The sequence below is a fragment of the Muntiacus reevesi genome, chromosome 5, assembly GCF_963930625.1.
Source record: "Muntiacus reevesi chromosome 5, mMunRee1.1, whole genome shotgun sequence".
Lineage (NCBI taxonomy): Eukaryota > Metazoa > Chordata > Mammalia > Artiodactyla > Cervidae > Muntiacus > Muntiacus reevesi.
In genome coordinates, this window is record NC_089253.1 from 116,570,426 (window position 1) to 116,714,604 (window position 144,179).

Here is a 144,179-nt window from a genome sequence, read left to right on the forward strand (position 1 = left end):
CAGTTCTAACAGTTGCTTCCTGACCTGCATACAGGTTTCTCAAGAGGCAGGTCAGGTGTTCTGGTATTCCCATCTCTTTCAGAATTTTCCACAGTTTATTGTGATCCACACAGTCAAAGGCTTTGGCATAGTCAATAAAGCAGAAACAGATGTTTTTCTGGAACTCTCTTGCTTTATCGATGATCCAGCGGATGTTGGCAATTTGATCTCTGGTTTCTCTGCCTTTTCTAAAACCAGCTTGAACATCTGAAAGTTCACGGTTCACGTATCGCTGAAGCCTGGCTTGGAGAATTTTCAGCATTACTTTACTAGCGTGTGAGATGAGTGCAATTGTGAGGTAGTTTGAGCATTCTTTGGGATTTCCTTTCTTTGGGATTGGAATGAAAACTGACTTTTTCCAGTCCTGTGGCCACTGTTGAGTTTTCCTAATTTGCTGGCATATTGAGTGCAGCACCTTCACAGTATCATCTTTCAGGATTTGAAATAGCTCAACTGGAATTCCATCTCCTCCACTAACTTTGTTTATAGTGATGCTTTCTAAGGCCCACCTGACTTCCCATTCCAGGATGTCTGGCTCTAGGTGAGTGATCACACCATCATGATTATCTGGGTCGTAGATGACAAATCAACCTTAAATACACAGTTTGAAAAGGAGCAGGGTGGAAATTTCTGCTCAAACCTCCTGTGATTTAAGCTGTTGAAAACTTTGGAAAGAGCCAAGCTGCACTGCTGAAAGCTTGGGTAAGAGGGGAAATTTAACCTCGATAAAGGACCGGTGATACACATTAGAGGAAACACTAAACACGCTATCAACCCTGAACAGCTTGTTGACTTCTAATGTATCAGGTTGCCCAGGAGCGGGGGTGGCAGAGGAAAGGTGGGTTGCATGGGGAAGCTGAACCTCTGTAACCCGGCTTACGGGCTGCAGGGGGACCCAAGACGCCATAGAAGGTGACCAACTATTTGCCAAGACTGAGTAGTTTCCTGGGCTGTGGCGCTTTAAGTGCTAAAATGATGAAAGTCCTAGATAAACTGGGAGATGCTGGTCACCTTAAGACCACAGCAGTTCTGTTTGTGATACACTCTGGGAGGAACAAGCCGTGTAACTTCCTCACACCTTCTTTTCCTCTGTTCATAAGTGGAATTATCCTGTGTTCCTTTTCCATAGGAAAGGGGGAATTTCTCTTCCTTATCAAACATCACTGAGTTTTCACCATCCCAACATCAGAACAAAGATGCCGCAGTGGTTTGTTGTTTGGTTTTCTTTTTATATTTGTGGGGAAACCCAGAAACACAGGATACTTGTGAATTAAAAGCTTCCAGCCAAGTTAAGAGTCTGTTGACAGTGGTAGGACAGGGAATTGTGAAAGAAAGCTGGAGATATGAGATTCCATAGGGTCTCCTGAGGATGAAAATGAGGGCAGAGGAAAGGGAGAAGAAGTGAGTTCAAAGCAGTTAGTCAGGATACTCTTTCCAGAAAGAAGTCAGTGCTGGGAAATTTTGTGGACACAGTCTAGGGAAACTGCCAAGCTGGAATTTATGGACAGCAGTTTTGTCTGGAAACAAAGGGGAATCCATGGCCCTGAAAAGACCTAACTTTTCTGAGGGGCTAGAGAGTGAAGTAAGATTTAGCTTTAAACTGGGGGATGGAGCGTGGAAGGACAGGGTGATTGAAAGGATCAAGTTGCTGAAGGACCAGCAGATAAAGAAGTGAGAAGGAGGAGATGGGACTTCTGCAGTTTGAGTGGGGTACCATGAAACTGTGGACCTGGAATTTCTCAATGTGTTCAGTTTATATGTCAAGATCACCTTGCACTGCAGGCTCAGAACCAGACAGCTAGTTGTGGCTATTCGGCGCAACAAGTACACAGAAGGGATGTATGAGAGCAAATCAGGAAGTCAAAACTGTGTTCACTGTCTATCAATGCAGTAGTTATCCAGAGGAGGGACTCTGGAGTGCCAAGGGACTCTGGACAAGAAGATGGGCATCCTGTGGTTGTAAAAAGATGGTCAGAGAGAAAGAAGGATGGCTTTCCAGGTATGGGAACAGCCAAAGCAAAGCTATGGAATGTGTTTGTTTAAAGGGAGAGGAGGCTGGCTGGGAAGTAAATGAGAACTGAAGTAGAATTTGACACTGTTTGCCAGTCTTTAATTCCACGGCCCTCATTGAAAATGGAGGTCATCAGTCTGTTACTCCAGAATGAGAGGCTCTGTTGCGGGAACCCCATTGAGACACAGCAGCGTGCATGGCCATTGGTTGATAGGCTCCAGGATAACGAGTGAGGAATTGGATGCTAAGGTCCTGAAGTAAACCAGACAGAGACATTCACTCTTGGTTTTCTAGGACATGGAAAAACAATGGCAAAACTTGAACAGAAAAATAAAATGTTGAAAATGGAACTTTAAGAAAATGGGCTTCCCTTGTGACTCAGGTGGTAAAGAATCCACTGGCAATGCAGGAGACCTGGGTTCAACCCCTGGGTTGGGAAGATCCCCTGGAGAAGAACAAGGCTACCCACTCCAGTGTTCTGGCCTGGAGAATCTCATGTTCCATGGGGTCCCATAGAGTCAGACATGACTCAGCGACTTTCACTTTCACTTTCAGAAAAATACTACAGCCACATCATCCAGGATTGATTGGGAGTAGGTGACAGCTTGAGAATGGAGGAAGATATTAATATTAAAAGGGGCAATATTATTTTGTACAATTAGTGATTCACCTGAGGTGCTTCTAGTCACTGAAACAATCATTTTTAAAAGTTGAAACACATCTTAAGATGAAGTATTAGCAACATTTATTTCTTCTGGTTATGCTTTGGGTAAGGATGATGATGATGTCACCATTCAAGATATCCAGTTAACCTAAAAAAATGAAATGATTCCGTCTGAATAGATTACATAAACATTGAATTCAAAAATTTTTTCCTGCCAAATATAAGACACTAAGCTAGACATTAGGAAAAAATAATGAGACAGGTGATATGGAACCTCTACTCTCAACAGACAACCTAAAATATAAAATATCCTAGCTTGTTACAATACAATAGGCGCTGGGATATAAGAATGGACACAGAGGGAGAATTCTGGGGGTGGGGATGGGGTCATGGATCCTTTGATATTTTAGCTGGACCACAAGGGATGAATAGGATCAGAAAGACATAGAGAAGGGAAAAGCGTAGACAAACAAGCAAACTAGCAAAAAAATGCATGAGTTTGTATGTGTGAAGTTTCACAGGTCATTCTTTCAAGATGGTGAGCACTTTGGTGTACCCACACTGTGAGGGAGGGGAAGGTGTGAGAAGCGAATGACAAGAGATGAGGCTGGAGAAGAGTAGCATCTTCTGAAACTTCCTGTCAATCTCTCTCTTTCTCTCACACTCTTAGTGGAGAACAACTTTTCTACCAGCCTCTCCTAGAGAGGCACTGTAGTGTGTGGTCTAGGAGAATAGGAATTGAGTTGCAGCCCTGCCACTTGCCACCTAAGTGACCTGCTTAATTTCCCCACCTGTAAAGTGTGGGTGTTCATGGGGATCTCAAGGCAAGAATACTGAAGTGGTTTGCCATTCCCTTCTCCAGTGGACTGAGTTTTGTCAGAACTCTCCACCATGACCCATCCGTCTTGGCTGACCCTACATGGCATGGCTCATAGTTTCATTGAGTTAGACAAGGCTGTGGTCCGTGTGATCAGATTGGTTAGTTTTCTGTGATTGTGGTTTTCATTCTGTCTGCCCTCTGATGGAGAAGGATAAGAGGCTTATGGAAGCTTCCTGATGGGAGAGACTGACTGAGGGGAAAACTGGGTCTTGTTCTGATGGGGGGGGGGGGGTGCCATGCTCAGTAAATCTTTAATCCAATTTTCTGTTGATGGGTGGAGCTGTGTTCCCTCCCTGTTGTTTGACCTGGGGCCAAACTATGGTGGAGGTAATGCGGATAATGGATCTCCTTCAAAAGGTCTCATGCATACACTGCTACACTCAGTGCTCCCAGCCGTGCAGCAGGCCACCGCCGACCCACACCTCCACAGAGACTCCTGGACACTCACGGGCAAGTCTGGGTCAGTCTCTTGTAGGGTCTCTGCTCCTTTCTCCTGGGTCCTGATGTGCACAAGGTTTTGTTTGTGCCCGCCAAGAGTCTGTTTCCCCAGTCCTATGTAATTTCTGGTGGCTCTATAGTGGGGTTAATGGCAACCTCCTCCAAGAGGGCTTATGCCACACCCAGGTCTGTTGCACCCAGAGCCCCTGCCCCTGAAGCAGTTCATTGCTGACCTGTACCTCTACAGAAGACACTCAAACACAGTTCTGTCTCAGCCTCTGTGGGGTCTCTGGGTCCTGGTGTGCACAAGTTATTTTTGAGACCTCTGAGCATCTCTGGCGGGTATGGGGTTTGATTCTAAATGTGATTTCACCCCTCCTACCATCTTGCTGGGGTGTCTCCTTTGCCTTTGGACATGGGGTATCTCCTCAAAGTCACTCCAGTGCCAAGCAGCCACCACTCCAGCACCTACCATCTTGCTGGGGCTTCTCTGCCCTTGGTTGTGGGGTATCTCCTCATAGCTGCCCCAGCATGACATTGTACAAGAGGCAATGATCAAAACCATCCCCAAGAAGAAGAAATGCAAAAAGGCAAAATGGTTATCTGAGGAGGCCTTACAAACAACTATGAAAAGAAGAGAAGTGAAAGGCAAAGGAGAAAAGGAAAGATATACCCATTTGAATGCAGAGTCCCAAAGATTAGCCAGGAGAGATAAGAAAGCCTTCCTCAGTGATCAATGCAAAGAAATAGAGGAAAACAATAGATTGGAAAGACTAGAGATCTCTTCAAGAAAACTAGAGATACCAAGGGAAATTTTCATGCAAAGATGGGCACAATAAAGGACAGAAATGGTATGGACCTAACAGAAGCAGAAGATATTAAGAAGTGGCAAGAATACCCAGAAGAACTATACAAAAAAGGTCTTTGCAACCCAGATAATCATGATGGGGTGATCACTCACCTCGAGCCAGAGATCCTGGAATATGAAGTCAAGTGGACCTTAGGAAGCATCACTACAAACAAAGCTAGTGGAGGTGATGGAATTCCAGTTGAGCTATTTCAAATCCTAAAAGATTTGCACTCAATATGCCACGATTTTGGAAAGTTGGACAACTCAGCAGTGGCCACAGGACTAGAAAAGCTCAGTTTTCATTCCAATCCTAAAGAAAGGCAATGCCAAAGAATGCTCAAACTATCACACAATTGATCTCATCTCACATGCTGGCAAAGTATTGCTGAAAATTCTCCAAGCCAGGCTTCAACAGTACTTGAACCATGAACTTCCAGATGTTCAAGCTGGATTTAGAAAAGGCAGAGGAACCAGAAATCAAATTGCCAACATCTGTTGGATCATCAAAAAAGCAAGCGTTCCAGAAAAACATCTACTTCTGCTTTATTGATTATACCAAAGACTTTGACTGTGTGGGTAACAACAAACTGAAAAATTCTTCAAGAGATGGGAATACCAGAACACCTGACCTGCCTCTTGAGAAATCTGAATGCAGGTCAAGAAGAAACAGTTAGAACGGGACATGGAACAACAGACTGGTTCCAAATAGGAAAAGGAGTATGTCAAGGCTGTATATTGTCACCCTGCTTGTTTAACTTATATGCAGAGTACATCATGAGAAATGCTGGACTGGATGAAGCACAAGCTGGCATCAAGATTGCTGGGAGAAATATCAATAACCTCAGATACACAGATGACACCACCCTTATGGCAGAAAGTGAAGAAGAATTAAAAGCCTCTTGATGAAAGTAAAAGAGGATAGTGAAAAAGTTGGCTTAAAACTCAACTTTCAGAAAACTAAGATCATGGCATCTGGTCCTATCACTTCATGGCAAATAGATGGGGAAACAGTGGAAACAGTGACAGATTATTTTTGGGGGCTCCAAAATCCCTGCAGATGGTGACTGCAGCCATGAAATTAAAAGACGCTTGCTCCTTGGAAGAAAAGTTATGACCAACCTAGACAGCATATTAAAAAGCAGAGACATTACTTTGCCAACAAAGGTCTATCTTGTCAAAGCTATGGTTTTTCCAGTAGTCATGTATGGATGTGAGAGTTGGACTATAAAGAAGGCTGAGTGCCAAAGAATTGATGCTTTTGAACTGTGGTGTTGGAGGAGACTCGCCCTTGGATAGCAAGGAGATCCAACCAGTCCATCCTAAAGGAAATCAGTCCTTAATACTCAGTGGAAGGACCGATGTTGAAGTTGAAACTCTAATACTTTGGCCACCTGATGCAAAGAACTGACTCATTGGAAAAGACACTGATGCTGGGAAAGACTGAAAGCAGGAGGAGAAGGGGATGACAGAGAATGAGATGGTTGGATGGCATCACCAACTCAATGGACATGAGTTTGAACAAACTCTGGGAGCTGGTGATGGATAGGGAGGCCTGGCATTTTGTGGTCCATGGGGTCACAAAGAGTTGGACATGACTGAGTTACTGAACTGAACTGAACAGATGCTGGGAAAGATTGAAGGTGGGAGGAGAAGGGGATGACAGGATGAGATGATTGGATGGCATCACCAACTCAATGGACATGAGTTTGAGTAAACTGCAGGAGCTGGTGATGAACAGGGAGGCCTGGAGTGCTACAGTCCATGGGTTCACAGAGAATCGGACATGACTGAGCAACTGAACTGAACTGAATATGTTGGTGACAATATGGTCCTTATAAGGTGTTTGTGACGAATGAATGAGTTGATGCCTGGAAAGCAAGCACTGAGAACAGGGCCGGCAGTGTTGAAAGTGATTAATAAATGTCAACTATTATTACTATTGTAACATAATCATGAATATCAAGTTATTTCAGTTCTTACATTAGGAAAAGCCAATTTTAAATTTGGATTTGTCTTATTCTTACTGGTACTACATGGTTTTGTAGCTTCTATCAGCAAAGGAACTTGCTGAAGTAGACTCTCCAAAATATCTTACAGGAATACTTCTCCAATACAGTACCTGGGAATCTACCAATAGAAATGCTTTTAAGGAAGTCCTTTATTAAATGTTAATACTTTAGGAAGAGGGAATGTGGGTTTCAGTCATTAGCCACTCAGCAGGGATTAGTTTACCCCACTAGACAAGAAAGACAGGGCTGAAATGCAATGTTGGATAAGTGAGAAAACAGGTTCTAGCTTAGAGAGTTGTCTGTTGCGGGTGGGGGTCTTAGATGGGGTCTTCAGTACCCCTTGGAAACTAGGGATCGTTTCATTATCAAGGGGGGAAAGGGAAATTAATTGAACAGGAGAGGGACATAGGAAGGAAAAGAAAATTGTTTACTTCACAGTATTGTTTTAAGTCAACCTTGTTAATAAAAAGAGTTGCTGAAATGGCTTAAATAAGGCTGCTGTCAAGTCTTACCTAAAAAAATGGTAAGGTTACAAGCCCTAACATACTTCATATAAAATGATTATGGATACTAATATAGAAGAAAAATTATATGGTATATTTCATATACATATATATGTAGACGTATATGTGCTAGGCTTCCCTGGTAGCTCAGATGGTAAAGAATCTGCCTGCAATGCAGGAGCCCCAGCTTCAATCCCTGGGTTGGGAAGATCCTCTGGAAAAGGGCATGGCAACCCACTCCTATTCTTGCTTGGGAAATCCCATGGACAGAGCAGCCTGTCAGGCTACAGTCCATGGGGTTGCAAAGAGTCAGACACCCCTGAGCGACTAACCCTTTCAAGCTTCACTTTCCTTTTCAAGATATGTATGTATCTCCCTTTTTGTCTAAAGTTAAATGTGACAATGCTCAGAATGCATGACTGTCTTAGGGGCTAATTTCTAGGTTGCAACTGCGTCTAGTGATGTGGGGGTCTTTGTCAAGTCACTAAATGCTTATGAAACTGCTGGTTGGGTTTACCCTAGATAGAAATAGTTCAGTGGAGCTTTAGTGCGGAAATTGGCACAGGTAGCTGAAATGTTTTTTTAATTGCCACCAGGAAAAAGAGAGGGCCCAGAAGGATTCTTCAGCCCAAGGGAGCCCCTCCTTGGTTATAACCTAATTTGCTGTGTGCATGTGGACCAGATGGATGGAATTAAATCTTCTTGGGTGTCATGGTTAAATCATTTTAAAATGTCTGGAGACTCCTGGAAATGTAAGAAGTCATATTTCTCTTTCAAAGGACCATCCTCTTGTGGTTCAAATGTGAGCTTTGAAACTGAAACTATAACTCCTGTGGCTATAGGGTGGCGTCTCTATGTTTTCCTTCTTCCCCTATTGGGCTGTACTATATAGAAAGGTTGCAAAATTCTCAATTTATGTTTGTGTTTTGATAAAGCCAGCTCTAAGGTAGTTGGAGAGGGGACTGGAGGCTAGTTAATCTTTGAAGAAGGCCCCTGTTTCTACAGATCTTCTGTCCTAAAGAACTGGTCATCCCAATCTTCTTGTTACAATTGTTCAGAGCCTTTACACATCTGTCTGCCTGTGGTATTGTGGAAATAACCTATAGAAACATCACAGAAGGCTGCCTCAGTAAGTTGAAAGATGGTGGAGGAAAAAAATGTAGGCCAGAGGGAGGTATTATATGTAGGGTAAGAGAATACAGACCCGGGCTTGATTCCTGGTTTGGGAAGATCCCCTAGAGGAGGGAATGGCAACCCACTCCAGTATTCTTGCCTGGAGAATCCCATGGACAGAGGAGCCTGGCAGGCTACATTCCATGGGGTCACAAGAGTCAGACATGACTTAGTGACTAAACCACCACCACCAAAGAGTAGAAGGAGGATGTTATGGGTGAATCTTGTCCCCTTAAAATTCATATATTGAAGTCATAACCTTCAGTACTTCTGAACCTGGCTATATTTGGAGACAGGTCTTTAAAGAGGTAATTAAATTAAATAGGGTCATTAGGGTGGGTGCTAATCCAACATAACCAGTATAAGGACTGGTGTCCTGGAAAGAAGAGATTGGGACACAAGACAGACACCAGACACCTGCGCACACAGAGAGAAGACTATGGTAATAGACAGGAAGATGGTCATCCACAAGCCAAGGCGAGAGGCTTCAGAAGAAACAAACCCTGCCAACACCTCGATCTGTGATTTCCAGCCTCTGCAAGTGCTAGAAATAAATTTCTGTTGTTTAAGCTCCCCAGCCTGTGATATTTTGTGTCGCAGCCCTAGCAAACTAGTATAGTTGAGAACAGATATGATTGAATTATTTAAAATCATGAAAGGTCAAGAAAAGGTGATTATCTCAGGATACTTCTCGGTCAGAGTTTCTTAAAGCAAGATCTGCCTACTCTGCCTGCATTAGAACCACCTATGGTTTTTGGTTTTTTGTTTTAAAGCAGGTTCTCCAGCTCCTCTGAACCTAGAGTATGAAAATTTTTCTGAGGTCCTAACACACCACAATCATGTCTATTATGTCCTATAACGGAGGGGCCGTCATGGCCATGAAGGGGAAGAACTGTGTGGCCATCGCTGCTGACAGGCGCTTCGGAATCCAGGCCCAGATGGTGACCACGGACTTCCAGAAGATCTTTCCCATGGGCGACCGACTGTATATCGGCTTGGCGGGTCTTGCCACCGACGTCCAGACAGTTGCCCAGCGCCTCAAGTTCCGGCTGAACCTGTATGAGCTGAAGGAAGGCCGGCAGATCAAACCTTACACCCTCATGAGCATGGTGGCTAACCTCTTGTACGAGAAACGGTTTGGGCCCTACTACATGGAGCCGGTCATTGCTGGATTGGACCCGAAGACCTTTAAGCCTTTCATTTGCTCTCTAGACCTTATTGGCTGCCCCATGGTGACCGATGACTTTGTAGTCAGTGGTACCTGCACTGAACAAATGTACGGGATGTGCGAGTCCCTCTGGGAGCCCAACATGGATCCAGAACACCTGTTTGAAACCATCTCACAAACCATGCTGAATGCTGTGGACAGGGATGCAGTGTCAGGCATGGGAGTCATTGTCCACATCATTGAGAAGGACAAAATCACCACGAGGACACTGAAGGCCCGCCTGGACTAACTCTTCTCAGAGCCCACTTTTTTTTTTTAATAAAAGATTTTCTTTCAAAAAAAAAAAAAAGAAAATTTTTCAAGAATCTCTCTTTTTGGTAGGCACCATAAGTGATGTTTCTGCACACTAAAGTTTGACACCTGCTGTGAAAGGTCCTCCCCAACCTCTGGCCCTTTTCTGGGCATGACTGATTGATACTAATTACATCTCAGCAAGTGCTGGTGTATCTGGAGCTCTGGCAGATGCTCTGTAATCCAAAAACCAGGTACAGATCACATCATAGGTTATGTCTTCCCAGGTGTCAGCCAGCATTTTTCAGCATGTGGGGAATGCTGAATGGGATGGACCTAATGGAATCTTAAGGGAGTTTACTCTTGATTCTCAGAAGAAATATGTGTCTCACCTATCTTACCCACTTAGTAATACTATGACATATTTTAAACAATCAATAAACAGTACATATATTATTTTTCTCATGAGATTTACTTTAAGATGCCATTACCTTGGCACCTAAATTCTCAAAGGAAACATTGATACAAAGAATAGAATGGTCATATTTAATTTGTCTATTGCTATTCATCACTTGAACTTATACAGAAAGATATCAGACATGGCCTGTGCCTTTTTATGCCCTGTACAGTTAGAATATAATATTGGTGAAATAAACAACATCTATAAATAAAAACAAATTAATAATAAATGGAAAGAAATCTAATCAACTATTCCAGCCAGGCCCTGTGCTTTCATATTTTCTCATCGCCCAAGGGAATAGGAAATAATCTTTCACATGTCCCTAAGGTGAATTTTCTTTCCTTCACCTGTGAGCCAAAGAGGAGCTGAAGGACTGAGAGAAAGAAAGAGGCCATTCAGAGTTCAAAGCAAACGCAGTGATAAACATTTTGTAGGAAGAGTAAGTGGCATTCTGATTTAAATATGGCAGTTCACCAGGAGCAGGAAAAAAAAAAGTGCCCCCTACTCAATTTACAAATGTAATTAAGGGATACAACAAGATTTTATACTTAAAAAAAAAAATACCGAAAATTAGTAGGCCATATGTGGAGAAGGAAATTACAACCCACTCCTGTATTCTTGCCTAGAGACTCCCGTAGACAGAGGAGCCTGGTGGGCTGCTGTCCATAGGGTCGCACAGAGTCGGACATGACTGAAGTGACTTAGCATGCATGCATGCATTGGAGAAGGAAGTGGCAACCCGCTCCAGTGTTCTTGCCTGGAGAATCCCAGGGACCGAGGAGCCTGGTGGGCTGCCATCTTGGGTCGCACAGAGTCGGACAAGATTGAAGCGATTTAGCAGCAGCAGCAGCAACAGTAGGCCATATGACAATGTGTAGGTGGGAAGGTCGTTGGGCTCTCTCTCTATTTTTCTTCTGGTGGTCCAGCCTTTGCAACTACAGTATCTTGGGAATGACCCAGCCCTGTCCAGGGGTACCTATGGACACTGATTTTTGAGCACTCGTTCAATGACAGTCACCGCCTACCTGCTTTTCCCTCTTCGACTAACCAAATTTTGGTGTCTCTGTGTAGACCACTCATTCCAACTGGATTCTTTTTGGGGGGGGGCGGTGGTAGGGGGTAGGAGGATGGATGGGACATTGTAACTGTCATTAATGTTCCATGTGCTTTCCAGGAACAAGAGTTCTGGCACTTAACATGAATTGATTTTAAACTCTAGACCTTAATCCTCTGGAGAGAGTCAGAAGAAAAGCCGTGAGAGCAGCTGGGTTTCATTAGGAAAGAAAAGAGGGCATTCAGTCTTCGAGGAGGGCAGTTTCCCAATCTGGGCAGTGATCGGGTCTGTCAAGAAGAGAGAGAGCCCTCACAATGAAAAACCGCTGTTTCGGCAGAAAAGCGGTTCTAAATCTGAACCAAATCCTTCTCGTGTGGTGGAAGGGCTGGAGCTCGTTGCTAGATCTTTCCGAGCGGCCCTCTTCCTCGGTCCCGGGCTGAGCCAGGTCCCGGCCTAGGGACCGGGCGGGCCCCAAGGGCCTCGACCCACGGACAGTGGGATCCCCGGCGGCGGCAGCGGCGGCGGCGGCGGCGCGAGCGGGCGGGCGGACGACGGCCGCCGCGCCTTCATTAGAGGGCGCTCTGGGGGCGGCTCTGCAGCAGCGCCGACTCCCGCCGCTTCCTCCCCGCCGCCCCTCCCCGCCAGCCCGGCGAAACGCGGCCGGGCCCCGGGGACCGAGTCTCGGCGCCGCCGGGGGCCGGGTGCGGGCCGCGCCGCTCCTCCTTCCGCCAGCCATGCAGTCTTCCGGCTCCTCTGGCTCCCGCAGCCCCGGCCGGGGCCGGGCCGGCCCGAGGTGAGTCCGGGCTCGGCGGGCGCAGGCCCCGCGGCTGCCGCAAGCTGGGCCCCGGGAGGCGCTGTGGGGTGGGTGGGGGGCAGGCGGGGAACGGGTGTCGTCGTCGCGTGGCCCGGGGAGGAGGCGGCGGCGGCGGCATGAGGGACGAGGGCGCGGTAGGCCCCAAGGAGGAGGCGGGGGCGCGGGGCATCCGCCCGCCTCCCTGGGACCCGCCCCGGTGACAGGTCCGGCCTCTGAGTCCCCTCCGTCCCCTCTGTCCGCAGGCAGCCGCGAGGGGAGTAGGGCGCCCTCGCTCCCGCTCGCGCCGCACCTCGGCCGCCGCCGCCGCGTCCATGACCGCGACCCCCCGGCCGAGGATACCCGCCGCCGCCGCCGCCGCCGCCGCCGCCGCCGACCCCCGGCCCCGCCGGTCCCCGCGCTCTACCGCCCGCCGCCCGCGCCAGCTGAGGTGAGCCCGGCGCGCGGGCCGAGACCTCCGGCCCCGACCCCTCCCACACCTCGGACCCCGCGGCCGGCCCCAGCCGCCCCCCTGACTGAAGCGCCGCGGTCGCCTCTTCCCGGCTTCTTTCATCATCCCCGGCTCCCCTGCGCTCCGGCCGCGGACGGGGCTCGTCATCCCGGGCTCTGCGCCTCCAGCAGCCGCCGCCGCCGCCGCTCCCCTCCCCCTACTCCCGTTCTTCCTCCTTTTCGCCTTATTATCGCCCACTTTCTTCCTCTCACCCGCTCACCCTTTTGCCCGCTTTTCTGGTCCCTCTCCTTTCCCCCTACCCTCCTCCACACACCTAAGAAAAAAGGAACGCCAGACCAGATTTGCGGCAAATGAACCATTTTAGCGTAACTCTTTTTTTTTTTCCCCCGCTAATGCGAGAGACCGTTTTAAAGGATGAATCAGTGCGGAAGGGTGGTGGTGAGGGTCCCGATCCGCATCGAGAGGTGCCCGCCTCAGCCTTCTCTTCACTCCTGTCAGTTAGGGAGCTGCTGAAGGCGTGTGAGGCAGGTCGCTGTGCTGCTTCTTCCTCAAAGTCCAGCGGAACACTGCAGTGACACGCGGTTGCGGGCCGGCCGCTGAGGAGTTGGTGGGAATAGTGTTATCATTTGCTAAATATATTATGACATAGCCTGTGCCTCCGTGAACAGCTCCCTTGACCTTGTGGGGCTCCTCCTCCGCTGGCTGTCCGTCCCCCTCTGGAATTTCCCGGACGGATCGCTGAGGTACTACAGCGCGGGGGAAACGCTTTAGATCTCGATTTTTTTTTTTTTTTTTCTTTTCTTTTTCTTTTTTTTTTCATTTGTTTTTGTGCCGGAGGTGATTTCTTTATTAGTGACTGTCTAGATGTGTTCACTCCGTTTTCCTTTTTAAATGAATTTTCTTTTCACCTCAGCAAGACGGGAGAGACTTCGATGTGAGAATGGCTGTGACTCTGGAAGAAGCTCCGTGGCTGGGCTGGATCTTGGTGAAAGCCCTGATGAGGTTTGCCTTCATGGTCGCCAACAACCTGGTTGCGATTCCATCCTACGTCTGCTACATAATCGTGCTTCTTCCCCTTCGACTGCTGGACAGCAAGCGGTTCTGGTACCTTGAAGGAATGATGTACAAATGGCTTTTAGGAATGGTGGCTTCTTGGGGATGGTATGCTGGATATACAGGTGAGAGCATGAGCAGTTTTTAAAATGCATATTTAAAAATGTGTAATGTTTGCCTTAAATCAGGAGTCATGTTTTAAATGTACATTACACTTCAAGTGGAAGATGCTTTGACTATTGTAAACACAGAGAACAATTCTATTGAGTTTTTTTTTAAAGAATTCTAATTGAGAAAGGATATTTTCAGAAGTATAATTTCATAATTATATATTGATAAATTCCTTAAATAATGGCTTTTAATGATTGATATGTACTAAAACCCATCAGTGTAAGCTGTCCTAGAAGAGTAGGAGTGAGTTTTATACGACTTCAGAAGTTATAAAATGAAGAGGCATGATGTTCAGCTCCTAATCATTGGGCATTAAGAAAAAGTACTGAGCCATATTTGTGCTAAGATAGTTTAATAAAAGTTGTTTCATTTAATGGTGTGTTGTACTTGTGTTCACATTTGAAGCCAAGCAAAGGGTGGCTTTTTTCTGTTATGTATGTTTCCTTTGTTTACTAGAATCTATATCCTATCTGATAATTCTATATTAGAATATTAAATGTAAGAAATTAAGTTTTATCCCTGTTAAGCTAATGTATCTTCAGAGTGTCTTTTAATAGATTTTTATTTCTGCAAGAGTAATGCTATTCTAAAGCGAACTTTTAAAGAACTGAAGGAGAACCAGTGTTTATTTTCTGCTCATAAACCTTACATACTTTGAGAACTTGTGCCCCAGTTGTGAAAATTGTGTACTATTATATTTATTTGACATTTCCCCCCTAAAAAGTAGGATAACGAAAAAAGCATTGAGGTTTCTGGCCCTTGTCTTGGACATTGAGGCTTTATCATAGAATTTTTATAACTGATTAACTTCTTAGATATAGTGCCACAGATGCTGCAGTCAGTGGAGTCTGTAGCTCATATCTTGGAAGAGTGAGCAGGGTACTTTTAGGGTTGAACAGCATCGCAGATCCCCACTTAAAATTTTCTGTCTCCCTCTGCCAGGCGACATCTGCAGATTTTATGTACACACACAAGGGCACTGACAGCACATAGCCTTTATGAAGTCTGACTGTCTCTTGCCAGGTTAGAGTGCTCTTAGTTGCCCCAGATGAAGCCTTTTCTCCTTCTGGCAATGCCATTTATTATTCTGCAAGACCCGAAGCCCTGGGGATAGTATACGCATTGTTTCTTTGCTATGTGTCTTGTTGAGATTCCAGTGGTCTTTAGATATGGTAGGTGAACTTCTGGTCCTCTCTGGGGGGACCTGGTGGTAGCAGCAGTAGCAGGAGAGAAAAGAAAACAAAGTGAAAATGAAGTTTTTGTCTATGGTGCTGAATTTTTACCTATGCTGCACTGCTGTCATAGAATCGCTTTGCTCTGTAGAGTCTGAGCTTCCCCCAATATGCTATGCGGTACTAGTGGTTTGTTCTTTGCACCGTATACTTAAGTTTGCTTGTTTTAAATGAGCTCATAGTATTTCTAGATATAAGTTCTAGAAGTTCATTCTACTTAAAAATAATGAAATTATTGAAACATTTGTGCCTGTGTGTGTGGAATATTTGTGTGTAAGTGTTAGCATGATCAGAAGCTGGAAAAAAATAATTTGGCATTGACCTTGAGATTGTAAGGAGTGCAGTGGTGCTGACTGAAGTTAAAGTTAATTATGCTATGGCTACAGCAAGGCTGCAGTATATTTTTAAGCATATTTTCTTGGAGTGTCTCTTCCTTGCTGCCTATAAAACCACGCAGTTTCTTTGGCCACCTGCTTGGAAGGTGGTCTTGGCATGCTCTGCATATTTTAGTCTCTCTGAAGCATCTATTTTCCTCCAAGGTACTGCTTTTTGACTATTTGATTGGTTTGTCTCATTTAAATATAGAATATCTTGATGTGCATTTTAAATAGTCTTCCTATAGGTAGACTACTTCTCAAGAGTCTGATCATAACAGAACACAGACAAGGTCAAACAAATGTAGAAATGACTTTTGTTGAAAGCCACAACTGGGTCTAAAGAAGCAAACATAAGCAGGGGTTGATGAGCAGATATACCCACAGGGAGGTTGTGTTGGGCTTTGTTTGGATTATATGTTTCATTTCTTACTTTTGTATCAAGGAGAGGGTGGGCTTGAGTTTTTCTCCCCCCTTCCCCTTTCCCTGTTTTTAAGTTTCACACATGGAAAATTGAGCATTGCCAAAGCAGTGCTGCTCAGCATATCTAGTATGTTTATGTTTCAGAATAAAAATTGCCAGACTTTGGTGAAAAACCACTTCTAAGGAAACCTTAAATGTTAATTAGCTAACTATTAACTAGGAAACTGAAAACTGAATACTGGTATGAGCGACTGAACTGAACTGAACTGATAGAATATCAAATTTTCATGTTGTGACATTCAGTCTAAGGTAAGTGAATTACTCAGCTTTGTTGCTGAAGACTTATGTGGATTATATAATCTACACTGCCCCATATAGTAGCTGCCAGCCATATTTGACTATTTAAATTAATCAAAATGAAATAAATTTAAAACTCAGTTTCTCATTCACACCAACCACATTCCAAGTGCTCAGTACTAGGTAGCTACTGTAGTAGACAGTGGAGATAATAGAACATTGCCATCATCACAGGAAGTTCTATTGAATAGAGCTGATAAATAGTAGGTGTGACTTTTTCCTATTTCTTAGAAAAAGTGCATTTTATCTTTATAAAAGAATGTTTTTCTCAACATAATTCTAAACAGATTTCTTTTGGGGAAGACAGGAAGATTTATTAAAGTTTTATAACATTGTCTTTTAATTTGAGGCAAATATCACACAAAAAATGAGCCCTTTAAACTCAAACATACTTCTTGGATAGAGAATGGTGAGACTAGTTAAGTCTAAGAACTTAACTAGGTGTTCTTGTACTTGATTTGTTTTCTCAGAGCTGGAGTACTATCTGTGGACCCAGAAGAGGGAAAAGGATTTTCTGGTCTCTCTGCCCATTTCTGATTTTGCATTTTCTGTTCAGGGGAACACTTTTCTTGAAAGAACCCTGAGGACACTGGGGTTTCTTCATCTCTAGTTTGCTACTAGGTAATGATGATTGTTGTGAGTTGCCGGAAAGTTGTATACTGCCTTGCTCTCTTATTTTAAAAGCAAACCAAAAGACCTACTCCTTAATGATTCACATCTACCTGCTTTATTCAGAGCCAGGATAAATCAGCATACTCCCTCATCTTCAGTTTACGTGAAGATTGGCAAATCTCAATAGTCCTTTGAAATAATATGTTTATTTAAAATAGATTATTATGATTTTCATTCTCTTCTTTTAATAAATACATTGTTCCCCACCCAAACACATCTAATTAAAGCCTCTTACACAAAATCCTTTAAAAAATATTCACTGTAATTAGAAGCTCCAAAATTTCTTATGCAGGATGGGGGGAGTCTTTTGGGCCACAGTCTGGCTGGAGGAGAGCGAAGTGCCAGGGGACTTAGCACCAAGTTATCTTTGCTTCACAATCCTCGTTTCTCTTGGATTGGGTATTTACTTGGATGGCTGATGGAGATTAGGTTTAGCTTCCTCCCACTCCCCAGGGGACAGCTGTCATGGCTCCATGTTAGTCTTTGGGGGCTATTTGATTATTTGATAGTGTTTTACATTTTTTTTGCTGGGATATTCATTGTGTGAGGAAAATTATTTATTATGAATTTTGTCTGCCTGACATTTAAGAGTTTTAATCTAGCGTAGGATTTTTCCACCTTTGAGCTGTATACCTATTTAATGTGTCAGGACGAACATTAAAAAAAAGACGTGAAATAGAAAAGATCAAAAGTATGTGTATTTGTACTGGGTGGGTGGCTGTTGTTAGTCACTCAGTCATGTCTGACTCTTTGTGACCCTATGGATGGTAGCCCGCCAGGCTCCTCTGTCCATGGGATTCTCCAGGCAAGAATACTGGAGTGAGTCACAGTGCTACAGATTTCTTTTTCTTTCTTTTTTTTTTTTTTTTTGCTGTGAGCCCTGTCAGCATTTGAAAGACATTCTTCTGGTGGAAAGAAAACTGCAATTTAGAATTTTGAGAGTCAGCTGTCTTGATCTAGCTTTAACTTTAACATCGCTACCTAACTGGTAGGAGGGAGAGCCTTACCTGCTCTGTGCCCGGTGGCTATGGGCTCCCTATAGACAGAGAGGTAGTGTTCTTTATACCACTAGAACCCAGTTCATTGCCTGATGCTCACAGGGTGCTCTATAAGTGTTCTAAGTTTTTGTTTTTCTTTTTCAATGAATCCCTTCTTTTCATTCTTAGTCCTAGCTGACCTTCCATTACCTCCCAACCCCTGCCCTTGAAAGCGTGGCATCTTAATCACTGGACCGCCAGGGAAGTCCACTGCCTACCTTCCCAATTTTGATATCAGAACTTTCAGGAAGGTAGGCAGCTAAGGCAGCTCAGTCTGTTATCAAGATCATTGCAATCCACAGAATATAAACCCTGAACTGGATCTTGTTTTTCATACACATGTACGGACACACACACACTGACCACAATACCACATTCGTTAATTTAACACACCTTAATTGAGCTTCTAGTTTGTGTGGGAACAGGTGCGTAAGACATAAATTATGACTTTAAGTCGTTCACAGCAGCTTTGGTCGGAAAGACAGTGAGTGCCACTAACAATGAGCACATCCTGGTATAAGGCTTAATGGAGTTTTACCATGGGATCAAAGAGGAAGGGCTGCTGATCTTGCCCCAGAGGTAGGTGGTAGCCAAGAGGAAACAGGGAACTTAGGATAGGAGCAACTTTACATTCTTTTTTTTTTCATAGGGAAATATTTGTCTGTGGGGCTAATTCTATCATCAGTAATTATAATAGATTTAAAAGATTTGAATAATGCATCAGTTTGAAATTTGCATCTCTATGATGATAATGTTAGCTAACATTTATTGCAATGTAAACCAAGCAGTGTTTGTTGAGTTTCAGTCATTTGATGCTGAGGGCACTCTTATCAAGTTGGTACTATTATTATCCTCTCCTTTTGTTATTGATATTGAAATTGAAACACAGATTTCACAATTACTTCCTCATATGCATTAACTGAGTTGATGTTGCCACGAGTGTATTTTTGTATTTATAGAGCCATTATTGACCTTTATATTTTTACTATGTTTCTTAATTTTTTTTACTACCTATACTTGTGTTTCTGAGACCTGAAATCTCTTTCTGAAACTACAGATTTTTAGCTTCTGAAAGCAATCTGATGGCTGTGGATTTCTGCAAGAGGTTAAAAAAATTGTCACTTCAACAGAATTATTTTTAATAAATAAATTGCATAAAATCCTACTTCCTTAAGATTCAGAAAACAACTCAAATGAAATTTTAGTTTTTGAGTGCTAGATAGTAGATTGTCATCAGGATGGGGAGGTATTGCAGTGATATTAGATCAACAGCCGATCTTGACGTAAATACAGGTGAGGAGTGCTCAGTAAAGTATTTTGATTTTTATGTGGAAAAATTTTTATATACTATTAACTGAGCAATTTGATATCTAGTATTACTTCAAAGATTGTATATTTGTATATAATTGAGTAATTATTATATAGTTTTAAGATATATATATGGTATATTTAATCATGTATGCATACCCTATATATATATATTGTTACAGAAGCACATGAAACATTATTTGCAGTTCTGGTAGAAGATAAGACCTCAGATTCTGGAATCAAAAAGAGCTGGAATAAAAAAATTCCTACTTTCTTTTTGTTTACATTTGCTTTGTGTATCTTTGCCCATCCTTTTGTTTTCTAACCATTTAAATTACTTTGATTTACATGTACCTTTCAGTCAGCATGAAGATAGGTTTTGCTCTATGAGTCAATTTGAAAATCTCTTTCAACTTGAGTTGAATCCATTTACATTTATTGATATGTCAGACTTTTTTTCTGGGGTCTGTCATTGTATTTTATATTTTCTGTTGTAAAATATATAAATGTTAAGTCTTTCACTGTGCAGTTTTCCCTTGCTTTCTTGGTTTTTTTTTTGCTTTCTTGTTCTTTTGATATTTAGGAAGGTTTGTGTTTTTGTCTTATTAGTTGCTTTATATGATATTTTTATATTACAGTTCACAGTAACTGTTAGTTTTCTTCTATGAAAAAAGGTAAATCTTTTAAAATATTCTCTTCTCTCTTCCCCTTTCTCTTCTCTATCACCCAATTTTAGTCAGTAGTGAATAGTATTTATTCACTATTGTATTTACATTTGCACTGTTATGTATACTTTTACTTATGCTACTTGATTTGTAAGCTTTAAGGCTATCTGTTGACTCCCAGCTGTTACATCAAGGTAATGAGTCGGCTTTTTATACTTCCTGCTCACTTTCTCCCGTCACCTAATTTTTGTTATTTGAATTTATACATTATTATAGACTATAATGTTTGTGTTCTGTTTCATCACCTTTATCTCTTCCTCTTTTAGTCCTAATTTTTCAGTTAAATATGTGTAAAGCTCACCCAGACACTTTTGCAGCTTTTCCTAGTTGGTTAAAGTTTGTCATCTGGTAGTTTCTCAGTAACAAATCATGAAAACAGAAGGGAATATTATTCTAACAACATTTTCAGAACTTCTTTTTGTTGCCTTACACTTAGGATGGCTTAGCAGATAATAAAGTCCATGACTCACTGCTTGTTTCCTTGAGCATCTTACAGGTTTGTTCAGTGTCTTCTGGCATTAAACGTTGCTGTGTAGATGTGTGAAGCCAACTTGAATTTTTTCCCATTATTAATGATTTGATCTTTTTGCCTATTGGCCCAATGAATTCTGTCTCTAATATTTAGTATTACCGACTCAATGGGCATGAGTTTGAGTAAACTCCGGGAGTTTGTGATGGACAGGGAGGCCTGGCGTGCTGCAATTCATGGAGTCACAAAGAGTCGGACACGAGTGAATGACTGAACTGAACTGAATATTTAGTAATTTTACTAGGCTATTCTGGTGTAGGATACGTTGGCACATGTATGCTCTTTTAATATGTAGACTCAGATCTATTTTTATTCAGGAAAGTTTTCTTTAAATGTTTGTTTTGTTTGATTATTTTTGTTTTCTTTCTTAGTGACTCTAATTATGTCTGTTGGATCTCCCTTTTTATATCTTTTCTGTTTATTATTTTCCTCTGATTCTTTTAAACACTTTTTCATTTGTTTCTATCTTTAATGTCTCTGACTGTGTCTTCTGCAGTGTCTCTTTTCTGTGTTCTCCTTCCAGTTTCTTCATGTCTGTGATACTTTTGTTTATTCTTCTGTTTCTGCCTTGAGTTCTGCTAGTTTATGCTTCTTTTGTTCCTGTTGTCTAGTCATTTCTTCCTTGAATTCTTATTATATTGGAGTGACTTCATTGATTACTTTCTTAATTTCGTGCAAGAGTATGTAGTTACAATTTTTATTTTCTCCGTTGTAATGTTTTTCTAGCAGTATTCTTTGACAGTTGGTATGTTATGCTGCTCATTTCTACTGTTTTTCTTACAGTATCTCCAAGTCATTGCTGTGCCAGTTTCCCTTTAGTTTCCTGTGATTTAGTGAACTGGATTTTCCCTATTCAGTTATTTGTAGGAGGTATGGGTGGGACCAGAGTAGATTTCCAGATTTCAGAGGTAGTTTTTTCTTTTTCTTTTTTTTTTTTAACATATGAAGCCTGATTGTGTTCTCTGTGGTGCCACAAATCCTCTGTCTCTCCAAACCAGACTAAGTCCAGGAGGCTTTTTGCCACCGCAGCATGCCAGCGTAAATCCCTCTTCTTAAGGATGTGCATTTTCACGTTGCTTTCTGAGATCTGCCATTTTGGAGCCCTCTTCATCACATGCCACACATTCTGTTTGTCTCTGCTGTCCACTTCCAGTATAGGTTCTGTCTCATGTCAGCTTGGTTTGACCTCAGCTGGATCTCATGTATTGTGAAATTTTTATATTTTTGTTTTTCTCCTGTACTTCCAGGAAAAGAGTTTTGTGAGGTTCTCTTTTTCTCTTTCTCCTTGTTGCTATGTATATTTTCTAGGAAGATTCACACCTATAACTCTACAGTGTTCATGCCAATGTAAGATTTTTATTCAACTATGTAATTATAATGTAGGCAACTCTATGTCCATTTAAATGTACTACTAGTTGATTATTATAAAGTGGAGACTAGTTTTGCTACATATTTAAGTTCCTTTCTTTCTGTCCAAAAGCAAGACATAGCCTCCCCATTTTTTTTTCCCCTCCTAAACTGTTTTGGATTTTGATTCTCAAAACTGTTTTGTTTCTTGAAATACTTATCACTGGAGTATATAGAAGATAAATACTGTTTCCACTTGACTACAGAAAGAAAATGTCACTAAAATGAATGGAAGAAATGACTTATCCTTGATATTTGAGTAAGGAATATGAATGAAATGAAACATTAATACTATACTCTAGGATCTGTTCTATTGAGCTTTGAAAACTTTAAAGGTGACTAGTGCTACCAAATTTTGATAAACTTATTTATAGTATATTATAATATTAAATATATTAAGTATATATAATTTATATTAGTTATATAAAAAGTATATTATCTGTATTACATATGGTATATTTATAGTTTTAAAATGTCAGTCACTCAGTCATGTCCGACTCTTTGCAACCCCATGGATTGTAGCCCACCACGCTCTTCTGTCCATGGAATTCTCCAGGCAGGAATACTGGAGTGGGTAGCCATTCCCTTCTCCAGGGGATCTTCCCAACCCAGGGATCAAACCCAGGTCTCCTGCATTGCAGGCAGATTTTTTTATAATCGGAACCCAGGGAAGCCCATATTTATAGTTTATCTGTTATAAACTAGTTTCAAGAGTTTCTTTTCAGAGTTTGCAAATTAGTGGCCTTATTCAGCAGCCAGTGGGACTTTATTTGATCTTTGCAGTTTTTCAATTTTTTTAATTAGTTGGCAACATTTCAAAATTAGGGGGTTTTCCCAAAACATGAAAGATGAAACCAAGGTTTCCAGCTCTTGAGAAATGAGAAATCTGACTCTGTTGGGGCCTCACATCTGTCAGCAGTTTGCTGGAGTTGAGTGACAGCTGTCTCCTTTAGATGGTCCTGTGCTCTCCTGTTTACCCAAGACCCCACTCCTTCCTTGTCCTCCTCGGGACCTGCTTTGCTCACTTACATTACTGCCTGGACCCCAGAGGCTTAAATGATATCCATTAAAAAATACTCAAGCAACAATTACTAGTCTATTTCTGCTGGGAATGTGATAGTTTTGCATTTATGGCCTTTAACAATGCCTGCATCCTAATGAGTTGTACCATTAACTTAGTCAAAGTTAGTGACCTCAGGCTCTGACTTCATACAGCAGAGGCATGTGATGAAAACTGCAAAATGAAATGCCATTAGTAAGAACTGTAGTCACAGGTTTTTCAAGTTTCATGTACCATATTACTTGTCTAATGAAATGTTTCCTGTTATTTGTGCTTCAGTAATAGGTAGAATGTCTCATTTCTTCTTTTTAATATAGTCGTGGAAAACCTAGATGATTAAAAATTGGTAATTTTTTTTTCTTTTCATATTTGAATATGAAAAACAGAGCAAGTCTAGTTGATTTGTTTCTTTAAATTATAGTGTAGATAATTTAAAAATAGTGTTATAAAAAGCATGCATAAATTTTAGTTACAAGATTATACTTTTTCTTAAGTCTGTTAGATTTGATCAAGTAGTAACACCTTTCCCCCTAAATTTTTTATTACTCATTAAACTTTAAGAAACCATTATGAGTCAAGTGTATAAATATGTTTTACATATGCTATTAGGAGTATGCATTGTTTGACACTTTTAAGGGATAAAACATCTGTAAATTTAAACACATCAGGATGTTTCTGAATCATCAAAGATTTATGATCAATATAGCTTTTGTTGTTGTTCAGTCACTATATGATAAGAATATATATGTATATATAAATATATAAAAATTGAGATAGAACTCACATACCATAAATTTTGCTATATTTGCATGTACAATTTGATGGGTTTTAGTAAAGTCACAAGATTGTACAGCCATGAGCACTGACTAATCCTAAGACATTTCATCACACCCAAAAGAAACCCCAAACCATTTAGTCCTCACTCTCCATTTCTCCTCCCTTCAAGTCCTGGCAACCGCTATTCTCTATTCTGTCTGTATGGGTTTGCCTATTCTGGACTTTCATACAAATGGAATTATACAATATGTACTCTTATGTGTCTGGCTTCTTTCACATAGCATAGTGTTTTCTAGGTTCATCCATATTATAATGTGTTAGAACTTTATTCCTTTGTATGTCTGAATAATACTCCATTGTGTAGACAGATCACATTTCATTTATATATTCATCAGTTGATGCACATTTGAGTTGTTTCCACATGTTGGCTATTGTAAATAATGCTTCCAGAAACTTTCATGTATGAGTTTTGGGGTGAATATATGTTTTCAGTTCTCTTGGACCTAGGAGTCCAATTGCCGGGTCATATAATAATTCTGTGTTTAACTTTTTGAGGAACTGCCAAACTATTTTCCATAGCAGTTGTCGCGTTGTGCATTCTTACCAGCAGGATAGAAGAGTTCCAGTTTCTCCATATCCTCACTAATACTTTCTATTATCTGGGGTTTTGCTTTTGTTGTTTTCGTTTGTCCATCCTAATGAATGTGAAGTAATAGCTCATTGTGGTATAGATTTCCATGTTCCTAATGACTAATGGTGTTGAGCTTCTTTGCATATGCTTATTAGCCAGTTATGTATCTTTGGAGAAATGTCTGTTCAAATGCTTTGCACATTTTTAAATTGAATTATTTGTCTTCTTAGTATTGAGTTATAATGTTTTTCTGTGTTTTATATACTACACTCTATCTGTTTTTTCATTGGTTATTTGTGTTTTTGGTGTCATCTAAGAAACCAGTGCCTAATCCAAGGTCATGAGTTTACACCTATGGCTGTTTTGTTTTGTTTTTCCTTCGTTTTTCTTTTTTTTTTGGTCCCTCTGTGTGGCATGCAGGATCTTAATTCCCTAACCAGGGATCAAACCCATGCCCTCTTCATTGGAAGCATAGAGTCTTAACCTCTGGACTGCCAAGGAAGTCCTACGTTTTAAGAGTTTAGATTTTATACTTAAGTTTTTGATCCATTTTGAGTTAATTTTTCTAGGTAGTATAAGGTAGGGGTTCATACTTCATTCTTTTGCACATGGAGGATATCTAGTTGTTCTAGCATTGTTTGTTGGAAAGACTGTTCTTTCCATATTGAATGATCTTGGCACCATTGTTGAGTAGCCAGTTGGACATATGGGTTTATTTCTGGGCTCTCAGTTCTGTCCTTGTTCCAGTATCACACTTTTCTTTATTACTGTAGTTTTGAACTAAATTTTACGTTTTAAGTACATTTTCCTGTATTTCAATACTTTAAAAATTCATGATCCATTTTGTTACATACAATGACTTCAATAATCATGCTAGTTCACTAATCAGAAATTCTAAAGTTGTTTTGAATTTAAAAGTGTTTACTGAATACTGTGTTTTTCAAGAACTAAAATTTATAATTGGGTTAAATCACCCATTTTTACCTCTGTGTTGAGGAAATGCTTACAAGTTACATATTTCACTAGGAGTTGTCTTAGAAATAATGTGATTAGAATTAACAATATTTCTTTCCTGTTTGCTCTGTCAAGAAAGTAGAGCCTTTGTTGTAGAAATATCTTGTGTAATTGATCAATCAAATGCTTATTGTCTACTGCCAGTTAGCAGAGTTATTGATTTATATAATACTATGCTGAAGAGTGTAATTTAGATTAATTTCTACCCAAAGGATTTTTGGCATAGTTTCTAGTTTGATGGATGGTTTTGAGTTTGCTCTGAACTATGGGAGTAAACTCCGGGAGTTGGTGATGTACAGGGAGGCCTGGTGTGCTGTGATTCATGGGGTTGCAAAGAGTCGCACACGACTGAGCGACTGAACTGACTGACTGACTGATGGGTCCAAAATGCTTTTGCAAAAAATTTTCTGAAAAACAGTGTTCAGTATGCACATTTTCCCCAATGTGCTGGTTCTACTTTTTAAAGTTAATTAAAGTTATTGCAGAGAAGAAAATTAACTAGAAGCTACATTGACATTAAAAATGGATGTATAAAATGGATTATATGGATCAGGAAAAAGGGTGTCGTTTGGAATGAGTTGTAGGCTCTTTTTTACGGGTGAGATTGTTGTTGTTCAGTCACTAAGTCTGACTCTTTGTGACCCCATGGACTGCAGCACGCCAGGCTTTCCTGTCCTTCACTGTCTCCTGGAGTTTGCTCCAACTCATGTCCATTGAGAAAGTGATGTCATCCAACCATCTCATCCTCTGTCACCTCCTTCTCTACCTGCCCTCAGTGTTGCCCAGCATCAGGGTCTTTTCCAGTGAGTCGGCTAGCTCTTCACAGCAGGTGGCCAGAATATTAGCACTTCAGCCTAAGCGTCAGTCCTTCCAATGAATATTCAGGGTTGAATTCCTTTAGGATTGACTGGTTTGATCGCCTTGCTGGCCAAGGGACTCTCAAGAGTCTTCTCCAACACCATCCTTCAAAAGCATCAATTCTTTGACACTCAGCCTTCTTTATGGTCCATCTCTCACATCCATACATGACAACTGGAAAAACCATAGCTTTATCTATACAGACCTTTGTGGGCAAACTAATATCTCTGCTTTTTAGTATACTGTCTAGATTTGTCATAACTTTCCTTTCAAGGAGCAAGCATCTTTTAATTTCATGATTGCAGTCACCATCCACAGTGATTTTGGAATTCAGGAGAATAAAATCTGTCACTGCTTCCACTTTGTTTCCTTTTATTTGCCATGAAGTGATGGGACCAGATGCCATGATCTTAGTTTTCTGGATATTAAGTTTTAAGCCAGTTTTTCACTCTCCTCTTTTCACCCTCATGAAGAGTCTCTTTAGTTCCTCTTCACTTTCTGCCGTTAGTGTGGTGTCATCTGTATTTCTGAGGTTATTGATATTTCTCCCTCCAATTTTGATTCCATCTTGTGTTTCATCCAACTTAGCATTTTGCATGAGGTACTCTGTGTATAAGTTAAATAAGCAGAGTGAAAACATATAGCCTTGACGTACTCCTTTCCCAGTTTTTAACCAGTCCATTGTTCCATGTTTGGTTTTTAACTGTTGCTTCTTGACCTGCATACAGATTTCTCAGGAGACAGCTAAGGCAGTCGGGTATTCTTGTCTCTTTCAGAATTTTCCATAGTTTGTTGTGATCCACACAGTCAAAGACATCAGTGTAGTCAATGAAACAGAAGTAGATGTTTTTCTGGAATTCCCTTTCTTTGTGATCCAGTGGATGTTGGCGATTTGATCTCTGGTTCTTCTGCGTTTTTGAAACACAGCTCATACATCCAGAAGTTCTCAGTTCATGTACTGCTGAAGTCTAGTTTGTAGGATTTTGAGCTCTTCCTTGCTAGAATGTGAAATGAGTGCACTTGTACAGTAGTTTGAACATTCTTTGGCTTTGGCTTTCTTTGCGATCTTCCCTCATAGCTCAGTTGGTAAAGAATCCACCTGCAATGTAGGAGACCCCGGTTCAATTCCTGGGTTGGGAAGATCCACTGGAGAAGGGATAGGCTACCCAATCCAGTATTCTTGGGCTTACCTTGTGGCTCAGCTGGCAAAGAATCCGCCTGCAATGCAGGAGACCTGGGTTTGATCCCTGGGTTGGGAAGATCCCCTGGAGAAGGGAAATGATACCCACTCCAGTATTCTGGCCTGGAGAATTCCATGGACTGTAGTCCATGGGGTTGCAAAGAGTTGGACACGACTGAGCGACTTTCACTTCACTTCACTTCTTTGGGATTGGGGTGAAAACTGACCTTTTCAAGTCCTGTGGTATCTGCTGAGTTTTCCAAATTTGCTGGCATATTGAGTGCAGGACTTTCACAGCATCTTCTTTTAGGATTTTAAATAGCTCAGCTGGAATTATATCACCTCCACTAGCTTTGTTCATAGTAATGCTTCCTAAGGCCCACTTGACTTTATATGTCTGGCTATAGGTAAGTGGCCACAGCATCATGGTTATCCAGGTCATTAAGACCTTTTTTGTATAGTTCTCCTGTGTATTCTTGCCACCTCTTCTTAATCTCTTCTGCTTCTGTTGGATCCTTACCGTTTCTGTCCTTTATTGTGCCCATCCTTGCATGAAATGCTCCCATACTCCCTTGATAGCTCTAATTTTCTTGAAGAGATCTCTAGTCTTTCCCATTCTGTTGTTTTCCTCTATTTCTTTACATTGTTCACCGAAGAAGGCCTTCTTGTCTCTCCCTGCTATTCTCTGGTATTCTATGTTCAGTTGGGTACATCTTTCCCTTTCTCCCTTGCCTTTTGCGTCTTTTCTTTCCTCAACTATTTGTAAGGCCACCTCAGACAACCGCTTTGCCTTCTTGAATGTTTTTTTCCCTTTGAAATGGTTTTGATCACTGCCTTCTATACAGTGATACAGACCTCTGTCCATAGTTCTTCAGGTATTCTGTCTACAAGATCTAATCCCTTGAATCTACTCATCACCTCCACTGTGTAATCATAAAGGATTTGATTTAGGTCATACCTAAATGGATTGGTGGTTTTTCCCTGTGTTCATCAATTTAAGCCTGAATTTTGCAATAAGGGTCTGATGACCTGAGTTTCTGTGAGTGAGAGACTGAGTCAGGCAATCGTTTCAAAGCTGAAATAGCCTTTAAACTGTCCAAACCTCAGACCCTTGTGTGCAGTTGTAGGACTCTACTACAGCTAATAATTACTTCTAAATGTGTATGTTATTGGAGATACCATGATGTATTAGGGAAAAACATTGACTTTTGAGTTAATATGAGCTTGAGTTCTGCCACGACTCATTGCTAGTTGTATAACCTTGAACTTAACTTCTCTGAGCTTCGGTTTCACCATCTTTATTAATGGAGGTTGTATTGATAATATTTATCTCTTGTGAAGTTTAAATGTGAAGTGAATAGCTTGGCATTTGGTACTCTATAAATAATATTATTATTATTATTATCATTATTATTATTTTTACATTAATGCCTAGGAAAACAATTATGTTTACCTTTGGGGGAAAGGTGTGAATAAATGAATAAAAGCTAACTTATGGAATAATTTTAGAAACACATTTGAGAATATGCAAACTTGGCTCAATATAGTTCTTATGCCTTAAGCAACAAATAAAAATAATTTATTGTTAGTAGTTTAAGCCATAGTCTAGCTAAAATATTAACTAAATTTCACATTTGTAAATTATGAAATGCTTCAAAGCAATTTATGTTTAACTTTTCTGATTCATTCTGTCACCTATTCTAATGCCAAATATTTGAGTGTCTTTTCTGTCAGACATCATGCTGGTGGTGGAAATAAAACAGTGAGAAAACAGAACAGCTCCTGTTCTTCTACAGTTGACTTTTTCACATGGGAGACAGAAGGAGTTGCATGATAACCATGAAACCCCAAGTGTGAAAAGGGCCGCAAAGAACAAGTATTGGGGCTGTGAGAGTAGGTAATAGAGGGCTTGTTCTGGAGATGATGGTGTCAGGGAAAAATGGCCTCCTTGAGAAAGTGATGTTGAGACTGTGACTTCAAGTGTGAGTGGCCCAGGTGGTGCTGGGCAAGGGCTGCATGCACAGAGGATGCGAGGAGCTTGTTGTGTTTGAGAAATGAAGGGGAGAGCGGGTGGGATGCAGCAGGAAGTGATTGAGGAGGGGAGGAGCGGCGGTGGGGCTGAGATGACGAGGCCAAGTCCACTGAGGCCTTGTGGTACTTACTGAGAATTTTGAAATTTATCATAAGAGGAAATAATGCAAGGATTTTAAGCAAGGGAATGATGGAAATCAGAGTTTCTAATGCCTTTCCACAAAACTCTGCCTGTTTTGTGAAAATGGATTAGAGAAAGGTGAGATTACGAAGGTAGTACCCTCTGGAAGATTCTCAGCTTCCCCAGGTGAGGTGATAGTTGCTTGGTCCAGGGGTGATGGTATTGGAGATGGAAAGAAGTGGACTAATTTGTGGATTTTATTGGAGGAAATTATTGGGACTTGCTGAGAGATTGGACATAGAGGACGGAATTCATGGGCAGGTGATGGGATTGACTATGAGGTTTCTGGTGTGAGACACTGCATTCATAGGGAAGCCCAGAGAAGAAGCAGTGTTGAGAAGAAAGGTGAAAAATTGAGCACAGGCTGAGAGAGAAGCATCTAAGAACAGCTCTGAAGTAGATACATGGATATTCAGTTTAGAACTCAGAAGAGAAACGTGAACTAGAAAGATCAACTGGGAGATTAACAATGGTACTTAAAGCCATGGAGATGAATGGGTTCACCTAGGGAGATTGTAAGTACTGAGTGATGGGAGACCCGGGCCAGACTCTGAGGAATGCTGACACTTGGAGGTTGGGGAGAGGAGGATAGCAGAGCCCGTGAAGGAGCAGCTAGAGAAGTAGAATGCATGCCTGGGCTACGAGTGTGTGTCAGAGGTCAGCAGTGTTCCAGGGCAGTGGTTCTCCAGGAGAGCTGCTGAGTGTCTGTTTTGTAAGGTAAGAGCTGATTCATCCTTTCAATTATTTGGCAAGAGCACCTTCATTGAGGTAGGAGTGGACCTAGCTTGGAGTGAGTTGGAGATGAATGATGAATGGAGTAAATAAAATGGAAACATGTATGTATGATTTTCCAGAAACATGGCTCTGAAGGAATAGAGGGTGATAGTTGTAGGAGAGAAATTGGGTCAAGGGAAGGCTTTTAAATTTTTTTTTTTTTTGAGATTTAAAACTCTAGCTTTTGACCCTCTTAGAGTTGTACCTGATGAAACCAGAGTCATTTACTTACACGGCTCAAGTAACTAGGAAACTGTTCTAAGATGGAATGAGACAAGGCTTATCAGAGCTCCGTGACACGATAAAACATGGAAAGCACTTAAATGCTGCCTCTGGTGACACAGGCAGGTAGCAAGGCAGAGCTGCCATGGTTTGATCCTGTTCCAAGCCCTTAATTCAGTAAAGCTTCTCTCCCTTGGCCCCTCTGCATTTTCTCATTGATGTTTTTCCTGTCCCTATGATCTGTTCTTCAGTTTCTTTGAAAGTGTATCTCCTTATCTAAGCCCATGACTTCCTTTCCTACTGCTCTAGTTTCTGCTGTTTCTTTCTTTCTGAACTTCTTTGACATCTGCTCTGCAACTGTGGTTACAAACCTTTGGACTGAGAGTTCCTGCAGTGCTTCAGAGTTCTCTCAGGGGTTTGAGAATCCCAAAATATATTAAATGCCATCTATGGTTGAGTAAATAATGAGTCTTGTAAGTACATGTTAATATTTTTCAAATATACGTAGCTGCTGTTTTTTTTTTTTTTTAAATAAGAAATCCCTTAAAAGCATTATAGACTTTGCAGTTGCTTTTTGTTACCAATCTTTTCATTCAGTGCTAAGAGAACTACTAGCATAGATATCTGCCACATTTTTTCACTTAATTTTAGGATGCTATACCACTTACTTTGAGAAACAATCTATTAATGTCAGGGGGTAAATCTTATCAGATATAAAGTCAAAAATTTTTATTAGGTTACTAAGGTAGGGAAGACAAGTGTTGGCGAAATGCTCAGATTTCCTTGGTCACGCACTGCACACTGTGCGGCATGTCAGGTCTTAAAGTTCCCTGACCAGGGGTCAAACCCACGCCCCTGTGCTGGAAGCATTGAGTCGTACCCACTGGACCGCCAGGGAAGTCCTACACAGATTTCATGTCTCATTTCTCTGTGCTCAGAGGGTCTGTATTGCCAGGCCCAGGTCTTGTCATGTTTTGTGATGTTAAAAAAGACTGTTCACACTTGAAACAGTTAAGACTCACTGTTCCACAGCCAGAATTCGGTTCATATTTTTTCACTGTTGTTTTTACCTTTGCTGTTCCCATCTCTTTAACTAGCTCAGGGCAGGGACTGTGGTTCTTTCTTCTTCCTTATACCTTTCTGCAGAAATTGGCAAGCTACAACCTTTAAGCCAAATCCAGCTGTTTGTTTCACAAGTTCTCTTTAGCTCAAGAGGTTTTTTTTTTTGTTTTTTTTTTTTTTTTTTTTTTTTTTACAAATGGTGGTTTGCAGTTGATCTGATGACAGGAAACAGTAACTTTGAACCCCAATTCACTGAAATCTTACCCCTCGCAAGAAAGAATTTTGTTCCTCTCTTTAGTAGACCAAAATCACAAAAAGTTGTATTCTATTATTTTTACAGTTTCAATTTTGTCAATAAAGATTTGTAGAATTTTGTTGTAAAACAGAGTTGTTATGTAAATACCTATATAATTTACTCAATTCTGACTCTTGGCCCGCATAGCCTAAAAGTTTTACTATCTGACCTTTTAGAGAAAAAGTTTATTGATTCCTGCTTTATAGTGATAATTCCCAAATTAGTCTGCACCTCTGTATTATCAGAGAAGCTTTGTATGTATATGAATTTCTCTACCTTGGAGAGTCTGATCAACATATTGGGATGGAGCCTGAGAACCTATATTTTTAACAGGTCGTTTAATTGTTTAGGGGTCCCCAACCTCTGGGACCTAATGCCTGATGATCTGAGGTGGAACTGATGTAATAATTATAGAAATAAAGTGTACAATAAACGTAATGCATTTGAATCATCCCCAAACCATACCACCCCTTCTCTCTCTTTGTGGAGAAATTGTCTTTCACGAAACCAGTCCCTGGTGCTAAAAGTGTTGGAGACTGCCGTTAATGCACTCATAGGGTTGAACCCCAAGAGATAGTGAAATGAATGTTGGATTAGATATCAGAGGACAGCTTGCCATTTTCTTACCTCAATATTTACCAACTGTGGCCCTATCCAAGTAACTACTTGTTCTGCAGGTTTTAAAAAAATTTCTGGTTCCTTTGTTCATAGAGAATTTTGCTTAATCCTCTACAATAGAAGTTCTTTGACCTTGTGGGATTCATAAGAACCTCTTTTAGAGTCTAATGAAAGCTCTGGGCTCTCCCCTCAGAAAATTGCACCTGTATTAATTTCATGCGGTTGCATAACAACATGAGCACAGAAGCGTTTAAAACAATGAAATGAATTCTTGTCACATTTCTGGAGGCCTGAAGTTCGACTCCCCACAGAGGCTCTCGGGGTGGGGAGGGGGGAGCCTCTTCTTACAGCTGTCAGCATTCCTGGGCTTGTGGCGGCAGCACTCCGAGCTCCGCCTCCAGCGTCACGTGGCCATCCCTTCTCTGCCTCTGTCCTCTCTGTGTCTCTTGTAAGGATGTTTGTCATTGGCTGAGGGCCCACCTGGATAATCCGGAATTAGCTCCTCTTCTCAGGAGTCTTAACTGAATCACATCTTTTACCATATAAGATAACATTCACAGGTTCCAGAAACTTGATATGGTTATCTTGTGGAATGGGTGTAGGGGAACATATTCTGGCTTACCACAGCACCTCTGCACATACTCACAGTTTTACCGACAGTTTCAAGGGGTTCACAACTCTTTTAAGTCCATTTATTGACCCACAGACTCCAGGTTTGAACTCCACGCTCAGTGAGAACTTTACACCTTTAGTGTATTCTCGTCTGTTGACTCTCTCCTCTATGTCAAGTTACATTCATCCCCTGTTAATATGAATCTCAGAATGATGATGTTTTCTACTTGTGACTTAGTTTCTTCAATTCATAGTATGCTTTGAGTTAGTTTCTCTGATTCCTCTAGGAACTATTTATCCTCTAGTAAGATTTATTGTTAAAATACAAACCTTTCACAATCCTTTTTACTTAATCCTGTCAGTAATGCTTCCAGTGAGGAGAGAAACTTACGTTAGCTGAGTGCCTGATGTTCCAGGCTATTTACCAAGTGCTTACATGTGACTTCTTATTAAATACTGATAACAGTCCTGAGAGGGAAGTAGTATCAACCCCATTACATAAATGAGAAAAGGAGGACTTATGGATGCTAAGTAACTTGCTTAATGTGGATGTAGAGCCAGCAAGGGATAGAGCTGATCTTTGAATGGAAGTCTACTCTAAAGTCCATTCTGTTTTCATTACACGTTGAAAGCAGCATAGTTCCCTTTTAGTTGAGTGGTTAGTAATTTTGTTAAACAGGGGCTATCTATGCTTTGGTCTTAGGGACAAAGAGACAGGTTTCAGTCAGATTTATAGTGCTTACTCATAGTGTTACCTTTTACAGTATCTTCTCTGAGTCTTAGCTTTAAGTAAGTCTATGCATGGCTTATGTATGTTTAGTGCTGCTGTGGCAATTGAGAGAATAGGAATGAAAACCCTTTAAATAGAAAGTTTTTACTAATGTGTAGTTTCTCATTTAGTTATATTCCATTAGTTATAGTTATATATATTAGTATATATATATATACTTTCTTCTTTTAGTATCCTGGATTTCAACACTCAGGAATATGGTCAAACCTCAATCCAGGGGCTGTATTATTAATAGCTCCAACTATGAACTTCTTTGCTTCAGGCCTCTTGGGCAGTTAGCTGGTGTGAATGCTTGTATCTGCTTTCTGCTCCTCTGTTTTGAGGGGCATCCCCAAGTTTGTCTAGCTCAGTTCCTCTTAGGATGTCTACATTCATGATGCTTTTGTGAGCAATTCTCTTTCCCAGGTCAGTTTTGAATTCCACTCATTGCCTTTTGCCATGGGTTTGGTTGGTGCCCTGGAATTGTGCTCTGGAGACTCTCCCCCTTTCTCTGTCCTACTCCCGAACTTCTTCGTATCCTCCTGCATCAATAGATCATCCCTTACCCAAAGCAATTTCCCTATCTGTCTTGTTTCACTTTATTGATTATTGTCTCCTTCTATTTGTGTTTTAGTCTTCCAGGATATAAAAATACTAAAGACGTTCTCATCTTTAAAAAAAAAAAATCCCCCACTTAACAAATAGCTACTCTCCCTCATCCCTGCAGTCCTGCATCTCTTCCCTCCATCCCACATCTTGTCAGTTCCTTTCCTACAGGCTTTCTGTGATTTGTGAGATAACGTGCAGAGCTCTGGTGTCTACTAGCCTGGCCCAAACCTGTCTCTTTGGTCACATCTTTTGGTATTCCTTTCCTTTATTCTTCCTGTTACACTGCAGAATGTCCTTTTTACGAAAAGCCAGTTGTCTCTTTGATTACATTCTATTCCTGCTAACCCAGGAGTCTTCCATCATTGTTGATCTTCTCTCTATTTAAATTTCATAAACACTCTCAAATGTCCAATTACTGTTGAATTGGAGGGTCTGGTAACCTGGCTCCACATTTCTGGACATCAGAAACAGCTTATAACTGGAACGCTTGGAGGCGGTGAAGCACGCACACTGTTTTGAACACAATACCTCTGCTCCCTTCTGTCATATAGGAAACCCACTGCCTTCAACTTTGTCACCTGCCTGGTGACAAAAAAAGGAATTTTATATTTCCTGGTCTCAGTTCTAGTATCTGACTCCTAAAAGTACCTCTGTAATCTGACCTTTTATTTACAGATGCAACCTCATTTTCCAGTCTTCCCAATAGCAACTGTCTGTTCAAGGCCATTTCGCCCATGTCTTTGGTGTCTCTTCCATTCATGTTTTATCTCCCAATGACTTCTTCTCTCCATGCCTCTTGTAGTACATATTTTCATGTGTCATGCATTATTCCCTAATTTATCTTTTATTCCTAATAAGTGAGCAAACTTCTTGAGGGCAGGGATCATGTTGCATCAATTTAAAAGTTTGCTTATGTTTTTTATGGAAGAAAATGAATTTTTTAAAAAAACCGAAATCATCCTGCTCAGTGGGCTGCTATCATAATGACTGGCACATGAGAGCTGAATTGAGGCGGCATAGCAGGTTCACCAGAGAAGGCAATGGCAGCCCGCTCCAGTACTCTTGCCTGGAAATTCCCATGGACAGAGGAGCCTGGTAGGCCGCAGTCCATGGGGTCACTACGAATCGGACACAGCTGAGCAACTTCACTTTCACTTTTCACTTTCATGCATTGGAGAAGGAAATGGCAACCCACTCCAGTATTCTTGCCTGGAGAATCCCAGGGACAGGGGAGCCTGGTGGGTTGCCGTCTATGGGGTCGCACAGAGTCGGACACGACTGAAGCGACTTAGCAGCAACAGCGGATTCACAAGTTCAGTCTCAGGCTTCCCCCAGGGCATACACCTGAGGACTGGAAAGGCAGGCAGAGTTGCTTGTACTCTTTAAAATGTTCTCTGTCTCAGTCTTTTACTTCTTCCCTTCCTTACTCTATCTTCTCTCAACCTTTACCTTTTTTTCTCTCTTAGCTTTCTTGCTAAGCTCATGTAGTTGAATTTAATGAGAGAATTACTTTTTGATACAACCCCTATATATGCAGAGAAACGCTGGGCTGGATGAAGCACAAGCTGACATCAAGATTGCTGGGAGAAATATCAATAACATCAGATATGCAGATGATACCACCCTTAATGGCAGAAAGTGAAGAAGAACTAAAGACCCTCGTGATGAAAGTGAAAGAGGAGAGTGAAAAAGGTGGCATTTCAACATTTCAACATAAAATTCAACATTCAGAAAACTAAGATCATGGCATCTGGTTCCATCACTTCATGGCAAATAGATGGGAAACAATGGAAACAGTGACAGACTTTATTTTCTTGGGCTCCAAAATCACTGCAGATGGTGATTGCAGCCTTGAGATTAAAGCACACTTGCTCCTTGGAAGAAAAGTTATGACCAACCTAGACAGCATATCAAAAAGCAGAGACATTACTTTGCCGACAGAGGTCCATCTAGTCAAAGCTATGGTTTTTCCAGTAGTCATATATGGATGTGAGAGTTAGACTATAAAGAAAGCTGAGCGCCGAAGAATTGATGCTTTTGAACTGTGGTGTTGGAGAAGACTCTTGAGAGTCCCTTGGACTGCAAGGAGATCCAACCAGTCCATCCTAAAGGAAATCAGTCCGAATGTTCATTGGAAGGACTGACGTTGAAGCTGAAACTCCAATACTTTGGCCACTTGATGTGAAGAGCTGATTCATTGGAAAAGACCCTGATGCTGGGAAGGATTGAAGGCGGGAGGAGAAGGGGATGACAGAGGATGAGATGGTTGGATGGCATCACCGACTCAATGGACATGAGTTCGAGTAAACTCCTGGAGTTGGTGATGGACAGTGAGGCCTGGTGTGCTGCAGTCCACGGGGTCACAAAGAGTCAGATATGACTAAGCGACTGAACTGAACTGAACTGTATATGTCTATGTCCTCCAAAATGGCAGAGTCCTATTTATCTATGAAGAAAATAAAACTAATTGAATGAAAGAATACATCAGTAAGTGCTTTAGGGGATAGTAAGCAAGAGTGGTTGTAAATTAATTATCCTTATCATTTGCATGTTTTTTTCTTGCAACTAATTCAGTCAGTCAAGGGGTAGCCATAGAGTTCTGCTTCTTGTATTTGAAAAAGTATCTGTGAAGTAAGGAACTTGATTGAAATACCTCTATGTTCCTTTCAAGCTGTAAATTTCATTAAAATAAAAACTCCTCCCATATGTAATGGTCTGATTCTAAAGCTATTTAGAACTCTAGTAGCAAAGCAGAGAAACATCTACATTGCCTATTTCCTAGCAGTTTGGTGTAATCCTCTACCTTTAGGAGAAGTTAGAATTTCCCTTCTTCTAATTACTCATTTTAGTAACCTAAGGCAGACACTACTTAATCCCATTGCTTACACTTTCCCAAGGGAATCAAATTAAAGTACTTTTGATTTAAATCCAAATCTTTGAATTTAGTGTAGTGTTCTGTTTGTCATCTTACAAGTAAATGAGAGAAGCTATTTAAAAGGTTGAGAAAACAAAACTTTGAACAAGTTGAGGATTTTGTGTAGAGTGAAGTACTTTTATTGGAACATTCTGTAAAAAGAAACAATATAAAGTCTTAGCTACTTCAATTCTCAGTGATTTAACAAAATACGTTTGAAGCAGACTACTCAAAGAGAGAGGTTTTTAGAATGTGAGAAAACGAACATTTAAGAAACAAAAAGAGTGCAATCCATTAGTAACATCTTCCATTAATACATAGATCTGGGGCAAAAACCTCCCTGAATTACTAAAGTAAGAAGTCAAATGCTGAAAACAGAAAGTTGGAGAAAACAGAAAGTTATTTTTGAAAGGAAGAAAAACAAGAGAGTGAAAAATCAGCCGTAGTTCTGCCATGCTGCAGTGATCTCTATCCTGGGTAATCACATCCTCCCCCTACCTGTAACCCCTGGCAATCCCTAATCTGTCCTCTTTCACTATAATTTTGTCTTTTTGAGAATGTCATAAAATAGAATCATGCATTGTGTAACCTTTTGAGAGGCAATTCCTGGTCTGTTTTCTTTCACCATAATTTTGTCTTTTTGAGACTGTCATAAAATAGAATCATGCGTTATGTAACTTTTTTGAGACTGACTTCTTTGACTCAGCATGCCTTTTAAAGTTGTCCAAGTTGTGGTGTGTATCATTAGAATGTCCTTTTTTGCTGCTGAATTGTATTCCGTTTTATGGATGTATCACAGTTGATATCCATTCAGCTACTGAAGGACATTTGGGTTGTTTCTAGTATTTAGCAATTATGACTATAGCTGGTGTAAACATTCATGTAGAGTTTTCTGTATTGACATAAGTTTTCATTTCTCTAGGGTAGCAGTCAACAGACTATGCCCAAATTTTCCTGTTGCCTGTTTTTTGTATGGCACTATGAGCTAGGAATGCCTTTTATATTTGTAAAGGTTGGTTTAAAAAAAGAGAGAGAATATGCAACAGAGACCATATGTGGCCCTCAAAGCTTAGAATATGTAATGGCTGACTATTCACCGAAAAAGTTTGCTAACCCTTGCTTTAGGGTAAATACCCAGGAGTGGGTTTCTTAGGTCAGATGGTAAGTGTATTTTTAACTTTAGAAGAAACTGCCAAACTGTTTCCAGAGTGGCTGTGTATTTTTCATTCCCATCAGCAGTATCTGCAAGTTCCAGTTTTTCTGCATCCTTATCAAAATTTGGTATTATCAGTATGTTTAATTTTAATAATTCTAGTAAGTGTATGGGCTTTCCTTGGGCTCAGATGGTAAAGAATCTGAAGTTCTCGGCTCTTCATGGCTTTATTTATTTATTTTTTTTTCTTCATGGCTTTAATTTGTTATTTCCCTAACGGCTGATGATGCTGAACATCTTTCCATAAGGTTGTTGGTCATCCTTCTATCTTCTTTGGTGAGATGTCCAAATTTTTTGCCTAGTTTTTAATTGAGTGATTTGTTATCTTACTCTTGAGTTTTAGAAGTTCTGTAAACATTCTGGATACAAAGACACAAATACTTTGTTGTGATTGCTTCCATTTTCACCCAGTCTAGTTATTCTCTTAACAGTGTCTTTTCCTGAGCAAAGATTTAAATTTCGATAAGGCCAGTTTACTGATTTTTTCTTTTATGAATTATGCTTCTTTTGTCAAGTCTAAGAACACTTTGCCTAACTCCAGGTCATGGAGATTTTCCCCTAAATTTTCTTCTTTTGTAGTTCTAAGTTTCACATTTAACTCATTTTGAATTAATTGTAGTAAGGTTTAGGTTTCATATTTTTCTAACATGGTTTGTTGAAAAGACTCTTCTTTCTCCATTGGATTGACTTTGCACCTTTGTCAAAAATCATTTAGCCATATTTGTGTGATCTATTTCTGGAGTCTTTTTTCTGATCTGTTGATTTGTGTGTCTCATCCTTCACTGGTACCATGCCATTTGATTAGTGTAGCTTTAGAGTAAGTAAGTAAAATTTATTTTTACTTTATTTTTCCTTTTCAAAGTTATTTTGGTTATTCTAGTTTGTTGGTCTTTGTAAGTTTTAGAATCCAATTGTCTGTATCTGCAAAAATTCTTATTGGGATTTTTATAAGAATTGTGTTTTATTTGTAGATCAGTTTGTGGGAGAATTGATATCTTTACTGTGTTGAATCTTTCAACCCATTAACATGGTATTCATTTCATTTTAGCCTTCTTTGATTTCTTTCATCAACATCTTGTAGTTGGAAGCATACAGATCCTGTCCATGTGTTTTAGATTTATACCTAAGTATATTTTGTACTGTTGATCTGTATTTTGATCTGTTGTAAGTGGGATTTAATTTTTAAAACTTCATATCATTCATTCCTAATATAAAAATATGGTACTTATTGTTGAGTTTGTATCCTTCAACTTTTCTAAACTCATATTTATTAATGTACTAAGTTGCTTCAGTCATGTCTGACTCTGTGCGATCCCATGGACTGTAGACTGCTAGGCTCCTCTGTCCATGGGATAGGATTCTCCAGACAAGAATACGGGAGGGGGTTGCCATTTCTTTCTCCACATTTATTAATAGTAGGAGCTTTTTATAGATTGATTGGGATTGGGACATTATACAGAGATAGTCATGCCATTTGTGAATATGGGCAGAATTATCTCTTCCTTTTCAATCTGCATAGCTTTCATTTCTTTTTCATTCTCCCCCTCCCCCACCCCTTTTCTTTCTTTTTTCTCCTGTTACTGAACTGGCTAAGACTTCTGGAATAATGTTAAATAAGACAGGTGAGATTGGGCATCCTTGCCTTGTTGTCAGTCTTAGGGAGAAAGCACTCATATATAATTAATACCAAATAATATGTTAACTATTGGTTTTGTGTAGAAACACTTTATCACACTGAGGAAATTCCCTTCTGTTCTTAGTTTACTGAGAGTTTTTATCATGAATGGATATTGAAATTTAAGTGCTTTTTGTGTATTAATTCATACGTGTCTTGGTCTTTGGGACTGCTGTAACACAGTGTCACAGGCTGGGTGCTTTATGAACAACAGAAATTTACTGCTTATAATTCAGGAGGCTTAGAAGTCCAAAATCAAGGTGCCAGCAGTCACCAATGGTAAAAGCTCTCTTCATGGTTCATAGCCTTTTCACCATGCCCTCACTGGGTAGAATGAGCTGGATAGCTCTGTGGGCTCTCTTATATGCCCACTAATCCCATTCATGAGGGCTCAACCCTTTAATCACTTTCCAAAGACCTTGTCTACTAATACCATCACCTTGGAGGGTTGGGACTTTAAGATATGAATTTTAGAGGGAGACAGACCTTCAGACTGTTGCAATATAGTTATGAGGTTTTTCTTCCTTAGCTGTTAATATGTTGGATTATTACCTTCAGTTCTTGTGATGATAAACCTTACTTGATTGCAGTGTATATTATTGGAGTCCATTTCCTGATATTTTTTGAGTATTTTAATGAACGTGAGTCTACAGGGTTTTTTTGTTGTTGTTGTCTTTTTCTGGTTTTGGTATAAGGGTAATCTTTCCCTTCTTTTCTATTTTCTGGAAGAGATGGTATAGAATTGGTGTTATTTCTTTTTAAAAAGAATAGTGGAATTTGCTAGTGAAATCATTTGGGCCAGAAGAATTATTTTATGGAAGGTTTTTGACTATAAAATAAATTTCTTTAATAGACTATTTGCTTTATTTTCTTTCACATTAAGGGCTTTTTCTGGTTATCTGGTAATACATGACAATTTGTTCTTATTTAAGAGTTCAATTCAGTTCAGTCGCTCAGTTGTGTCCGACTCTGTGACCCCATGAATCGCAGCATGCCAGACCTCCCTGTCCATCACCAACTCCTGGAGTTTACTCAAACTCATGCCCATCGAGTCGGTGATGGCATCCAGCCATCTCATCCTCTGTCGCCCTCTTCTCCTCCTGCCCCCAATCCCTCCAAGCATCAGGGTCTTTTCCAATGAGTCAACTCTTCACATCAGGTGGCCAAAGTATTGGAGTTTCAGCTTCCAGCATCAGTCCTTCCAATGACCACCCAGGACTGATCTCCTTTAGGATGAACTGGTTGGATCTCCTTGCAGTCCAAGGGACTCTCAAGAGTCTTCTCCAACACCACAGTTCAAAAGCATCAATTTTTTGGTGCTCAGCTTTCTTCACAGTCCAACTCTCACATCCATACATGACTATTGGAAAAACCATAGCCTTGACCAGATGGACCTTTGTTGGCAAAGTAATGTCTCTGCTTTTTAATACGCTATCTAGGTTGGTCAAAACTTTCCTTCCAAGGAGTAAGCGTCTTTTAATTTCATGGCTGCAGTCACCATCCGCAGTGATTTTGGAGCCCCAAAAAATAAAGTCTGACACTGTTTCCACTGTCTCCCCATCTATTTCCCATGAAGTGATGGGACCAGATGCCATGATCTTAGTTTTCTGAATGTTGAGTTTTAAGCCAACTTTTTCACTCTCCTCTTTCACTTTCGTCAAGAGGCTTTTCAGTTCCTCTTCACTTTCTGCCATAAGGGTGGTGTCATCTGCATATCTGAGGTTATTGATATTTCTCCCAGCAATCTTGATTCCAGCTTGTACTTCTTCCAGCCCAGCGTGTCTCATGATGTACTCTGCATATAAGTTAAATAAGCAGCGTGACACTATACCGCCTTGACGTACTCCTTTTTCTATTTGGAACCAGTCTGTTGTTCCATGTCCAGTTCTAACTGTTGCTTCCTGACCTGCATACAGGTTTCTCAAGAGGCAGGTCAGGTGGTCTGGTACTCCCATCTCCTTCAGAATTTTCCACAGTTTATTGTGATCCACACAGTCGAAGGCTTTGGCGTAGTCAATAAAGCAGAAATAGATGTTTTTCTGGAACTCTCTTGCTTTTTCGATGATCCAGTGGATATTGGCAATTTGGACTATAAAGTTGATTGGCAGCCCTGCTAGTGGTTGAGGCTTGTCCACACTAAGCCTCATTGTAAGATAATGATTGGAATACTTCACTGGAGAGTCCTAAATGTCAGTATTTTTATATCTTTTCTCATGAGCTTATCAGATTTCCCAGAGAAGACTCTAGCAGTCTCCTTGCTGCCATATCTTGGGGGGTGAGTGGGTAAAAGCTGGGTGTCACAGGGCTTGATCTTTGTTTTTAATAGCACGTGTTCACTCAGTCCTCATGTTGTCTGCACTATTCTCATTTGTTATTTAACTCACTCTGATTTTATTACAGGGTCATATTGACCTCAGTCATTTTGAACTCTCTTAGTGGTTTTAAATGGGATAGAGGTGGGAGTAGGATGTTTGGACATGTGTAGGGTCTTTGGGGTTGTAACGCAGGATGTTGACCAGCTGTGCTGAAAGTTTTGTGGTGCTGGTGACCGCAGGTAGAATTGCTTCTTCTGAGATACATATCTTCCCTTTGGGAAACTGTCTAGGTTTGAGGTAAAGCAAATCTTTAGGTTTGAGGTGAAACAAATCTGTCTAGATTTGAGGTAAACCAGTTAGAGTTAATATCAATTATCTTTGACTTTCCTGCTCTTTCTTTTTCCAGTCTTGCCAGTGGTGATTCAGATTATATTGGTATTTGAAATTATAAACTATTTTAAAATTTTGTTTTAAGCAAGTGGCTAAAGTAGAAGTAAGAGGTCTAGTTAGGAGGTCACTTTAGAAGTCCAAGAAAGAGGTGTCGATGGCTTGGCCTAGAGTAGAGGTAGTAAAGAAGGAGCAACATAGAGGTTGCAGGATGTGTCTTGGACGTAGAGCTCAAAGGACTTAGATTAAATGTGGAGAATTGAGGAAAGGAAGGAATCAAAGGTGGCCTTAGATTTTTGTTGAGTTGGTTGGGTAAATGATGATGTCCTTTGTTGAGATGGAGAAGTCTAGGGTAAAGAACTGGTTCTGTATTGAGCATATTAAATTTAAGATGACAGCATCTGGGCCTAAAAGCAATATTGATTCTTTTTTCTTAGTTATCCTTTGCCTCTTTAGTCTGGGTTATTATTTAACTGTCAGGCAAAAAAAACCCAACTTGATTCTTGGCTTCTGGTCCACTCCTTATTGTTGTTGTCCACTAACCTTATTTGTCCTCAACAGTTGTTGTTGAGAACAAATAAGGTTAGTGGACCTAACCACTAACTTGTTCACCCCATTTCCTGGTATGATCATGGGCAATGTCAGGGGCTGTGTGGGCAGTGTACCTGTTTGTTCCTCTCCTCAAGGTTCCTCAACGCCATAAGACACCTGCAGTTACAGCATGATACAGTGGTTTTGAATCCCAGTTCCTCTACTTCCTAACCATGTAACTTTGAAGATATTGCTTAACCTTTTGTATTTCATTTTCTTCAATTGTAAATTGTGGATAATAGTGTCTATACCTTTGGGATTTTTGTGAAGGTTACATAAGAAAGTAATGTGAATTATTTTCTATTACTAATCATTAATGCCTGACACATAGTAAACATTCTATAAATGATAGCTATTAATATTATTAGTATTTAATTGTATATCTATTTAAAATATATGCTACTGTTATTCTTTTAGTTACACAACCCTTCCAAAAGCTATACCTTGAACCTTGCCACCTCAAGTTTAACCTCTTAAAGTGCCAAAAAGGGGTGCTGACCACAGCTTCCCAGTATGTTCAGTATTCTTAAAAACCTTGCTGCATAAATTCCAGTGATTCTTGTTTATTGGCATACATTAGATTCTCCTGGGGGCTTTCTCAAAATGCCTGGACCCTATTTGTGGAGGTTTGAATAGGATGGGTAAGGGTGGGCATAGAGGGAGGCTTCAATGATCTCTATTATAATAGCCCTCCCTCTGTTTTCTTTTAATGAATCACTCCCTTACTTGCTTCCTCCCCTCCTGTCTCCTCTCTGTTAATCAGTACTGTAAGCTGTTTTCTCATAGCCACCGGCAATGTCCTCTCTCCTTTTTCATCTTCCTCTGCTAACCCCTGACTTTGGATGAGTCCAGTCTAGTCTGTCTCCAATCTGGGCTACTGAAAGCCACAATTCTGGAGTTTCATGAGATTCTTTCACGTGTTTTTTTTTTTTTTTTTTTTCTCTCTAATCTTTGCTATTCATGTTAGAATACCTGACCTTATGTGAGTGACACAGTAGTTGTATGACTCACTTAATAGTGATTTCAAAGGGAACTTCAGCTGTCATGTAATCTAATTACCCAGGGTGTCTGTGATTCTATCAATTATATCTCGTTCATTTCACAGTAAGTTTGAATAGCATAATGATATCATTATGTTTCTTAAGTGAAAAGCTGAGGCACAGAATCATAAAATAGTTTGTGCCATTAGCTTGCTGATATTTTTTTTGATTTTTGAAAAGCAAGTATGATTATGATTGTGTTATTATGATTGTATGTAAAAAGCAACCTTTCTTCTCCACATTATTTCTGTTTTGTGGATCAGTATAACAACTTTAGCAGCAATGTTTTTAAGGAATTTGTGATGGTTTAATTGTTGTTTTTACTTTCTTTTTGAGATATGAACTATCCTGATCAATTCTAGTCTATAACTTTTGGGGAGATTTATTAATATGTGTGTATGTGTGTGTGTAGTAGGTAATAATCTTTGGTTTTGGTTTTTAATAAGAATTTTTAAAAATTCAGTTATAACTAGGGAGCTTTTCTTCCAGTTTTTACCCATTTGTTTTTCATTCCCTTTGGAAATAGTGGACCTGACCCAGTTCTTTTTTGAGAATTCATTTCACAGAACAGTATGTTAAAATATTTTTTTTGTTACATTGTAAGAACTGGCAGTCATCCATAGTTTCTGTTCTTTAACATGAGAATAATTCTATTCCTTGGTTAAGATACTGGCTTCATTATTATACGTACTGGTTTGGATAGCAGGCTATGATTTGAGGAACACAGCTATTTCATACACAAAATAAATGTTTTTCTCTGCAAGCATTTTTGAATCTTGATTTTGTGTAACAGTGATCTTTGAAGTACATAATGGTATGGTAAAAGTATTGGTAAAAGAAGAATGCCATAGATACTAGAAGTGAAATTTATTGTTGAATAAAATTCAGCTTATTATAAAATATAGTGTGACTTTATTGCTACATCAGGATAATTTTAAAAAAATTATCCAACTACCTTCCCTTGTTTGATTTAGTATTCATGTAAGTCTTAGTATAATAAATTGACATTTAGTTCGAAAAGTAATTTTAGCTAAGTTGTGGCAGAGATAAAATATGTATTGGGTTAACTCTTAATGATTATACCCTTAAACTATTTGTAGAAATGAACATTTAGAAACATTTGTAATATTTAATATTAGATTTCTCTATAATCTTCTGGGTGTTTAAAGTACAGTGTTGTTCTTATAGTTGGTTAGAAAAAAACTATTATTTGAAGAGAATAGAATGGAAAAGCGAAATGAGGAAAGTTGAGGAGGGTGGGATATATTAGTTTTAGAGGGCTTCCATAACAAAGTGCCACAAACTGGGGGACGTAAAACAACAGGAATTTATTATATCAGGGTTCAGGGTTAGAAGTCTGAAGTGTTGGCAGGGATGTTCTGTCTGATGGCTCTAGTGGGAAGGATCCTTCCTTGCCTCTTGATCACTTTGGTTGGTTGTCTGCAGTCCTTGGCTTGCAGACGCATCACTGCAGTTTCTGTCTCTGTCGTCACATGGCATTCTCTTTGTGTATCTCTGTCCAAATTTCCCTCATTTTATAAGGACACCAGTCATATTGGATATAGGTTTAGAGCCCGCCCTAATCCACTCTGACCTCATCTTAACTTGATTACATCTACAAAGCCCCTGTTTCCAAATAAGGTCACATTCACAAATTTTGGATTGATGTAAATTTGAAGGGACACTATTTAAGCCAGAACAAAGAGTTCTAAATTCAATTTATATTTTGAGATTTGAAACTAACACACTGGATTTATCTACTTTATATCTAACAAACAGTAAGATGCATTTTATGTAGAAAGCTTATTTTTATTTGGAGTTACATTTACACGTAGGCTTTCCTGCGTCATAGGCCTAAGTATCTAGTATTTTCCATTCATGTAGCAGAAATTGCTTTAAAAGAATATTTGGTTATAAAACATCAGTGTGGAGCCAGAAGGCTTTCCACATTACCTCTTAATAGTCCAATATTTATAGAATTGAATTAGACTTTTCTTGTGTTTTAACTGCCATTAGAATAATACTTTTGCTCGTATTCATTTTATATCCACAGTGCCTGATGCTGTTTTATTGACTGAAGAATGAGTTAATGAAAGAATAGGGTGTGCATGTGTGTGTTCATTGAAGGGTTGTTGACAGAGGAGTAATATGGGAAGTTTTCACTTAGTAAATATAGTCTCTGTCTTTTTTGAAAACTCAACTGGTAGCATCCTTCACACAGTGTTCTGCACTTTGCCTTTATTACTTACAGTATGTCATTTCATCAGTTCAGTTCAGTTGTTCAGTCATGTCTGACTCTTTGCGACCCCATGGACTGCAGCACACCAGGGTTCCCTGTCCATCATCAACTTCCGGAGCTTGCTCAAACTCATGTCCATCGAGTTGGTGATGCCATCCAAACATGTCATCCCTGTCTCCTCCTTACTTCAATCTTTCCCAGCATCAGGGTCCTTTCTAATGAGTCAGTTCTTTGCATCAGGCGCCCAAAGTATTGGAGCTTCAGCCAGTATCATTTCATATTAGTGTATAGATGCTATGATTGTATAATATTCCATTGCATGGATATATTATAATTTATTTAACTAGTCAACTCCCCAGTTTTCCCCATCAACCACCATTTTAGAAACTTCTGTGAATTTGAGCTGCTCTGTCTTTTTAGTTGCTTTCATCTTTGCTCTTATAAATGATGCTGCAGTAAAGAGCTTTGCATATGTGTCATTTTACACGTAAGTATGTTTGTAAGATGAATTCCTAGAAGTGGAATGGCTGGCTAAAAAGATTTTTACATTTCTTAGTTCTCATATAGATTGCCAGATTGACTTCCAAACTCTTGTACCAATTTATACTCCCACCCCCCCCACACATACAATGTATGATATATCAGCTGTTCAGATAAGTTTAAGTAAAGTTAGCTTGTCAGCTAAACTTCACTGGCAACTTGGGAAAGGAAAGGTCACTCTGAAGGAAAGCTGTTGCCACTGGACTGTCCCCAGAGTTCTACCTCTGTTCCTTAAAGATTACTTGACATCTGTAATGTGGTTTCCATTCTACATTCGTTTAAGAATCTTAAAGTAAAAGGTTTCAGCACACAGTGTTAGCTACTTGTGTTTCAGTAATAACTTCTGAGAGAATGATTATGCAAGTAGATACCACAGCTGATTGAAGGCAAAAGAAGAAGAGGGCGGCAGAGGCTGAGATGGTTAGATAGCATCACTGACTCAATGGACATGAGTCTGAGCAAACTCTAGCAGATAGTGAAGGACAGGGAAGCCTGGTGTGCTGCAGTTCATGAGGTTGCTAAGAGTTGGACAAGACTTAACAACTGAACAGTAGTAACAACCACAATTGAAGATATGTTCAACCTAGCTGAAATTCCCTTAATACAAATTTTTAAAATGAAGACATAGATGCTTTGCTTAGATTTTAATAGAAAGAAAAAATTAGCAGAACTCTTTTCTCAAATGATGTCTTAAGAGGAGCTCCGCTATACTGGGGTGACAGTGAAGTGTGGCTGCGGAGGAGTGGGGGCTGGCAGAGATAAAACAGGTGAACTCCAGGTCTCCTACCCCTGTTTCCTCCAGAACTATTACACACAGGGAGCCCAGCTTCTTTCCACATAGCAGGGAGTGAGATGAGTGATTACTAGTGTATATTCAGCCTCTGGTAGTTTGTGTCAGACATATGAAGAACCTAGAAGCTTCTCCATAGAATCCTGATGTTTGAAACTGATGTTTAATTTTATCTTTTGTGTGTGTAGTAAGTGTGCTATAAAATGAGGCATACCTGCTTGGAGATATCACTGTTTTCCTTACAGTGTACATAGAGGTTTTGGTGCAATGATTTTTCATCTGGAGATTTTTAATAAATGTAACATCTTTAATTAGTTTTCTTATAAAAGGAAAATGTTTACACATTTTATAATATTTGCATATTTTATTCTAAAGTAGAATTTAAGGATCTTTGGGAACTGCCTCCCAATGAAGATCAGTACTAATAGTTTTGAATTCATTCCCCCAGACTTTTTTCAATGTGTTAAATTACATGTAAATTTTATTCCTTCTTTGAAAAAATGGGATCATATTATATATACTGTTTTGTGATTTGTTTACTTGATAAGAAGTCTTTTGAGGTTAGTGTATAGAGATATCTTCCGTTCTTTAATGAATTTATGCTCTTTCATTGTATGAAAATTATCCATTCCCATTGGTGAACTAACTATCCTTTATGCATATTTTTGCCCATTTGGACAAATGTTTCTGTAGAATAAACTCTTAAATTGAATTTCTAAATCAAAGGTATAGCCATTTTACATTTTCATGGATTTTTTTGGGTCTCTCTAAAATATGAACATCCTGATTTTTCTAGGAAGTATACTTTTAGGAAATAAACTTTCAGAAGTTTTAATGTGCACCAGTGTTTCTAACATAAGGTTTCTGGAAATAGATAAATCTTTAAAATGACAGCTTTGAAACTTTTTGTCCTTACAGTGATGGAGTGGGGGGAAGATATTAAAACAATTTCAGAAGATGAAGCAGTCATGTTGGTGAACCATCAGGCAACAGGAGATGTGTGCACCCTGATGATGTGCCTCCAGGACAAAGGACTGGTAAGCCATACTGAAGGCAGAGACAGACTGCAGGAAAGAGGGGTTGACAGAGGGTCAGCTGAGTATCTTACTACAGTTGGGAATATAGACTTACACTTTAATATGCTTACTTTTCCTGAAAATTTAGAAAAATCTTGAAAAAAAAATATATTGTGTATATAATTCTAAATCACTCTAAGAGAAATTTATAGACTTAAAGAAAACCAACTGGGATAACGCAGATTATACCTCCATGCAGCTTTTTTTTTTTTTTTAAAGAACTGAAATGAAAGCAAAGTTAATATGGTTCAACATGGGGCTGTCTTGAGGTGAGTGGTGGATTGCCAGTTTGAGAAATCCAACCACATAAGACTGAAGAATAAAATTGGATGGGGAACTAGGTGATCTTGGGGATTTTTAGCCAGAAGAAAGTAAGGTAGATATTGTTTTGAATCTCACTTAGAAAGCAAATTGAAAGGAAAGATAGCACGTCCGTTTTATTCAGTGTTTTGGGCTGTGTTTGAACTGTTGGTTTCACATTGCTTGTATTAATAACTAAAATATATCTATAAAGTGGGAGCATATAAAAGTCAATCCTTAACATTAAAAGAATTAACACCTTAGGAGAAGGTAAAGAGGTTATGTTCATAGAAAAGTAAATAAATAGAAAGTATATAGAATTAATGGAGTTAGTATTTGGCCTAATAATGAAGAAACCAATAGGTATTTTATCAGTGTTTCATGTTCATGGTCACCAACTATAAATATAGAAGAACATCATCCTATAAGATGTCCTCTTAAAGGAACTGATAAACTAGTGATATGTGAAGAGAAGGAATAGCAAACAATACTTAATTACAAAGTGAGAAGTATTTGGTGGAAGGTGAGCTCACCATGTACTTGGTGGATATAGAAAACTTTGTGGAGAGAAGGACATAAACTTGACCTGAAAGGTTTGAGTAGAACTTAAGCAGAGTAGTGAAGCAAGGGCCTCTTCCGTAGTGAAATAATCGTGGCCAAAACCCAAGGCAAGAATACACCTGGTGTGTTTATGTCCTCAGAGTTTGATTCAGCAAGTCAAGGGTCAGAAAATGAGATGAGAGTAAATGGAAAAGGTTTAGTTATTATGAAATCTGTTTTTGTTGTTTATCTGAGAAGCAAAGGCATTATTTTGATAGAATGTAGAATAAATTCAATAATTTCCTATATTCAGAATTGTTGAAATAACGTCACTGTATAGATATATTTGCATTTATAATAATATATCACCTGTCCTCTAAATTATTGATATTAAAATTTTGTAAAAACTAGTTTTTTGGACTTCTCTGGTGGTCCAGTGGTTAAGACTCTGCTTCCACTGCAAGGGGCATAGGTTCAATCCCTGGTTGGGGAACTAAGATCCCACATGCTGTGAGGTGTGGCCCCCCCCCCCCCAAAAAAAAAACCCTATTTGGCTTTATATCAAGGAGAACATTTTTATTCTTACTGATAAGATACTTATATTTATAGTGATTTTTCTGAGGGCCTATGATGTCTTCCATTGGTTTTTGAGTCTCAAAAAGTGCTTAAAATGATAAGTATACATATCCTAACTTTGGTACTCTTAACTTCAGTTGGCAGAAATGATGACTGTATTAGTCAGAATATAGGTAATCTGAGATTCACCAATATTGTGGACAAAAGAAATTTTGGTTTATTTGTTTGCTTTTGTAAAAAGATTTTAGTTAGTTGGTCTTCTGCTCATTTTTCTGTCCAGAATTATTCCCATTTTCAGATTAGTTATACTAAATATTTTTTACCATCTGATATTACTAAATAATGTGAAATTTAGAGAATTTTTATCTTGTTTCATAAAGGAGTGGTTGAAAAATAAAAGGTAGAACATTATGATCTCTACCTCCTACCTAGTAAGTGTGGGGCAATATTAATTTATACTCACAAGTAGAAATGTTTACTTGATTAATTGCATACTCCGTGGGCACTTTCAAAGAAAGAAAGCTAATGTCAGTTTAAAACTGGCCCACTAGGGCTTCCCTGGTGGTTCAGATGGTAAAGAATCTGCCTGCAATGCAGGAGACCCCGGTTCAATCCCTGGGTCGGGAAGATCCCCTACAGAAGGAAATGGCAACCCATTCCAGTATTCTTGCCTGGAAAATCCCATGGACAGAGGAACCCATTGGGTTGCAAAGAGTCGGACATGACTGAGCAAGTAACACTTAAAAATATTAGTTTAATGGTGGTATAAGTGTAATATAGCTTTTTTAATTCAGGAATTCCTGTGGTGCCCGTCATTATTCCTCTGTGGAGCAGGGGCACTGCTTGCATTTTGGTAGGACAGCACTGTTGTTCTCAACTGTCCTGCTGGAATTGTTTTCCTTATCCGGCTGCAACCTACTGCATGCTAGTAGAACTCCCTAGCTATTGTGACAGCCAAAACTGTCCTCGCAGATTTCTAACCTGGAGAACCATTGACTTTACTAACATTTCAAAATGATATAAAGAATGGAGCCATTTATGTAAGCCTCTCCAGATGTTTGAATATGTAGAAAATCCATGCTTATGGGTAAAGGATAATTAGTGTAGAGGATAAAGCACAAGCTGGAATCAAGATTGCTGGGAGAAATATCAATAACCTCAGATATACAGATGACAGCACCTTTATGGCAGAAAATGAAGAAGAACTAAAGAGCCTCTTGATAAAAGTGAAAGAGGAAAGTGAAAAAGGTGGCTTAAAGCTCAGCATTCAGAAAACTAAGATCATGGCATCTGGTCACATCACTTCATGGCAAATAGATGGGAAAACAGTGGAAACAGTGGCAGACTTTATTTTCTTGGGCTCCAAAATCACTGCAGATGGTGACTGCAGCCATGAAATAAAAAGGCGCTTACTCCTTGGAAGAAAAGTTATGACCAACCTAGACAGCATATTAAAAAGCAGAGACATTACTTTGCCAACAAAGGTCCATCTGGTCAAGGCTATGGTTTTTCCAGTAGTCATGTATAGATGTGAGAGTTGGACTATACAGAAAGCTGAGCACCAAAAAATTGATGCTTTTGAACTGTGGTGTTGGAGAAGACTCTTGAGAGTCCCTTAGACTGCAAGGAGATCCAGCCAGTCCATCCTTAAAGGAGATCAGTCCTGGGTGTTCATTGGAAGGACTGAGGCTAAAGCTGAAACTCCAACCAATACTTTGGCCACCTCATGCAAAGAGTTGACTCATTGGAAAAGACACTGCTGCTGGGAGGGACTGGGGGCAGGAGGAGAAGGGGACAGCAGAGAATGAGATGGTTAGATGGCGTCACTGACTCAATGAACATGAATTTGAGTAAACTCTAGGAGTTGGTGGACATGGAGGCCTGGCGTGCTGCAGTGCATGGGGTCACAAAGAGTTGAACATAACTGAGCGATTGAACTGAACTGAACTTTGTTCCTTGGAAATACCTAGCAGTGTTCTGACAGACAACCTGTAAAATGTTGACTGAGTTGACTCAGGCGGCTTGTGTTTACTGACTTCCTTTTTTCAGAATTATGAGTCAAAGAATTAGTTATATTTTCTAAATATTCTAGTACCTTTTTAAGAAATGTCTCTAAAGTGAGGGGTCTTGCCCTTTCATGGCAGCTGATGATAAAACTAAGAATTTTCATTTCTACTAGTAGAACTGTATTGGGCATGTAATATATATTTATTGACTTGTAATATTTCTGCTAAAATAAGTTAGGACAGAATTATCCGTACAAATCTTAGAAGACAGCTTGACTGTCTTATTGAATTTGTTTTAGGTTATTTTCTAACTGAGGAGGTAAATCCGCTATAAATGTAAGATTAAACATAAAAACTAGTTACTTTAGTGTTGTTATATTAAACCCAGAGATCAATAATTTGCAACCACACTTCATACTGTGTATAAAGCTCAAAGATTTTACACGTTGAATCCACTTGCTTTTTGTTTTGTTTCTTGGGAAACTTTTCAGTAAATTCCATTTAGTTCAGATCTCAAATTTATTTATACAAAGTAGTTATCATTACAAAGCAAAGCAAGATTAAACATGAGATGTTGGTAATTATTTTATTCTGTATTAATTGATTTGAAAATCAATCTTCCACTGGGCATGTGTCTTTACTTTTTTTAAGTTATTTTATATAGTAAAACTGGTGGAATAGGAGTCATGCAACTGAATTATTTAGTAATGCTGAAAAATTAAGGCAGAAGCTCAAGTATTATATCATTTGTGGGGTTTTATGTTTTTGTAAAAGCAACACATGGGTGTCAGTGCTTCATTTTTTCCTTATGTGTTCATACAATTTTGTGCTTAGAGATGGAATTTAAGTTTGTTATTCCTGTAGGAACTGAAGTAGAGCTCTGTTGTAGTCTTGATTGAGGCTTTATTTCACTTTATTTAAGGCTTATAACAAGGGATGCTATTATCTCAGCAGGGGAGAGCAATTAACGAATTAATTAACTAGATCCTGTTTACACTTCTTTTTAATTTTGAAGTTTTGCTTCTCCTGCTGATACAGTATTAGTTCTTATCAGCAATGGATACTCTTATCAGCAATGGATAATATTTTTGTGTTTAAGAAACAGTATTTTTATGGTGGTAAAGAGTATGGCTTTGTATAAACTAACAAATACACTTCATAGTAGAATGTGTAAATCACCCTATCGAATTAATTTTTTAAAATGTACAGTGTATTTATTGAGTAAATGAATTGTTCTTTTTGTTGAACATTTTTATATTTTTGTATTTATATCTTTATATTTTTTGACTTTTAATATTTTAACCATTAAGGTAAAGTCACATTTTATAAAGCCTTAAAAAAAATGTTAACAAAGATATTAAGGCTTTTATAAAGCCTTAATAAAAATGTTAATCGCTCAGTCGTATCTGACTTTGCAGCCCCATGGACTGTAGTGCACCAGGCTCCTCTGTCCATGGGATTCTCCAGGCAGGGATACTGGAGTGGGTTGCCATTTCCTCCTCCAGGGGATCTTCCTCACCCAGGGATCAAACCCGGGTCTCCTGCCTTGCAGGCAGATTCTTTACCATCTGAGCTATTAGGGAAGCCCTTACAAAACCTTAGTGCTTATTAATTAAACTCATAGCCCTCATTCGATAATTTAGGCATATTGTATTGTTTCAGAATAACTTTACAAGTTATGTAAGAATTACCAGTGATGTTGTTTACGTAGAACAAATTGGAAATCATTAAGTTCAAATTTAAGTTAATTCAGTTTTATCTGTTACCCAGTGATGTATATATGTGTGATTTAAGAATCCAAGACTTGGAATCAAGACCTGTAATTTTTCATGTAGCACTTTATTTGTAGAAATAGCATTAGATTTTAAATATTTAGGTTAATGAAAAGTATGGTTGGATGATTATGCTTAAAATTTAGATACTGGCTAGACTATACTCAGTATTTTTTCTATCCAATATTTAATTATTTTTTGCTTTTAAATATTTCAGGTTGTTGCTCAGATGATGTGGTTGATGGATCATATTTTTAAATACACAAACTTTGGAATTGTTTCTCTAATTCATGGAGACTTCTTTATAAGACAGGTAACTAATGAGCATTTTTTTCCATAGTGAGAGTCTTGATCAGTCTGATTCTTTAGTATAAAAAGAGACATCCCAAAACTAATTAAAATAGGTAGAGCCTCTTCTAGTTATCTCAGGGAGTTGGGAATCTGTTCCCTAAAACAGATTGAATTATTTCATTCTGAATTTGAGTAGGCATAAGTATTAAAAATGCAAATATTTTCATCTCTACTCTCCTCCTCCCTTTCTAAACAGTTTTCAAGCACCTGCCGCATTCTCAGCTCTTCTGAGATCACTGTTAATTTTATTTACGAGTCACTGTTACATGACACAGAAGATACCTAAATTAGCAGTTGTGAGATTGTTAAATAAGATTACCAGTAGGGAGAATATTAAATAATTAAATAAATAAGAGAAAATATTTTGTGAATTCATAATATGAAAACTGAGTACATCAGATTTCTGTAAATCCAGAAAAACCTTAGAGGAGAATATAATACATGGCATAAATTTAAAGAATGAGTATGAGTTTGATGTACAAAGATGGATTGGGAATGGATCCCAAGCAATAGGAATAGTTTAGTAGGAAAAAAAAATACTCACCTATCAAAATAGTGTTTCCCTGATATGCTACTTAGTGTCACATGCTTTATTTTCTCAAAACTGGATAACTGAAATGATATCAAGAGTTTTTATGTATGGTAATGCCACACTAATCTACTGTTTATATATTTAGCAACTTCACCTTGGATGGTGTGGTACCTTGTCATATTAATTTATTTAATGAATTGCTGGTGAATCTAATTAAAACTCTTCTGAGAACTGCAAATTCAGAAATAAGCTGAAATAATGTAGAAAAACTTCTGAGCTCTATGAAAATACATATCCCAAAACACATCAACTTTGCTCCAGACAGTTTTATGTACAAAACATTTTTTTCCCATTCTGTATAATTGCTTCGTTCCTTCTGGGAAGGCCCTTGGTTTTTCTGAGCAGAGAGATGGGAAAAAAAGCAGGCTTGGAACCTCAAGAAGAACTGAGAATGAGGATTGGCCACAATAAGACTGAAACAAAATAAGCAGATCAACTTATAAGTGATTCAGAGCAACTTAATGAAGAAACTAACCTAACATCTTAGTGTCGCTGGAGGGAAAGACAGCAGAACTGACAATTGAAGCAGTCTGGGTGGAGTCCAGAGGAAAAGCTGCTTAGGAGTCTGAGGAAATTATTGAATTTATGGTGTTGTAACAGTTGACCTTGTTACCATGATGATCCTTAGGCCTCAAGAAGAGGCTAAGTTAAACTAAATTGTCAGTGAACTTTGAGGAGTTGAAAATAGAAAATAATGTACTCCAAAACATTTCCTTTTTTTATTACAGTGTTTTGCATACTTAAGACTATATTTCAGATTATTGGAGAGACTTACAAATTCACTTATAAAGAGCAAAAATATTTTCCCTGTTAGATAGTAATTAAAATCTATAACTTGAGGGTAAGAGAGAGAGAAAAAATATATTAATATTAAAGAAAATCTCTTGGGCCTTTGCTACTAGACATTTTTAATAAAATATTTCCAAGGATATTAAAAATAGTTTACATGTAGTCTTGGGAACTTAATAAATAAAGTTTAATCATAATCAGTTCCATAAATCAGCTAAGAAAATTGTTACTTGTTTTGCATTTGGAATAATTTAAAGATTGAAAGCATCAAATTATTTGGGGAGCTTCTGTAATTTTGTTGGCTGGAAAATTACTAGCAAATTGATCATACTGAAAGGAAGAACCTTTCTAATATTTAGTCATAAGTTTGGGACTTTCCTGAAAATGCTTCTGAATTCTTTTTTTCAGTATCCAAGTTATCCTCTTTCCTTACCTTCGCTCACAACTGAGACCCAGTCCATCAGAACATTCTGTTAGCATTCAGACTTTTTCCTGGGTGTATGCACCTCTCATCTATATCCTGTAGTTAAATCTCATCAAACTCCCCTGTCCAGACTCTACAGCAGTCTCCTAACTTATTTCCTGCGGTCTTTTTGTCACCAGAGCCAGAAGATATTTAATGTAAATAAGATCATGACTTTCCCTTTTTGAAAACTGTTTAATGACATCCCATCCCAAATTACTGCTCACCAAACTCAAGGCCTTTCTCATATGATCTCCTCCTCTCTGCAATTCTCAGCCATAATGACCTTGTCATGCTCTCTGAAATGCCGAGGTTACTCCCCCCTCAGGGACCTTTGTCTCTTTTGTCCTCGTCACTTTTGTCTCTGCCACTCATGTTCACATGGCTTATTCTCTCACATTATCAGCTCTTTGCTTAAATTTCACCTCCCTGGAGTTGCTTCCCCTGACCCTGTTGCATTTCTCCAGCCTCTTACTCTTCTTCCTAACACTTAACACCAGTTGCATGAATCTTCCGTGAGGGTGTCTTACTTTTCTATCTCTAAGACGTGCCTGGCAAGTAAGTAGAAGGTACTCCGTAAATACTCACTAATGATGAGTGAATAAACTCTCGGGGGCAATTAGAGCAATTTGTTTCTGCAGAGAGAAGGGTTTATTTATGTAAGTGCTAATAACTTCCTTTTGCCACTGTGGTCAAAAGGGGAAGTAAGTAACAGGGTGCAGGGGGAAGTCACTATTCTAGCCTGTGTTTGGGATTTACTCTGGAAGCAGTAATTTCTAGCATTTATGGTCTTTAAATTTCAAACATGCCTATACTTATTATACAATGTATCTACCCTCTAGGGAAAATCTCATCGTGACCAACAGCTTCTTCTTCTTAAGAAGCACCTAGAAAATAATTACAGGAGCAGAGATCGAAAATGGATTGTTCTATTTCCAGAAGGGGGCTTCCTCAGGAAGAGGCGAGAAACCAGTCAGTCATTTGCCAAGAAAAATAACTTGCCATTTCTTACACATGTCACTTTGCCGAGAGTTGGGGCAACAAAAATTATTTTGCGTGCACTTGTAGCACGACAGGAAAATGGAAGTTCAGCAGGAGGAGACACTAAGGAATTAGGTATGATGGTTTTTAGCATTTTTTTCTTTTCTTGGAATTAGAGGCTTTTCTGGAGTTCTTTTTTATATTTATAGTTTTGTTGAATAGAAATAATACTGAGGAAGAAGATGAAAATATAATTTAAAATATTTATTTGTTTGGCTATGTTGGGTTTTAGTTGCAGCTCATGGCTCACATGTGGAATCTTAGTTCCCCAACCTGGAATTGAACCCGCATCCCCTTCATTGGAAGGCACATCCTAAACCACTGGACTGCCAGGGAAGTCCTGAAAATATAACTTTTTAATGTTACTATTTACAAAGTAGTCCATGCTTACAGTAATTTTTTCAAATAGTATAGGAATATATAAGGTCAAAGGTGTCTTTCCCTTCCTATATACCTTTCTCCTGGCCATCCCCACTGCTTCAGCTGCCATCCCTGTAAATATCTTTTCACATTTGTGGAGCATGTAAGTAGTGTAAATTCCTATAAGTGGAATTACTATATTAAAAGATATAGGAATAGAAATGACTAATTTGAAAAACTGTAAGCAAATGAAATTGTAATGATATATATATATATTGCATTTATCAAATTTAGAAAGTTTTTTTTTTAATACAGAGAATGAGTTTAATACATTTGGGCAATATTTATTGAAAGTCTTAAAATTTTGATTAGTTACTCCACTGCATATAATACTTATCAAAATAGAATGATCTGAAATCCTGGCGCAGTAGTTTATCCCAGAATTATGTCAAATGGCAGGAAATTGGAAATAGCCAGAAGAGAGAATAGATATGTAATTATTAAATATCCATCTAACAGAATACAATACAGCCATTATGAATGATGTCTATGGACTTAGAAAATGCTTCTGCTCTATAATATTAATGGAGTAGGAGGAACATAACAACTCTTGTATAAACAATATGAGCTTAAATATGTAAATAATAAGGCAGTAGAAAATTTGTGAAAGGAAAGATTCCAAAATATTAGTGATTGCGTCTCTGAGTTGTAACATTATGGATAATTTTTCCCCATTTCTTAATACTTTTCTGAATTGAAAAAAAAATATTACCTATTACTTTTATGGCCAGGAAAAAGTAAACCACCCTCAAAGATGCAGCTGTCTTGCAGATAGTCTGGTGAGGTATGCAGATCTGCAGCATCTATTTTGCAGACAACGTGAAGGCTCTTTTGAACAATTTTCTCTAAGATACTATGAATGTTTGCTGATAAATTATAAATCAAAAAGCTGAAAGAAACTGACTAGGTCTGTTTCCTTCGTAGCATTTTGCTATTTCTTTTAATAGTCTTTAGATAAAATAAAACTGGAAATGATGGACCCTCAGAAATATGTGTTATTTTAGATGGCAGTAAGGGTCAGATATAAAAATCATGCCATGAGATTGTGCTGAGTTCTTTTATTTGTTTTTTCCAAACAGCTGTCTGGCAGTCAGCTCTCTTGATCTTTCATCATCTATTAAAAAGACAAATTGAAAGAGTCTTTTAATAGAAAAGGAAGGTTCGGAATAGCTTCAAGGCTGCAGAGACACTGTAGCAATGTCAGCCAAGCCAAAGCTTGAAGGCAAAGGTCTTCCAAACAGGATTAATTGCACTAATAAAGGCTGCTGTTTTTAAATAGTTTTACCCAGTCAATATTCTGTAGTGGTCTAGATCCCAAAGGAATGGGTACTTATCATATTGATTACACACAAGGGAAGAAAAATGTTTTGTTTTGTTTTGTTTTCCTTTTGGAGAGAAACAGTCTGTTTATAACCCAAGTGAAATTGTTTATTACTTTTCTTACCTTAGTTGAAATTTTTAGGCCTCTCACCTTCTGAGATGGCCCACACTCTGTGGAGTGTGTTTCTTCCAGGGCTGCACTCGCCTTCTGAGACAGATCACGTTCTGTCTATGGGATGTGTATCTCTCCAAAGAAATCCACTTCTTACCTGTCAAGAAAAAAAAATTTTTTATTCTAATAGATTAGGAAAAATCCCATAAGAAATGCTATAAAACTGTGTACCCCAAAACTAGTTTTACTTTTGTTTTACCTTTTCTTCTCTATGTTTTAGTATTTGTATTTTATTTTATTTTTTTAGTGTTCATATTCACTATTTAGTATTTTATTCTATATAAACACAAACCATGCCTTCATGTTGGTTTTAAACATGTAAACATAAACATGTAAAAATAAAGTTGTATCTGATTAACTTTAAAAGGATTAGTATTTTCATTTTTGTATGATTTAATCAATATTAAACTGAACTCTGGTGATTTTTCCCAACCATTTTATTATAAAAATTTTTAAACATACATAAAAATTAAAAGAACTTTGCAATTTTGCAGTTAGCTGACCAACTAGATTTTACAGTTAACACTTTACTGTATTTGTTTTATCACATGTCTTTCTATCCTTCTGTCTGTTAGTCCATCTTGGTGGTTTTTTTGTTTTTTTTTTTAACACAACTCAAGGTAAGTTGCAGTCATCACTTTAGCCCCAAACATTTCAGCCTGTATGTCATGGGTAGCTTGTTAAAATGTCTCTCTTTACCTAACACTATTCCTTCAGCAATATATTATTTAAAAATTAAATTTTTTAAACTTATTTCTTATATGAGTATTTTTTCCCCTTTAGAATGTTATCTAAAATTTCAAAAGAATTTTAGGCCAGGTTTTAATTATTTGACATTTTAAGTAAGATTTTGTTGATTCCTTCTGTATATTTGGCCTTATGTTTAAAAAGTAAGTCTTATTGTTTTAAAGATCCTTTAATTACTTCAAACAAAGGATAGACCTTTACACTTTAAAGTCTACCTATTAGCATTCTCTGTGAGGATTCCCCTCTCAAGTCTTGCTCAACTTTGTACCCTGAGCTGGGAACAGAAACGGTGTGCAGAGGACTGAAGTAAGCAGAACTTCCCCAGCCCCTCTCACAACAGTAGTTACCACCTGTTGTTCCTACCACAGGATGGACAGGTTTATTGCTTTATTTTTCTATAACTCTTGCCGTAATGGGAGGGGGTTTTTTGTTGTTGGTTTTGAACAAAAGCAGCAACTGAAGATCATGTGTGTCAATAAAATGCTTATTTTTACTGCCTTATTCCAATACTTATTAATGTCTTCCAAGTATCACAAATCTTAGTGTTTGTATTATCTTGCGTTATATTTAGTGAATGGATTTTTTGTTTGTTTCGAGGTCTGCTTTTCACTTTCGTAATGTGATACTTTAGCTTCTGATGTTTGCAAGATGCTTTGTACTTTATATGCTTGCTGCAGGTTAGTTTTGTTTTTAATGTTATTTGATGCAAATAATATAAAAATTGATCCAACTTTATGTTGTTCTCAGACAACAAGTCAAACGGCCTCCAGTGGATAATAGATACAACCATAGCTTATCCCAAAGCTGAACCCATAGATATTCAAACCTGGATCCTTGGATACAGGAAACCAGCAGTCACACATGTACATTACAGGTAAGATCCTGCATTAGTACTCAGCATAAATCCAACGTAAAGTACTGTGTCTATCAGCCATAGGTTGACTAGGTCACCGCATGTATTATTCTAGGCCACAAGGACATCCTGGGGGATAGGAAAAGAAATATTGGTGTTTTGTTTGGCTGTTGGGAGGATTTTGGCTTTATTTTAACCCCTAGCTTTCTTAATTCCAAAACAGTCTGTTTATTGCATATTCTAGATTTGTCCTGTCAGGAATAACACCTTTGAAATTAAAGTAAATGAACATACATGGTACTTCTTACCCACTTTTGGTTTTCTGTTTTGTTTGTTTATTGTTCTCAGAAGAATTGGTTTCTGTTTAGACTCTCCAGTTTGGTTATATTTTATTTTATTTTTTTCTTTGTTTGGTTATATTTTAAAATTTTTAAACAAGAATGAAATGTTTCCAATTAGAATAAGAGATTTAAAATGCAGCATTAGAAATCATATATATACAGATGTGAATAACACAAATAATGAGGTTAGATCTCTTTCTCTTTTAATGTGGGGAGATTGGCCAGAGAAACTAAGCAGCTCTGACTGCTTCAAGTGGGGAAGGTGCGCACAGACAGAAGGCAGCTTGGGAGCTATGAGGTTCACCGAAAAATGATCACTTTGCTTAATGTTGGCGTAGATGTAGGTAGATTTAAAAGTCTATTCATGAATGTATTCTTTTTCTGCCATTAAGCATATCTTATCCAGAACATTACTGTTGGCTCCAAATTACTACAAGCCAGTTTTGCTTCACGTGACATAGAAAATGTTTTTCTTCTTCATCTCAACTGACTTTTTAAAGATAAAGCAACACCCATTCTTAGAGAATTTAATTGAAATGATCACTTTGGTAAATTTGGTGTAGCTAGACAAGGTAGTCCTTTTGCTAGCCACCCCCCCCCCCAACCCCGTAAAATTTAGAAGAGTATACATGTGATTGGAGAAGGAAATGGCAACTCCCTCCAGTGTTCTTGCCTGGAGAATCCCATGGACAGAGGAGCCTGGTGAGTGGTCCACGGGGTCGCAAAGAGTCGGACAGGACTGAGCGACTGAAACAACAACAGCAGTGCATGTGATAGTTGGGCTTCCCTGGCGACTCAGTGGTAAAGAAGGTGCCTGCCACTGCAGGAGATGAGCGTTTGACTCTTGGGTCAGGAAGATCTCCAGGAAGAGCAAATGGCAACCCACTCCAGTATCTTGCCTGGGAAATCCCATGGACAGAGGAGCCTGGTGGGCTACAATCCATAGGGTCACAAAGTGTTGGGCATGACTTAGCGTGTCCAACATGCCTTAGCAACTAAACAACAGGAACAACAACAACATGTGAGAGTCAGAAAGGAATTATTCTATTTTGCTCAGTATTTATCAGATCCCACTTACTGCATGTATTTTAATTTCTCTACTTCAAAAGAAATAATGCAATTAGCAGAAAAGTTTGCAAAGAGTCAATATAATAGATCACTACTACCACTTAAAATGCAGTTCTTTTAGAGCAAATCAAATTTGGAGATAGTAGTGACTAAATGAAACCTAATGCTAGGAGAAACTCCAAGTTGAAAGCACCAAATCCTAACCACTAAACCACCAGGGAAGTGAAACTCCAAGTTGAAAGTACACACAGGTTAAAGAAAAGTTTAACAATTCATAAGTATTAAATTTGTAATAGGTTTCTGTGTATATGAAGTATTTTTATCGTATTTTAAGTAGATTTCACGGAAGGTAGTCTGATGCGAAGAACTGACTCATTTGAAAAGACCCTGATACTGGGACAGTTTGAAGGCGGGAGGAGAAGGGGACGACAGAGGATGAGATGATTGGATGGCATCACTGATTCAATGGACATGAATTTGAGTAGGCTCCGGGAGTTGATGGTGGACAGGGAAACCTGGCGTGTTGCAGTCCATAGGGTCACAAAGAGTTGGACACGACTGAGCGACTGAACTGAATGAACTGAACTGAATAGAAGGTAGTAACTGTCTTTTCCGGTGCAATCATCTTGGAGCCTGCTGAGAATAGCACAGTGTGCCTCTGGATGGCTGGAGCACTCTATTATTATACTGTATTATTATACTGTAACATTGCTGACCATCAGAGTACACTTGGGAAACAATAAAATTGCCATCATTTATTTACCATTAATCAGTGGTTAGGCCATTTTAAATTTCTTTAATGCATTTCTTTTCTCTTCTTGGAAGTTATTGTCAAGGCTACTAAGTGGATTTCACTACCTGTTCTGTATCTCTTTGCAACGTACTGTGACAGGTGTACGGAGATCTCTGAGCAAGAAAGACATTTCCCCTACCAAGTGACTTCAGCCATAATGCGTTAGTACAGTTAAGTGCTTAGAAAACATTTGGTCTTTAGTTAAATAGGAGAAGAATATCCAGTTACCAGAGTGTGCAGCTGAATGTTCTTTTAGATTTTATGTTTCTGAACTGATGCTTAGGGAGAAAAATTAGAAGAATGCAATAGCTAATTTTAACTGTCCTGAAATAAACTGTTCTTTCTTCCAAAAGCAGTTTTCTACATTGTCAGTTCAATTCTTACTTCTTAGGCTTATGTTGATTTTTAGGATTTCTGGAAGAGATGAACTCTAAATATACATATTGTTGTATACTATAGAATACTTTCCTAAAATACCACATAAATGAGGAAGTTAAAATTTGTGACGTGGTTATTTGATTCTATCCTATGAACAGGTAGTAAATAACATGGCCGTAAATGCATTGTTTGAGCACCAAATGATACACTGATTTTTAAAGTGTTTAAAAAGCTACACAAAGTACTATTACTAAGATATATAAGGTTTGTATGGGTTATCGATAAATCCAGTACTAATAAATCAGCATTCTGCATAGATTGGATCTGAACTACTTTAATGGAGAAGGAAATGACAACCCACTCCAGTACTCTTGCCTGGAGAATCCCAGGGACAGAGGAGTCTGCTGGTACAGTCCATGGGGTCGCAGAGAGTCGGCCACGACTGAGTGACTAAGCACAAGTTACTTTAAAAGGTGTCTTTTTCTTTACTTCCCAATGCTGTATGTTATTTAACTAGGGAAATATTTTTTGTTACTATGGATACAACTGCATTATGGATCTCTTTCAAAAGTGAAAGTTGTTTTAAAAGAGGAAAGTGAAAGAAGAAAGTGAAGTCGCTCAGTCATGTCTGAGTCTTTGCAACCGCATGGACTGTAGCCTGCCAGGCTCCTCTGTCCATGGGATTTTCAAGGCAAGTATACTGGAGTGGGTTGCCATTTCCTTCTCCAGGGAGTCTTCCCAACCCAGGGATCTAACCCAGGTCCCCCCCGCACTGCAGGCAGACTGTTTACCATCTGAGCCACCAGGGAAGCCCCTTTAAAAGAGGAACTGAGGCTTAAATATGAGAACCATTTGAGGGGAACAACTTTTTCCTCCCCTTCATATTACAGTCACATCAGAAGACAGCTTATTCCTGTAAAGTAGAAGTGGGCACAGTGTGCTGCTGTTAAGGAATTAGTAGCAAAATTAAACATGAATTAGATTTTAATTACAGGGATAGAATGTTGTAGAGATAAAAGCAAAAGTAACCTGTCCTTAATACACAGGTCTGCTTCACTCCAAATTAGAAAAAGTGAGTTGGAGAAGATGATTCTGTCGTGCAGAAATAGCTTATATTTCTAAAAGTCTTAAAATAAGTTATAACCACAAGTGTAGTGGCATAGATAAATTGCTAAATAGATAATTTAAATAGATAAATCGTTACTTTCATGTCTAATTTGATTGGAACGTTGGTAACTTCGAAGGTGTTCAGTTAGAGACTTTGGGTAGTAAATTATTTTCTGTTTGTAGGAGGGTGGGAATTAATTCAGAAAAGTACTATTTAATGAATATTTTTAAAGAAAATATATTCACTAGCAAGAATGGACACATGTTAACGTTCTGACATATTTGCCTCAGGATAGTTTTATCAGTAAAGAAAATAAAGCATTTCTAGAATGCAGTACTTGTTGAATGTATGAATGCTAACGTTTGTGCTATTTAGACATGGACTGTCCAGTTACAGCAGCCACTGGCCACATATGCTGTTGAGCACTTAAAATGTAGCTAGTCTGATTTGAGATGTTCTGTTTGTATAAAATACACAGTGAATTGTAAAGACTAGTAGGAAAAAGGAATATAAAATATCTCACTAATAATTTTTGTTGATGATATATTAAAATGATATTTTAGATTTGGAGGATTAAAGGATTTAATTTCTTTAGTGTAATTAGATGCTCTCTATTGTGTACTTTGTAAAACATTAAATTTATTTTTAAAAATAAAAGCATGTAACTATGAAAATATGTCACAGAGGGAAAAAAATCTCTCCCAGCATGCTCACATAAATTTTTTTTTTTATATTTCAATATTGTTTTATGTATGTTTATAGTGTAGCTGCAGTTGTAATATGCATAAAAGTTATTTTTATTCTACTTTATTCCACATTGCATTTTAATGAATGTTAAACCTGTACTACACATGTTCTAGATGTTAAGATTACAAATTTTATAAGTATTTTTAAGTACCTTTATGAAGTTTTTACATTTTTAGTGGCTTCCCAAAATCCTGGCTACTAGATACATTTAATTATTTCCCTATTGATCGTAGACTTCTCAGGTTTCATTCTTGATTTTAATAATACTATGCTGAATTCCCTTGTGGCTCAGACGGTAAAGCGTCTGCCTACAACGCGGGAGACCTGGGTTTGATCCCTGGGTCGGGAAGATTCCTCTGGAGAAGGAAATGGCAACCCACTCAAGTACTTTTGCCTGGAAAACCCCATAGACGGAGGAGCGGGGTAGGCTACAGTCCATGAGGTCGCAAAGAGTCTGCATAACTGAGCGACTTCACTTTCACTTTCGTGCTGAATGTCAGTACATACCTATAGTTTATCCTACCCCATGTTTTAGATTTTTTTATAATAGATATATTTAGCCTGTTAGTTCTGATGTTAGATTGGAGAGTGTTATTAAAATTACAGAAAAACTTATTTATCAGAAAAATTACCAACATTTAAAAATAGTATAATATTTTGTTAATGTTATGCATAAACCTATAATATTTGTGATTAATATTATATCACTTTGATTTTTCTTTCTGTTTTTTCCCTTCTTAAAACAAGTTACAAGTTTTTATCAGTTTTGGGGGCTATAATTTCAGAAGTAGTGTTTTCCTCCAAAATTTTTTGTTACGGAAAATTTCAAACCTAGAAATGAAACCCCATGTACTTGTTTTACACTTACAGTGAATGTTGTTTCCTCTGTGTTATTTCCCAGGGTCCAATGGATTATTTTGAAGGAAGGCTCAGACATTATATCATTTTATTTGTAAATGTTTTATATTCTCTAAAATGTAATAATTCTTTTTGTAAAAAACAATATACAGTATCATACCTAAAATATTAATAGTTTCTTAATATTATCAACTATCTAGTCAGTCATCAATTTTCCTGGATTGTCTCATAAATTATTACTATTATTTTTTTTTATAAATTATTTTTTTGACACTTTGGATTCAGTTAACTTGCAATTGATTGATGTATCTCAAGTTTCTTTTGTGTCCAGATTCCTCTTCCTTTTATTTTCCTTGTAGCTTATTTTTTTGAAATACCATATCATTTGCCCTGTAGAGTTCATATAGTTTTTGTTTTGCTGATTGTATCCTGTGTATTCCTCTGTTCGCTATATTTCCTATAAATTTGTGGGTAGGTACTACAACTTCATCAGATTAAGGGTTAAATTTATTTCACAAGAAATATTTTGTAAGTGATGATGCTTACTTCTATCAAAGAGGTAAATAATGTCTGGTTGTCAGAAATAATTTTTGAATGCTGTTATTAGCTTAAAAGTTTCAAACAAATACATCCAGTGCTTTGAGAAAAAAAATGATACCTTCTTATACCATCCCTTTAACCCCAAACAATAATGTCAGAAACTTCAATTTAGAGTTGTGACCTCTTCTGGCATATAACATATAAAGAGAATCAATTTGCCTAAGATACCCTGATAGTGATGGATTAAGAAAGTCCATAGTCTTTTATTGTTAAATGAGTCATTGAAAAAGATTTTTCCCTACTATGTCCCTAACTATAAAGATATTGAAATTGTTCCAAATTTAATTGACAAATGAGCTATAAATCATCCACTGGGATGGTGGATAGTTGTATTAATTAGGGTTCTTCAGAGAAATAGAACCAATAGGATATAGAGAGAGATCAAGAAGAGATTTATTACAGGAGTTGGCTCTCCTGGTTATGGAAGCGAGCAAGTCCCATGATCTAGTATCTGCAAGCTGGAGAACCAGGAAAGCCAGTGGTATAATTCAGTCTGAGTCCCAAGGTCTGAGAAAGGTGGGGAAGGAAGTCTGAAAGCCTAGGAACTAGGGGCACGATGTTCTAGAGCAGCAGCAGGAGGGCTTAGCAAAGACAGTGGACTCCCCCTTCTTCCACTTTTCTGTTCTAGTCAGGCCCTCAGTGGATTAGACGCTGCCCACCAGCATTGGTGAAGCGGATCTTCTTCACTTAAGTCTTCTGATTTGAATGATAATCTCTTCCAGTGGCATCCTTAGAGCATACCCTTATAGCACACCAAACATTGTTTCAGGTAATGTAAAACATTATTATTTATTTATTTATTTACAAATAATGTAAAACATTATTTGGACATCCTTTAGCCCAGTCAGGTTGACACATTGCAATGGCCTATGTAGAAAACCCAAGAAAGTGAGTTCACATCTTTTTATAGAGTTCAGCAATCTTGATATAAAATCATCACAGAAAAATCAATATTATCTCTTTATCCTGACAATACATATAAAATGTGATTTTTTAAAAAGATGCTTATCTGAGAAACAAGAAGACTATTAAGTATTTACCAATAAAACTTAAGATAAAATGTAGAAGGCTTCTATGAAGGAAAATATAAAACTACATTGAAGAACAAAAAAACTGAAAAAGTGGAAAGAGATACTGTGTTCATAGGGGGAAGGCTGAAAAATATAGAGATGTCAATTCTCCCAATCTATAAATTTAATTAAATTTAATCTATAAACTTAATATAATTGTAGTTACATTATATCCAGGAGTATTAGGATCAGAATTCAGGATGTTTTTTCTGGAAACTTGACAGATGGTTCTAAAATTCACTTGAGAGAGTAAAGACAAATGAATAGCTAAGATAGTTTTGAAGATAAACAGGACAGAGGAATTCTTCCTACCAGATGTCAAGGCTTACTGTAATTAAAGCAGTGTACTTTAAGGGTAGGATTAGATCAATGGAAAGATTAGAGAATCTGTATTTACTTGGGAACTTGTGTATGGTTGATGATTTTCTAACTATATTTTCTATATTTGGTAGTTTTAAAGGGGATATTTGAAGCCCGTCGATAGAGATAAAATAGTGTTACTTCTTAGAAACTGCAATTAAGTTCTGAAAAACACAATAAGTGAGACATCATATATCCTATTTCATCCATTAAGATACATATTTTTTCACATAATAATGTCTCTGAAACTGAGAGTCATCTTAAAACCCAGTAAAATAAAGCTTTAGTTATTATTTAATTGGGCTTCCCTTGTGGCTCAGCTGGTAAAGAATCCGCCTGCAATGCGGGAGACCTGGGTTCGATCCCTGGGTTGGGAAGATCCGCTGGAGAAGGGAAAGGCTACTCATTCCAGTATTCTGGCCTAGACAATTCCATGGATGTCCATGGGGTCGCAAAGAGTTGGACACAACTGAACGACTTTCATTTCACTTCTCTTCACATTATTTCATTAGATATTTGGCATGCTGCCAAAAAAAGTAGTTGCTGCCTCTCTCCTCTCCCACTTTACCTCTGGGGAGTGAATCTTTGTACTATTTTAGGCCTTTAGTTTGTTTGTTTTTTACAGTGTGAATGTATTAATTCTTCAAGTTAAAAAATTATTTGAGAACTTACCTGGTGGTTTAGTGGTTGGGAATCTGCATGCCGCAGGGCAACTAAACCTGTACACCGCAACATCTGAGCCTGCACCCTAAAGCCTGCAACCTGCAACTCCTGAAGCCTGCATGCCCTAGAGCCCTGCTCTGAAACAGGAGATGCCACCTCAGTGAGAAGCCTGTGCAACACGACTGGAGAGTAACCCCCACTCGCTGCAACTAGAGAAAGCCCGTGCACAGCAAGGAAGACCCAGCAGAGCCAAAAATAAATAAATAAAATTTAAAAAATTGATTGAAAAAAGAAATTGCCCACAGAATTTAGAATTTAATAATCATCTGAGTAATTGCACCAAAAGCATTTTCATCATGTAGTTATAAGAATTTAATAAGTTCACATTTAAATTGCATGCTATTTAATAAACACTAAATAGATTTTAACCCTTTAAATCAAACTATTGAAATGCTCAAATTGTATAGTCTAGGTTTTCTTATTCCAGTGCTTTTATCCATAATTTTTTGAAATGTATTTGTTTCACATGACTGTGTTGGGTCTTGCTTGTGGCACACAGGGCCTTCCTTGTGTCATGGGGATCTTTCATTGCGGTGCAGGGATTCTCTACTTGTGGTGCAAGGCCTTGGTAGTTGCAGCGCACAAACTGAGCTGCACTGGGGTATGTGGGATCTTAGCTTCACAACTAGGGACCAAACCCACATCCCTTGCATTGCAAGGCGGATTCTTAACCACTGGACCACCAGGAAAGTCCCCTATCCATAATTTTAAAGTGAGTTTAAACAGCTTAAATTTGTGTAATAATTTTTTAGTATAAAATCTAGAATAAAGTAGAATATAATTAACGTATTAAAAATAAGTTATTCAACATATTGAGGTTTCAGATCACTTTTCTCAGTAACTGTGAGTAACTCTAAAGTAATACACACCTAAGTGGTACACACCAGGTACTGATGATGCAGGTTTAGAGGTTTACCACCTGAGGCCCCCAAATTACTCATCTGAAAATAAGGTCATTAAATTGCCTCTTGAACTTAAAGTGACTTTTTTTCCCTAGCAAAAGGAAACATTGTCCTGTCTTTAGTTTTTCTTATAGAGCTTTTCTTTATCACCATAGTTATCACTAACTTCACCTCTATTTTCGCCAATGATTCTCTTCTTCCTATCTACTTTTCTTGTCATCTCTTGTTTTTTATTGCTTTGCCTCTGTGCCCTAACTTTATCGTGGAAAAGTCTGGATTTTTTCAAAGCTTCCAGTTGGAAAATGGGAAGTTACCCATTAAATTTAATCTTCAGGTTTTTAGTTCTGCTTGGCTGTTTTTATTGATGTTCACCACCCCCAAGTTATTTTTTCTTTTCTACCCCAACAGTTTTTTCTTTCTTCTTTAAGAAAACAAAACATTTTAGTTTGACACAATTCAGGATGCTTGACAACATTAAATAAGTGGTCTTAATTTAGGTTTGACTGTATTATGGATTGAACTCTATATTTCTGTAATGAAATTGATGATTTGAAAGAGGGGTGAATCATCATTTCAAATAAGATAAAATCTCCATCCTCTACTTAGAAGATATGCTTAATTTCTTCTCAAATTTTTATAAGAAGTTATACATGAAAGAAATTTTTTACTGTTAACACAGAACCAAGAATCTAATAACCTAAAATCTACTTTGCTAAGTTATTTTCATTTTATGAATCTGGAGAGAGTAAGCTTTAGAAATGAAGCTCTATCCTCCCTTCCTTGGCCCTCTGGGGGTTCATCTTTTCTTTTTCAGATTTCTCTAGAGTCAAGCATAGTTACTACCATTGGTATTCAAAAAGTGCTTTTTGTTTTTTAAGGAAGTTTTGTTGGAAATATTATAGCTTCCAAATTAAAAAAAATTCTTAGAGTTTAAATTTTAATTGAATAATGGTTAAGCATAACTCTCACTGATCATTATTCATATTTTATAGTTACTTAAAGTCATTGAATTGGATCTGCAAAGTAGAAAGGCTAACTAGGTCTTTTGGTCTAACCTTCCATTTAATACAGGCATATACACACAGACACACACACACGCACAGATTACTTAAACATAGACCTGCTTAGAATCCTGTTTTTAGTCTTCTCTTTTTTCTCTCATGAAAGAGGTTCATGATAGGAGAGTATGTGGAAGTGGATCCTGTGTAGGTATACCTCTAGCTCTCAGTCTTTCTCCCAAGTTCCAAATCCTCACTTAGCTTTCTTTCCTCCACCTGGATACCCTGTCTTCTTCAAACCTAATATGTCTAGAACTGAACTCATTTTCCTTCACACAAACTTGTTTCTCCTGGCTTTCCAGTTGGGGTTTATGTTAACATAATTCTACCCTCACCCAGAATGAAAATTTTGGAGTTTTTTGACTCTTTCACTTTAAAATTTTATCCTCTCTCTCAAATTCAGCTGCCAGTTCCTATGAAAGTTACTTATGCAATGTTTGTTTCTGTCCTCTCTTTTTATCTAAATGCCATAACCTAGCTCAGATTTCAGTACTTTTTACCTAGTATATGTTTGCCTATTAAATATTCCCTTTATTGATACTGATACTTTACCCTATCTTTTTTTATTTCACTGCTATTCTCCTTTTCCTAAAGCATGGTGCTTTCTTTCCCCCTTTGTTTCTTTTCTTGTTTCTTTATTCCTTTGTTTCTGTCTTTTTTCTTTCCTTTTTTTTTTATAGACTTTAGTGGAACACGGCATAATTTGAATGAAATCTGTAGATTGTAAATTTTAGATAATAATAGCAGTGTTCATTTCCTGATTTTTATCATTGAAGCATAGTTATATAAAGGACTGTTGTTGTATTTTAAAAAACGTTCATGGAAGTATTTTAGGGGACACACTATCTGTAACTTACTCTCAAAAGTTGAGGAAAGACTATATAGATAGATCAGGAAAAAACATATGGAAAGATGATAAAGTAAATGTGAGAAATAATGATATTTTGGGAATCTGATTGAAGCATATATATGAATTCTTTGCAGTATTTTTGTAACTTTGCTTTGAGTCTGAAATTATTTCAAAATAAAAAAAAATTTAAAGTCTTTAGAGAGATACAGAGAAATCTCTGTACCTTCTCCTCAGTTTTGCTGTGAACCTTAAACTACTCTTTAAAAAAGAAAGTCTTAACAAAAATATTAAGAAGTCATTAGACTCATGGAAAATATAATAATGATTCTCATAAGCATATATACCAGTGTTATATTTTGCTTACTGGATAGTTCAGTTCATTCAGCAAGCATTTGTGTCTCAAAGGATGCAACACATCCTTTTGATACAACACAAAAGATATAATGAATAAATTTGGGGTATAAACAATGCTATCTCATTGTTTATGCCCTCAGTGGCATGTTGGTTTGCTATAGCTTTGACTGTTACAAGCAGCAGGACTCAAGTGATGCCTTTTCCATGTATCCTCTATCCTAAGTAGACATGCAAACCCTTTCACTTAAACTTACCCAGAAACTCTTTTAAAGTCCTTATGTAACCACATTCTGGTTTTAGATTATTTACTTCTCTTATTCGGCTCAGTTGTCCCTGACCATGAAGGGAGGCAGTGATCTAGGTTCTGAGTATTTGCTATCTTTATTTAAACATAAACCTTAAAGTCACTCTGAATTCTCTCCTGTATGATCCCAGGTTTGCTACAATAGAGCCTTGATTTATTCCTCTACTAAAGTGAGTAAAAGTTTATATCTGAGTTGCTGAACTATTTTTTCAGATAGCTGAGTGGCTTTAAAAAAAAAACCACAACTTTTCTAGTGGATCCAGGAGGAAGCTCTAAATATTATTCCTTAGTATGTTGAGGATGAGGCCTGAGCAGCTTACCTAAGGACAGTGACTCAAAGCAAAATTTCTGGGAACTGAGTACTCGGAGATATTCTGATGTGTTAGGTTTGACAGGATCTGTTCTTGTCTATAAATCTATTTTTGGTGACAAGTAGCTTCCGTATTTCTGAGCTATTCTTGTCATACTAGCCCTTGTGGTGTCAGTTAACCATGGTTGTGTTGTTGATGGCTGTCTACAGATGGCACCTCATCAAGTTTTACCCTGGCAGATTACTTTGAATTTAATTCAGTTCAGCAAATTTGAGTTCCCACAGAGGAGGAGGCACTGATTTATACACTGGATATGCAAAGATGAGTATAGCACAGTCTGATAGAGTAAACAGACACGTAAGAAAATAAATAGAGCATAAACTAATAAGCATAGTGACAAAGGACAGAGTTGGCACCAAGAAGGAATTACTAACTGCAGGAGAGGAGGAGGAAGTCAAAAAGACAGAGAACAAAGGTAGAAGAGAGCCAAGTCCTTGTCTTCCCTGTTAGGAAGTTGATGAATACATTTTAAATTGGACAGTCTAGCATATTATATAAGCAGTGTGGAAGTGAACAGCAAAATAAAGTTGAAAGAGGTTGTATCTGGGAAATGGGTATCTGAGGAGGGAAAAAATAGGTCTATTATTTTTCACCATGAACCTAATAGTACTCTGACTCTAGAAAACTACATGCCTATCATTACTCTGTTGAAAATTTAAGTTTTCTAAATTTACTGACTCTTTTAAGCCAACTCAAGTGATGCCTTTTCCATGTATCCTGTATCATAAGTAGACATGCACACCCCTTCATTTAAACTTACACAGAAATTTTTTAAAGTCCTTATATAGTGAAAGTTGCTCAGTCATTTCCAACTCTTTGCAACCCCATGTACTGTCGCCCACCAGGCTCCTCTGTCCATGGAATTCTCCAGGCAAGAATACTGGAGTGGGTTGCCATTTCCTTCTCCAAAAATCCTTATATAACATTTACCTTATTCTGATTTTAGATTATTTACTTTCCTTGTCCCTATGCTAGATTATTTGGTTTAAGAAAGCATCAGCAGTTTATCGTCTTCAGTGTTTATTGGCTCCTAACATACCAATCACATAACTGAATTGAGGGTTTAGCCATGTTCTTTGTTAGCTCACATTTTGGAGTCATTGTGGCATGAAAATTCAGACATTCTAATGAGAAGGTATATAGGTGTCAGCTGCTAAGCATTATTTTACATCTTTTTTTTTTTTTAATATAGTTTATATAATGCTCCTAAATCTGACCCTATGCTTTTTGGTGGAATACTCTGTATTTAGGAGCACATTCTGGATTACTATTAATAAGAATTTTTGTTTCTGGAACACTAGGAGCTGGTTTCTCAATTGGATAACTTTTGGTATTGCAAAGATTTATTTCTTTATATCCCACAAGAATTCCTTTTATTTGATTCCAAGAGGATTGGTATTCAGTGCATTTGACACTCTGCCATATTAGGAGATTAGTCGTTTTAATATTTTAATCCCATGGTGACCAAACAATCAGAGTAATAGCAGTACACTGCTCTTGAGTGAGCATTTGGTCTTCCCTCCTGGCTGCCTCTTAAAGCAAGAGAAAGTCCAAGCTATTCTAGGCAGATGGTAGGGTAGATTTTCTGTTAAAACACGGCCCCACTCCTGACACTAACCCCATTTAAAGCAAGACACTTCACCAGCCTCGCCACAGTCTTTCACGAGTTAAGTAGGTCAACCCAAACTTCCTCTTTCAGCCTTATTTTTAATGTCACTTTCCTCCTTATAAAGATGTTTTAAATACTGTTTCCAAGATAGCTCTTGCTAAGTTATCCTCAGGTTGATTAGACCTGCTTTTTTATTTACAGAAATAGTGTATTTTTAGGGGCTAAAAAGTAGTGTAGATAATTCCCCAAACCATTCGACTGTACTCAGTGTGGTAGAGGTGGATAAAGAGTTTAAAGAGCACCACTTATATTACAAAACTGTGTTAAGACAGTATTAAACTATCTAAAAGTAAAAAGTCAGTAATTTGTAATATCTTTCATTTAAAAAACAAACTTTGATTTTTAAATTTAAATTTTAAAACATTCCCTGAATCAACTCTATTTCAATTGAAAAAAAAAAAAAAAAAAACTTCCATGGAAGAAACAAACAAAACATCCCTCTAGTATCAGGATGACTAACTGACTTTACTAAAAATCCAGATATTAAGGACATTTAATTTGGAAAAAACAAAAAGAAACAAATGATTAAATTCCCTGAGTAGTTCAATTTTCTGCATAGCTCTGGGCATCTCTCTCGTGTCCGGCACTGAGCTGGCTTTATCTTGCTGGCTTCTGCCCCATACATACATAGTTCAGGAGTCACCTAGAAATTCAAGTGTGGAGCAGACTCAGAGGTCATGACTCCCACACAGTGCTTACTTCTGTCTGAGATTCCTCACATTTCAAATGTTGTAGCCACCCTAATATCTGTCCTCTGATTCTTCAATGAATAAGACGACATGTTCTTATGTAAGTCTTGATTCTCTGTGTGGCACTAACTGGGAACTATTTTGAGGTAAAGAGCTGTAAAAACTGGAAAATGCACCTACTTTCCTGTCTGCCAAGTGTTGACGCTTCTCCAATGTCTGACTGCTTTTAGTCACTCTCCAGTGCCTTCCACTAATTACTTTTTGCATTTTGTCCAGAATCTATAACCATTACCTGTGAACTACCCTATCATTTCAAGAAACAGAACTCCTCTTGTTTTATTTTATTTAAAACATTTATTTTACTGGATATTATAAAGTCACAGGGAGAGGTGACCTTTGAGAGCTGGAAGAATAGATTTTGCTCCTAGGGTGCCCTTGTTAAGCTTCTCTGGCCGTATACATTTCAGGTAGCACCGCACTGTGCCAGTGTAGCTCAGTTGAGTCTGACTCTTTGCGACCCCATGGACTGCAGGCTGCCAGTCTTCTCTGTCCATGGGGATCTCCAGGCAAGAATACTGGAGTGGGTTGCCATGTCCGTCTCCAAAAGATGTCAGTGCTCAACAAATTGACCTAACAAATTCAGTAAGTGAAAGTTGCTCAGTGGTGTCCAACTCTTTGCGACCCTATGGACTATACAGTCCATGGAATTCTCCAGGCCAGAATCCTGGAATTCCCCTCTCCAGGGTATCTTCCCAACCCAGAAATCAAACCAGGGTCTCCTGCACTGAAGGTAGATTCTTTACCTTCTGAGCCACCAGGGAAGCCCTAAAGTGACTATAAACATAGGCTCTGCAGTCAGATGGCAGTGCTAATGCGTTTCTCTGTAAGATTCAGAATATTTGCATTAAGGTTAATATTGAAATGAAGACTTAAGGATCTTTATTCTTAAAGAGAGCTCATAAGTGGATTCCTAAGAATGTGCCCCCAAATTGGCATATCCCAGTTGTGAAAGGCAGAGGAACCAGAGATCAAATTGCCAACATCCCTTGAATCATAGAAAAAGCAAGAGAGTTCCAGAAAAACATCTGCTTTATTGACTATGCCAGAACCTTTGACTGTGTGGATCACAATAAACTGTGGAAAATTCTCAGAGATGGAAATACCAGACCACTTTACTTGCTTCCTGAGAATGTGTATGCAGGTCAAGAAGCAACAGTTAAAACCAGACATGGAACAAAGGACTGCTTCCAAATTGTGAAAAAAGTACGTCAAGGGTGTATATTGTCACCCGGCTTGTTTAACTTATATGCAAAGTGCATCATGCGAAACGCTGGGCTAGATGAAACACAAACTGGAATCAGGATTGCCAGGAGAAATATCAATAACCTCAGATAACGCAGATGACACCACCCTCATGGCAGAAAGTGAAGAATTAAAGAGCCTCTTGATGAAAGTGAAAGAGGAGAGTGAAAAGGCTGGCTTAAAACTCAACATTCAAAAAATGAAGATCATGACATCTTGTCCCATCATGTCATAGCAAATAGATGGGGAAACAATGGAAACTGTGACAGACTTTATTTTCTTGGGCTCCAAAATCACTGCAGATGATGCCTGAAATTAAAAGACTCTTGCTCCTTGGAAGAAAAGCCATGACAAACCTAGACAGTATGTTAAAAAGCAGAGACATTACTTTGCTGACAAAGTTCCATCTAGTCAAAGCTATGGTTTTTCGTATTCATGTGTGGATGTGAGAGTTGGACTATAAATAAAGCTGAGCGCCAGAGAATTGATGCTTTTGAACTGTGGTGTTGGAGAAGACTCTTGAGAGTCCCTTGAACTGCAAGGAGATCCAACCAGTCAATCCTAAAGGAGATCAGTCCTGAATATTCATTGGAAGGACTGATGCTGAAGCTGAAGCTCCAGTACTTTACTTTGGCCACCTGATGTGAAGAACTGACTCATTGGCAAAGACCCTGATGCTGGGAAAGAGTGAAGGCAGGAGAAGAGGGGGACGACAGAGGATGAGATGGTTGGATGGCATCACCGACTTGATGGACATGAGTTTGAGCAAGCTCCGAGAGTTGGTGATGGACAGGGAAGCCTGGCGTGCTGCAGTCCGTGGGATCACAAAGAGTTGGATACGACTGAGTGACTGAACTGAACTGAGTTGTGAAACACTGCTCATCATCTTCTACACCTAAATCAGAGCCTTCAGATTTCATTCTTCTCCAGTTTAAAAATCTTTCTCTGAGAGGCATTCTCATAAATTGCTAGTGGGAACATAAATTGGTATAATCTTTGTGAAGATAATGTAGTAACATCTTTCAAAATTAACCTTTGACTTAGCAATTTCACTCCTGTAATTTTATCCTATATATGTACATATATGAATGGACATTTGCACACTGCTGTAACAAAAAAATAGAAACTGTTCATCAGTTGGTGGTTGTTATTGTTCAGTCACTAATTGTGTCAGACTCTTTGCAGCCCCATAGACTGCAGCATGCCAGGCTTCACTGTCCTTCACTATCCCCTGGAGTTTGCTCAAGTTCCTGTCCATTGAGTTGGTGAAACTGTCTAACCATATCATCCTCTGCCACCCTCTTCCCCTTTTGCTTTCAATCTTTCCCAGCATCAGGGTCTTTTCCAGTGAGTTGGATCTTCACATCAAGTGGTAGAGAATAAGAGGAATTTAAGGCTTACCATGTTTAAAGAGATTACAATGAAAGTAGAAAATATTTTTAGCAGAATGATTGTGAAAATATGATCTATAAAAATTTATGGGGAACAACTTAATCTGTATTAATCTGTATTTTAAAGGAAAACTTACCGCCTTAAAAACTTCTGAGACTTTCCTGGTGGCACAGTGGATAGGAATCTGCCTGCCAGTGCACAGGACACAGGTTCAGTCCCTGGTCTGAGATGATTCCAGGTGCCACGGAGCAGCTAGGCCCGTGCACCACAACTGCTGAGGCCGCACCTTAGAGCCCGTGAGCCCCGACTGCAGAGCCCGCACGCTTTAACTGCCAAAGGCTGTGCGCCTAGAGACTGCGCTCTGCAACGAGAAAAGCTGCCTGAGAAGCCTGCACACTGCTCTCCACAGCTAGAGAAAGCTGGCGCAAAGCCCTGAAGACTCAGCACAGCCAAAAAATGATAATATAAAGAAAAGCAAAAAGAACACTTCTATTAAAAGAGAAGACAGTTAAAAATCAGAATCTAAATGTCTATTTTAAGAAGTTAGAAAAAAAGAAGCAAATGCAATCCTAAGATAGTAGAAGACAGGGAATAATAAGAGAGAACTTACTGAAATAGAAAACATACAATAGAAAGAAAAATGACATCAAAAAATTTTATTTTTTGAAAACATTAATGTGATCAACTCCTGGCAAGACTGATAAAGAAAAAAAGAAGGTCAGTGTTATCGATATCAGGAATGACAAACGGGACATTACCTCAGATTCTGTAGTCATTAAAAAAGAAAATTAAAGGATATTAAGTGCAGTTATTCCAGAGCATCAAAAAGAGGATACTTCCTAGCTTCTTTTATGAGGCCAGTATAACTAGGGTACCAAAACCTGAACCAAAAATATTATAAGAAAGGAAAATTTACAGGCAAATCTCTTACATAATTATGGCTATGAGAGTAACCCAGCAAAATATTTTAAATTCATCATATTATGTACTGAGAGCATATATTTCAGGAATGAAAGTTTGGCTCAGCATTCAACATAAGCTTGGATTTTTAACTAAAATCACTTACTAAATATAAATTCTTACTATTCATGATAGAAACTCTTTGTAGATTTTAAAGGAGTTTCCTCATTCTGATAAAGGATATCTACAAAAATCTTCAGAAAACACCATTTTAAAGGATGATATACTAAAATATTTCTTCCCAAGATCAGGAATAAGAGAATGATGCTTAAAAAAAAAAAAAAGAAAGTTTTTATTTTGTTTTGGGTGTAACTGATTAACAGCATTGTGATAGTTTCCGGTGGACAGCAAAGGGACTCAGCTGTAGTTACACATGTATCCATTCTCCCCCGAACTCCCCTCTCATCCAGGCTGCCATGTGACACTGAGCAGAGTTCCCTGTGCTATACAGTAGGACCTTGCTGGTGATCCACTTTAAGAATAGCAGTGTGAATGTGTCAATCCCAAACTCCCTAAGAGAATGATGCTTTTTATCAGCACTTTTACAATATTGTATAAGAGGCTCTATAATATGCAATAATGAAACCCACTGAATAGAAGCTATGAACAGTACCTTTATCTGATAAAGGGCATGTGTCTGTAATACAAAAATAAAATCTACAAATCAAAAAAATATCTAAAAGCAACCCCTTTAATTAATCACATTAACAGAATAAAGTGGGAAATTATATAAACATTCCAATAGATGGAAAAAATTGATAAAAGTGCAACTCCTATTCATGATGAAAAGGAAAACTTTTAGCAAATTGAGAATAGAAGGGGGTTTCTTTAATCTGATTAATGTTATCTACCAAAGAAATCTACAGCAAGTATACTAAATGGGACACTATTGAATATTTCCCCCTGAAAGGTTAAAAATGAAAGACAGGGTGCTCATTATCACCACTTCTATTCAGCATTGTGCTAGAGGTCTTAGCAACGTGATAAGAAAAAGAAATTGGAAGTGTAAATATAGAAGCCATAAAACAAAATTGTCATCATTTGCATTAATTCATCTTCCTACCTGCAAATTAAGATTATAAAGTAGTTTGATACAGACATTCAGTCCTTACATATAAATGACTGTTTCATGCAACCAAGTACCCAAAGGGACTTCTTAGGGGAGGAACGGAGTTAGGAAAAACAACTTCACAAAACTGACTTTTGTTTTTAATTATCTCCCTCTTAAAAACTCACTTTAAGTGGAGATACAGGCTTGAGATAGGGTGTTAGGCCTTTCGTAGCTAACAAGCAAATACACAGCAGGGTGAGAAAATGTGAACTTGGCATTATCTGTTGAACACTGAGAACATTTTTCCACAGAAATGTGTTTGTCTAATGGTTCATTCTGCAGGATTTTATGTACACTGTAGGTGAAGTAGTCTGCAAGCACTCTTAGGATTTTGTTTATCTTTGGTAACTTCCCCCATAGGAATCTGCTTTCTTAGTTTAAATGGGAAAAGAAGAAAGAAACAATAGAATTCTTGGACTATTATTTCTAATTTGAGGATTTCTTATAATTCAAAGATAGAAATTATCCTTTGAAGAGAAGGGAAAACAAACTCGTTTAAATATCCCACAGACTCTTTCTCTTTTGAAATTTTCTCTCTCTGCCTCTACTCCTCTGATTATATAAATTTTGATATTAAAAGAACTCTGTCAAGAATTCATTTTTATAATACTTGTAACAGCTGTCCTTTTGTATGGCTGGCTTGAAGCTGGCTTTTTTATTGCCTCCATGGTATAAAAGATAGACACACACACTAATATATGTAAAGCTGGCTTAGGATTCTATTACTTTATTTACTGCTCTGTTTTCTAATATCCCAAATTTTGTTGCTATTGTCATTCCTAGATTCACCCCATCCTTGTGAGTTTACCCTTGAAAAACCTCTCTAGTATTTTCCTGGGATTTTGGAAGGGCACAAAAGTGGATTTAAGTTTAGTCTATTTCCTCTTTTGAAAAGCCAAGAGGCTGGCAGCATCAGCAGCTGTGTAAATGCAGTGGAAAGTTGCTAAACTTGGGAAGACTGGTTGAAATCTTTTAAGGAGAACTCAGATCCCCAGAACTCCAGAATCCCCGTCCTGCATTCCATTCCTGGGCTCTTGTTCTTTTCCTGCCCTGGCAAATACTGGAGGCCTGCTCTGGAGAGGGAAATAGAGGCTCTCTGGACTCAAGAACCCCAGGTGCAGTTGAGGCAGAGATCCCATAATGAGATGAGAATAGCATGGTTAGGTGACGTCTGTGTGCTGAGTGTTGAGACTCCCAGCCCTCACCTCGCTCTGCCACCAGAAAGCTAGCAACAAGGCCTTTCCTGTCTCTCAGCAGGAGATTCAAGGATCTTTCTGTGACTAAAGGGTGAATTCAAGAGGAAAGACTAATTTAAATGGCCCAGTCAGATAATCCTCAGGGTGACTCACAGTCAACAAACTTGACTTACAGGCAGAGAACTTTGAATCAGCTGTGTAGTCCCACATCTGTAAATGTGTGTGAGCAACAGAGAATCCCCAGATAACTGGGAATCTGATCAGCCTCTACTCTTAAAGATGGAGACAAAAATGAACATAAGAGGGTCATGTGAGAAACAGACTGTGTGGCTTCCCAAGTCCTCATAGTACATGAGAGTTCTTTAACCTTTTTCTCTACTTCTGTGTATGTTTTAAAATTCAAATGATAATTCTCATAGAAATGAGATTCTCATAGAAATTAAATATTGTAACAATAATAGCATTCTGTAAAAAAAAGGAACACTCAGAGATCTCTTAGAAACTAAAAGTATGGTTAAAAAAAAAAAGTAAAACTCAGTAAAAAGTTTAAAATTTAAATAAAAAATCTCTCAGAAAGGAGGACAAAAGACAGATGAAAGAAAATTAATTTCAACTCTGAATCCTGTATTTAGTCAAATTATCAACCAGGTATGAGGACGGAAAAAAAGACACCGGCAGAAACACAACATAAAAGTACCTTTTCTCAGGAAACTACTGGAGGGTGTACTCCATCAAAATGTGGAGTAAATAGAGAAAAAGTAAGACATGAGATATAGGAAGCATTAAATCCACTTTAGGATTATGAAGAGTCACTGGGATGATAATGAAGGGCTTTTGCAGGATGAAAACTACAGGCAACACCTCTAGAACCTTGCTGAAATTTCCTCATGAAGGTGAAATTGAAAGACTGTCTAATGAACTTGAATCCCTTGGGAGGAGATCTAGACCCGAGTCCCTCTGGCCCTCTGCCTGGTTTTTAAATAAAGTTGCATTTGAACACAACTACACTAATTTATTTATACCTTGTCTGTGACTGCCTGCACACTACACAAAGCAGAGTAGAATAGTTGTGACAAAGATCTTAATAGCCTGCAATGTCTAAATATTTTTTCTCTGACCCTTTAAGGAAAAGTTTGTTGACCTGATCTAGAGATTTGATTTTAGATTTGATTGGTCCATAGTTTATGGTTGAATTAGTTATGTCTACCTAGGAAACAATGCAAATTGCTCTATCTAGGGGAGAACAGAAATTGGAGAGGAAAGGAAACATACCCTTGATTTACCACCTGGTTTACCTTTGAATATACTTACATGGTTATAATAATGTAAATATCAAATATTGTGATAATTAAAATGACCATACGAGTGCATGGGAAGATGGGAAAGATGTGCCTGTGGTGGGATAGGAAGAGAAAGGAGCTTAACCCTCATCTCTGATCATCAGTAGATAAGCCCTAAAACTAAAGAAGAAGCAGTGATAAATAATAAGAGGGAAAAATCCATTCCTCTGGGGAAGGAGAAACAAGGGGCAGAGGAAGGGGGGGGCTGTGTTTTTCATACAAACATTTTGCAGACTTTATACTTTCGATGAAGAAAAAAAATCAAGAACATCTTCTTCTCAAAATTGGAAAACAAAAAAGAAAAGAAACACTTGTTCAAGGCCCCTGTTCTGTTCTCACTTGCAGTGGATATGTGTCACTCATCATCTCAGTCCAGTTCCTGTTGAGTGAGGACAGTCACAGAATCCTTCAGAATCATGTTCCAACAACTACATTCAGTCATGAGCTGGCCCTGCTCATGAAACCAGTATCTCTGATATAATTAGCAAAAGGGCACCAATTAACACAGATTCTGTCTGGTTCATAGATATTCCCAACAAAGGAACCTTGCTAAGATACGTTATTTGGCCTAGCGTTTGAGTATTCTAAATGTGTTCTAAGAAACCCGCATTCTAAAACTTCACTTGTTCCACAAAACATTCCTACTTAAACCTACAAACATGGGAAGACAGGTATTTCTCAATAATTTTTGTAGATATAGGATACTCTAAAGCTAAGTTGTGGTTCTGAATGATTTTGACTTCTGAATTAAAGTAGTTTTTGCTTTTTTTCTGACTCTTGATAGAATCTTTCCAGTTAAAGATGTACCGCTGGAGACCGATGACCTTTCTGACTGGCTCTATCAGCGTTTTATTGAAAAAGAGGACCTCTTATCGCATTTTTATGAAACAGGTACACAGAATCCTATTACACATATTCCTGAAGTTACTGATGGTTTCAAAGATGTATTTTAGGGGAGATAACCATTTTTCAATTCTTCAGGCACCCTAAAGGAATCAAAGTATTTCCATATTTTAGAATTTCAGCTTAGAACTTTTATAAAGACAAATAAATGCATGTGAAATTTATCCAGGCCCTTACTTCATCAGCCAGTGTGGAACAATCAAATGATGAGTAAAACATCGTACAAACAGATCGAGTTCAAGAGAATACACATCTGTGGAAGACTATAGACATACCTCTGTGATTATATGGTCTATTTTATGAAATAGCAAATATCATTAATGTTATGATCCTGTACTTGATTGTTCGACTGATAACCATCACCATGCAGTCATTTTAGATTATTTTTAACTGCATTTTCACATGCTTATTCTCTTCTTTACGTGGAGGGATAACATTTACATTTTAAGTCGTCATAGATATAACCTTATTACATTTTTCTCCTAGGGAGAAAAAGATCTATTTACTCTAAGATCCCTTTTCTGTACTCAGTATTCTGTACTTACTTTGACAACTGCAATGCGATGAAAAATGCAGAGAAGAGGAGAAGAGAGGGAGGAAACCAGGAAGTTGGGGAAGCAGGAACTCACCTGCCTGGAGCCCCAGCAGACCCCAGGCTTTCACAGACAGCCGTGCTACACGCCTGTTTCCAGAGCAACAGGAATAAGAAGATGAAGAGAAACATGTCCTGGGTCTGAGGATAGCCGTGGAGTTTTAGATGAATAGAGGCCCAGTTTTCTTCCCATCTAGACTTTTTGGGGACAGAATTGAAGTAGATATTAAATCAGTCTATCAAAGGTCTAATACTCATCATGTTAATCGCTCAGTCATGTCCAACTCTTCACAACCCCATGGACTATAGCCCACTGGGCTCCTCTGTCCATGGGATTCTCCAGGCAAGAATACCAGAATGGGTTGCCATTTCCTCCTTCAGGGGGTCTTCCTTACCTAGGGATCGAACCAGGGTCTCCTGCATTGCAGGCAGATTCTTTACCGTCTGAGCTACCAGGGAAGTCCCCGATAGTCATAAGCAAAGGCTGATACTGTTAATTATCTTTAAAGCTTTTGTGTTTGTATTTAGGATTGTTTCACTTTATCTGCAGTTAGACTCCTTCCTCAACTTAACTTTCCCACCCGGGGACTTTGGAGTCATGCATATTAACATGACAGGAGCAGGACATCATCTGTGCCATTAAAATGCCTAGTAAGGCTAGTTAAACAAGATGTCCCTGTCTGCTGTTTTGCATTCCTTGCTCTCCAGGATTTTCTTTCAGGATAAGACAGAATGGATGTACTGGGGAGGCCAAAAAGCTTGTTTGGGTTTTTCTGTAAGATGTAATGTAAACCCAAACAAACATTTTTGGCCAACCCAACATAAAAAGGCATCAGGTGATTAAAAGGCCAGCAAGATCCCTCTTCTTATTCATCTCAATCTCTTTATAATATTTGACCTAAATAGTAGCAACAATAATAGAAACTCTTTTTAAGAAATGTATTTACATAATAGACCTTGAAACTTTAAAGTGTTCTCTGTAAATTGTTTGTGAGAAGCAAATCCTCTCTTGAATCAGCTTACCCTTGGGGATTATCCTCAAGAACAAAGACTATTTGAAATGCTGAAGAGTGTTTTCAAGATGACCTTAGGAAATATTGCTCCAAAGTGGTCTAGCTTTTCTTTCCAGAAAAGAATTTAAAGACATCTCTTTACTTTGTGTCTCCTTTTTATTTTTTTTATTATTGACATATTCCTTTTGAAAAAAAGAAAAAACCATGTTGCCTTTTGAAAATAGTATCAACAATTTAAGGGCTTCCATGGCGGCCACTCCAGTGTTCTTGCCTGGAGAGTCCCAGGGACAGAGGAGCCTGGTGGGCTGCCGTCTATGGGGTCGCACAGAGTCGGACACGACGGAAGCGACTTAGCAGCAGCATGGTGGCTCAGTGGTAAAGAACCTGCCTGCCAAGACAGAAGACCCACGTTTGATCCCTGGGTCAGGCAGATCCCCTGGAGAGGAAACGGCAACCACTCCAGTATTCTTGCCTGGGAAATCCAATGGACAGAGGAGCCTGGTGGGCTACGCAAAGGGCGTGATTTAGTGACTAAGCAACATTGGTAATTTACCACCCCTTTTGTGGCAAAAACATTTAACTTGTAAATAGAAGAATTAGTATAAATCACGCTATTTTGAAAAAGAAAATATTTTTTGGCCACAAAGTTCAGCTTATAGGATCTTAGTTCCCCAACCAGGGGTTGAACCTGTGCCTTTGGCAGAGGGTACAGAGTCCTAACCACTTGTCCAGCAGGGAAATCTCTGGAAATTATTTAATTGACTTACACATCCTGCGTCCTGGCCATTGTAGAAATCTGTAGGGATACAGTGGGAAACAAGGCAGCTATAGTGCCTGCTCTCATGCAGTATATGTTCCTGTGGGAGACCGAAAGTAAAGCAGTCTGTAGAAAAGAGGAAAAGGTAGATTGGAATCAATACAGACTGTGGAAAGTGCCAAGAAGGAAATAAACATGAAGATACTAGTGCCTGGTGGGGAAGGGGAGACAAGACAGTGGTGTTTTTCTGATGTTGGAAGAATGCCCTGAGCCTGCCTTTCACAGAGGTGGAGGGAGGAGCTCTCTAGGCAGAGAAAAAGGCAAAGGCTCAGAGGTGGGAAAGGGCTCTGTGGTTTGAAAACTGTATCTCAAATGATATCTCTCTTTAAGAACAAGAAGAAATCACAGAGATGCTTAAAATAAATAAACAAAAACAAATGCAGGGCCTCCCTGGTGGTCTAGTGGTTAAAAATCCACCTGTCAGTGCAGGGGACGTGGGTTTGATCCCTGGTCCAGGAAGATCCCACATGTGGCGGAGCAACTAAGCATGTGTGCCGCAACTATTGAGCCAGCACGCTAAGAGCCTGAGTGCTGCAACTACCAAATCCTGTAGGCCCAGAGCCTGTGCTCTGCAACAAGAGAAGCCACCGCAGTGAGTAGCCCACACGTGACAATGAAGAGTAGCCTCGGCTGACTGCAGCTAGAGAAAGCCTGCAAGCGGCGATGAAGACCCAGCACACAGGAACACACAAAAGCAAAAACAAACAACAGCAGCAGCAAAAAACACTCTAGCTAAACTCATGTTCAACCTTTGCTCTAGGACACCTCCCACCACAAGAAAACAAATTAATATTTCTGTTTTGTCTTTTAGGGGCTTTTCCACCTACCAAGGGCCACAAGGAAGCTGTTTCCAGGGAGATGACCCTCAGCAATATGTGGATATTTCTTATACAGTCTTTTGCATTTTTGTCAGGCTATATGTGGTACAACATCTTTCAGTACTTTTACCATTGCCTGTTTTAGGAATTGACTTGGACTTGTCATGGTCACCATAGGAATTTGGACTTCCATGAATGTGCATTATTTTACATGTGCAAATCAGAATATTAAAAAACAAGCAAAGGAGATTCAATGGATGGATTAATATTTATCCCCCTTTGGGATATTTTTAAACTCTACTAAAATGAGGATCAATAATATAATGACCTGCTAATACGTTTTAAGGACTTTTCATGTTTTAAAACGATACACTCTACCACCCATTTATGCAAACATCACATTTGGAGAAGAGGAAATCATCAAATCATCCTAGAAGACTATCTGAGAGAAATTCTGTTGCCACCAGGTGTATGTGATAATCTTTCCCAGGCTCAGAAAACTGTCCACGTCCGTTCCTCTTAGCTAGTCATCTCTACTAGGCAGCGCTGGGGCGCGCCCTCACCTCCGTCAGCTCTGGCTGTGTTCCCAGTAACCTCGAGGGGAGCTGGTTGGCACCTTTGAAGAACTGCTTCCCTGTTGTTTGCAGCGACGCCCCAGTCCTCAGCAGCTCCGTGAGGTTTAGTGTCAAGCATGCCCCCGGGGGGCAAAGCAGTGTCCAGTGACACATTCCGGTACTAGAAGGTGTTCTTCCAGAAGACCAGCTCAGTCCAATGCCACGTTTACATGCATTCACGCTGCCCCTTGTACGGGGAGGGGGGGTTCACTTGATTTATCTTTTTGTATAGAAGACATATCATAGATTGATCATTGTCTTTTACAAAATGCACTTTTATCAGATGCATCTACAGCAGAGGATTAGCACTATAGGTTGGAAACAGACGTGAACATGATCAGCGAGTGGAATTCTTGAGAGGCTGCCTGTCTGTCTGCATGTTGATCTGGGCGCTAATGCCCTCCAGTGCCATCTGCACTGGGCACCACGCCGAGGCTTCTGTCCCACTCAGAGCCTTTTTTTTGTTTGGTTTTGTTTTCTTTCCATTTTTCATTTTAGCCTCAAATGCATATGGGGACAGTTGAAATAAATTAAGGCATTTAACTGATCAAGTTAAGGTGAAATAGACTCGTTTAATATAAGGAATATAAGAGCTAGAGCCAGGCACTGGCTTCCAATGGTGACACGTTCTCACCCGACACCCCCAGAACCTGCGTTTGTTCCCTTAGCACGCCAAGGAGCTGCCTGTGTCAGAGTGGCGTAACCAGGAGAGTCCAGCAAAGAGGCTTCCCAGTTTCTTTCAGTTGATCTTGGAGAGGATAGAGTCAAGTTCCTATTTCTAGAAAACTTTTTTTTTAACAATGTGTCACTATGTTCATATGATTTACCTCATAGGAGAAGCAAACACTCCTCAGAGAGTGCCGGCACGGTGTCAGCTGGTCACCTGCACTCCCAGTGCTGAGAGAGCTTGTGTTTTGGCTTGGAATATAGGACTCTTTAGACCCTAGTGAGTCCGCGTACTTGTCGGTCATGAGCATTGTGATGCCCCTGTCGTCAGTAATTGTACAAATGACAATTTTGAGAAGTAGGCCAGAAACTAAAAGTAAAGGCTATTGTTTTCTATTTTTAAGTAAAGCCAAAAAAACCAAAAACTGAAAAGATGTGAATTTTCTCCCAGTTATGTGGGAAAGGCAAAGCAACACCAAATAAAAGCCCCCAGCAGCTCCATTCAGTACAGAGGTGAAAGACTGCTTCATTACTTGAAATACCTCATTGAATAGTAGTAGACAGCTATCCAGTGAAATGCAGAAGACAGTGTTAATATGTTTGGTTTGGTAGTGGTTGTTATAAGATGCGGCTTTTTTGAAATCTGAGCAGTTTGTTATATGTGTTTTACAGTGACAGTAATTAGGTAAAGCCAATCTCAATTAAAGGTATGAAGGATGATAGGAAGCTGGATAGAAACTTAAAGATGCTTCTGTTTGAGGCCCAGCAAACACTACTAGACAAGATGAATCGAAGTTGTTCCCTTGAGAGATTATTCAGCCAGCTGGGGGATAAGTAGCTCACTGTGGAGTCTGGCATGCATAGTCCTAGCCAATAGACCTTTTTCGTCATTGCTAAGCAAACCACAGATAGAGTGGCCAGTTCTCCCATCCAAAAAAAAAGAAAAGAAATGCATACGTCAGTGTGATTTAGGACCACTTTTGCCATCACTGTTCTCCAAAGGAACATAATATTGTTTAATGTACATGTCAAGCAGACTGTTCTGTAAGATGCTTTTGTTTTCAAGTGCAGTCATTTCAGCAGTCTCTAGAGTGAAAAATACCAACAGATGTGTGTGTTAATTTTTGAAAATAGGTCTGTGAGTTGTAAATAGATGTGTATTTGGTCTGCCCTATCCGTCTTTGATTCCTTATCAACATGTTCTCTCTCCTGTTGGCAAAACATGTTTGTCCGAGAGCATTGATAGTGCTTTCCTCATCAGTAACTGGAGTTCTCCTGCTTGCACTCGGGAAAGTAAAGAGAGAATCCGTGTTTTTGTATGGCAACCAGGGAAGCAGCAATATGCCACTGTACAGAACCAAATTAAAAGTCCTAATCTGTATTTTCTTTGCAAAGTGAGATCAAAGGATGTTTACAGAGTATACATTTTTGTCAAGGGAAAAGAAAATAAAACTGCGCCAGTTTCTATGCAAGCAGCTTGTAGAGTCTCAGCACTTCCTGGTCTCAGCCGATCTGCCTGGATTCACTCAGCAGAGAGGGCTGAGATCTCCCTGCTGGATTTTGGTCTCCATGAGTCACAGTGATAGAGCATTGCTTGGCCACGGGCAGGCGCAGTAACTCCAGAGGTGACCACCCCAGCAGTTCACACTGAACTTCAGAAACTGTCACTGGTGTTAAAACATACAAAGAGCATGGAGAAACCTATATGCCAATGGAAGGTAAAGAAAAATTACAGAAGGGAAAATGATGTTTTGGGTGAGCAAATAGTTGAGAATCTAGATAGTAGATTTTTTTTAAGCTAGCTATGAGTTCAAATCTGTCATTAAGTAGTCTTTCATATTACAACCAACCCTTAATTTTTCCATGGGGAAAGACCTAGAGATTACTGGATAGTTAATCCAGTAATAAGTCATAGTAAACCAAAAATCTAATTGTGTTTAGGAGTTTGAGTCCTTATTCTCATCAAACTGTTTTTCTTCTAGGGATGCATATTAATTAAAGAAAAAAAGATTTCTCTTGCCTATCTATTTATGACTATTCATGAGTAGTGAAAAGATTTGGAAAGACAGCTTCAGGAAGAGGAAACACAAAAACCTGAATAATCCATGGGCTAGAAAAGGAATCCATGAATAATCAAGAGCTAGTGGTATTGTCATTTTTTTTCAAGCCTGTTTGTGGAAATGAAATGTTAAATCACCGAATGTAAACCTCAAAACATCACTGTAGTATTATAGCATTTGGATCGGTATTGCAATGCCTCTTCATTCTTTGTTCACGCCACTCACATCTTGTGGATTTGCCTTGGTAATGTTTCTGACAATCATTTCCCTACAGACTGTTCTAAACTACTGGGACCTGGTTATAATTGTAGAAAGTTAATCATGGATAGTCGTATTGGATTCTTTTTATATTTAAGAAAATTTTATTTATGTTGCTAAGTAGGATGTTATTTTCTTCATTACACTATAGGACTTCGCTCCAGAGTTACCATTATGAGTATGTCAGCTCTAGTCTACAAAGGATGGATAAAAATGGTTCGCCTTATTTTCTTGCAATGTAGTGCTGTGAATTTTACATCTGTTAACAGGAAAGGCAAAGTCAGAGCCACCCTGGGCAGCAAATATCCTGGTTTATTTTATGAGACAGTAGAGACTAATATGTTTGGGACCAAAACCACCTAAATTGGACATTTTGGGGTCACAAAGGGGCCAGGTGTTCTCTGGAGCAGTCACTGGTTGGTGCTTTATTGCAGTCATTTTGCATTGATACCCAACAGTTAGGAACTGGACCCTGGGAATAAGCTGAGGGTGCTGTACTATTGGGGGAGGGTGACTGTAGCCATACAGAAGATAAAATAAGGGTTTTTCTGCAAAATTTCCATTTGAGGATTTTTACATTTAATATTTTTTTAAAACAGTTAAAAGAGCAAAAAAAATATAAGTGTAATCTAGTTGCAAGATATGCACACATATGTTGAATGGCTTTATTTTTATTGTGTAAAACTGTTGAACACATGACTGTAATGCACAAATTCTTTACATGTAAGGGATCTATGCATTTTACAGTAACTCATTTTTCATGATTGGGTAATGAAACAGTTATACATTGACTCGCCATTGTTGTGTTAAGTGCTTTCCTTTTCTTTACAGTTATTACAGAGTTGTATTTATTTTATACAGGTGGATTTTCATTTTCCTGATGCCATGATGTTTACTTCCGCTTGTTGACCTGTCTTTCTTTGTCTATCTGCATGTTGTAATGTATGATAAGAATGAATGTAAAGGCTGTGGCAACTGTCATTAAATTTTGTAAAGGGCTGGTCACTCGTGGATCTATCTGGTTTATGAATGCATTTGGGATTATTTTAGTAACCAGATCACCTTTTCAGAAATTTAGATGTGAACACCAAAAGAAACATTTTTCCCAACAAATATTAATAGCTGGTTCTATTTTTTTTAATCTAGAAAAAATAAAGTTGATTTTTTTCAAGTAAAGTGCTTTTAATTCTTAGTAGTGGGGATGGGGTATTTGTATTTTACTGGAGAGATTTAGGCATTAACATCTGTGGACCTGTATTATGGCAGTTGGATGCTGAAGGCAAACTGAAAAACCAAAAGAAAAAAACGTTGTACTTCCTTCTTTGGTTTTAAACTATTTCCCCCACTCCTTCCCCATTTTCCCCATCCAGTGGTATAGTGGTAAATGTTGAATAGTCCACTCTTCTAGAAGAAAAATTCTGTATACAAGTGTACATGTTTGTTAAAATTTTGCTGATAGCAAAGACATATAACACAGCTAACAATAATAAAGTATACTTTATTGTCAAGTCCATATAGCCAGTTCATTCTCCCAGGATGCTTTAATTGATTTTTGCTGAACTGCTGTAGCCAATCTTTGATTGCAATTCAGCCATAATTTGAAAAATGGAATTACATCATAATTACTTATTTCTCAAATTTATTGTCATTCAATCTGATACGTGACCTGATAAAGTGTTCCTTCAGTTCAGTTCAGTTGCTTAGTCGTGTCTGACTCTTTGCGACCCCATGCAGAAAAAATTGTTTCTTACCCTCGTGCAAATTATTCACACTAAAGTGAACCACATTTGGCTTCATTACTCTTTGTAAGCTTATGCAACTTAATTTTAATAACAACTGTTTAGTAACTGCTGGCAAAATTTTAAAATTTAGCAATCAGCTATAGTGAGCCAGTAGGAGCTGTCTCCAGCATACCACTGTCCTGTGCTTTTTTAAAAAATTAACTGTTAGTATCGAGTAAACTCACTGCTTAACACTAAGGGTCCTATTACTGACCCTTGCAGGGGCTTAATGGGTGGAAAGCATTAATATCAGACCTACAAAGCATGCTTTTATTTTTTTTGTTTTTTTTAATGTGGATCATTAAAAAGTCTTTATCAAATTTGTCACAATATTGTTCTCTTTTATATTTTTTGGCTATGAGGCATGTGGGATCTCCTAGCTCCCTGACCAGGGGTTGAACCCTCACACCCAACATTGGAAGGTGAAGTTTTAACCACTGGACAGCCAGGGGCGTCCCCAGAGTGGGCTTTTGATTTGAAGAATTTGACAACAGCAAATCTTTCCTCAAGTGCATGGGAAGCTTGCATTTTTCTAAAGTTGGTCCTTTGCTTTCATTTCTCAAAACTAGGTAAATTGATAATAGGCATCTCTAAGATTCTGTTTTGAGCACTGAAAACACTTATTGTTTAGATATTTGGAGAATATGTTTGATCCCACTGAAAACTTAAATGTATTTAAATATCTCACACAGTCTACCAAACAAGTTAAACAGTTCAAGTTTGGTCTGCCTCTTCTTTTTCTCTCTGGATGTAGGATGCTGTTTTGGTGAGGCTGTTGTTGTTTTCCCCAGTGTGGTTTCTGTGGAAGATGAAGAACAGACTGAGGACAGAGCCCTGAAAGCAAGTGTGAAGAACTCTGAGATCTGTTGCTGACCAGCCCTATTCTTCATGCGTTAGGAACAAAAGAAAAGCCATTGTTTTTAATTTCCACTTAATATGAAAATGTTTGTTTTCAGAAAATGTTTCTTCCTGTTGAAAAAGAAAATGTATTTTTAAAAGGAAAAAATTTCCTCTTTTGGCTATAAGAAAAAGTCAGCTGTATATGAGCAGGTGTGACCATATCATAACATGCTGATATGATATAAGTCAATAAATTTTTACCTCTCAGGACTTGGATAACCTTGTTCTTCACTCTTAGATGCTTGAGAAACAAACTGTGTATCAATTACTCAGATCATATTGAAACACACACAAATGGACTGTGGGAGGCGGGCTGGCTAACCACTGGAAATAAGACAGGCTCCTTTCCTAGTCAGCAAAATGCTCTTTACTAGCTGAGTAAACCCATTTTACAAAGGAAGAAACTAGAACCGTTTGGGTTTGTTTTTGTTTTTTTGCTGGAAAGCATGAGCATATTACAAAGCTCCCTCCTGAGTTTTCCCCCGGAAAATTTCTGTTGCCTCTCCTTGGAAAACTTTCTGCTTTTTAGGTGTGCGATTCATTCTAGAGGTGGTGGTAAAGTTCTCACTGTTGAAGAGGGAGCTCTGGGCCATCCTTGTGATGATAGCAGCTGTCTCAGTGATGTCACTGAGAAATCACATGGCTAGGATACCTCCCCTAAAATATCAATTGCTGCATCTTCATTCCTTTGTTTCATTTTTGACACCAAACTACCTGAAAAGGTCTTTATCTTCAGTTCTTACCAGGTAACACCTAATACTATCAGGGTCAGCTGATGGAGTTGGGAGGGGATTAGAAGAGGTTGAAATACTAGGAAGAAGAACCCAGGAGTGTTAAAAGACAAAGAAAATGCCAAAGTCTGCTGTCTATGAACAGGTACACACCCCCCTAATCAATGAGGACCTCAGGGAGTATTCAGACACGGTCTTAAGGAAATCAGCTTCTGTGTGAACTGTCCTCAGGCTGCCATTCCTGCGGACTCACGTCTAGAGGATCACAGTGTGTAGAGTTAGTCACTCTGTGGTCCACCAGGCTCCTCCATCCTTGGAATTCTTCAGGCAAGAACACTGGAGTGGGTTGCCATTTCCTTCTCCAGGGGATCTTCCTGGTCCAGGGATCAAACCCAGGTATCCTGCACTGCAGGTAGATTCTTTACCATCTGAGTCACCAGAGTAGTCTAGAGGATCCCAGCTGCCATTTAGATACTCTGCCCTCTTGGCAGAAAAAAGACATGCCTCTCAGCCATTAGGCGTCTCCCGGATACCAAAACAAAGGGACGATTCGAAATATTGGTGACACGAGCCTCTTTTAATCAAGGCATCTAGAGCCCACAATAGGGCTTTTTCTCTTTCCCTGATATGTACACATCTTAATAAGGACAAAGAATGGCATTGGAAATGAGACATCTGGGCCTGCATTGGATCTGTTGAACTCTGATAGGTCCGGTGTAGAGCAGGGAGAGCAGTGGCAACTTGGAGCACCCCCAAAAGCAGCAACCAAGACTTCTTTTGGCTTAGACCCAGGACTGGCACAATGTCACTTTGGCCACAGTGATTCAGGGCAGTACGGGAGGGCCTACTAAGGGTCTGGATACCAGGAGGCATGGGTCATTTGGGAGCCATCTTTGAAGACCAGCTATCACAGTGAAACAATTCCTCAGCTATTTGAATAATTAAAGAATGCTACATTGGTCTAGAAGAACTCTCTCCCTTCTAAAAGTGCCCATAATTTCAATAATTGGAAATTTTTTTAGTCTGAATACTTTAAGAGGATTAGATCTGTTGATCCATCACTCATTCGTACAAATCACATTAATCAAAGGGACACCAATCTAAAACAATGGAGGTTTTGTTTGGGAGTAATCTTCATATTACTTTTGGCACTGATTGATGCAGAACTCATTGGCCCTTAGAATTTCAGAGCTCCTGGAACTTTAGAAATTACCTTGTTTTGAGATGGCAGATTTCATTCTGGGACAATTTTGGTTCATTGCTGGTAGCATTAAATGACTGCTTAATCAAATTGTGGGGACTAGAACCAGGCCTTTCGATTTCCTTTCAAATGTTTTCCTCAAAACAGCAGATTGCCTCTGTTGGATTTCTGTTTTTAGTAAATGAGAGTTAAATCTAAATGATTAGGTATGCTTGTTAAAGGGGGTGATGGACCTAAAGCCTTCTATAATTTCATTTTCCCCAACTTTAAACTAAACATAAGAGCTCCCAAACCCTAGAAGATTACTTTTTAAGATAAGATATGGTCCCCTCAGCTGTTACAGAAATACAATTAGCCACTAAAAAAGTTGGAAACCCATGTTTTTTATCTTTTTGGATATGGATATGAAATGTATTTTGTTTTTATTTTTGCCATATAGACTGCAACATAAAGAGAATAGCTTTGTTTCCGACTGAAGGGGATAGAGATTTCAGTCTCAACGATGGTTGCTTTCATTTCTGAATTCCAGGTATGAAACCAGAAGCAGGTGACAAATTCTTTACTAGCTCTAGCACCTAAATGTCCCTTCATCATGGTGGCCTCTGAGTTCCAGGGCTTGTTCAAGTAAGAGCCCCAGACAAGCGGTGGAACCCAGGACTCATCCAATGAGTTTGAATAGCACCCCCTTTGACAAGTTTCCTATTCACTCAACCTCATGCTCGTGTTTTAAATGGGAAAGTTTCAAAGAGGTCTCCAGTGTTAAATGAGATCATGTATGTGAAGCACATTGTATGAATGCTCAGTAAGGGAGGCTGTTTTATCCCACTCCAAGTAGGTTTAGCAGAGGACGTAAATTATTCTTACACCTAGCTGTGCCTAAGGGCCAAATAGCTGGTTTGGTGCATAGGAATTTTATCACTATGGCGTAGGCTATAATGCCCACTGTCTCATTTTCCAGAGTCCCAAGGGAAACTGAAATGCAGTTAGCATAGCCAAGCTCCTAACCTCACCTAGTAGACACTATCTAATTATCTAAGGCTCCAGACAGCTGCAAGAAAAGGCTTTGTAGGCAGAGAGCCAATTAGAAAGGTGAGGAGGCTAGGGCATAAAGAGGAAATAGGACCTGCTAGACAGAAGACGTTACATAGTCCTAATAGGGACCTATTTTTGCTTCTGAGACATGATGTCACTTGTGGTGAAGACCTTGAACTCATTATCAAAAGTGAGGGAAATAAAACTTCTAGTAGTTGGAAGCTACCCACCAGCCCACGGTTCTCTATGTATAATTCATATGATCCTAAACATAAAAGCGTGCGTTGACAGCATCCTAAAGATTTAGGAAGCTGCACTAATTGTGAAAACCTTTTCCTTTCTAGTTGCAGAAGATTCTGAAGTTTGTATCTTGAGAACTGACATTTCATCTTCCAGTTGTAAGTACGGTATCCTCAATTCTTGGAAATCTGGGTACCAGAAGGAAGTGGTCAGATTAGAATCAAATGTTGCTTGTGGTTATGGAGGTGTCATGAAGTACAGAGGGACTTTCAGCAGAGCTGAGACAGCAGGCATGGGTTTGAGGCCTGGCTCTGCTGAAGGCTGGAGGGGAGAAATGATAGAAAGGTTATGTTTCAAAGCCCAGTCTGGCCCTAAAGGCCTTTGAGTTCCCAGCCATAAAGCCCTCAGGCTGTTCCATCTACCATTCACAGAACTTCTTCAGAGCACAGACGCCTGAAGGTAGAACTCCATGAGAAACAGGACAAAGGCAATGATAAGAGGATGGAACAGGTCCCTGAGCGGAGATTTGTAAATACTTAGAAGCCACCATCCGGTGATGACTCATGGAGGTACACCTGTGCCTGCCCTCAAATCAGTTCATTCAGTCACTCGGTTGAGTCCGACTCTTCGCGATCCCATGGCCTGCGGCATGCCAGGCTTCCCTGTCCTTCACCATCTCCCGGAGCTTGCTCAAACTCAAGTCCATTGAGTCAGTGACGCCATCCAACCATCTCATCCTCTGTTGTCCCCTTCTCCTCCCACCTTCAATCTTTCCCAGCATTGGGGTCCTTTCCAATGAGTCAGTTCTTTGCATCAGGTGGCCAAAATATTGGCGTTTCAGCTTCAGCATCAGTCCTTCCAATGAATATTCAGGACTGACTGACTTTAGGATGGACTGGTTTGATCTCCTTGCAGGCCAAGGGACTCTCAAGAGTCTTCTCCAGTACCACAGTGCCCTGGCGGGGCACTATTCAGAGAAATCTTGATCTGCCTTCTAATGATGAGAACCTAGTTTCGTTTCCCTAAAGAACTACTGAAAAGGGCAAGGGACTGAGCAAGTTCATGAACGAGGAATTTATAAAGCAGTTTCTCTTTGGAGGCAAAGATGTGGTCTAGCTGACGACTCAACCTGCAGAATCCATCCCATTTTAGATCAGGAATAGCGCCTGGAATAAATAGGAGTCCTACCTGAATAGTGAGGAAAGGTGGTGTGTCAGATGAAGTGTTGACTCAGATTGACTTACCCTTTATTGAAGGAGGAAGGGGAGGAGTGACAGGCAGGCTCCCTCCCCAGCCCCACTGGGGCCACCTCTGTCACCGCAGGCAGGGATTCTAGCAAAGAGAGACCAGCTCAAATGGCGGCCCTGGGGGTTTTCATTTGAAAGGTATTTATGGTTCGGGCCAGGGTGGCAAGAAATGCTGTTTGTGGGCACGGGACAGCTACGAAGAACCTGAAAATCACAGACAAGAAGCAAATCAAAGTAAAGGCCTTTGCTTGACTGTGAGCTGGGGAAGCAGGAGAGCAGGAGTCTACAGGACAGGGGAGAAACAACAAGCATGGCCTGCAGGGAGCTCCCGCCTCGCGTTCAGCTGGGCGGTCGGGGTGTTCTCACCGGCAGGGTGGCATGCGAGGCTTCTTCTACCCGTGCGACCCCTCCAGGGGCTCCAGCTCTTCCTGTCGACCCTGTACCCACCGGGCAGACCGCAGACGGCCCTTCCCATCCACTCTCACAAAGCTCCTTGCCCTTCCCCTCCCTCAGGCGGCTGCCATCGAATCTGAGGGCGCTGGTGAAGGCTCGGGATTCTCTCCGTGGGTCTCTCCCCCCAGCCTGGGGTGGGGGTCAAAGCCCCCCGGACAAACCTCACTTGGTTCTAGAAGCTTCTGTGTCTTTCCTTGACTGGCTGTGGTTGGCGCATGTGTTCTACCCGCTTTCCTTGTATGATGGACTCTTTGGCTGTTTGGGGTTGTTGTGGGTTTTTTTTTGTTTTAAAATTTCTATGATATTTCTTTGGGAAATGGCAGAAGGAGTTTCTGTGATCCTGTTTTATTTATCTTTTCTTTTTTTTTTTTTTGCCTGCACTGGGTCTTCATGGCAGTCCATGGGCTTCTGTAGTTGTGGCATTGGCTTTAGTTGCCCTGGGGAATGTGGGATCTTAGTTCCTCTACCGGGGATCGAACCCACATCCCCTGCATTGGAAGGCAGATTCTTAACCACTGGTGCAGCAGGGAAGTCCCCTATCATCTTTAAACAGAAGTCTAACTGCTCAGCTCAGTTTTTTAAGGTTCATCTCATTGAAAGTCTGCTTAGCTCACGCTATTTTCATGGCTGTTATTCAAAGTAAAGCACATCTGAAAAAAAAAAAAAAAAGGGCATTGTATTTCCTACCCCAGGGAGAAAAATAATTTACTACCATATAAAGAATTAAGGGAAAAAAGAATGAAGGAGTTTTTTTCTTCTCTCCAGATAGGTGAAGGGAGATTCCAATTGCTGATAGAAGGAAGGGAAGGCTGAATGAAGCAGCAAAGACTGTTAATCTGGAAGGTACAATTTCCTCAACCTCTATGCCTAAGGAAATGACTACCACCTAAGAAGGCTGGCGAAAATCCAGTGGCTATGTTGATTGCATTTCAGTTTACCTGGGTCAAAGGAGCTGGTAACCTGCCAGAGGCCCAGGTCCTTGTGAAAAGGTTTGGAGAACCTTAAAAGACCCACAGGAGTGAGTGGTGGTTACACTTAGAATCAATAATGAAACGAGTCCTTTCTTGCCACTAAGAGAATTCACAAAGAGGCTGGGATGAGTCTGTGCCAGGGGTGCCAGGCAAGAGATCACAACTCTGGGTGGGGCTGGACCAGCTGGCCCTAAGGCCTCTCCCACTGCACTCCCGCCCCCAGGAGTCACTGTCGGTCACACCACACCGGCCGTGATAAAAGCTGCCACTGTGTTCGCATTTTCTGCTCTGCTCCGGGAAGGGAGAATTGATGAGCCCAGCTTGGCCAGAGGACAGGGTTCATCTTGCCCTCAGCATTTGGAGACCCTCTCCCCGAAGACTCAAGACCCTTGAGTCTTAGACACTCAAGCCACCAGGCAAGGCCTGCTACGCAGTGTGCGAGACTCGGTGCAAAATGAAATGTGGAGTCCCCGGTTCAAAAATGTAAAGATTTTCAAAATTGCAACAACAGACCATTTAACCAAGTACAGGTAGGTCACAGGTTTGTGAAGTCAGCCTCGCCACCAGGACCACTAGGAAGGACACGAGGAATGGGAAGCACCCAGCGCTGGGGTCCGTAGGGTCCCCGCTGCGCCCTCCCCCAGGGCACCGCACAAGGAGCTCTTAGATAGGAGACAAATCTCAGACATGAAGGCAGTGTTCTAAGCACGTCCCTCGCCCACTCCTCTAACCTTCACAGCAACCCCGTGGGTAGCCACTGTTACTGTCACTGTTTCACAGATGTATGAAATGACACAGAACTTGCCTGACTTGCCCAAGACCACCCAACCAGTGGCAGCAGAGCCGGGATCCCGATGCAGGCAGTCTGGCCTTGTAGCCACTGGGATTTACCCTTTTTCCAGGGGGGTTCTGTGCAGTGACTCAGAGATGGGAACAGTGGCAGGGGAAAGTGCTACAGAAATGAATCACCAGGCTGTGGCCTCTTCTCCTTTATCGTCCTTAGTAAAACCACACCAGACCCACCGAGGAGGAGCGTAAGGCCGGGGGGACAGACAGGCGGAGATAACCATGCATCCGGGGGGTGTCTTAGCATGGGTTCGCTCTAAAGCAAAGCAAAGACTTTAGGTGCAGGTAGTTATTTGGGATATGGTTCCCAGAATGAGTCAGGAAGCAGAGGGCATGGAAAGGAAAAGGGATGAGGAAAAGTCAGTATTGGGGGTATTGCTGAGGTTGCCACTGTCGGCAGTGGGAGCAAAGCTCTGCAGGAGGTGGGCAGTCCTCCTATTTGGGGGGCTGACCCCAAGTCCTAAGGCCAAAAACCAGAAGACTCAGGGCATGTGCTGGAGGTGAGTGTGAGTCCCCAGGGAACCCACCTGAATAGGGGCCACCAGATTTCCCCAGGAACAGGCTCCCCGCAGGGGCACAGGGTGGCAAGACGCCCTGTGGACGGAGCGCCATTTTGCCTTGTTCTCCTGGGCATCGCCCTGTTGCCTCCCCTCCCTTACGGCAGGTGAGGGTCCTCAGTGCCTTAGGCCCCCCTCCCTCTCCGCCCAGTCGCACCACAGAACCGGAACCGAGAGCAGAACAGTGGGGCGGGGAGGGTCAGCTGTTGTTTCCTGGGTGGGTGTGTTTCCGGGTAGACTGGCAGAGGGGTCAAGGGGGGAGAGAGGGCCCAGCTCCGTCACCCTTCCAGCAGCTGACACACCCCAGATGGCATCGCGGAGATTAGCGGAGGCCCTGCTGAAGGGCATGGGGAGGGGTTAATCCCCAGGGTTTTCCTGGAGAAGGAACCCGGGCGGCCAGGCAAGGACTCACCCCCACCCCCAACCCCCTCCTGCCCCCTGGGGTCTCCCGGGCTGCCGGCCTGGAGCTTTCCGGGCTGAGTCAGGGTGGCTGAGTCAGGCCTGCTCCGAGCCTCTTGCCAAGTCTTTTCTTCTCTTGGCCCCATTTCCTCGAAGCCACTTTCTAGGCTCTGGTTGCCACCCACACTGTTCTGAGAAGCGGGTTGACAAGTTGACCGGCCCAAAGCCCTGAGCCCGGGAGCAGAGGGGCAAATGTATGACCGTTACTCCTCTGTGAAGGGAAACACCCGGGCCCCTCAAGGCTGGGCTTCCTGCTCAGCTTCCCCCTAGCCCGTGAGGTCAGGGGCCTTCACTCCACAGGAGCAACGGCAACCTGCCCTGCCACGGCCACTCCCCAGGGTTGCCGTGAGACCACAGGGAGTAGCGTCTGGCAGCGGAATTTCTGAACCCCTGGCGTTTACTGTGAGTAACACGATGACCATTGTTTCTGCCCTCGCGCCTGGCATCGCTTTAGACCTTCCTGGCACACGCAGTGGACTTTGTTGTTTGGAATTTGTTCTCTTGGCCAACTCCTGTTTGTCTGGAATCTAAACTGGATGCTCACACGGGCCGGTTGTGAGTTGTCTGGGGTCGTGGGGCAATGGAAGGGGCACACAGTCCAGGGCCAGAGCCAAGAATTCTCTCTCCAGATCCAGGAGCCCCGCGGCCTTGGGCAACCTCCCTGATTTCCTAGGGCCTTTGTGAGGCATCTGACAAAAGGGCTTATTGTGCCTGCCCAGGCTGCCTCCTGGGTTCTCCTGAGGGTCAAACTAGATTAAAAGGGCCCACCCGATGTTCAGGTGCTCTGTAAATATTGGGGGTCGCCTCTGAGGAAAGGCTTTCTGACTTCATTCCGTAGCACACAACCACCCACCAGGCCTGGGGTGGCCTCAGAGGCAGGCTGAGATCCTGAAAGGCTTCCCGGATCTCCTAGGAAACTCGGTGCACAAGAGAAAGGCCGCCGCTCTCACCAGCCAGGGGCACCATCATGGCGGTGGTGTGAAGGTACTGTGGGTCAGAAGGAAGAAAAGGAAAGGGGTGGACTTGGAGTCCCAGAAAAGGAAGAAGAAAATGGTAAGAAGTCTTGGGAGGGGTGACAGGAGCCAGAAAGAAGGAGCATGGCAGGGGCCTCAGTGCAGAGCCTGGAAGGAGGCAAGGGACACCCTGGGGGCTATGGGAGGAGGGGCGGGAGGGGGAGCAGGAGAGGGTGTGAGGGTACAGGAGGGAGGGGGTGCAGAAGGGGGTGTGGGAATAAAGGAAGGGATGCAGGAGCGGGTGTGGGGGTACGGGAGAGGGTGTGGGGATACAGGAGGGAGGGGGGAGCAGGAGGGGGTGTGGGCTGCAGGAGGGAGAGGGGTGCAGAAGAGGGTGTGGAGTGCAAGAGGGGGTACCAAAGGGGGTGCTTAGGGCCAGGAGAAGAAGAGGCAGTAAATGCAGGTGATCTTGGCTCCTCCGCCTGCAAGGGCCCTCCCCGACCCACCATGGATAAACCATGATTGGTTTAGAATCTCTTGTTCTGCACCAGTAATCAGCTTATTAGTGTGACCCAGTCCTGCTGATAGAATCTGGGAGAGTTAGTCTACTGAGAGCTTTGGGGAAAGATATTTTTCATCCTAGATTAAAATAAAAGAGATGACGAAGCCTCTTCCGCCCTGGACAGTGTCAACTCCAAGCTGCATCTTGGAGTTCTCGATCAGTTTAAGTCACTTGTAATCTAATGTAATCCATTGACAAGAGGACTAGGGATAAAATAACACTGATAGTATGTGTCATGGGAGGGAACATTCTAGTTTCCATTGCACTTTTATATACACTTATGCTATTTGATTGTCACAAAAGACAAGAGGACAAGTGACCTTATCCTTTTTTAAAACACATGAGGAAACTGAGGTCAGGGAAGGGAAGTGACCCCCCAAATCACACAGCTAATTGGTGGTAACTCTGATATCCTAAGTCAGGTTTTCTGACTCTTGGTCCAGTAGGCTTTTCATTCCAAGTCTACTGCAAGAGATAGAAATCAGAACTAAACAGAGGGAGACACAAATGCCTCCAGACACTAAAACAGAAAGTCAGACAGCTCCTTACTCTCACCGGCAAGAAGAGTCCAGAGGAGAGTAAAAGAGAATCTGACCATCAACTCGGTCAGATATTGGGTGGAGGAACTGAGGCCAGGGTGTCACCTGACAGTGTGGGGTGGGGGGTGGACAGATGAAGGAGGTGGCAAGTTCCTCCTCCAGGGGAGCCCCCCGCTCCCCTCACTTCTGGCCCCCAAGCCTGCCTGCCTTCTGAGTTTTCTTTCAGTCAAGAAATATGTACTGAGTGCTTCCCACCCGCTAAGCCCGGGGCCAAGAGCTGAGGACATGGCAGTGAACAGAGCAGACAAGATCTCCTGGAGCTTATCCTCTGGTCAGGAGGAATATAACACAACTAAGCGAAGTGAGGCTGGTCCTCCTCCTCCTCAGATTGCTTTATTTGCAAGCTCACCTATTTGTTAGAATGTATTTGCAATCCCAAGATCAATATGCCTCGTACTTTCAGAGTCATCCGGGGACAAGAACTGAGCAGTGAGAATTCTGAGTGAGACGGGCATATTCCCAGATGAGGTGAACTCTTCTTGCTTTAGTCGCATACGCTAAACAAGTGACCTTCTGGGGACTATTTAATGCCACTTTTTTTTTTTTTTAACATTTTTGTCATTTCTATTGGTGGTTTCCCTGTTTTAAAATGGCCCCAAGTTCAGCGCTGAAGTTGTCTGTCTAAGGTTTGTAAGTGTAAGAAGGCTGGAAAGTGCCCCCATGAAGGAGAAATCGAATGTTACATAAGCTTCCCTCAGGCATGCATGCTGTTGGCTGGGAATTCAGTGTTAATGAATCAACAGAATATTTTAAGCAAGCTGTCTTTAAGCAGAAACAAGCAAAGAACACGGTTAAGATCTCGATGAAAATTTTGTGGCCAGAGGCTCATAGGTGCTTAAGGCTGTGTTTCCCCAATGGCTCAATATTTGCTCATCCGTTGTTCAGGATGAATTTACAGAATATGTGTTCTGTGTGCTAAGTCACTTCAGTCGTGTCCAACGCTTTGCGACCCTGTGGACTGTAGCCCGCCAGGCTCCTCTGTCCGTGGGATTGTCCTGGCAAGAATACTAGAGCAGGTTGCCATTCCCTTCTCCAGGGGATCTTCCCAACCTAGGGATCAAACCCCCATCTCTTCTGTCTCCTGCATTGGCCAGCAGGTTCTTTACCACTAGTGCCACCTGGGAAGCCCTTTCAGAGTGTTAAGTACCTCCAATAATGAGAAAGACTGTCATTTCATCTGTGATAACTAGCTTGAGGAAGATCAAAAAGGGAGATGATCAGCGTGATCGATGTGACTGGAAGGCGGTGTTGATCAAGGCAGTGTCTTCAGGAGGTGACACTGGAGCTGAGATCTGCAGAGAAGCGGGCAACCAGCTGGGAGACCCGAGCAGAGCGGTCCGAGGGCGGACGCCGGGTGCTCAGATCCTGTGGGGGGCAGGGCCAGGCACGCAGAGCCATGCAGCTGGAGGGCCTGGGAGCGGGGGCCCCTGAGGACTCAGGAGGACTTAGGATTTTACTCCAAGTCCTGTGGAAGCCATTAAAGGAGTCATGAAACTGATTGCTGGGTTTTCAAAGATGCCCAGCTGCTGTTGTGGAGAAGGGCTCAGAGACCACGGGGGAAGCGGGGGCCAGCTGGGCGGCGGCTGCCGGCTCCAGGCTGAGACAGGCGTGGCCTCGCGGGTTGTGGCGCTGGAGACAGCTGGCGGGTATATTTTGGAGGAAGAGTAAAACCTGACTGGCTGATGAATCAACGACAGAAAGAGAGAGAGGAATTAAGACAACGCCTAGGTTGGGAGCTGAAGCGACTGCATGAACTGGGGTGCCATCTGCTCAGATGGCGATGACTAGGGCCACGGAAAACAACAGTATGTGATGTTTCAGGCATTTACATTTTCAGACATTCAGGCTGACTTTCAGAAGCCTCGTTTGAAGGACTTTGAGCATTACCTGGCTATGAACCAGGACATATTACACAAGTGACTGAAAACACGGATCTGAAGCTCTGGGGGTGTTGGGGAGGTCAGTTTGGACATGAGGGGACTGGACGAGCTCACCCGTAGCTGATGGGTGTGGGGGACCCCTACAGGATTCGGACATACGTGGGTGGTGGCAGGGAAAGGCTGGCTGAGGCCAGGGCCTATGGAGGTGAGGATACAGCTGAGGTCGTCGAGGGTTCATGGTTGTGGGAGTGATAGAAAGGGGACCTGAAGAGTTCTGAAGCTCGGGGCGGAGGGACGGTGGGAGGCACCCCGGGCAGCCCCCTCTGCCGAAGCAGGCAGGCCCAAGCTTCCTGGTGAGTGGCAGGATCTAAGGCCAGCCTGGCGCCCGTGACAGTCCTCCAGTGCCTTGTCCTGGGCCACCTGCCAGGAAGCACCTGAGCAGGGTAATAGCTGGTTCATGTTTCTAACCAGCTCGTTCCCCTTGCTGCTGGGGGCTGGGCATTCAGTGTGGAGACCAAAGGCAGGACTGGCCTGAGGTGGAGTGAGATGAGAGAACGCGGGGATTTTCTGAGCCTGTCATCGCCTTGGATGAGGGGGCAGAGATAGGAGGAGAAGGAAGGACAGGCTGGCAGCCAAGGCTCTGAGTAGCTGTGTTCTGCCCAATCAATCAGGAAGGGGTCATCCTTGTTGCCAGAGGCAGCGCAGGGAGGCACTTCCCACACACGCTCTAAGGCCTGACCCTTGGGTTTTGTTCTTACTGCTGCCACTTGCCTGGTCTTTGCATCTGCATAAAAGCGCTGAGCGCACGGTGCCCTTGTGGAGTGCTCAGATCAGGGCAGCCCTCGGGCCAGCACTCAGCGGTCAGTGTCCATAGCTGTCCATTTAACTCTCTCCTCTGAGCTCAGGCATGATTTCAGTGTTGCAGGTCACGCCTGCATAGATGACAGAGAGGTGGCTGTGGCTAGATCAAGGCTGTGGATGAGGCAACAGCATAATGAACAGATCTGGACAGTACTCAGAACCAGGCAAAAGAACCCCGAGTTCAATAGGTTTCTGTGCAATGGCAGTGCCTACTATATTAGCATTCTTGATCCTATAATGCCGTGTGTTTCTCCTCTTCATATTATGCTTATGTATTGTCTCCTCTCTGGTTGCTCTGCTTTTTCTCAACCCAGCTTCTACATCTTCAAGTTCTCAGTTCATGTACTGTTGAAGCCTAATTTGAAGGATTTTTTGCATTACCTTGATAGCATGTGAAATGGGTGCAACTGTATGGTAGTTTTGAACATTCTTGGCATTGCCCTTCTTTGGGATTGGAATGCAATTGAAAATTGACTTTTTCCAGTCCTGTGGCCACTGCCGTATTTTCCAAATTTGCTGACATAGTGAGTGTGGCACTTTAATGGTATCATCTATTAGGACTTAAAATAGCTCAGCTGGAATTCTGTCACCTTCATTAGCTTTGTTCATAGTGATGCTTCCTAAGGCCCACTTGACATCACACGCCAGGATTTCTGGCTCTAGGTGAGTGACTGCACCATTGTGGTTATCCAGGTCATTATGACCTTTTTATGCATGGTTCCTCTGTGTATTCTTGCTACCTCTTCTTGATGTCTTCTTCTGTTAGGCCCTTACCATTTCTATTCTTTATTGTGCCCATCCTTGCATGAAATATTCGCTTTATTTCTCCATTTTTCTTAAAGAGATCTTTGGTCTTTCCCATTCTGTTGCTTTCCTCTATTTCTTCACATTGTTCATTTAGGAAGGCTTTCTTATCTCTCCTTGCCCTTCTCTGGAACTCTGTATTCAGATGGGTGTATCTTTCCTTTTCCGCTTGCCTTTTGTTTGTCTTCTTTTCTCAGCTATTTGTAAAGCCTCCTCAGACAACCATTCTGTCTTCTTGCATTTCTTTTTCTTTGGGATGGTTTTGGTCACTGTCTCCTATACAGTGTTATGAACCTCCATCCATAATGCTTCAGGCACACTGTCTATCAGATTTAATCCTTTGAATCTGTTCATCACCTCTACTGAATCATAAGGGGTTTGATATAGGTCATACCTGAACGGCCTAGTGGTTTTCTCTACTTTCTTCAATTTAAGCCTGAATTTTGCAATAAAGAGCTCATGATCTAGGCCACAGTCAGCTCCTGGTCTTATTTTTGCTGATTGTATAGAGCTTATTCATCTTTGGCTGCAAAGAACATAATCAGTCTGATTTCAGTTTTGGCCATCTGGCGATGTCCATGTGTAGAATCATCTCTTGTGTTGTTGGAAAAGGGTGTTTGCTATGACCAGCATGTTCTCTTGGCAAAACTCTGTTAGCCTTTGCCCTGTTTCATTCTGTACTCCAAGGCCAAACTTGCCTACTAGTCTGGGTACCTCTTGACTTCCTATTTTTTTTTTTTTTTTTTGGTGTTAGTTCTAGAAGGTCTTGTAGGTCTTCATAGAACTTGTCAACTTCAGCTTCTTTGGCATCGGTGGTTCAGGCAAAGACTTGTCTTACTGTGATGTTGAACAGTTTTCCTTGGAAACAAACCAAGATCATTCTGTCTTTTTTGAGATTGCAAGCAAGTACTGCATTTTGGACTCTTTTGTTGACTATGAGGGCTACTCTATTTCTTCCAAGGGATTCTTGCCCACAGTAATGATCATCTGACTTAAATTTGCCCATTTCCATGTAATTTAGTTCACTGATTCCTAAGTCAATGTTCACTCTTGCCATCTTTTGCTTGATCACATCCAATTTACCTTGATTCATGGACCTAATATTCCAGGTTTCTAATCAGTATTGTTCTTTACAGCATTGGACTTTACTTTCACCACCAGACCCATCCGTAACTGAGCGTCACTTCTGCTTTGGCCCAGCCACTTCATTCTTTCTGGAGCTATTAGTAATTGCCCTCTGCCATTCTCCAGGAGCATATTGGACACTTTCTGACGTGAGGGGCTTGTCTTCCAATGTCATGTTTTTTTGCCTTTTCATACTGTTTATGGGGTTCTTGCAGGAAGAATGCTGCGGTGGGTTTTCACTCCCTCCTCCGGTGGATTGTGTTTTGTCAGAACTCTTCACGATGACTCATCTGTCTTGGGTGACCCTGCACAGCGTGGTTCATAGCTTCACTGAGTTACACAAGTCCCTTCACCACAGCGGGGCTGTGATCCATGCAGAGGAGCCAGAGAGCAAATTGCCAACATCCATTGGATCATGGAGAAAGCAAGCGGATTCCAAAAAAAATCTATGTCTGCTTCATTGCCTATGCTAAAGCCTTTAACTGTGTGGGTCACAACAAACTGTGGAAAATTCTCAAAGAGATGGGAGTACCAGATCACTTTAACTGTCTCCTAAGAAACCTGTATGTGGGTCAGAAGCAACAGTTAAAACCAGACATGGAACAACTGACTGGTTCAAAATTGGGAGAGGAGTACGACAAGGCTGAATGTTATCATCCTGCTTATTTAACTTTTATGCATGTAGAGTACATCATGTGAAATGCTGGACTGGATGAATCACAAGCTGGAATCAAGATTGTCAGGAAAAATAACAACTTCAGATATGCAGATACTACTCTAATGGCAGAAAGTGAAGAGGAATTAAAGAGCCTCTTGAAGAGGGTGAAAGGGGAGAGTGAAAAAACTGGCTCAAAACTCAGCATTAAAAAACTAAGATCATGGCATCCAGTCCCTTCACTTCATGGCAAATAGAAGGGGACAAAGTGGACCCAGTGAACAAATTTTACTTTCTTGGCCTCCAAAATCTGCAGCCATGTAATTAAAAGACACTTGCTCCTGGGAAGGAAAGCTATGACAAACCTAGACAGCGTATGAAAAAGCAGAGAAACATCACTTTGCTGAGCAGGCCTATGTAGTCAAAGCTATGCTATGGTTTTCTCCAGTAGTTGTGTATTAATGTGAGCGCTGAACCACAAAGAAGGCTGAGCACTGAAGAATTGATGCTTTCAAACTGTGGTGCTGAAGAAGATTCTTGAGAGTCCCTTGGACTGGAAGGAGATCAAACCAGTCCATCTTAAAGGAAATCAACCCTGAATATTCATTGGAAGGACTGATACTGAGGTGGAAGCTCCAATACTTTGGCCACCCAATATGAAGAGCCAACTCGTTGGAAAAGACCCTGATGCTGGGAAAGACTGAAGACAAAAGGAGAAGGAGGTGAGGGTGAGATGTTAGATAACATCCTCAACTCAATGGACATGAATTTGAGCAAACTCTGGAAGATAGTGGAGGACAGAGAGGCCTGGCATGCTGCAGTTCATGGGGTCGCAGAGTCAGACACGACTTAGCCACCGGACAACTACAGTGTCTCCTCTGGCTGCCATAACAAATTACCCACCAACTGAATGGCTTAAAACAACAGATGCTTATTCGCTCATACTTGAGGAGGCCAGAAACCTGAAGTCAAGGTACTGTCCAGGTTGGTTCCTTCTGAGGGCTGTGAGGGAGAGCCCACCCCGTTCCTCTCTCCTGGCTTCTGGCGACTTCCCTCGATGCTCAGCATCCTTTGGTTTATAGACACACCTCTCCAGTCTCTGCCTCCCTCTGCTCGTGACCTTTTTCTCTGTGTCTCTTTGTGTCCTCTTCTCTTCTGACAGAGACACCTGTCACTAGATTTAGGCACTGCTCCCAACCCCAGTATCATTTCATCTCAGGATACTTAGTTAATTGTATCTGCAAACACTGCTGAAATAAAGTCGTATTCTGAGATCCACGTAAACATGAATTTTGGTAGACACTGTTTAATCCTCTGCACCTCCCCCCACAGCCTTCCTCTAGATACAGGTACTCTAATTCCCTTTTTAGGCATTGAGGAGCCAGGGTCTAGAGAGAAGTGAACCACCCCATGGTCATATAATTAGTAGGTGGGGATAGATCCTCAGATTTCAATTCCTGCCCTACCACCCAAGTGTTATTCCCTTTAGATAAGTGCTATGTGTGTGCGAGAGAGACAGACAGGGAGGGCAAGAGGAGCTTCATCTTGACTGTCCAGCTCTCCCCCCTCTTCTATCAAGTTGGCTCGGCCTTTTCAGTCATGTGGTGCCGTGGAGACAACGATGCTCTGACAGGACCTCCCCGCCTGCCCAGCACAGGAGTTCACCTAGGGCCCAACAACTGCCCCAAAATAAGTGTCAGGGCATCACTGCTGACTGCCCTCGATGGTCCAGAGATAGACAAGTGATTCAAAGGAAAGCAGAGCCTCTTCTTTGCGATGTATACCTCAGGGCTTCGTATAGCAATGTAAACGTGTAAACAAGCTCAGTTGACAATAACGAGGTCAGTAAACAAAGTTAGAAATCATATTTGGTTTTCAATTTAATGTTAGACGGCAAAGTATTTCATATTGAAATAAATAAATTTATTTGATCAACAGGTTAGCACAGAAGTGTTGACAGAGCTCTTTTTAAATTCAGTAAGAAAGAACAAAAGTGATATTCAGATAGCCTCATGATTTTAATGACTACACTCTGTGATAGGCAGACTTCTAAGATGGTCCCCAGTGACTGCATCCCCTGGTACTCACGACTGTTCCTTCACTAGGAGATAAATCTAGTAACTTGCTTCTGACAAATAGAACACAGCAAATGTTGGGGAGTGTCACTTCTACAATTAGGTTACAAAAGATAATCTTGCTGGGTCTGTCTTTTGCTGCCTTTATGAAAGAAACTGCCTTGGTGGATAAGCCCACAGGGCAAGGAATCCAGAGTGGCCTCCAGCCAACAGCCAGCAAGGGACTGAACCTTGCCACTACCATGTAAGGGAGCTTGGGAGTAGATCAGACCCCAGTTGAAACCTGGTTACAGCTGGGTGAGATTCCCCAAAACAGAGGGCTCAGATCAGCTGAGCCCAGCCTCCTGATACACAGACACTCTGTGTGATATTTTAAGCCACTAATGGTTGGGCGAATTTGTTACAAGCATTTCCTCTACACACACACACACACACACATTACAGACTTCAGTTTGCATGGCTAGACAAGATAGAAAATTCTGTCAGCTGAAGAAAAATGCACAGCCTAGAAGCTGTGAGTTAAGTTTTACTTGGGGACCCACTAAGGACTATAGCCTGGAAAACTAGTCTCTCAGATAGCTCTGAGGAACTGCTCTGAAATAGTAAGGGAGGCGCCAGCATATATTGAAGGTGTTTTTTGCTGGAAAAAGAAACAACAACATATAGTTGAACAAAATAGAATAAATTTAGATCTAAAGTTTATTGCTAATGACAAAGAACAGACACATCAAGGTAGCGATTTTAGTGCTTTTTCTATGTATGGAAGATGCAAGAACCTGGGATCACTTGAAATTATTGCTTAGATATGTATCTTAACTATCCAGGGCCAGCATCCAAAGCACAGAATGTGTCCTGCTTTTCCTCCATCCTGAATTCCCCTCAGGGTGCATCATGGGTGAATGGTTGCAGTGGCTAATGCCTTGATCTTTGTAGAATTGAGATGGCGGGCAACATTCTTTGTTTACTGGAATGGCAGGTAACATTCCCTGTCTATGCTTCCATAGACAGAGGGAAATTGAAAAGTGGACCTGGAAGGACAGAGAAAAACAGCATGAGCTTTGGAAGCTGATGAGGAAAACACCTTTGTTTCAGAGCCTCACTAAGGCTTTATAACTTTTTTTTTTTTCAGTTATGGGTGCATTTAATTTGCCTTAGTGTCAGGAGGTGAGGTTCATTTATTCATTTGCCTTTTCATTAATCAACAAATATTTACCCAGTATCTATAGAGTATTGGACAGCATCAGTGCAGCTGGGATGAGAAATGAAAAACCAGGTCATACTCCCAAGGCATCCACAGAGCCTGTGTACACAGAGCATATGGTCAGAGCCAGATGGTACAGTTAACAATGCAGAGATGGCTGCTGTGAGGAGGGTGTGTACTATGGGTGGAAGCAGGGAGAACCCAGTCTAACCCAGCCTGGGTTGCAGCACAGAAACCCACCAGGAAGAATGGATGCCTCGGTCTAAGTTAGCAGGGTCCATCATAGGTGTCCTTGCAAGAACAGACCCAGGCCTGAAGCCTGAACTAAGAAAGTGCCATAGAATGGAAAGGAATGGCTAATAAGGAGGGGGTCCAAGGAGGACTTGGCTGAGGGTGATAACCCTGTTCCCCCTGCCCCTGCCACCGATTTCAGCTCATGCAACTGGCAAGATAAGGATGCCATTAACTGAAACAAGGAAGAAAAGAACAAGTTTATGGCCAAAAGGATTCCCCCCCCCCCAAATATAAGAATTTGATCATATAAATATCTGATAGAATATTTTCCAAAAATTCGCCATAGCTTTTAAGAAAATATTTAAACTCTTGTTCAGCACATATGGCTCTCCAATTTTTTTCTTCTTCTCCAAGTTTATTTCTTGCTAGTCAACCAAGTTCATCCACAAATCCAGCTGTTTGAAACTACTAGTAATTCCCCAGACACATTCCATGTGTCTGCCCATTCCATGTGGCTGTTGTGTAGTTTTGAGCATGTGATTCTCTCTGTTTAGAAAGTTCTCTATTAGGGGTATATGTTGTTTTTGTGTTTTCAGTATCCTCTCCTCTGGCTTACCTCTGTTCATTCCATGTGATCCTGATGGAATATCACAGTATCCTGCTCTCTGACCCGAGGGATGGGCAGGAGATCCAAGCCTCCTCGAGCATAGTATCCCAACCCTCAGTGATTGGTCCAAGATTGGCACGTGATCCAGTCTGGACCAATCAGAGCCCTTCTCTGGGATTTTATATATGGGTGCTGGGATAGTTTTCTCTTTCTTAAAGAACCAACACACTGAAGTGACATAAGCCTGGAAACTCGTGTGGCCATGCTCCTTTAGCCCCATGAAACACGGAGGAAGCTCACTGGTTAGGAGAAAATGAGTCTAACACAGAGGGGGAGACAACAGATGTGAGTGCAAGAGCTGCAGATATGGAGGCTTTTCCCCTAGTCAGTCTTCCCAGTTATAGAGAGTTCTGGTGTGCTTAAGTTAGTCCTGTCACTTAAAATTGAAAGAATCCTGCAACCAAAATTCTGGTTTCTTCTGCCCACTTCCTACATATCCTTTCAAACTCAGTTCTAACCCAATTCTTCCAGAAAACCTACTGTGACCAGTTGCTCCTCCCTTCCCCATATGGTGCACTTCCCTGGGTTCTTGTGCATACTATTTTGGGCAGATTTCAATTGCATCCCTTCCTAATCAAATCTGTAAGAGTTGGCTTACAATCTCTGTTTACCGTCAAATCATAAGCTCCTTGACCCTCATTGTATTCACCTTACAGCTCAATGTCTGGCACAAAGAAAGAGTTTTATAAACTTTTGATGAATGAATAACAAGTTCAAAGTCCATGTGTGGAGCATTCAGGTGCCCAGGGAGTTGTGGGTCTACAAATCAGAGGAGGGGGGTCTGGGTGTCAGGGTAACAGGTGGAGACCAGTGGACTGTGGGCAGTGAAGAGGGTGGGGTGCCCTCTGTCTCTCCAAGAAGGGAAGGAGAGAAGTGGGCTGGTGATTGGAGGGACGAAGGGAGATTTATTTTAAGATTCCAAAGTCCTTCCCTGGTGGTCCTATGACTGGGACTCTGCACTCCCAATGCAGGGGGCCTGGGTTTGACCCCTGGTCAGGGAACTAGGTCCCACATGCCCAATGAAAATTGAAGTTCCTGTGTGTGGCCACTAATACCTGGTGCAGCCAAAAAAATAAATAAACTTTAAAAAAATATTCCAAGGTCCCAAATGTGTTTATATATTGAGGGAAAGGAGCCAGTGGAGAGAGAGGGGGAGTCCATGCCAGAGTGACCTCATTCAGCACCCCACAGGCTAGTGAGGTTGGGCAAAATAGAGCCTCCATCTTGTTCCTAAGGCTCCCAGAGTGTTCAGCTTTCTCTTCCCCAATCACTCTCCACCCCCCGCCAGGGCCGGGCCACCGCCGAGCTGAAACAGCCCTATCAGGTCACCCACCTCCCACCGGGTCCAGATCTCCTGGAGCGCTGGCCGGCGTTCAAGGTAATCCTCACATTGTTCCCCTTGTTGTTGTCACCCGACCTAAGAGATCAGGTTCCCCCAGCTGAGTGTTCACCGATTTTGTCCAGAGCCATGCGATCCTGTCCAGGGAGAAGCAGAGATGTAAATTATTGAGGAAACCTCAGGTTCTCAACAACTCCCTAGCCATTCCAATCTGCCTGGAAACCTGAGCAGACTGGCTCTGGGGACCCGGCCGCCGGGATTGGACAGCATCACTGCCCAGGCCTCTGAGCTCTGAACCTGCAGTGATTGAACCCTGAAGCCTGGTGGCTCCCCAGGACCTCGGCAGTCAGGGTTTCCCAAGATCTGTAGGGGAGGGAGCGCAGCAGGTCACTGAGAAACCCAGCTTAGAAGCACTCCCCCGAGGCCCTGGGCATGTGGGAAGGTGAGGAGGAGGAGGCAATGTCTGCTCCCTCAGGAGGGGCCCAGGTGAGGGAGGGTCTTCCCTCAAGGAAGGCGCAGCCTTCACTTTCACTTTTCACTTTCATGCATTGGAGAAGGAAATGGCAACCCACTCCAGTGTTCTTGCCTGGAGAATCCCAGGGATGGGGGAGCCTGGTGGGCTGCCGTCTGTGGGGTCGCACAGAGTCGGACACGACTGACATGACTTAGCAGCAGCAGCAGCACCATGGAAGGCACGTTGCCTGCCCTTGGGGAGCTCCTGGACAGATGGAGGACACAAACACATGCACACACGCACACATGCACACACACATGCACACACACGCGCACGCACACACACACACACATGCTTGCTGTTTCTAGCTGTTGAGCATCAAACCCTGTGGTTCCCAGGGCAAAGCTGAAAAGGTCTTGCTAAAGTCAGACTCCTCTCAGGAAAAGAGGACAGAAAGGCGGGGAGGAGTTCAACCCCTCTGAGCATCCTTCGGCTTTGGTTTTCAGGAGACAACCTGAGCGTCTGCTCCAGACTCTCACTTCTCTGCTGTTTAACAACTGTGATCACACTTGCTGTGTTTTGTGGTCTCTCAAAAACTGCCAAGCTTGTGTGTGTGTACATCTTCACGGAAGCCTCGTGTTCATCTCTACACGCCGGGCCATCCAAGTGCACATCCACACATCTCCGCGTGGGTGTGACTGCATGTGGTAATTCCTGTTTGCCTAAGTGTGCACACACCAGTGTGTGCAGGTGTACTTGGTGGGGATCCCCTTTTTCAAACACACTGAGTGTTCCTCTTCCAGATTTTAGCATCCAGCAATGTGATGACATCAACACAGTGGGCCGGACATTGAACTGGGTCTTGCCGCTCCCCTGGCTTTGCCCAGAGCTGACGTGTGTATCTGAATATCCGCAACCACCCCTCCGCTCCGTCTGCCTTGAGTCCCTGCAGGTCTCTGGTTTGCTACACCTGAGGCTTCCCGGGAAGAGCTGAGCACGTCTGCTCTTTGCAGCTTCCACTGGACCTCAGTTCATCTGGTCATTTACTCCTCAAACAATCACTGAGCTTCTGCTGGGCCAGACCCTGTGTTAAAAGTCAGAAATACTGAAACGAGTATTTCATGGCCCCTGTCTCCATGAAAGGCACACTCCAGTCAGGGAGAAAGGTGTGGACACAACCTGTCCTGTTCAAAGGCAGACCCTGGTGAGACCATGGCTGAGAAGGAAGTCACTACCACTCATGTATGTGGAATCTAGAAAAATGCTACTGATGAACATGTGTGCAGGGTGGGAATAGAGCTTGTTTGGAGGTTCTAGCAGGGGAGCGCAGCTACTCGTATACCCTTGACCGAAGACGGGTCCTCCTCTATCGGGGATGGTCGTCCTCTTCGACCGAGTGCGCAGCTTCGGGAGGGACGCACATGGAGCGGTGAGGGAGGAAGGGGACACCCGCCTAGCCAGCCAGATCAGCCGAATCAACCCTGGCGATCAATGGGGTGACAGATGTCACAACCAGATCGCCCTCACATCCCAGGGTGGGAATAGAGATGCAGACGTAGAGAATGGACTTGTGGACACGGGGAAGGAGAGGGCGGAACCTGAACTGAGAGAGCAGCACTGACATATGTCCACTAGCATGTGTAAAATAGCCAGCTAGTGGGAAGCTGCTGTATGTCACAGGGAGCTCAGCCCAGTGCTCTGTGATGGCCCAGAGGGGTGGACTGGCGGGGTGGGAGGAGGCTCAAAGGGGAGGGGATATATGTGTGCCCATGGCTGACTCACGTCATTGTACAGCAGAAACCATCACAACAATGTAAAGCAGGTATTCTCCAATTAAAAACGGATGAATGAAATGAAAAGCAGAGGGAGGGGATGTATGTTGACATGTAGCTGATTCATGTTGCATACAACAGAAACCAATATAATATTGTAAAGCAGTTACACTCCAATTTAAAAAGATTAAATTAAACTCTACAAAAAAAAAGTCACTACCACCTTTTGAGGAAACCGGGGTAGTTTCATTGAGGCTGCATTTAGTTATGACTTGAGGAGAATTTCAACAAGATAGTGTGCATTCCAAGAGCATTCCAAGCAGAACAATGGTGTGATTGGAGATGAGAAATGAGGAAGCCATAGAGTGTTTACTGAGAACCCATCCTTAGTCTGCAATACCCATGCAACTACTGGGTGTTGTATGACTCCAGGAGAAGCAAGTGTAGGGCACCCCCTAAAGTTGTGCAAGATTGTGGGCGGAAGTTCTGAGAAGTCACTGTGACATGAGTAAACAAGGGAAAAAGAATTCATTAACTCACGGGCAGATGGTGTGGCAAGGGGATGTGTCATCTATCTTACTCCACCCAGGAAGGCTTCCTGGAGGACGTGTGGCCTTGGGAACAACCGAGAGAAGAAAGGGCAATTCAAAGGGACTGAAGCTAATTTGTGTCACATGAAAGCAGATATGTACTTGGGGGAGAATAACCGTGCAGTTAACAGGATAGACTTAATATCTGTTGGAACATGCTTTGAAACAAGGATAGATACAAAAGAGGGGGCCCAGGTCTCCATGCTCAAGCAGCCCCAGCCTGATAAGAGCAAGCACAGAACCTCCTGGGAGCTCCCAGCCTAATGGCGGGGCATAGGAAATGATGGCTTCCAAGACACTGGACATCAGGCCACAAAGGTCAGTGATGCCTGAGAGATGCCCCAGTGTACAGCCTTGGGAGAATGTCTAAGCCACAGTGCAGGGAAGGGAAACCAAGGCAGAGTCCAGGAGCATTTGTGAGTGAGGAAAAGGAACTGGGAGTCTGGGGAGACTAAAGCCCTCAGTTCCTACATAGTACATGCAAAAGAGTACTCAAGAGGAGAGAGCTGCCCAGAGAGAACTCTGGAAAACCAAGTTTTCAGCAAAGCACTGATTAGCATATATGTATGAGGTAACTACCCACAGCTGGGGATAGAACCACCCCAAAAGATGAAGAGTGCCCAGGGCTCACACAGGGCTGGGAATACTTCCTACTCCCACCAGTCAGATTGGAAAAAACCATAATTTATAGGGAGATTACTCAGAAGGATCTTGCTTCAATGGTGGAAAGTAGCCCTGGTCTAAATACTGCTTTCATCTCATCTAACAAATCTTAAAAGATCTGAAAGGATAAAACTGCCACAACCTGGAAGGAGTTCAAGGACATTTATAGGGATACAAAAATACCTAGCACCCAGTAAAGTAAAATTCCCTCTATCTGGCATCCAATAAAAAATTACCAGGCATGCAAAGAAAACAGGAAAATTCAACCCATGATGAGGAGAAAAAATCATTGAAACTGGCCCTACAACTAGGTGAACAACTGTCCTAGTTTATCTGGGGATATCCCAGTTTGGGGCTTCCTTGGTGGCTCAGTGATAAAGAATCCACCTGCAATGCAGGAGATGTAGATTTGCTCCCCAGGTCAGGAAGATCCCCTGGAGGAGGGCATGGCAACCCACTCCAGTGTTCTTGCCTTAAGAATCCCATGGACAGAGGAGCCTAGAGGGCTACAGTCCATAAAGTTGCAGAGTCAGACACGACTGAAGCAAATTAGCACTCACACACACACACATCCCAGTTTTAGCACTTAAGTGGTACGTCCCAGCAAATCCCTCAGTTCAGCGAAATCTAGGACAATTGGACCCTTACTGCAGCTGACATCAGTAGTGAAAGACTGAATACCTTCTCTCTAAGATCAGGTGCACAACAGAATGTCCACACTCATTACTTTAGCAACAATATTTGAAATTCCAGCCCATTAATAAGGCAAGGAAAAGAAATCCATATTGGAAAGGAAGAAATAAAACTGTTCTCATGCTCAGATGATATGATCATCTATGAAGAAAATCTTACTGACTCTATGAAAGAGCCACTCGAACTAGTAAGTGAGTCTAGTAAGACTGTCAGATCCAAGTGAATATTCACAAATCAACTGGATTTCTACACACTGGCAATGAACAAATAGAATTGAAATTAAAATATCGATACCCTTTTCAATAGCATCAAAAAAACATGAAATAGGGATGACAATAGACGAGAAAGACCTGTATGTCGACAACTACAAAACATTGTTTAGAAAAATTAAAGAAGGAGTGTATATACTTTGGTTATAGTTTGGAAGACTCAAGGTTGTTAAGCTGTCAAGTCTCCTCAAACGGATTCAACAGAATCTCCCCCAAACCCCACTAGTTTTTTTTTTAATAGAAATTGACAGGCTGACTCTAAAATTCACATGAAAAATGCAAAGAACCTAGAATAGCCAAAACAACTTTGAAAAAGAACAAAGTTGGAGGCCAAAACTACTTGATTTCAAAATGTATCATAAAGCTACAGTAACCAGATAGACCCATGTCCACCTGGGACTTGTGATTGTGACATCAGGAAAAAGGGTCTGTGCAGATGTAATTAAGTTAAGGATCTTAAGATGAGATCATCCCAGATTAAGGATAGGCGCTAAATCCAATGACAGGTTTCCTTATAAGAAGAGGGGAAGACAGAGATACCTGGGAAGAGGGCCGGGTAAAGACAGATTGGAGTTCTGTTGCCACAAACCAAGGAATGTCTGAGAGCGGTCAGGAGCTGGAAGAGGCCGAGAGCCTCCGGAGACAGTACTGCCTGCCAACACCTTGGTCTCAGACTTCTGGCTTTTCTAGAATTGGGAGAGAGTCCATTTCTGTTGTTTTCAGCCATCAGGTTTGTGGTATTTTGTTAGGCAGTCCTAGATTCCAAAGAATACGATACATAACTGATATTCTGCAAAAGTGCAAAGGCAAGTCAGAGGAACGAAAACGGTCTTTTCCACAAATGGTGCTGGGACCATTGGATGTGAATATGCAAATATGTAAACTTGGATTGATACCTTTTAGCATATATAAAAATTAACTCAAAATGGTACATACATGGAAAACCAAGTCTATGAAATATCTGGAAAAATTCTTAAGAAAAAACCTTTCTGACCTTCTGTTAAGCAAGATTATTTTTAGACATGACACTAAAGCATGATCCATTAAAAACGATAAACTGGACTTCTTAAAATCAAAGTCTTGTACTCGTCAGATGATACCATCAAGAGAATGAAAAGATGAGTCACATATTGCTGTGCATGTATCAGATGAGAGACTCAGGTTTAAATTACAGATTTTCAAAACTCTCAGAACTCAGTAATAAAAATACAAACAACCCAGTGTTAAAAGTAGACAAAAATTCAAATAGATGCTTCACCACAGAAAATACACAGATGGCAAATAAGCATACAAAAGATGCTCAAAATCATTAGTTAGGGAAATGGAAATCAAAACCGCAAGGTACTACTGCACACTTATCAGAATGTCTGTAATTAAAGACCTTCAGTTCCAAATGCTGGCAAGAATGCAGCAACTGGCATTCTCATCCACTGCCGGCAGGAATGCAAAAATGGTACAAACACTTCAGAAGACAGATGGTTTTTAAGTAAACATGTACCTAGACGTGATCTAGCTATTCCACTCACAAGTAGTTACCCAAAGGTAATGAAAGCACACATTCACACAGAGACCTGTACACAAATAGCCGTCAGCAGTTAGATGGACAGATAAACTGTGGTATTTATACAATGGACTTCTACACAGCTGTAAAAGGGAATAAACCAGTGATGCGTGCAACAGTGAATGAATCACAAAATAGTTAAGCCGAGTGAAAAGAATCTGGACCAAAAAAAGTACATAATGCACCATCCCATTTATGTAAAATTTTATAAAATGAACTGAATCTATAGTGAGAAAAAGCAGATCAATGGCTGCCTAAAGTAGGGGCTTAGGGAGGTGTGGAGGAGAGGGGAGAAATTGGAGGGGAAGGTGGATATATTCATTAGCTCATGGTGATGGTTTCACGGGGAACATGTGTCACACTTACCAAAGTGCACGCTTGAAATAGGTGCAGTTTACTGGTGTCGGGTAAGCCTCAAAAAGCTGTAAAATGAGAAAGAAGAAAAACCAATGTCTCCAGTGCTCCCAGCATCACTTGCCTAAGGATGGAGGGCCGGAAGGGCCGAGGCACTGAGGGGTCCCACGGCCCTCACCCCTAGGCAGCCATGAAACCCACCCACTCCACACTCACACCCTGGACACTGGATGCAAAGGCAGCAGGCTGTGGTCCCCACTGCTTAGCCCCTCCCTCGGGAGACCCCCGTGCTTGCCTGTGGACTGGGGCTGGCCACGGTGGCGGGGGGGGGGGACGTTAGGGGAAATAAGGTCATTAGAGGCCTTGGAGCCAGAGCCCCTGAGAGTTGACACAAATGTCAGAAAACATTTGGTCTGACAGATGCTGGAAAACCCCTTGGAGTAATCTCCTTTCTTTGCTTCATTAGTCTTTGCCGCCTCGCTACGACTGCGTCTTTTGTGTAGTGGGGGGGACTCTGCCCAGTCGCTATCCTGCAGTCAGGGTCATGGAACAGGGACAGTGAGGGTTCAGGAGCTCAGGACCGAGGATTCACTGTGATAGGATCTCAAAATAATTGGGGTCTATACTTCCCAGATTCACAAAGGTATGATTTTTTTTAAATTATTTTTTAAAGCTTTTTTTCTTAAAACAAATTAAAAAAATATATATTTATTTAGTTAGTTGGCTGCATCAGATCTTTGTTGCATCATGCACTATCCTTTGTTTCAGCTACAGGCTCTCTAGTTGTGACTTGAAGGCATAGTTGTCTTGAGTATGTGGGATCTTAGTTCTCTGACCAGGGATCGAACTGGTGTCTCCTGCATTGCAAGGGGGATTCTTAACCATGGGACCAAGTCCCCAAACCCATTATATAACTTATCCAGCAAATCCTCCTCATGACAATGCTATCAGAGGGGTAGCATGATTATTCCTAGCTTACAAATGAGGAAATCGCGCCAAAAAGAGGTGAGAGGAGGGTACAGAGTTTCCAGCTTTGTTTGGAGTTTTTTGTTGTTGTTGTTTTAGTTTAAAATTTTTTATTTGTAGTAAATTACACACAACATAAAATTCATCATCTTAGCCATTTTAAAAAATGTACAGTTCAGTAGTGTTAAATATATTCACATTGCTGTTCATCCATCTGCAAACCTTTTCCTTTTGCAAAACTGAAGCTCTGTACCCATTAAACACCAGTTCCCCACGTTCCCCTCTGCCCAGCCCCGGCACCCACCGTTCCACTTTCTGTCTCTAAGGTGCCCCCATGTGAATGGAATCATACAGTATTTGTCCTTTGGTGACTGGCTTGCTTCACCTAGCATAATGTCCTCAAGGCTCATCCATGTTGTAACCTGTGACAGAATTTCACAGAGGTTCAGTTTTGCAAGATGACAAGAATTCTGGAGCTGCGTGGTGGTGATTTGTACAACAGTGCAAAGATACGTAATGCCGCGTGAAAATGGTGAATTTTAAGTTATTTGTATTTTACCACAATTAAAATAACAACAACAAAAACAGGTGAGGAGGGATTTCCCTGGTGCTCTGGGGACTAAGAGACTCCGAGCTCCTAGTTTGATCCCCGGTCAGGGAACTAGACCCTACATGCCTCGACTCAGAGTTCACATGCTGCAATGAAGACCCGGTGCAGCCAAGTAAAAAAAAACAAACAACAGTAGGTGAGGAGATGTGCTCAAGGGCACACAGTCAGCGGCAGACCCACACCCAAATGGGCGGCGCCGGGGCCAGCGCCGTGCCTACCCGCCACCAGGAACAGAAGCGACGCACATAAAGCCTGAGGCCCCCAGGCCTTCCGGGTCATCACACAGATGTGCCCAGCTGCAGACTCAGGCCCGGGGCTTACTCCCAGCAGGAGTGAGCGGTCCGCATGGGGCCCTCAGATCTGATGGGATGCTCTGGCTTTAGAAAGACAGAAAAGCACCAGTGTGTGGGGAGAGGCGACAACCTGAGGTCTGGGCGCCTCCGGATGGTGGAACCGGGCGGGAGGGTGGCGGGAGGTTGTGTGAGGGTGGCTGTGCCAAGGAGCCGAGGTTAATGAGGGGCAGGGGGGAGCGGGGTGCTGACCTGCTTTCTTTACCTCTGTGGGGGCTCCTGGAGGAACAGAGGCGCATGAGACCCTCTTCTCTGGGCAGGAACTAGGGAAAGAGGGCGGCAGGAGAGAGGCACAGAGGCCGAATGGGCACAGTGGCCAGTTCACCAGGTCCTCCAGACGCCAGCCCCCTCCGCGTGTCATAGACAGGACTCTGCCCTGCCCTGGGGAGCATTTTCTTCCCATAATCACACTTCACCCCCTTTGAGAGAAGGAGTGAAAGGAAGAAAGTGAAGTCGCTCAGTCGCGTCCGACTCTCTGTGACCCCATGGACTGTAGCCCACCAGGCTCCTCCGTCCATGGGATTCTCTAGGCAAGAACACTGGAGTGGGTTGCCATTTCCTTTTTCAGGGGATCTTCCTGACCCCCTGGGTCTCCCACATTGCAGGCAGACACTTTACTGTCTGAGCCACGAGGGAAGCCACGGGAAAGCCACGAGAGAAGGAGTAGATGAACACTAAAAAAAAATCCTTTTCATCAACAGTTTTAGGTGGTTTTCAAGAATTCAGATAACAAAAAGACATATAGATAATTTGACAAAAATCAGGGTCACTGGGGAAAATACATACTTGAACGTGAGGGCGACAGGAATAGATGACCTTTTTTCTCTCTCTGACTTGTCCCTGACCTGGCGTATCTTTTGCTGTAATGCTAGCCTTCTCTCCCCATTTCCTGAGCCCCAGGGGGAGGCCAGGAGGCACACCAGAGAACGGGCCAGTCGGAGGCTTGCTGGTGGTCTGTGCAAGGGTTGGGATGGGATTACGGTGGTGAGCCCTCTGCAGAGGAAACCCAGGACCAAAGCAGGAAGGTGCCACCTGTGCGTGCAGGTGAGGCTACCACATCCCGGCCTCTCCAGGGCCTCATCCTAGCAGGCAAGGACTCCAAACTGGGCTGTGGGTCCTCCTCTGGGGCCGGGTGACCTTGACATATTTGGCCCGGAGACAAGATCACCTCCCAGGGAGTTCTTGGAGCTGAGGACATCCTCTGATGAGGTGAGCGAGTCCCGCCTCCGCCCCCTGCCAGAGGAGGCTAGCCGGTCTCTGACCAGTTGCACCCTGTGGCCAACCCTGGGAGTCTTCAGGCCGTGGAGGGGCCCCACCAGCAAAACCCGGTTAAGCTTTCCCGGCAGAGGGCTGGGGGCAGGGCTCAGGAAACACACACCCTGGGAATTAGCTCCATGTGCGCACACATATCCCTTGCGTTTCCTAACTGCTCTGGGCGGGTGCCCCCGGCAGTAGCAGAACTGGTTCAAGCACAGAGCTTTATTGCAGCTTCAAACAACCTCCTACTCCCTGGGGAGATGAACAGAGGTGCTTAAAGAGATCTAATCAAGAAGTCAAATAGGCAACACGAACACCAAGACTGTGCTCCCACCCTCCCAGGTCCTTGGGGCTCCCTCCCTCTCACATACACCTAAACATCACCACCCTCACAAACACCTAGATACCACACCTAGACATCACCACAGCCTCCTGTGTCCACCCCAGTGCCCACGGCCTCCTCTCTTCAGACCCTACACGAGGTACTGGTTTTGCACCATCCAGTCTTGTGAGGACGGTGTGCGCTTGTAACCTTATCTGAGGCCATATTTCCTAGAGCAAGTTGAGGCCGGATTTCTGACAATTCTTGGCTTATAAACCCTCGGGGCCGCAAGGCGGTGAGCTGACCAGCCTCACCAGTTCGGCTGGAGCGAGCCAGGCAGCCAGATCAAGAGACGACGCCTCAGCTCATGCTGTTGTGTTCGACAACCTCCAAAGCTTTGGGTAGGAAGCCCTGCTGTCCGTAGGCAGACAGGAGAATAGCATCATAATAAAAGAATAACTAGCTGAGTAAGAATAACTTACTGTATGTGTGCCAGGCCCCAGGCGTTTACATGAATTATTTAAAATCCTCTGCATAATTTTAGAAGTCAGTACTGGAAGTTAGGTACTACCTTGTGGCAATATGGGCTTCCTTGGCTCAGATGGTAAAGACTCTACCAGCAATGAGGGAGACATAAGTTTAATCCCTGGGTTGGGAAGGTCCCCTGGAGAAGAGAATAGCAACCCACTCCAATATTCTTGCCTGGAGAATTTCATGGACAGAGGAACCTGGTGGGCTACAGTCCGTGGGTTGGACACAACTGAGCAAATAACACTTTCACTTTATGTCCTTATAAGATAGGAGAACCAAACCTAAGAAAGCAGAGAGCCAGTTCTCAAAATGGACTCCATTCGTCCCGTGAACCATAACTGTACCCGTAATCAGTGTGTCTCGCCTTCCAGGAGCAGCAGCAACTCCTGAGGCTCCCACCCCGGAGGTCCTGATTCAGTGTGTCTGGCGGGCAGCCTGGACTTGCATTTTTCGAAGGCTCACGAGCGGGTGGCACTTGTGGTCCCAGGAGGGACCCTTCATGTTTCACTGCCCCGCACCACACTTAGGATGCCTGACCTGCAGAGACCACCTGAGTCTCCAACAACCCCCGGTGCTGTCATCTCGTGGTCTTCACCTAGGAAGTCCAGCCACTGCACGAGTGATGCATCACTGCCATCTTGGCTAGACAGCACGTCTCCCAAAAAAGCAAGGTGCAGGGCTGGGGCAGACGCAAGCTCATGTCCCTGTCTGTACCCAAGATGCAGAGCTTTTCGCAGACAGCAGGACACTTCAGAGCTCGACGAGGCTGCTTATGTATAACTGAGTCATCTTTGTCCTCAGTTGGTGGAAGCAGATGGGGGCTGGGTCATGGTTCTGGGACTTCAAGACCCTCCCAGCTAATTGCTGCTCCCGTCATTGCAGCTCTGACCATGGTCGAAACTGACCCTGACTTCATCACTGTTCCACTAACGCCCCGTCCTCTGACTGTATGAAAGCTCTGTGAGGGCAGGCCTCCTGTCGGCCTCGTTCCCACCGTTGCCAAACAACTGGACCAGCAGCTACACACAGGATGTGGGCAAGAAAGGTGTCTTGAAAGAAGAGACAGGTGGACAATGGACAAACAGATGAAGACACGAAACACCAAATGCAGAGGATCACAAACAGGCCCTGGAGAGCGCCAAGCGTGACTTGGTGAGAAGCTGGAATAGGACCTTGAGAAGAGAAACCAAAAGACTCTGTTCTGGGACACTCAGCTCCTCGAACCTTCTTTCTAGAAATACTTTCAGCAGGTGTAAGAGGTGGGACCTGGTGTCCTGTCCACACAGTCATCTGAACAAAGGTGTATTCGTCTGCTAGGGCTGCCCTTACAAATGTCACACACCGGATGGAGGAAGCAACAGAAATTGACATCTCGCAGGTCTGGAGGCTGGAAGTCTGAGATCCAGGTATGGGCGGGGCCAGCTCCTTCTACAGGCTGTGAGAAGTGCCTGTTCCATCCTCTCTCCTGGCTTCTGGTGGTTTGCAGACATCTGTGATGGGACTTGGCTTGTAGAAGCAGGACCTTTCTCTGCCTTCAGCATCACATGGGCATTCTCCCTGTGTACCTGTCTCCAAATTTCCCTGTTTAATAAGAACACCAGTCATATTGGATGAGGGCCCACTGAAATGACCTTGTCTTTTTTTTTTTAAAGTGTTCTCCCATCCTACAGGTTGCCTTTTAGCTATCTCTCTCTTATAAACATTTATTTGTCTGTGTCAGGCCTCAGTTGCAGCATTCAGGATCCACCGCTGTGGTGCGTGGACTCTCTAGTGTGGCGCAGGGCTTGGTTGTTCTGCAGCATGTGGGATCTTAGTTCCTTGACCAGGGATCAAACCTACGTCCTCTGCATTGCAAGGTGGATTCTTAATCACTGGACCACCGGGGAAGTCCCTGAAATGACCTTGTCTTTAATTATATCTGCAATGACTCTATTTCTAAGTAAGGTCACATTCTGATGTACTGGCGGTTAGGACTCCAACATAACTTTTCTGGGGGGACGTACTTCAACCCCACAGCGAGGTCTATGCAGCTGTTATGCTTTCAGGTACAATTTCCAGAAGTGGGTCCTTTTTTTTAGTTGCTAGCGGTAATCTGTTAACACAGCGTTTAAGTCTATGAGGAAAACACGCTAGAGGCAATGTGAAAGTAAGACCAGGTGGGACTTCCCTGGCGGTCCAGTGGTTAAAACTCCTTGCTTCCATGCAGGGGGCATGGGTTTGATCCCTGGTTGGGGATCTAGGATCCAAGACGCCCACCAGTGTAGCCAAAATTTTTTTAAAAAAGAAGAAAGTAAAACTGCGAGAAGCCTCGCCGAGGAGGTGGGCTGAGGTGCTTGTCCCCAGGACAGTAGGCTTCAGACCACACCAGCAGGGTAGCTGCACCTGCTTCCTGGAGCTGGCAGATAGGTTGAAAGGCTGAGGGTGGGCCAGAATGCAGGCCCCATCCCCTAGGTGCTGCTGGCATTGGGCCCAGCTCTCCTCTGGGAGGTGGCCTTCCTGAACACAGTCCACTACCTCCGAGCAAGGGCAGAAGTGACCAGAGGAACAAAAAGACTCATGCTCCCCTTGCGGACTTCCCTTTCTGGTGCTTCCGGTCCCAGATGCAAATTTCAACACTGCCACCTCTCCGCCGCCTCTTTTGTGTGGCCCAGGAAGGAAGGCAGGAAGGTCACTTTCGGGTATGGACCCACCTGGGCCAGGCTGAGCTGCTGCAGTGCCACCCCATGCCGCTGTTTCAGGGCCTCTCCTCCTGCCTTGCATTTTAGATTTCACATATAAGGGATATCATTTATCTGTCCTTCTCTTTCTAACTTACTTCACTTAGTATGACAGTCTCTAGTTGCATCTGTGTAGCTGCAAATGGCATCATTTCATTCTTTTTTATGGCTGAGTAATATTCCAGTGTATGTATGTACCACAGCTTCTTTATCCACTCCTCTGTCAGTGGACATTTAGGTCGTCTCCATGTTTTGGCTGTTGTGAATAGTGCGGCTCTGAACGTCAGGATGCATGTATCCTTTTGAATTAGAGCTTTGTCCAGGTATCTGTCCAGGACTGGGATTGCTGGATCATATGGTAGTTTGATTTTTAGTTTTCTGAAGAATTTCCATACTGTTTCCCAGAGTGGCTGCACCAGCTTATATTCCCACCAACAGTGTAGGAGAGTTCCCTTTTCTCCACACCCTCTCTAGCATCTATTTCAATAAACTAGGTTTCCAGGCTTTAACCCATAACTCCTAAGGAAGGCAGTAGCTAATAACTATATAAAACAATTTATTGGAAAACAACTTTCAATCTGAGGTTCAGTTCAGTTCAGTCACTCAGTGGTGTCTGACTCTTTGCGACCCCATGAACCGCAGCACACAAGGCCTCCCTGGTCATCGCCAACTCCTGGAGTTTACTCAAACTCATGTCCATTGAGTCGGTGATGCCATCCAGCCATCTCATCCTCTGTCGTCCCCTTCTCCTCCTGCCCTCAATCTTTCCCAGCATCAGGATCTTTTCAAAAGAGTCAGCTCTTTGCATCAGGTGGCCAAAGTATTGGAGTCTCAGCTTCAGCTTCAGTCCTTCCAATGAACACCCAGGACTGATCTCCTTTAGGATGGACTGGTTGGATCTCCTTGCAGTCCAAAGGACTCTCAAGAGTCTTCTCCAACATCACAGTTCAAAAGCATCAGTTCTTTTGCACTCAGCTTTCTTTATAGTCCAACTCTCACATCCATACATGACTACTGGAAAAACCATAGTCTTGTCTAGACAGACCTTTGTTGACAAAAGTAATGTCTCTGCTTTTTAATTTAGTGACTGTAGGTGGAGCAGTGGTAAAAATCCGCCTGCCATTGCAGGAGACACAGGAGACGTGGGTTCGATCACTGGGTCGGGAATATCCCCTGGAGGAGGAAATGGCAACCCACTCCAGTGTTCTTGCCTGGAAAATTCTATGGACAGAGAAGTCTGGTGGGCTACAGTCCATGGGGTTGCAAAGAGTTAGACATAACTGACAGACTGAGCTCAGACACACACACATGCACACACGCACAGGTAGAATTTAGCTGGTTTTGGATTCGTCAGAACAGGAGTTTGGCAAAATCACACGCGGCGCCTGTGCCACCTGCCTGTGACCCCCGGCTCACCTCCGTCTGACCTGCATGTTCCCCTCCAGTCAACCCTCCGGTCCTCCTCGTCCACACCCACAGCTGTGGTTTCCATTACCGTTTACCCTGGATGACCCCATATCTCTGTGTATCTCCTTCTCGGATTGTCTATCTGCCTTGTTTCCGAATCTCCAGTGGGAGGGCCACAGACACTCAGATCTCCAGGTCTGGGCCAGCCTGAGCTCCTCCCACAGCTTCTCCTCTTTATCTCCAGGAACATCACTCCTGGGTTGCACACCCAGGAGCCCACCTGTCTGCCTCAGCTCCTCCCACCTATGTCTCACCCACCTTGAGTCACCACATCCCAGTTGTTCTACTTTCTAACTGGGACCAGATGGTGTCCTCTTTGCCCCAAAGCCTTGGCTAAGGCACCTTCAGGTGCCCAGGATCCCAAAAGACCCTCTTGTCTGGATGCCCTGTCTTTAGGCATAACATCTACCTTTCTTCTTGAGTCTGATGTGATTTTTGTAAATGTACATGGTTTTGCTCCTACCATCCCCTGCCGAGGGCCTATCAGTGGCTTCCTGACACTATAAGGCTAAAGTACAACCACCTTAGTAAAGATTTAAGAACTTTTGACACCTGATTCAGCCTCTTGCTTCCCAGTAGCATCTTCACACACACCCAGGACTATCCCTTGTTCTCCATGTCTGACACTGTCCCCTATCCCAGCTCTTATCTCTGTGGCCAACCTCTACTTGACCTTCAAAACCCAACTCAAGGGTCATCCCCTGGGAAGCCTTTGGTGGTCCCCAAGGTGAGGTAGGTGATGCTCTAACACAGACCCTGAGGGTATGTACTTAACTCTATCAAAGCACTTAACACACTATATGGCCATGATCAATTTTTTTTTTTTCTTTACTCAACCCAACCAGTCTCCGAGTCTTAGTCATCAAGGGATCCCCAGCACCTAGAACACGGCCTGGCACATCCAGAAGAGATGGCCTTGGTTGGTCAGTTGCTCAGACTGTGTGGTGTAGAACCAGCACTTGATCCACAGTGAAGAACAGTGGTCACACACTCACCTCGTCACTAAGATGGCCTGAAGTCGTGCCACTAGCATGGGCTTTGAGATCAGCCAGGCTCGGGTCCAAATCTTGGCTTCACCATTCTGTGATCCTGGGCAAGTGTCTTTACCTCTCTGAGCTTCAGTTGCCTAATGTGTAAAATGAGAATATATGAGGGCTGGGTGTGGGATGTAGGGTTTAGAATATATGTTAATGGTGCTCCAGCTGTTTTAGTTAAAACCCTGTGCTGATTATACTTCAGAATTTTTGACAAAACAAAAAAGCCTACACAATAACAACAACAAAATCCCTTAAGACTTTATTGTTTTGGGATACACTGAATCAAACTAAATCGCACCTGTGCCCAGGGTTCGAGAAGAGTTCAACTCACTCTCAGGGTAATCGGTTACATGCTAAAGAGGGGATAAATACTTCGTGATGATTTAAGAAACTATCTTGGTTTTGTCCCCCAGTGAGATCTGTTGCTTCTCAATGGACAAATGCTTGGTGCTTTAAGAGCCAAAGGATGACGCAAGTTAAACAGGGAAAAGACCAAACATTACACAGTTCAGTGGACCTGGTACATTTGATGCAGTTTAAACTCACACAAAAATTGCTTTTTATAAAACTAAGATAAAACAAAATGAGGATAATAATACTTCCTCATTGAGTTGGGGGGTCGGTTGAAAGAGACCAATGTGCAAAGCAGGGACATAGGGGACACTGGGGAGGATATTGGTGGGTCAGAAGGTGGCCTGTATCTCCAGCTCTCCCGAACGTGCTCCTCGGAACTTACATCATGAGAGTGTGTCTGCAGGAATGTGTCCTGCACAGGTACTCTCTGGCCCATCTGGTGGACAGGGACCCATGTCCATAAAAGTGCTTTGGAATCATGGGAAAATCATGAAATCATGGGAAAATCATGGAATCATACAGAGCCATGGAATCATAGGAAAATCATGGAATCATAGAAAGCCATGGAAGCATGGTTTCATGAAGCTGGAGCAGAACTCAGAGACCCACGTCACGGAGCCTCTAACATCATGTGGAGAGGACTGAGGCCCAGAGAGGAGAAGAGATGGCTAAGGCCATGCAACTCACAACCATCTGGACAAGTCAGGACCGGGAGGCTGGCTCCCCGACGGCCCGCCCCTGGCCCTTCTCATCCTCCCCCAGCTCCTGTGTGCATGTCCCTTCCCTATGCCTGGAGAATGGCTCTTCAAGGGCAGCCCCCTGCTTTGGCATCTGGCCTAAAGGCCCAGCCCTGTGAAGTTCACCTCCAACAGGGAGGCTGTGTCTGCAAAGGCTTCCTGAGAAACATTCATGGCACAGGAGGAAAATGCCTGACAGCCAGGGACAGATTCTTCTCCAAGTCAAATCTGGGTGGGTAGGAGGAAAACTGGAAGTGAAGGGATGGGATGATTCAGAGCAAACCACCCCCAGACCTGGTCAAGCACCTTCTAGAACACGTCTGCCCCTGAGAAGTGGCTGTTTGCTGTTCTTGTTTCTGGAATGGAGTTGGTGTTTCTATATTTGGATGCTGTGCAGTCTCTAAGCCTCCCAAGGGTTTTGCGTTCCTGGAGTCCCTCCTTTCACGACTCACTCCCCAACCCTTCTCCCAAAAGCCTGTGCCAGCCCAGCTAGGTGAGGGCCGAGGCTCCTCCCACCTCTGAGCCCGGAGGGAAGGGCACCCACCTCTGGTGACAGGCAGGTGGCGGACAGGAGGCCCCGCTGAGGGCCGCAGGCTCTGCTAGTGGTCCTGGTTCCTGGATGCCCCCCAGAACCACCCAGGGGACTTTCCCATCACTGAAGCCTGGTCCTGAGACCCTGATGCACGATGGCTGACTTGTGGCCCTGACATTTTTTTTTTTCCTTTTTTAATAATTCAATCAATCACAATTCAAGTTATCTTTTATTTTAGCCATGCTACAGCTTGTGGGATCTTATATCCCCATTGTTGTTGTTCAGTCACTAAGTCGTGTCCAACTCTTTGCAACCCAGGGGGCTGCAGCGCGCCAGGCTCCCCTGTCCTTCGGCATCTCCTGGAGCTTGTTCAAACTCGTCCATTGAGTCGGTGATGACATCCAGCGAGTCATCCTCTGTCTTCCTCTTCTCCTCTTGCCTTCGATCTTTCCCAGCATCAGGAAGCTCATCTTTTCTGGTGAGGCTCTTCACATCAGGTGGCCAAAGTATTGGAGCTTCAGCTTCAGCATCAGTCCTTAGTTCCCCGACCAGGAGTCCAACCACTTGGACTCCTCAGGGTATTTTTACTTTTACTCCCTGGCACTTTTTACTTAAAAAAAAAAAAAAAACAAAAAAAAAACAAGCCACACAGGGCTTCTGACCTGCACCCAAGTTGAGAGCTGAAGGGTGTGAAGATCAGATGTGCCAACCACTGTTAAGGTGTCAACATTCGACGTTTTGAAATACGTGAGTTGCAGGTTTGAGGCTGGTCCTCTAAGCCTCCTCTGGCTCACTCAAGGAGAAAAGGCTGATGGGGCAGCTCTGAGGGGTGAGCCTTCCCTGACAGCCTGCCCCTGACACCCACTCACAGCCAGGATGCTCTGCACTTGGTCTAGTGAGTTATTGCCTCTCCAAATCTCGGGCTCACCGCCAGTCTGAGACATCCAAGGAAATGTGTCTTGAAAGCAGATGTTGTCTATGCTATCTTTCTCAGCAGAAAAAGGCTGGAAGTCAGCAATCCCAAGCGGCCGTTCTCATCTTTTAACCTGCCCAGGGATCCCCTGGGGACTGTGTTCCAGAGCAGGCTGTGGTTCTGAGGGTCTGGGGTGCAGCCTGAGAGCCTACATTTCTAGCGAGCTCCCAGGGGAGGCCGTTGCTACTGTCCAAGGATCACACTCAGATCCCAACACAGCTCTCGCTATGAATGGGTCTGGGTGCTTGCAAAGAGGACATACCACAGCCATGGTGACCAACCGTCTTGGTTTGCGTGGGACTGAGGGAATCCCCAGGATGTGAGACTCTCAGCGCTAAAACCTGACACGGTCCAGGGAAGCCAGGATGCTTGGTCACCCGCCTATAAGCCCATGTCCCCGGACAGTTAGTTTAGGTGAAGACCTGAAATAGACATGGTGGGGGGCGGGGGCGGTGGTCAAGAACACTTATGAAGTAACAAACAAGATGTTATAAATCATTTTCCTGTAGAAAAGGGACTTCTTTTTCATATCATGTTACCCCCAATTTTTATTCTCTGAAAATTTCACTTATAAAAGAATATGCCGAGTCACAGACTAAAACTTTGTCTTACATGGGTCTCAATCTGAGATCCATAAGTGCTGGTAAGTCGATTTAAAAATTTTTAAATGTGTGTTCTTTCTAGTTAAACCCAAGACACGTCGACTCCATAGGAAAGCACTGGGGGTAGGTGGATTAAACTCATGGTCTCCGAGAAGTGGGGATGATCAGCGAAGGCTGAGCTCTGAGTTGTGATGGGACATGAAGAGATTGGAGAGTGACCCGAGGCCCGGGTGAGGGGAAGGGTTCTCACTCCTACACAAGCCAGCTTTGGTGGGTGTTGATTTTGCCTGATGCCATTCTGTCTTGTTTGTCAGGAGCTACAAGGCCATTAAAAATCATGTCCAAGCATGCTCTGGTGTATTTGTGTTGAAGGCCTCCATCTAATTCTTAATAGCCACTTTCTTCCCTGCATGCCCACAGCAGGTGGCCTGCACAGAAGTTGCCCTGGCCTCCCCGCCCAGATGGCTTCCGGAGAATGTCACACAGTGCGGAGGTCTGAGGGCTGCAGCCTGGGCACAAGGGCCCTGAGGGGCTCCTGGAGACACGGGGCCTCACCAAAGCTTGACAGACCTGGGAAGGCGGGGGGGCTGCTCTGGGAAGGCTCTGACCCCAAGACTACATACAGTGCTTTCAGCAACGCAGCCACACTCTGGCCTCTGGGTTCTGATTCCTAGAATTCAGAGTGTGTGGGTTTGGAATACACTGTACTCTGGGCTGGGGCACAGAAAAGCTTCTTATAAAATAAATGGAAATAAGTGCAGCTTTATTTCTTCAGCAGTGGTTAGGATATGAGCTTTGGAGTTGGGCAGGAATAAGGGCAAGGTCAGTTCTGGAGTTTTCTAGCAGTCTGACCTTGGCAAATTACTTAACCTCCAGACCCCTGTTTTCCTCATCTGTAAACAGAGAGTCTTTTAGTATCTGGTCTTTGGGTTGTGGCGCCTGGTGTCTCGGCGGGCACGCAGTCAGGGCCCCAGAAGAGAAGCCACGGTGTGGTCACTGATATTGTCACAGTTTCACAGAACCCTGGAGAAGGAGCCGGGCAGGACCCCTGCTCGGCCTCCTTTAAGGAGCCCCTCGTCATTGGCACATAGTAACTGAAAGCGCCAAGATGCTGCCAAGTGGCTTGAAAAGATGTGTTAGAATCCATGTCTGCTCAAGGAGATCAAAAGTCTCAGTTCACCGAGCTTAGAGATCAGGTGGACTTATTTTTTCAAATAAATGGTTTATTTCTGAAGAGTCCTCAGCTTGTAGAAAAGTTGTAAAGCTGCTACAGAGACTCCTCACCTGCCCCACACCCTGTGTCCCCGCTGCTAACATCCTGGTGTGGCATGGCTGACGACGAACGGAGCAACACCGGGACATCGCAGACCAAAGTCCTCTCTGGATTCTGATTTTTTTTTTCCATTTATTTTTATTAGTTGGAGGCTAATTACTTTATAATGGGTTTTTTTTTTTTTAACCTAATGTCCCTTTTCTGTCCCGAGATGGCGTCTAGCATGCCACGTGATGCTGAGTTGTCTGGGCCACAGCTCCTTGAGCTTCTCCATGCTGGCGGTTTCTTAGACTGGCCTTGCTTTTGATGCCCTGACAGATCTTCACACTGTGGAGCTGCCTTTCACAGAGGAGGAGGCGCGGGCTAGGAGACGGCAGAGCTGCTTCAGAGTACAGGACTCTCTCCTCCACGGCCTTCCTGCCCTGGAGCGGAGCACAGCAAACCCTTCCGTCACGGCGAGCACGGAGGTCAGTCTCTGCCGGGCACTGAACAACCCAGGCTCTGCGTGAACGCGCCCCTCCGGCGAGTCAGTGGCTCTTGCTGGACGCCCTCGATTCCTTGGGCCTCCTAAATCCCACGCCCTTCCCTGCCTGGCTGCTGTTCCTGTCAGCCCCAGCTCAGGCCGGGGCCCCGCCAGGCGCCTGCCAGGCCTCTCACATCACGGGGATGGGGAGGAGAGAGGAACCCACCTTCAGGCTGGGTCCCTGGGCAAGCGGGCGGTGCTGAGCAGCCTCGACCTGCCCCCCAGGCCCTCCTTGTCTCCCAGGGAGCCCCGCACCGCCTCCCTGCTAGGCAGGGCTTGCTGGGGCCCCGCGGTTCGGGTTTTGTCTGGCTTCCCTTTTCCTGTGGTGAGACTGTGAGGAGACTGCAGCCTTTTCATTTATAGAAACAACCCTCATCCCCACCTGCACCTTTGTCTCTGTGTGGGGACATGCCTACCCGTGGCATATAGCCACCCAGGGTGACGAGTCCGCCTGCCATGCCAGGCTCGTGCCAACACCCCTGACTTGCCCCCTGCAGGCGCTAGTACCAAGCAGAGTCCTTGCAGGAGTCATCTGTTTTCTAGGTGGTCCAGGGTGCAGGGGCTGGGATGGGGGAGCTTCCTCAGAGATTCATGAGCCAGACCTCTAAGCATCTCCAGGGTGGGCACATTTCTGCTTTCTCTTTTTCAGATGAGAACCAGTATAGTGCCTGAGACGTTAAGTAAGTAAGGAAGTGTTAGTCGCTCCGTCGTGTCCGACTCTTTGCGAGTCCTTGGACTGTAGCCCGCCAGGCTCCTCTGTCCGTAAAATTCTCCAGGCAAGAATACTGGAGTGGGTTGCCATTGCCTTCTCCAGGAGATCTTTCTGACCCAGAGATCGAACCTGCATCTCTTAACACTTCCTGCAATGGCAGATGACCTCTTTACCACCAGCACCACCTGGGAAGCCCATAAATATATATACATACATACATATATATATAAATACATACATAAATATACATACATAGGTACATGTCTATACATATATATGTATACATAAATATATGCACATACATACATATATATATATAATTTCTCATAAAACCCAACAGAAGAACAATTCTGAAAAAAGAGTATGCAGAAGTCTGAAGTTCACCAGAGGCCATGTGACAGATCTCCCCAGGGGAGCTTCCAGATGTTTCCTGAACATGAAGAGCGGAAGAGTGAGGTCTCACATCGTGTCTCAGACCTGAGTGAGGCCAGTTCTGAAACTGGAGGCTTGTGGGGGAGGGAATAAAGTCTGAAGGGCCGAGGTCTCTCCTCTCCCCAGATCCCCTCTTCTCTGCAATATGAGGGTAGCCGAGGACAGGAAGAGAAGGGGACAGGAGAGAGATGAGGTAAGAGCAGCCAGAGGAGGCTGGCAGGCACCTGGGGGCCGTTTGCACCTGCTCCTCCATGGGGAAGTGGATTTAAAACCACCCCGAAAACAGCCGTGTCTCGGCCTTGCTCCGCTGGCCTTGTCTTGAGAGCTATGAACTCGAATGCCCTTGAATGTAGGCTTGAGAACCCGCCCAAGGCGGGATGCCATGTGTGGGCAGACAGAACAGAAGCCAGGGGAAGGGGCCAGGCCAGTGCGGGGAGGTGTTTGCCCTCAGCCAGGGCGGGCGGGGTGGAGGCTGTGCAAAGTGCCGGTCAGGGAGCCTTGGCAGTGAGCAGAAAGGCCTTGGTATTGTGCTGTCCTCCAGGGCTCCACCCAGCGAGAGAACTGTAAGAAAGACCCTAAGAGCCATCACGGATGTCTTGGCCGAAGGGCAGACACTTCCTACATGATTTCATCCACCGCTCAGTGAAGTCCCAGGAGATTGGCAGCGTCTCCCTGACTCCACAGGGCCACTGCTAAGGTCTCACCCAGCTCGCGTGCCCGGCCGGGGGTCTGCCTCGGGTCTGTGTGATTTAGGAGCAGGCGCTCAGAGCCCCACATGGACGCTCACCTCTGTCTCCCACAGTTCAGTAGGTGAGCTCCCCGGGTCCAGCGAGGGTGGGGAAGTCTGATCAGCAGGGGGATACCAGGCTTCGCGGCGGGGCTGTTAAAACACAACCTGAAGCAGATGTTGGGTGGCTGCCGTTTGAAACCCTCTCCCTCTTAGACGAGACCAGGCAAGCCTCACAGACTCGCCGTCAAGATCCTGAGTCCTGCGCTGGAGCCCACCCGGCCTTCAGTCTGCAGCTGCCACGCGGCACCCCAAGTCAGTTACGTAACATCTTTGTGCCTCCAGCTCCTCATCTGTAAACCCCCCACGTGCCCTTGAGAGATGGAGCAAGACGGGCTCACCGGTGCTGGGCCTGAGCTCCATGACGGTCACTCGTCTCCACGGCTGTGGCTGCAGGCTCTCCTTTCTGCCTCTGCCCCGGGGCATGTTCACTGAGGAGAGGCAGCAGCACAGAGGTGACTGTCCAGCTGGGCTTTGTTCAAGGATTAATGCAGAAAAGCAACCCAAAGAGCCCAGGGCTTTTCTGCACTGAATCCAGACTCAAGTATGCTGCTGATCGGAGGTACCTGGAAGCTCAGCGTGCGCCCTGGTGGTGGAACAGGCCCCAGCGGGTGCCTTCGAGTTCTGCCTCCTGCAAGTCAAATTAGAAGATCCTTCCCTGATCTCTTTTCAGACCCTCCTCACTAAGCAAATGCAACCTCTCCCAGGGTCTCCGTCGGTTGGCACTCAAATCTTGGTGGACGCCAAACTTGGCGGCGGCTGGCACCAGCTGGGAACCTGGGACAGGTGTTTGTTGTAAAGAACAATGGGCCTCTCTAGGTGACACGTCCTGAGCATGCTCTGTGACGTCAGGGGAAGTCGGGCAGACAACTCTTGGTTTGAGTGACCAGATGGGTGGATGGCTGGTGTCATGACAGTGGTGACAAGGAAGGTGGAGACGCCTCTGGGACGGGTCGTTCATTCTCCTGGGACACAGGACCAAGGTGCAGAAGGGGCAGACAGGCTGGGCCCACAGCTGCTCTGGAAGGCCACCCAGGGCTGTCCACACACACGCTTCATCTAGCCTCCCTCCCCATCGGGTCCAGCTGCAAACCCTGAAGACTGGTCTCTGCCCCACCTAACTTGCCAGTCTCTTAGGGAGGTCATCTTACTCTCCAAGAGGAAGGAATGGCAACCCGCTCTTGCCTAGAGAAGCCCATGGACAGAGGAGTCTGGTGGGCTACAGTCCATGGGGTGGCAAAGAATCGGACACGACTGCAGTGTCTGAGCACGCATGCACTGTACTCTCCAAATGACCGAATCCAGTGTTTACATTTCTGCCTTTCCCTTACATGCTCTTTCTGCAACATCTGCACTCTCACATTCTTAAAACCATCTCTCCTGTTGGCACCGGGGTTAGGTACTGTCCTCATGTGGCCTCCTCCCTCTTTAGTCCTGTTTCTTGGTCTCCTTTGCTGACCTTTCTTTCTTTTTGTGCCGTGTGGGGCTGCGCTGTGCTAAGTCACTTCAGTCGTGTCCGACTCTTTGCAACCCTAAGGACTGTAGCCCACCAGGATCCTCTGTCCATGGGATTCTCCGGGAAAGAGTACTGGAATGGGTTGCCATGTTCTTCTCCAACAGATCTTCCAGACCTAGGGATCGAACCCTCGTCTCTTATGTCTCCTGCATTGGCAGGTGGATTCTTTACCACTCGCGCCACCTGGGAAGCCCTTCTTTCTTTTCAGCCCAGTGTACCCTCCAGGCTCCCCTCCCATGTGCTCTCTCATTCTGCCACTCTCAGGGCATGTTCATCCCCACAACTGGGTTCTCTCCCCAACTACTCCTGCTCTCTGGCTCCTGCCTAAACCACTCTGTTGAGACTCTATATCCGAGTGCCCCCTGGCTGGTGCCCCCGCAGGCCTGTGGGCTCGCATGGCCTCGGTGCCCACCCCAACCTGCTCCTCCTCTAGTGCTGGCTCCTGCAGTGGACGACACCCCCAAGCTCTGGGCACCCAAGCCCGAGCTGTCTGCCTGACTTCCCCTACATGTGGTTGCTTACCACACCTCATCAAATCGACCTCTCCAGCGGTTCTAGACTCGCTGCTTCTTCTCCATTACTGTAGTCCAGCTGGTATCATTTCCTCCTGGGCTGCGGCCACACCCTCCCACACCATGTTCCTGCCCTCCCAGGTTCATTCTCTATCTTGTTATTGGGGTGACCTTTCTAGAGCACGAGCTGGTAATGCTCAACTGTTTGAAGCTTCCACTGGGACTCCGTCACCTTCAGAAGATTGCCTCAACTCCTGGGTCATCCTGCTCACTGGTCTAACTGGATGTCTCACAAAGTCTCACCAGCACCCTTGGCTTCACCAGCCTGCAGGTCCCTGCCTGCCTCCATGTTTTTACAAACCACAGTCCCCTCTCTCCTAATTCTAACCCATCCTTTAGATGTAGTTCAGGGGTCACCTCCATTAGGAACATTTGCCCTGACCTGTACTTCCTGCCTTTCTTATCAGAGCCTGTCTCCTCCCTCTGGAGACCCTTAACATTTAGGCAAAGCTCTTTCAGACAGATTATCACACCAAAGAGGGATAACTGATTTACACCTGTCTCCCCCTTTCAAGGGGTTCCTCTTTGAGGTCCAGGGCTGATCTTCTATCTTTCTATCTCCAGCACTTCTCACTGTGTTGTTAATAAAAATCAAGAATGAAGAGAGAGGATGCTGAGAAAGCTAATGCAGACATAGCTACTTAATAAGAACTGTCATCTGGGGGCCAAAGAACTAAGCAATGTTCTGGCTCTGATAGAAGTTCTGGTGAATTATTAGGAGGAGGAGAAAGAATCATAGCTTCTGAAACTGGAAGGGTCATTAAAGGCCATCTAGTGTAATACTTTACAGAGTATTACTTTACAGAGAGACAAAGTGGATTCCCTAGGTCATGTTGTTCTTTTGTTGTTTAGTCACTAAGTCATGTCTAACTCTTCTGTGGCTCCATGGACTGTAACCCACCAGGCTCCTCTGTCCACAGTATTTTTCAAGGCAAAAATACTGGAGTGGGTTGACATTTCCTTCTCCAGGGGATCCTCCCGATCCAGGGATTGAACCCGTGTCTCCTGCATTGGCTGGCGGGTTCTTTACCACTGAGCCACCAGGGAAGCCCTCCCTTGATCATACAGTTCATCAAAACAGAACTAGGGGAACCTGGGTTCCTAGACTTCAAGCCCACTGCTCCTATAATTTCACTGTGCTGACACCTGAAGGGAAAATTAGGCATGTTCTCTAAAAGGTCCTAAAGTCTCTTAGGTATACATTATGGCTTCCCATATGTGATTCACTTTAACACTCTTCTTAACCAGTTTATATTATCAATATTCTTAGAGATTTGATAATACATATTGTGAATATACAAACGTCATTAAGCATGTAAAATTTGTGAATATCTGTGTCTGAAAGTTTATCCTTGTATTGAACAGATGTTGGCCTTCCACTAACTTGCATCTTCGGTTGTAAGCCTGACACTATCCCTCTTTAAAATGTGATAGAGCACAGAACCAACCACAATGGGTTTCAAAGATAAATTTCTTCTCATCATGTTTTTCCATCAGCTGCCTGTCATTAAATTCAAAGCTGTCTCTGCCATTCATCTTGTCCTTCTGTTTATATCAAGAAGCGAGTACTTTTAGGGTCAATCTCCATAACACTCATTCTTTCTTCTAGAACATGGTTATTTATTCAGTCAGTTCAGCTCAGTCACTCAGTCGTGTTTGACTCTGTGACCCCATGGACTACAGCACGCCAGGCTTCCCTGTCCATCACCAGCTCCCGGAGCTTGCTCAAACTCACATCCATCAAGTCGGTGATGCCATCCAACCATCTTATCCTCTGTCATCCCCTTCTCCTCCTGCCTTCAATCTTTCTCAGCATCAGAGTCTTTTCCAGTGAGTCAGGTTTTCACGTCAGATGGCCAAAATATTGGATTTTCAGCTTCAGCATCAGTCCTTCCAATGAATATTCAGGACTGATTTCTTTTAGGATGGACTGGTTGGAGGACTCTCAAGAGTCTCCTCCAACACCACAGTTCAAAAGCATCAATTCTTCAGCACTCAACTGGTTATTTATTGATCACATACTATCCCACGCACCTTTCTTTAACATCTTTTAGTTTCTGCTCTTCCCAAACAAAGAATCTCCCTCTCTCTTTTTTTGATTTCTAGAAATCTTTATTAAGCACTTCAAAGAATTTCCATAATCCCTGACTTCAAATGGCTCCAAGTAATTGTGGAGATAAGGCATACAAAACATCTTGTCTGAGATTGGAAGTCTCCACATGCAAATCTCAGACTGTCCCATCAGGATGGGCCTGGAGGTGGACTGGTCCAGAGGTGCTGATGCCTCGTTTGTCATGCGGTGATTTACAGCCCTCTAGTGGGTCCTTATGAAACTTGCAAAGGAATGCCAAGAGCAGTGGAGTATGATGGTTCATTTGTTTGTCCTTTCGATAGTACTTTCTTTCAATGTAAAATGCCAATTCAGTGCTTACTACCATCCAGGCATAGTTTAGGTGCTGGAGATACTGCAGTAAGCAAAACAAACACCACCACAATCATATACATTAGTTGCTTAAGACGAAGAAGACAGTAAGTAGAACAAATTTGGGGCAAAGCTCAAGAGTTTGATTCTGGAATTTAATTCATACACATACACATTAGTCTTCCCAGTAGCTTCTTTTAAAAATTAGCTGGTGTCTCTGGGAACACCTGTAGGACACTTGTGAGCAGAACACACATAGTGTTAAAAATCTTTATTTGAGATTTCACCAAATTAAAACTAACAACCATGAGCATATTTAGCAAGAAAATTGTGAAGACAGTGAATCAGACAGACCCTGGGCATAGGAGTCTGGTTATAGACAAGTCCAAGCCTTGACCCCACCTTCATGGAGCTGGTCGTCTCTTAGTTCTTTCAGCATAATTTTCTCTGTTTCTATGTTAGTTCTTTTTGTTTGTTTGTTTGTTTTTATTTATTTTAGGCTGAGTTGTGTAGAATGTGGGATTAGTTCCCCAACCAGAGATCAAACTTGTTCCCCCTGCATTGGGAGCATGGAATCTTAACCACTGGACTGCCAGGGAAGCCCCTGTTTTCTTAATTCTTAGCAGAATGTGGAATGGTTGAATTTCTCTCTCTACTTTGGTATGTCTGCTTTCTCCAACTCCAGGACTGCATGTCCGTCCCACTGCCACGGCATCTTCCGCACCTGGAGGGGCCTTGGTTTATATTTGTTGAAGGATAATTAGGTCAGATAATCATCAGATTAGGTAAGATAGATGTACATGAGAAGCCTGTAATTCAGACTATTATATTACACATTCTAAAAGAGTAAAGAACACAGTTAGTTGTTCTTTTAGGAGATCTCTGTGGGTTGAAGGCAGCCAGGGAAGTTTTAAGGGAAGAAACCGGGCTTGAGCTGAGTCTGAAAGAGTGGATAGGATGTGAAGGAAGGAGGGAGGCAGTGATGGAGGAAGAGGTATTTCCGTCTAAAGAGTCCCTGATTGCCCCTCACATGCTCTTCAGCCACCAATGTCTCTTTCTACTCAGTACCTAGTGCTCTCTGCCCAAATGTTCTGCCCCTCACTCCCACCCAAAGATATGGGTTAACCCCAGCCAGTTATTAGGGTTTGTCATGCCATACCTATATCACTCTTTATCATCTTTGTCTCTTTTTTAATGAACACCCAGCACATTAATGCCTACTATTATACCTGGCACACAGAAAGTACTCAATAAACATTTGCTGAATGAACACATGTGCTTCAGAACCACTCTCCATATTCTTGGGATAGCTTTCCCCCTGGTATTTAGTCTGTGCCATAGGGCTGGAGGCTATTGAAAGAAATTCTCACATGATTATTAATAAACTGCTTTCTTATATTTTCATTTAATAAAGATTTATTGCACGCTTCTTTTATTACAGGACTTATGCTATCCACAAGGAGCTTGGAGTTGAGCTACCGTGTGATCCATGTAAACAAATAATGATAAACAACAAGTTAACGTGGATTTATGTACAAAGTGGTCTAAGAACACTGTAGATGGAGGAATTGCTTGATGCTTGCATTGTTTCAGGATGCTAGGAAAAGAGTAAAGGGTACAGGAGAAAGGAGAGAAAACTGGCATTGAGTCTTGAAAGACAACTTGTGCCCCCTAGACAGACATCATCGGGGTAGGGGAGTTGCGAAGGGAATGGGATGGTCAGTTATTACAGACAAATGGAGAAACAGGTGAAAGGGAGGTGGTAGGAGGGAACTGAGAAAGTGTGCTGGGTTTGGGGAACTGGGGCAAAGCAGGAGAGCGTGACAATGGCCAGAGAGAAGGTACAGGAGCGAACATGAGGCAGGCCAGCAGAAGAATTCCATGGATGTCAAGCTTTGCTAGTGGCTCATGCTCAGTCACTCCAGTCGTGTCCAACTCTTTGCGACCCTATGGACTGAAGCCTGCTGGGCTCCTCTGTCCATGGGATTTTCCTGGCAAGAATGCTGAAGTGGGTTGCTGTGCCCTCCCAACCCAGGGATCAAACCTGTGTCTCTTGTATTGCAGGCAGATTCTTTACAGCTGAGCCACCGAGGAAGCCCATCAAATCTTTAAGAGGTACTAAAATTAAAAAATATAAAGCCAATTAACTCAGCCATTTGTGGCGCCTTACATAATTTTTGTAATAGAATGGTTCCATTCCCTTGAGGTAAGACAATGCTCTTGACTATTACTTTAAAAAAAATCTCCTGGCTGGCAATTCCAATTATGTAATATTCAGCGCATGTAATGAATTCCTCATTTTTAACATAAAGAGGATTGTAATTCTTATTAATAGAAAATCAGTTTCTTTTTAATCTCCTGCTGAACAGATACTTAAAGAAAATTGACCTATTTGTGCATTGCCAAATTATTAGCCTTCTTGCAGTGTATAAATTCCTCCATCTACCCGTGGATAGAGGGCTCCAGGTGCAGTCTCCCAGGTAAAAGTGGGACAATTCCAGCTGGCAGGGTGAGTTGAAAATGTTGGTTTCTGTGTGCACTCAGAAGAGGCTGCATTCAATAAAGTGTTTCAATTAATTATGTGTCTGGCACCTCAGATAACCTATTCAGTAGTCTTTTCTAACAACAACAAAAAATTTTAACAGTCTTAAGGGTAAACCTGACTGTCTCTGCTTTATGTTGTTGTTTAGTCACTAAGTTGTGTCCAAATCCTTTGCGACCCTATGGACTGTAGCCCACCAGGCTCCTCTGTCCATGAGATTTCCAAGGCAAGAATATTGGAGTGGGCTGCCAGTTCCTTCTCCAGGGGATCTTCCCCATCCAGGGATCAAACCCGCATCTCCTGCATTGGCAGGCACATTGTTTCACCACTGAGCTACCAGGTAAGCCCATCTCTGTCTTATAGAACCACCATATTCTTCTGGGTTCAAAACATCAAAGACTTCCATATTCCATTTTCCACCTGGAG

The 144,179-nt window shown here is 42.0% G+C and overlaps 1 protein-coding gene, 1 long non-coding RNA gene and 1 pseudogene across 3 annotated transcripts; 2 read left to right on the forward strand and 1 right to left on the reverse strand.

The window, feature by feature from the left end:
* Nucleotides 1–9,390: 9,390 nt before the first annotated feature.
* LOC136169464 (proteasome subunit beta type-3 pseudogene) lies at nt 9,391–10,078 on the forward strand (annotated as a pseudogene).
* Nucleotides 10,079–12,171: 2,093 nt separating this feature from the next.
* On the forward strand, nt 12,172–91,966 carry LPGAT1 (lysophosphatidylglycerol acyltransferase 1). Of its 2 annotated transcripts, XM_065936255.1 has the most exons (9): nt 12,172–12,333; nt 12,597–12,781; nt 13,716–13,980; nt 49,406–49,524; nt 54,975–55,070; nt 57,795–58,068; nt 61,400–61,526; nt 83,834–83,940; nt 87,186–91,966. In XM_065936255.1, the coding sequence occupies exons 3-9, from the start codon at nt 13,743–13,745 to the stop codon at nt 87,335–87,337; spliced, it is 1,113 nt and encodes a 370-aa protein (XP_065792327.1). In that variant the 5' UTR covers nt 12,172–12,333; nt 12,597–12,781; nt 13,716–13,742; the 3' UTR covers nt 87,338–91,966. The 2 variants fall into 2 exon arrangements, with proteins under 2 accessions (XP_065792327.1, XP_065792326.1); XM_065936254.1 differs by lacking the exon at nt 12,597–12,781 and having other exon boundaries at nt 12,213–12,333.
* Nucleotides 91,967–114,254: 22,288 nt separating this feature from the next.
* Nucleotides 114,255–129,782, reverse strand: LOC136169009 (uncharacterized). Its single transcript, XR_010663362.1, has 3 exons — nt 129,735–129,782; nt 120,532–120,587; nt 114,255–114,300 (listed from the first exon to the last, which is right to left on the reverse strand). It is a non-coding gene; the product is annotated as an uncharacterized lncRNA (long non-coding RNA).
* Between the last annotated feature and the right edge of the window lie 14,397 nt (nt 129,783–144,179).

Coding starts and splice junctions, on each gene's coding strand:
- LPGAT1 (XM_065936255.1), top strand. CDS start 13,743: ATGGCTGTGACTCTGGAAGAAGCTCCGTGGCTGGGCTGGATCTTGGTG. Junction 13,981..49,405: donor ATGGTATGCTGGATATACAG/GTGAGAGCATGA, acceptor TTGTCCTTACAG/TGATGGAGTGGGGGGAAGAT. Junction 58,069..61,399: donor AGGAGACACTAAGGAATTAG/GTATGATGGTTT, acceptor TGTTGTTCTCAG/ACAACAAGTCAAACGGCCTC.